This window comes from Cavia porcellus, unplaced genomic scaffold, assembly GCF_034190915.1.
Source record: "Cavia porcellus strain 051 isolate PalLab524CR breed Dunkin Hartley unplaced genomic scaffold, mCavPor4.1 scaffold_17, whole genome shotgun sequence".
Taxonomy (NCBI): Eukaryota; Metazoa; Chordata; class Mammalia; order Rodentia; family Caviidae; genus Cavia; species Cavia porcellus.
In genome coordinates, this window is record NW_026947500.1 from 17520749 (window position 1) to 17651904 (window position 131156).

The 131156-nt window shown below is 43.8% G+C and overlaps 1 protein-coding gene and 1 pseudogene across 7 annotated transcripts; both read right to left on the reverse strand.

Annotated features, from left to right (window-relative positions):
• Positions 1–25265: 25265 nt before the first annotated feature.
• Positions 25266–105551, reverse strand: Spin1 (spindlin 1). 7 transcript variants are annotated; one of them, XM_063227279.1, is made up of 7 exons: positions 105068–105250; positions 77708–77762; positions 67720–67929; positions 51857–51905; positions 37652–37905; positions 32050–32283; positions 25266–28722 (listed from the first exon to the last, which is right to left on the reverse strand). In XM_063227279.1, the coding sequence occupies exons 3-7, from the start codon at positions 67769–67771 to the stop codon at positions 28523–28525; spliced, it is 789 nt and encodes a 262-aa protein (XP_063083349.1). In that variant the 5' UTR covers positions 67772–67929; positions 77708–77762; positions 105068–105250; the 3' UTR covers positions 25266–28522. The 7 variants fall into 7 exon arrangements, with proteins under 7 accessions (XP_063083349.1, XP_063083350.1, XP_063083351.1 ...); XM_063227280.1 differs by having other exon boundaries at positions 105139–105219; XM_063227281.1 differs by lacking the exons at positions 77708–77762; positions 105068–105250 and adding an exon at positions 105409–105551.
• Positions 105552–126776: 21225 nt separating this feature from the next.
• LOC134471092 (E3 ubiquitin-protein ligase RNF5-like) lies at positions 126777–127339 on the reverse strand (annotated as a pseudogene).
• Positions 127340–131156: the final 3817 nt, after the last annotated feature.

A 131156-nucleotide genomic window follows, 5' to 3' on the forward strand; every position in this document is an offset into this window, starting at 1 on the left:
CATTTTGGCTTTGCTGTCTGTACGTTAGTGTCTTAACACTGGGTAAGATTCCTGCTCGGCTCTACTGAGGATACACTTAATCCTTGAAGTGTGGAGCGCCCAAAAATTAGTGGCATTAGGTGAATTAACTGAATTTACCCACATATAAGTCATTCTCAAGATTTGCAGTTGCCCAGTTGTTGAAACAATCCTGCCCAGGCCCTCGGGGCAGGAGCAGAGGCCTCTATCTCTGTCTGGACTCTTTAGTCTCCTCTCATTTCTGTGAGAGCAGAGCCTCAAGACAAATTGCCCTGGTAAAACGCTTCCTGCCTGGAGTTATTACCTGCTGGTTGGCGGGACAGGCTGTCCCTCCCCAGGCATGAGCAAACATCTCCAGGGACCCAGACTGTCCCCTCAGGCCCTGAGGACTTCTCCAGGGCCACCCTGCAGAGCCAGTCCTCAGCAACCATCAACCAGACTGCAGTTCTGACCTAGGGATAACACAGGACCTTGGAAGGATCTAAAGAGTAGAAGGGAAATAACGTAAGGCCTATCTGTTAGCGTTCCCTACACCGGTTTTGTGCTAATGTCACAGAATGAACATGAAGGAACACGGGGTTAAGAGAACGCAGCATTTGCTGAGGGGAAGAAGCTTCATTCCAAGAGAGATCCGAGGGGACCCGGGAAGTGGGTTACGGGAGACCATAGAGCAGAACCCTGAGGTGGGGACAAGGTGGGACAAAACTAGGGTTGACCAATAGTACAAGTCCAGTCCTTAGGTGACACCCATTCAGTAGAGAGGCAGGTCGCACAGCAGTGTACAATGAGAGAACAAGTGATAGAATTTTCCGGGCGGAAGGGAACCATCTGATAGAATTTTTGATGTGGCTAAAAAGATAAGAAGTATGAAATAAAAGTGGCCTTTATTTTAAGAATGTGGAGAGAGACTCCATGACCCTCCAGGGTCTGGTATTCTCTCCGCCAGACACGTGGAGTGGGGGCATACATGTAGCTTAGGTTTGGGGTGGTGCCCAACGGGCATTAGTGATGCACAGGTAGCCCATTGGTATCCATTTCAAACCACAGGTAAATTGCCTAGGGGCAGGAAAGGTGACCTCAAGATAGAGCCCCTTGGTTCTGCCTCCCAGCCTCCCACCGGCTAGGGCAAAAACTTTTCACAAGGAGTTTCCCGGAAGGGAAGGGCAAGGTCCTTGTCCCACAGTGACTGATGCCTATCTACGCATGGCTCACTACTGTTTATCCCTGGGGAAGCAGGTGTCACTTCATCTTTGTCTTAAAGCCTGGCCTTCAGGGAAAGCGCCCGTCTACCTGTTCATGCCCCGGTTCATCCATGTGCCCATTCCCTGAGTCATGCCCCAGTCACTCACCCATGCCTGCATCCATCTCCCCCCGCCCAACCCATCAGAGGAACTGTTAATCCTGATGTGGGGAAAGAAAATCCCCGACCTGCTCGGCAGGGGACCAGTTCGGGTTCTCTAAAACTGAAAGAACGAATTTTAGGAACAACGGAAGTTAAGAGTAGAATTTATTTATTAAGAGAAAGAAAGCTACTGTCTGAGGGAGACAGAAAGGGTCCCCAGCAGGTTGTTAGGGCACAAGGTGGGCACGAGGTGGGACATAGATACAGTCAGCCAATAAGCTTAGTGTAATCGCTCAGGTAAAACTGATTAAGTCAGGGACCAATGGGGAAGCAAGTCACATAGCAAGTGGCATGAAACTTGGGTCAGAGGCTCTTCCTGGCTTTCTCAAGGTGCTGGAGACCTATTTAGAGTATCAATCACGGTTGTTTATCCTTAGGAAGTATGTGGGTGAATTTGCTTTATTTACTTTTTGTCTTTTTTTGGAGACAGGGTCTGTGATGCAGCTTAAGCTGGCCTTGAGCTCACAGTGATCCTCCTGCTGGGATCACAGGGTGAGCCACCACGCCTGGCTCAATTTGCTTTATCTTCTGGATTGAGGCTGGCCCACAGCGGAGGTGTCCGGTTCTGCACTGGCTCCTTCCAGGGCCCAGGGCTTCCTGGCTGCCTGTGACTCAGCTGCCTGTAACATGCTCCGCCCTCGACCTGCAGCCAGAATGCAGGGGTCAGAGCTGGGAGGAAGCAGGTCCTCAACGTCCCCAAGGGATCCTGGGCCCCAGGCCTCCTCCCCGGTACTCCGAGCTTCCCCTTTTGAAGACCCACAGCAGCTGTCTCCTTATGGTGTAGAACTCGAACCCGGGCCTGTGTGCGCTGGGCAAGCCTTCCTCCCCCACCAAGACGGACACCCTACCCGCCTACGTGGTTGCCTGGTGTCATCTGGCACTTTTGTGTCCCCAGATTATAGCCCTTGTGAGGGATTCATGTTTTAAAAAAAGAAATTCTCGCTCACACACCTTCTCTGGAAGGATGTGCTGGAGTGCTGCTTTGGAGGGTGGGGCGGCGCGGATGCGTCTGCAGCTGGGGGAACCAAGTCTGTGAGCCGAGCCCTCAGTGAGCGGAGCCTGGTGAGGAAGGCTTCCGAGGCTGCTGACTTAAGCGGCCTCCCGCCCCAGGCAACAGGGCCTCGGGAGAGAAGCTCAGCATTCAATCTCCCCTAATTAGCAGCCTGAGAGAAGATTACAAGAAAAACACGGGAACCCTCCAGCCGCCCCTCCCCCTCGGCTGTCACTGCAGGAAGCTGCCTCCTTTGCTCGAGTCCCCAGTCCCCCTTTTCAACATCTGCCCTGCACAGGGGCGATTACACGTACACGTACACATTAATGTGCGTGCCCACACGCAGACACACGTGAAATACCTTTTTTGGGAAAACAAACATCATTAGTAGGGATGTCACTAAGGAACAAGTGAGTGTCCCTGGTGGGATAAAAAGCAATGAAATCCAAGACTGGCCACCTGCTGACCTGGAGAAGTTCTGTCTGTCCTGCTAATGGAAGCAGCTGACTTTACTTAGCTTTTATTTTTTTGTTTCTGTGTTTGGAGACAGAATCTTTAATGTAGTTTAAACTGGCCTTGAACTCACAACAATCCTCCCGCCTCAGCCTCCCAGCGCTGGGGTTACAGGTGAGCACCACCACACCCGGATCTTTATTTAGGTTTTATTTTTATTTTACTGGTTGATTTTTATCAGTGTTGGAAACTGAACTCGGGTCTTTGCTCTCAACCCCCTGGGCCACATAATTAGCCACAAAGGTGCTTTGATTCCCAGCACACTGGTGCTGGTACAGGGAGGCCAATCCTGGCATCATGGCCACAGGCAGAAGCCCACCCTGTGCACAGTCAGGTCAACTCAGAGGGGCGCAGTGGGGTCATTTGCAAGTGTTAGGGAAGGATGTTCCCAGCACGTGCAGCCTCAGCCACACACTCAGCTAGGGAAGGGGGCTCCCAGACGACACTGTAGGGTACTGGCCCCTGCCCTATGCGTCTCCTGAGATGCCTCCAAGGCCAGTGGTCATCCCAAAGTTAGGAACCTTGAGTATGGACACAGCATCACCAGGGGCAGAGGAATTTCCAAAGCGGCTCCTGACCCAAGCAGGGCCGGCTGCCTGCCCCACCACACCTTCTGACTTTGTGCTTACCTGCAGCTTCCTCATGAAGACCAGCTCACTGGGGAGCTCGGGTGTACCTCTAGCATGTATGAGGCCCTGTGCCCTTACCCTACTAGGACTCGAACTCAGGACCTTGCACTTGCCAGGTAGGTGCTGTGCACTGAGCTGTATCCCCAGCCCCAGTAGAACCCTTTTGAAATTTGCCATTGCCTCTCGAGGGGTGGGCCATCTTCTCCCACCTACTAAGACTGCCACTAACTTCCTGCTCTCTTCCTGGCCTCCCACAGAACGCTGCTGTTGAGAGGTTTTCGGCTCTTGGTGAGGCTGTCATAGTGATGTCACTTTGGTAGACACTGACGCAGGTTCACATGCTGTTGGCAGGGGAACATCTGTGAGTCCCACCCGATAGAAGTCAGATGCGTATTCCCCAAGGACGAAGGATGAATCAATCATACAGAACAAGGTAAAGAGTAGGAAAACTTTACAGGTACAAATTATCTATTATGAGTGTGACCATTACAAATACCTAAAATGTACCAATAAAATATGATTGAGGAGGAAAAAAAAAACAGGAAAATTCACTGGGGAAGCACAATAGCTCCTGAGAGACAGGAAGGGTTCCAAATGTATCCACCAATGCACCCAGCACATCTCTGGGAAAGTGTCATTCCCCCCCCCACCCCCCACCCCCGCCCCGGTACCAGGGATTGAACTCATGTCCTCGTGCTTGAGCCACTGAGTTAAATTCCCAGGCTTTTAGAGCACAGTCACAAGGGCTGGGTATAGCACAGTGGAATTATAATCAACCAATCAGATTAGCAGTACATTGCTAATATTGATCCAGCAGTAGCAAGGGCATAAGATGATGTTCTTAACCCAATAACCTATAGTCTTAGTCTTATCTTCCTTAGTGGGTGGCCCATCCCTAGTGAGATAAGGTTTATTTATATGGGAAATCTCAGAAGGATGGTACCAGTAATCTCAGACTTCCTCTGGAAGTGTGTAAATTCACCCTGTGACTTTAATCTTCAGTCAGAGCCTGACTGTCTTCTGTAGGGACTCCCTGGCCGGCCCACCCTGCCTGCCTGCCTGGAATATTTCTACCCACCTTGGCTGTCTATAATACTGTAACCCTGAACCGCCCTTTATACAATGTTTCATCAAAATTTCCCCAATGACCTATGAATTATTTTGGTTTTAAACTCTTTACTTTGTTTCAGAGTGGTCCTTCTTTTAGCTTAATGCATTGGAATTTTAAAAAAAATCATTTCTTCTTTTGCTATCGTATCTCAGGGCTGTAGTACATGAAGAGACAAAGAGAGGGAGATTGGATAAATGCTCGATTCTTTATTTACTAATTTTCAAAACAAATACCAGCAGTTTTGAAACGAAGCAGTGTGTTTCATTAAATACCTTTATGATACATAAGTAAATTGATGAATTTTGTTTTCCAGGCTCCAGAGCTTTGGATGAATTTTTAATGTATCAATCAATTGTTCTTTCTGATACCCAGGTGATCACTTGCTGCCCAGGGAGGCCCTTTTAAGTGAAGCCCTGAGTCTTTTTCTTTTCTTTTTCTTTCTCTCTCTTTTTCTTTTTGAGACAAGGTATTGCTATGCAGTTCAGGTTGGCCCTTGGGCTCACTTTGTAGCCCAGGACAGTCTTGAACTTGCAAAGATCCTCCTGCCTCAGCCTCTCCTGAATCTTTTCAAATGACTTCTGTTTACCGGCACAAAATGCATCCCAGGTTTGTCTCAGGTACTTCCTGTCCAGAGATCAGTCATTTTCTCCACAGAATCCTGGTTCCTGTTTGTTTGTTACAAGGTCTTGCCATGTAGTCCAAACTGGTCTTGAACTAAGGAACACAGGCTCACTTCAGACTCATGGTAATCTTCCTGCTTCAGCCTCCAGAGTACTGGGATGACAGGTGTGTACTGCCATGCCCAGCTCATGATACTTCTAATTTCAGTATCTAAATTTATTTTAAAGTATTCCAGATCCAAAAATTACAGATTTCACTAAAATTTTATCTATTTGCATTCTAAAGTTCTGTTCCAAATTAAGAAAAATTACTGGCTTAGTCTACAGAACAAATTAATAATTCCCAAATAACAATAACAACATTACTGCTGGGTGTGGTAATATGCTAGTCCCAGCACTCAGGAGGCTAAGAGGATTGCCATGAGTTCAAGGCCAGCCTCAACTACATAGTAAGAATGTCTCAAACAAACAAACAAACAAACAAAATTACTCCTAAAAACCTAAAAAAAAAAAAAAAAAAAACAAAACAGCTTAAACTTTCTTTGTGGCTCTTTTTTCTTTAGGATCTGTCTTACTGGGAATCAAAATAATTTTTCTGAGGGCTGAGGGTTTAGCTCAGGGGCGTAAGTGCCTGTTTGGCAAACATGAGGTCATGAGTTCAAATCCCCAGTCCCACCTCTCCAAAAAACAATCTTTCGGAAATGAGATTAGAAGTCTCACTGGCCTGATGGTGTAAAATCAGGGCACAGGAGGCTGAGAAGGAGGGCTGCTGTGAGTCTGAAGCCAGCCTGAAATGAATGGCAAGTGCCTGTTTAAAAACTTGATTTAAGAGCCATAAAATGCACATGCTCATTTCTGGTGTCCCCCATGGTGTCACAACCCACACTTTGCCCTAAGTCTCCCCACAGCAGGGTTCAAAGGCTGCACGGCTCTGTAAAGCCTCCCCTGTTTTTTCTCTTCTGGAACAGCTGCATAAAACAAAAACAACCTGTGGGCCAACAGCTCACATTGGCAAGACCACGCCGGCTTGAAGTTCTGCTGTATTCTGTGGATCGATTTCTAACTATCCAGTGCATGCGACAAGTACAGGCGTGTTGGGCTCCTGTTTTGCATATTCAGTGTGTGTTGATGACCGATTTTCTTAGAAAGCAGTCCACTTCCTCCAAGGCTTTGTCTCAAAGGCATGAACAGGCGGAAAACTCCCCGTAAACAGAGGCAGGCAGAGGCCAGGTGGCAGGCGCCTTTGAGGTCAGTGAAGCTTAAGATTCAATACCCGGGTGCAGGCAGAGTGAGGGGGAAACCATCCATGGGGGGCAAAGGAAAACCGCTTTTTTACTGGGCTCAAAAGGAGGCAGGGACAAGAAGATGAGACGGAGTGCGTCAAGAGCAGTGGTCAGAGTCCCTGCCTGTCCCGCCTCCAGGTGTCCGGTGCAAAGCACGGATGTGATCGAAGTCCCGGCGCTTGGATTCCACCCTCCACCTCATCTCTTCTTTCACCCCAGTGTTTGCCAAGGGCAACTGCACCAACAGCGTGGGTGCTGGCCAGTCCAGTCTGACTGTCCCAAATCTTTCCAGTGTTTACCTTTCGGCAAGCCTGTCTTTGCCGGGCTGTGCTTCTCCTCCTCCATTAATCTTACCCGTCCCTTCTCCAGTTTACCTGTGCCCATCTTTCCACCTCCTCTGAGCTTGCTTTTTTAATGTTCCCAATGTTCAGTCTTTGCATGCTACTCATGAGTTGAAGGGTCTGAGCTTCCACAGAAATACAGTGCTAAGATCATCACACAAATTGCAATGGAAGTTCTGGTTTCATGATATGCTGTAAATTTTTTTTTATTATGGACTTAAAAAAAATCTGTGTGTCAAAGAACAAAATTTCAACAAACTGAGATCTAAAGATCTAGCTGGGGAGCAGGGGGGGGTGTAGTTTGATGGTAGAGCAGGGGCTTAGCATGGAGGAGGCTCTGGACCTGATCCCTAGCACCACAAAAAAAAAAAACAAAAAACAAGATAAGTCCCACCAGGTGTGGTGGCACTGTCAGGAGCGTAGGGCAGTTTAAACGGACAGGAACACAGTGCAGGGCCCTCCTCGAGCAGGCTGAAGCACTTACTAGCCCAACAGCGCAGGGTCACATTATCACCCCATGTGGTGGCTCCACTGTGGTCTGGTCTGCTGGGCTGGTGCAGGAGGCCAGTCCAAAACCAGCATCCTTCCCTGGCTTGTACTTATCATGTGCCTTATTCAGAAACATGTTTTAATATCCACAGGAGGCCTCAGATCCCTTGGTTACTGGTTTCTACTTGTGTTTTCACCTAGATCCAGGTGGGCGATCTGTTTGAACTCATCCATGTCATATTTATTAAAATTGACTTGGTGAGCTAATACCTAGTCCGTAAAAATGTTTCAAGGGATATTACAAAATAGGAAGAAAATGCTCAATTGGAAGAGGAACTGGGCAAGGGGGAGGGGGAAGGGGAGGGAAAAATGACCAAAGAAAGAAACACGGAAACCAAAGCTTTGGAAAATGAGGAGGGGAAGAAGGATTGAAGGGAAGGTAAGGGAACGGGAAAACAATGAACCAAGATAAGTCCTGTACAGGTACAAGGTCCCTGTGATGAAAGTGATCACTATGTATATTTAAAATATATCAATAAACTTAATTAATAAAAAAAAAAGGGTACTTTAAAAATAAAGTATGTATTACATGTTCCTTTGCTGTACTTACCTTATGTCAAGTCCATTCACGGCACTGTTCAAGCCTTCAAGGCCTCTACTACTGAGTTTTGGCTGCTCAATTTCTCATAGAAGAATGCTCCGTTTTCTAAAAACTAGAGATGACTTGTCAGTCTTATTTATTTATTTTATATCTCTTTGACTCTATACCAGTCTTCCTCTTGTCTCCAAGTTACCTGAAAATACCCTCTGCCGGTGGTGGCCACGTGGCTTTGCTCAGCCTGGATCTGGCCATCTGCTGCCGCTGAGCGTTCGTTAGCCAGTACTTCTGTCCTTGTTCTTGGCTGTTGACTGACTCATGAGCCCCCAGGCCCTGAAACAGAGGAGTCACGGGACCCCAATATCACCCTCCTCTCTGAATCCTCTACTCATGTTCCTGTGAGATGCTCATGTTTTCCTGGGCAGCAGCCTCCCTATCTGGTCCAGCTAAGAGCCCAAGGACACGGAAGCACCTGGGGTCTCCTGAGGGAGGCTTCAGAACACACCCCACAGTGCTGTCCCCACCCCACCCACTGCATTGGCAGTCCTGGCTGGTCTGTCTCCTCCTTGTCACAAGGTGAGCCAGCCAGTCCTGCAACCCTGGAGCTGGGAAAGTGCTGAGCCTTGTGTGGAGCACGATGAACTTGGGGTGCGTGGCCCTGATGCGTGGCTTTTGTCACTGAATAACCGTGACTTTGAAGGTCCATCCACATGGCTAAGTGCTGTTTCATGGTATGCACATACCACGTCTGGTTTATCCATTCACCACCTACAGGTTGGTTTGCTTCTAGTTATTGGCTCTCACAACCAGTGCTGCGGTGGAGTCCCATGCTTCTGTGTGGATGTGGCTCTCCAAAGTGGAATTACTCAGTCCCGTTGACTTGCCGGGCCACGAGTGTTTAATATGTGGAGCAGCCCCTCTCTTTTCCAAGGCGGCTGTGTCCCTATTCATGCCCACCAGCTGTGGGAGCTGCGGGAGCTGGTGCCAGGGCCCAGGGCTTCACCGGCATTCGCAGCAGTCCTTTATTATTATTAATTATTTTAAAAAATTTTCTCCTGAAGATTATGGTTTAAATTTATTATTGTCTTAAGGAGCCACTCTGGAAGTTTCTGGAGCGTGAAGTTTCTTTCTCCACTGGGGTTGAACCCAGGACCTTCACACTCAGTTATACCTGTAGTCATTTTTTTTTGAAGGTAGTAAAATACAACAGAACAAGACAGAATAAAGCCGATTGAGACAATTCGGTGAAACTGGTACAGAACTTCACGGCAGGAAACCAGATTAACAGTATATCTCATTATCTTCACAATAGTTGTCCTTTCAATCAGGTATAGCAAAATCAAACCAAAACCAGAACACTATAAAACCATTCGAAAGAGAACACTGAATAGAGTAAAAAGAATTAATCATAATGAAACAAAAGTGAATACATTTGCCTTCAAACAGTAGAAGGAAATCCCCCATATTTGCTATATTGCATACAGTCATCCTCCCAAGAGATGCTCAGACCTCAGTCCTGTTGCTAAGGGGAGGGATCTGGGGTGTTGGCAGGTTTGATTTCCAGCCCGAGGGCTGGTAGGGGCTCCTCCTGGCTCATGCCAGAAGGAGGCGCTTACCAAGAAGGCAGGCGAGTTGCCTTCTCCTGCAGCTACCTGGGTTCCACCAGGGCTGGCTCCTCTAGTCATCTTTTTTTAAAACTTTGAGATACAGTCTTAATAAATCACTGTTTCCTAGGCCAGGTTTGAACTTCAAGGCTCCGACCTCAGCTTTGCAGAGTACTCAGATGGCACCAAGGACACTTTTTCTTTTTCTTTCCTTTTTTGAGAGTAAATACCTTTCCTCTAATTATCATCTAGTTTTGAAATCCGTTCAATGACACAATCATAAACATAGTGCTAACACTTGAGAGGCAAGGCCAGCATAGGTCATTGACAGAGACTCAGTCCCTTCCCACCTGCAGGATTGAGGGTGAGAATTTTACCAGCTCCTGCCTCCATTTTCCCATCTATAAATTGGAGACAGTGAAGTGTTAGGTAATTTAATGAGATGATAATACATGTAAAGTGTCCGGTAAGCACCTGGCAGGTGGCAAGCTATTGTTTCATCATTAGATACAAGCCACGCTAAGGAGCCTCTTTTAGCAACGGCAAGGATTGACCTGTGACAGCAAACCAGAGCCCACAGTGGCACAACTGCAACCTAATCCGGTGATTTATGAAAAGCAGCTGGCCGGGGCCCCGAGTGTATGTGATTCGGCTCCCATCAGCTGGAGCTGCTCGGTTACACCCACCGAACTCACAGTACTCTCTGTTCAGGGGAACAGGAGGCTTCCATGAGGCTGATGATTCCCTTCAGAAGCTGAGGGACCGGCCACACCTCTGGAGAAACTGGTGGCTTTTTCGGCACAGTTTAAATAACAAGCCACCAGGTAAAGCATGGGCCACTGCTGGGAGAGCCCGAAGCACCCCGCACTGGAGCTACCAAGGCACGTAACTTAGCGAGATCATGTAAAACTTCAGGCCGCCACCTCGGGAGCTATGTTTCAAGTGTGGGAAGCCACATGGAGCCAAGCAGCCAGGTGGGCAGCACGGAACATCTGCTCCTGCGCAGGAAGCTCGGCCGGACGGCGGCCTCCGCTCCCTCCGGAGCTGAGCTTTCTCCCAACCCTCCACCTGCTGTCTCTGGAATGGAGGTGGGTGATGCCTCGCCTCCAAGATTATCATGAGGGCTGTGTGCTTGACTGTGGGACATGCCACACAGCAGTCCAGTCCCTGGTGTTCTGGCTAGATCACTAAGCTGTGACATGGAGACAGACCTGAGGCCCTGCTTCAAGATAGATCATCACCTGCTAACGTCGGCTCCAGCTGAGTTTAGCAGGGAACTGAATGTGTGTGGGAAGGTGGACTCCGTTACCATGCTGTGAGACTCCCTTCTTGTCACTCATGAGGTGTCTCAACAGAATGTCCCTCTGCCACTGCCACCTAGGAACCTTCTGGAGGCCACTAGGCCACAGCAGAGCAAAGGCTCAGTGTGTACGCCTGGGGGCATCTACCTGGGACTGTTTGTGCTGCTTTGAAATACAGTTGCTGGAAAAAAAAAAAAAAGAAATACAGTTGCTGGAAGATGACAGGGTGGGGACCAGAAACTCTGTTAACCGGTCCTTCCCTATGGTTTTGCAAAAGTACTTTTTTGAGAAAAATGAGTTAGGAGGATGTGTTCCTCGGTTTTCCTTTGCTACAACAAAAGGAAGTGAGCTTAAGGGAGGATGGTGCAAAACGCCAAGGTGGAGGGGACAGCAGGGCAAAGGGCAGAGCTGTTCACGCTGTGAAAGCCAGGAGGTGTGGGAAGGAAAGTGCCATGGAAACAGATGTGGTCAAGGGCAGCCCCCATTCCATCACCTCCCAGTGAGGCCATTCAATTGCGATCTCCTCAGGAGATGAATCCACTGAGGAAATCAGAGCACTCTCCATCCAACTGCCTCTGCAAAGCCCACCTGCAACCGAGCCTTCACCAGTGTGCCTTTGGGGGATATATAATACCCGAACCATCACGGGGCAGGGGGTCTTTTCAAGTCAACCACCAGGACAGACTTGCAGAAGCTGTCTGGTCGAGGCCTGTAGCGTGGGCTCAGAGCCACTGACACCCTGCTGCTGGGACTGCTGTTTTGCTCTGTGCTGCTCTCCCATCAGCCGAGCAAGCCCTGCTTTTCACACGCGAAGGGACGGGTGGGTGGAGGGGCTTCCCATTCCTGGTCAACCAGTGGGCCTGACAGCGTGACCTTGCTCACCCAGTGACAGGTGGCCCTGCAGCGCCTGCAGGCTGGGCAACCAGCTGCCTCCTACAGTGCAGCCTTGCTCTGCACCCTGCCACCCAGCCCCTTGGTGCCAGGGTAGGTGTGACTGCTTTCCTGAGCGCCAGCTCGTCCTCTCACCATCTTACCTACGGCTCACGGCTCCCTTAGAACCTCCTGTTCTCACCAGATACTTTCCTTCAAAAGAGAAACCTTCAGCTTTTCGTGACTTAAGCCCTGAATCCGGTCACTAGCTTTTTCTCTGTAGCAGCAGCTGCACCCTGCCCCGCCTGATCACATCCTGCCCAGGGAAACCCCTCCTTCACACAAACAGCAGTGTCTGCTAAACAGGCCTTAGGGTCCAGCTGCACCCTCAGACAGAAGGCAGACATCACTGGAGGGCTTGGAAATTAAATCTGAGTTTTTCTTGAGATAGGATGTCACTACGTAGTCCAAGCTGCCTTGAAATCGTGGTGATCCTGCCTCAGTCTCCTGAGTACTGAGACTGCAAATATGTGCCACCATGCCCAGCACAGAAAAATTAGTGTGAAAGCCTCACCCAAAGCTGCAGAATCACAGCCCTCCCCATCCCTTTGCACCTTAGGGTTCACAGTGATGCAGGAGTCCTCAGCAGCCTCTAATACTATGGGATTTATGGGGATCTTGTTAAGTCTCCTATTCGTTTTAATCTATGGAACTGGACAACCATCACAATTGGACTTCTGATTTGAGACAGGGTCTCACTATGTAGCTGGTCCCTGTCCAGGCACGCAGCGCAGTACCAGCTGTCTCCTCTCTGAGGACCGTCCCACCGCAGGGATGTGCCACAGAGCATTAGCTGTTGGCTGCAGACACTTGGTTATTTCAGCTTTGCAGCTCTGTAAATGTGGCTACACATATTAGCTCCCAATCTGCTGCAGACTTTTCCAGGTCTCAGGTGTGTGTTCCTAAGAATCTCGGGTCACATGGTACCTTTATCCGTGACTTTTAAAGAAGCTGGCAGGCTCCTGCCAAAGGGGCTGCAGTCCGGTACCCCACGTGCTCATGCGTATCTGTTGTTGCTGACCTTTGCATGAGTGGCACGAGTGGCGGGAAACAGTATTTCGTCACTGTGGGCTGTCCTTCTCTCAAGGGAAAAGATACATGGCTGCTTTTCGCGTCTGCTCCCCGTGTGCGTTTTCTTCAGAGAACACCTTTCCGCGTCTTTGCCCATTGTTCACGTAGCAATTGTTTCTTATTGAAAAGTTCTTCATCTTTATCAATATGATTTACAAATATTCTCCACCAGGCCGTGATATATTTTCATTTGTCCACTCATCACGGCTTAGGATACGGTATTTTTCAATGTCCATGCTACCCAATTTATCAGATTTTCCTTTCACAGGTGTACTTCTGGTGTCACCCAGAGAAGTCGCTGACTAACCCAGAGTCGTAAATATGCTCACCAGCGTTCTGTTTTATAGCCTTGGCTCTTCCGTTTAGGACTGCAGTTTTGAGTTAATTTCCTTGTGGCAAACATGAGGTTCTAATGTCCCTTGCCTGTGGAGATCCACTTCTTCCAGTCTCTTTTGCTGAGAGGGCAATCTTTCCTTCAGCGAAATGCCCTGGTACCCTAACAAAGTCTACTGATCATGAAGGGAAGGGTTAAAGACCCTTGCCTAAAAAACAAAGACAAAACAGTAAAACCTTGGTTTGCAAGCATAACTCATTCCATGAACAGAATTTCTCTGTAAGAAATAATGGAAACCTAAGACAATTTGTTGAAATTGTCTGTACTCTGAAAGAAAGATCTGAAATTGAAATCATATGAAAATGAATATAATACTGCAACATAACACAAACACAAAATACAAAGAAAAATTAGTTAACTTGTACTTACCTGTGAAAAACCCTTCGTGGCTGGTGTGAGGGAGAGGAGACAGGAGGGTCACTGTGCAGGGCGACTTTCACGGTCACTTGTGGAATCACTGCTATTCATCGGAATCTTTGTTGGTCACCTTTCACAAAGAATTAAAAGACACTTGCTTTTGCTTCCTTTTGAGGATTCCGCAGAAATGTGACATAGCATGTCATGTCATTTAATAGACTCACCACTCACACTGGTGCAGCTTTCTTAGGTGGTGCTTTTTAACAAAGTTTGTTTCCTCACATTGTATAAATCCCCTATCTCATTTATGAGGGATTTATCAGTTTTTCTCCTCCTTCTGTGCAGACCTCTTCCATTTCTCTTCTTTTGCTGTTGGGAGAGGATCACCCACAACCCCACAGTGAATTGAGGGAGGGAGGAACCACTGGCTCAGTAGGATCCTGTGATGTTAGGCAAATGTCCACCATGAGAAACAGTCATGGAAGAACTTACTTGCAATCCAAGGTTTTACCCTCTTTGCATGTGTATGTATGCACACACTCTCATTGTTTTTAATTTTATACCAGGGACCTCACACTTCCCGGGCAGGTGTTTGTGTCACTGAGCTAAATGCGTGGCCTATATTTGTTGTATACATTTGTTTTATATATAATGTCTTTTTTATGTGTATGTCTGTATCTTTATACCATGTCTTTATTATAGCTGTATAATAAATTTTAATTTCCACAAAAATTTTACAATTTGGCTTAATTTGTGCAAAAAAAAAAAAAAAACCTGCTGGGATTCTGTTGAACTGCCATGTAACGTTAGGGTTAGTGTTAGGGTTGAGATACGCTGGCCTCAAACTCATGACAATTCCCCCTGCCTTAGACTCTAAAGCGCTGCAATTACAGGCGTGCACCACCACGCCCCGTGAGAGTATCCTTTTAATAATTGTTCAACCCAAGCACATGTAAGATCTTTCCATTTATGCAGATCTTTCTTTCAGAGTACAGATCTTAGGGCTGGAGATTCAGCTCAGCGGCTTAAGCACCTGCCTGGAAAGTGTGAGGTTGAGTTTGATAAAAAAAAAAAAAAAAAAGTCCTGGGTTCAATTCCCAGCACTACCACTGTCAAAAACACAGATCTTGTACAGATTAGTAAAGACTACAGATCTTGTTCTTCTACGGCATGTGCCCTACACATTCTCCATATAATCGTATCATCTGAAAATATTTCTTCCTTTCTAACGTGGATACCTGTTCCACTTGGTTGCCTTGGCTAGAAGATGTAATACAGCGGCTGGAGAGAGGAGGTGCCAGCGGCCACCTCTGGCTTAGCCCTGACCTTCCCGGTAGAATATTCTCTCACCTCTAAGTGGGAAGCGAGCTGTGGATATTCACAGCTGCACTTTACCACGTTGAGAAACTTCCCTTCCATCTCATACCGTAAATGGATTCTCAGTTTTACTACATGTGCTTTCCTCGTCTTTTGAGGCAACTTGTGCCTTTGTCCTCATTTATGGATATAGTGAAATATTCCTTGTCTTTTGGAGTCTCACCATGTTCCAAGCTGGCCACAAACACAACATTCCAGCCTCAGCTCCCATATTTTTTTGATATTAAAACACATCTCACTTGATCATGCACCTGAACTTTTCTGTTACTGTATTTGTTCAGTATATATATATATATATATATATATATATATATATATATTTTTTTTTTTTTTTTTTTTTTTTCATGCAAATCTCAAATTGTTGGTTTTGCTTTTTTGGTTCTTTGAGACAGGGACTCACTTGTTAGCACAGGCTGGGCTTGAATTCACTACGTGCTCCATCCTTCTGCCTCAGCCTCCCGAATGCCAGGATTAGAGGCGTGCACCCTGCCAACCTGTAGTATCCTTTGTCCAGCTCCAGTATCAAGTAATCCTGGCTTCACAGAACGGACTGGTGTTAGTCAGCTTCCCATTACAGCAATAAAATACTTGAGCTAATAACTCACAGAGAGGAAAGGACTCGCAGTGGTGGAGGCTCCCAGCACATCAGCCTCACAAAGTGAAGCAAAGCGCACCTCTGAACCAGATGCAAAAGAGGAAGAGCCTCACAGCCCGCAATGCTGTGCAGTGTACATCCCAGGGCTTCCCACGAGGCCACACCTCTGAGTGGATTCACAGCTGCCTCCTGGCCAAGGCCTTCAACACAGGCGTCTCCGGGGACTCTCACCCCAGCCGCAGGGCAAGCACTCAGTCCTTTCCTCATTCTTTCTTGAACATCTGTAGGCCTTTCCCAGGGAGGCTGCCCCTGGCTACGAGTTTGAATCCAAAGTGCCATATAGGTCTCTGTCAGTGATTGCAGGAGGGTTTTCACAAAAGTTAAACTCTCTTCTAGGAAAGTAGCAAGTAGTATAATAGAAAACCCAAATCAAGTTCTGTACTTCAGACTATGGAAAGGGGTACTGGGCTGTAATTAAGAAATACAGCCCGAAGCTGGGTGTGGTGATGCACACCTAATCCCAGCACTCGGGAGGCTGAGGCAGCAGGATCACCCCAAACTGAAGGCAGCCTGGGCTTCAGATTGTCTCAAAAAGAAAAAAAATCCCAGCAATCAGGGCAATCTGAGAAGTAAACATGCTCAGTACCAAGCCTCTGCATACACATCCCCACATCTCATGATTCAGATGGCTTACAGACTCAATTCCAGCTAATTCCAGTTAATAATACACAATCTCCATGAAACATTGAACCAAAAGCAGCTATGGGAGGGAGCTGAGTTATCTCAGCTGCACAGGGCAGATAATCTGTGGTCAGACATGCTCACAACAGATGAACTGCAATGACATGGTTATTTTGTTTCTGTAAAAGATTGTTTCCTGTTACACACAAGTATCTTCAGTAATACTCGCTTCTGGACACAACAGTTCCCTGTCTAACCAGCGTTTTATTTTGTATCCTTTTAGGGAAAAAAAAAATGGAACTAGTGATCTAAAGGTGCCTGAACTTTCTCTGTTGAAGCAACAGTGCCTGTAGGGGGAAGGCACAGGCATTGTCTTCTATCAGCAATGGCCACAAAAACCAAAGGCCACAAAGACAGACCAAAGGCACAGCCACAAGACCTGCCCAGCAAACACAAATGGTGAGACTCAGCCACATCCCACCAGCTGATGACCTAAGAACAGACTCACGGGGGCTGGGGATTTAGCTCAGCAGCATAAGCGCCTGCCTTGCAAGTGTGTGGTCATGAGTTTGATCCCTGGTACCAATAAAAAAAAAAAAAAGAACAACTCATGGAAATGCAAACCCTGCAACTTGCATCGTTTCCACAGCTGTAAACTCTTTTGGAAGTAGAATTCTTACAGTGACGTAAATTTAACCTGGAGGTTTGCTAAAGGAAGATTCAGGTCTGGGCAATTGGAAATGGAAGTACTCACACAGCATCCCTGAGTTACAGCCTGGCACATTAAATACCACTTAAGATGGTGAATCTTCCCGGAAAGGTCACATAGGGATGAAGGTCAGCTTCTAGAGTTGCAGTTTCCTGAGTCTCCATCACATCACGCCACTAAGAGTGCTGCGTCTTAATGCAGTTCTGCATTACTCTAATGAAGTACTGGAGGGTGAGTGGCTTTGGATGAAGTTTATTCGGTCCACAGAATTGGTCCAGTCAGGGGACCTCACCTGGGGGTGGCCTTACTGTTGATGCTGTACAGCGTATCACAAGGTGAGACTGAGGTCTCTGTACCTTTCCTCTGATCCCTCCCTCTCTTTATAAAACCAGGATTCAGCCATGAGGCTCCTCCCTGGTGACTTGTAATCCTCATCCCACCTGTAAACACCACAGAGGGATTAGTTTCCACCCTGTTAATATCTCACAGTAGGATTTCGTTTCAGCTCATGATTGCTGAAGGAGGGGCACCCAGGAATGCACTTTGGGCAGCTCCCACTCAAATGGTGCAGTTGGCAGTCCTGCTGCTGTGCTCCAAAGTGCTGGCTCAAAAAGGATCAGCATTAAACAATTCTGCCTTATCACTGGCCATCATTAAAGACCATTTGCCTGATGAAAAGTTCATGTGCAAGACATCCTTGTACCTTCCATCTTTAACTGCTTCCTGTCCTAAAGGAGTACACGGCTCAGTGGTGAGCTAGAAGCACAAGGTCAGGCATCAGTGAACGAAAACATGCCACTGCCACCTCTTTAAGAGTCTGAAACACCAACTGAGCTTTTTGGCAGTTTTATTCGGGATCACGATCCTTTTTTGGACAGGGTCTGCCGGCAATTCAGGCTGGCCTTGAACTCATGGGGATCCTCCTGTCTCGGCCTCCCAAATGCTAGGATTACACAGGTGCACACCACCACACCCAGCCCGGCTTACCACCTTTTAAACAAGTGCTGCCAGCATGTTCTCAGCTGTCACTCAAACTCTACCACCAAAGATACACACTCTTCTTTTTTTCTATACATTTTCTTTAGTGAAAGATACACTCTCTTAAGAGCTTGGCCTTGGTTCTTCTGTCTGAAAAGCACAAGGCCCTTTCTCTGTGGCCCTCCTGGACACCCACAGCAGGGTCGCTGCAGGCAGGGTTCTTGGTCTGTCCTCCCAGTTGCTATTTGTGGGGCACTGTTCATCTTCGGGAATGTCACCAGGGGTAGCCAACAGCAAGGGCCTTGAAGTCAGGCGGAGTACTGATCTCCCCAGCTCTGGCAGGCGGGCCGCACACATCCAGCAGGATCTGTGCTCCTGTACTGGGCTGTAATCTTCCTCGGCCTGAGGCCTGGAGCGCACCCGGAGGGTTACCTTAGAGAGCCTCCTTAGTGATGACAGTGTTCAGGTGATCAGGAATACCAGAACACTAGGGGAAGTGCTTTGCTGGGCAACTGGGCCATGAGAGAGGTGGCCAAGTAGACACCCTTCCGTTTCCTTCTTGTGGGATCTTCTCCCCAAACTCACTTAAACCTGCAATGTTTCAAAATTGTACCGAAATACTTCCTAAACAATAAACCAAGACTCAATGGCCTGAAAAAATCCTGTGCTACCCAACAGTCTTAAAACAATTTTGCCTATAAAGATCATAAAAAAACCAAACGCATAATTATACTAACATGTGCCTTAATAAGGATGCTAAATAAAGGTAAGACAACTTTTCTTTAATTTACAGACAGTTTTTACAAAGCACAAAGGCTTGTGGTTATAAAAGAATTCCTTCTAACAATTTGCCACAGAATAAGTAAGCTAATTATTGAATGCCTCTAGTATCAACTTTGAAAAAAATGTCTAGTTCATTTAGCTCAGTGTTGCAGCAACATAGAAAAGTTAAACCCAATGGTCTTTGCACAGTGTAAAGACGACTTTTACTACACTTTGGGTCATTGAAGTCCTATTTTAGTAATATCCTTCCTCAAAATATATAAACTTTAAAAATGTGTTAAACCCCACAACATATCCAGCAGAAAGGTCAAACTGGCATTTTGAAAGCCAGGAGTAGAAATAAAGAGACTCTGTCTCTGGGAAACTGAGGCAGGAGGTCAGCAAGTTCAAGCCTGGCCTGGACAACCTAACAAGACCCTATCTCAAAATAAAACACAGGATGCAGCTCAGTGTGAAATCTCTGGGTTCAATCTCCAGTACAGGGTGGGGCTGGGGGAGCTAAGTATAGTTTATCCAGTAACCTTGTATGGCCTCCAGCTGAATCACACTCTAGCACTTGATTATTACTGCTTGACAGGGTGACAAAGAATAAGGAAACACAGGCAGAACAATTCTAGAAAAAATTTAAATTGTAAAGGCATAGAAACCAGTGAAGACGTTGGATTTTTCTCAGCTAAGTAATCTGAAATGTCACTTTCCTATTTGTGATGAAACCACAGGACCGTGCACACTTCACACCTGAGAAGCGGCCAATACAAGGCCTGGCCAGCCCAGGTCCTGACCCGTCAGAACGGGCTTGCGCACCCTTGCATGGCGCAGTTCCTAGGCACAAAGCCCTGTCAGTCGAGGCAGAGTCTGAACCCTTCACCTCTAGCCAGCTGGCAGAATTGGGACTGTAAACTGTGAATAAGGCTCACATTATTGAAAGTAGTATTGAAACTTCTCTCTCCCTGAAATCTACACCAGTCTGTTTATAGTTTTACAAGTTAGCTTTAAAGGCCCTAAGCACACTCTTCAGCCCGGAGCTTCTCAGAGTCACACACTGGTAAAGACACCAGGAACTCGGCCTGTCAGCTGGCAGCTCTGCTGAGTGAGGGAGCAGGGCAGTCAACAGACACCAATGGTTTACAGACGAGAGCCTGGCAGAGTTTCGAATTTCCTTGCTAGCTTAAGGGCAATAAAGACACACTGATCCTGACCAATTTTGCAAAAGTAAGATAATCTTTCCAAAATACTTTCGAAAAAATAGGAAACCATCTTATTCTGGATAGCAAAACTATCTGAGGTTTTTGGTTTTCTTTGGAAGACAGGGTTTCACTATGCAGTTCAGGCTGGTCTCATATTTGCTACAACCTTCCTGCCTCAGCCTCCCCCAGTGGTGGGATTACAGGCAAGAGCTGCCACGCCCACCTTGGACACACTTTTTTTTTTTTGTCTTTTTCCTTTTTATCGGTACCGGGGATCGAACCCACGACTGCCTGCTTGCAAGGCAGGCGTTTATGCTGCTGAGCTAAATCCCCAGCCTCTGGACACACTTTTTAAAAAACTACTACTGTCAAACCAGGAGTTTAGCTCAGTCGCATAAGTCACCTGGCAGGCATGAGGTCATGAGCTCAATCCCCAGTACGAAAAAAATAAAAGCTACTACTGTTTTGGTTTTTTGAGACAGGCTCTCACTATGTAGCCCTTGTTGGCCTTGATCTCCTGCCTCAGCCTTCTGAGTGTGGGGTTATAGGCCTAAACCACACAGCTGATTTTTTTTTTTTTTTAAAAAAACTCTGCAAGGAAAGAAAGAAACCAGAGATTTTCATGATAAAGAACAGAAGCCAGACTCCAAAATCCCTGAGGCAAGCTCTAATCAGATCTCGTTCACCTACCTGCAGTTCAACTCCTTACCCAAACACCAGCTCCCAAATTCCCCACACCGCCACAGCACTTGACTGACAGCTGAGTTGACAGATCACAGATCGGGAACAGTGATTACCAGTTTTAGAAGCCACTTCCTTTACTGCTTTGCTGAGAGCAGTAGGGTGGTACAATACTCTATTAGTTCACACTGATCTGGGAAGAAAAAGCGATCTTCCACACAGTAACAGACTAAGAACTAGGAGAGGAGAACTCTGTAGCTGTTTATATCCAGTGTGTCCCACAAAAGATTCAGGTGGCCTACGAAATCTTTTGGCAGTACCCACTTTTAGGAAATACTATAAAGGAAAATACACATTCTTGTTGCTACCTGAAGAGCACCGAACTGAATGACGTTAGATTTCTAAGTTTAAAACAGAACTGGAAGCCACCTCTGTCCAAAATTCCACCCTGCAGAAGTGTAGTCAACCTTCACCTCCAGGTATCTTGTCTAGACTGAAGATCTAGAGCAGGGTGGAAATCTACGGCATCACACGTTGTTTTCTGTGTAGGACAGAAGACATTATTGTAGTTTTTTTCCTAGACGTAAAGCGTCAGTTTCAGCTTTGACTGCAGTTCTGGCATTCTGTGACGAGTGGGCTTTCTGTTGCCTTATGGTCCGAGTCTCCAAAAGGTTCCGCCCTGAGGATCCAGAGCACCCCTAACCCATGCCTGTTTTCTCAAGGGGACAGAGGCATTTGATTCTATCAGCACTGCCACCACTCACACCTCTTAACTCCTCCGGAAGGATGGGGAGCTTCCTGCCAGCCTTAGAAAGGTTCACAGACGTCTGACAGTTATACCTGTGTCTGAATCAATGTGGTAACTGAAGCTGGCTTTACTTAGCATGTGGGGGCCACTGTCACAACACAACAGAAATCACGATTAGGATGTTGAAAACTAAGCTGTTTTTAATTCAGAACCTTTTCTCCTGGAAACATAAATTATTTCAGAAGTACTAGAAAGGTAAAGGAACGGCTATAGCTAATAGTTAAAACGCTTGTGCCCAGAGCCCAGAGGTGCAGACTGCTTCCTCCTCCTGGGGACACCCCCCTACCCCCCCACCCCCCGAAGGCACGCCCACTCCTTGGGCACTACCTGACGGTGCCAACTCCAGCACTGTCAGGAAGGCACGGGAAGTAATCCAGTGTACTCGAAAGCCGATAATGTGGAAACAAATGAGAGACCCAGATGGCCCTGGTCTGCCGTGCTTGTTCCCATAAGTAAAGAGGACGGTGTGAGTTGGGTGTTGCTCACCTCTCAACATGGCTTACTTGCAGCAATTCTTACAGAGGCTGGCAGAGGCGAAGGACCCAAAAGAAGAACAGCACAAACCAAACTCCTATGTCACACAGATGTGGCACAATGGCACTTACAGATTAGAATTTCTTCTTCAGAGCCCAGCAATTCAGACCTCTCAGGTTTGCGCGGTGCCTGCCCTGGTGCCCAGGTCATTTGCCTTCCTGTGGGGGGGGGGTGGCTGGGAGGCAGGCAGACAGCCTGGAGCTGCCATGCCAATCGCATTGCCTTTGCCCTCTCCTCATTACTATGGAACCCAGTGTCCCAGGCATGGGAAAGGCCATGTGTGGCCGAGGCCCTTTGACCCCTCAGGGTAGGTGCTGAACTGACACAGGCCTCCGAGGCTGGTTTGGGAGCAGGGAGTCATGGGACCTGAGAGTTTCACTCTGAGTGGTTGGTAATAGTTAGCTATTAATTTTGAGTACACTAATTTTGCTATCTCCACCCCTTACAGGCCTTCAAAAATGACCTCTCAGTTGAGCAGGGTTGTGCACACTTGTAATCTCAGAACTTGGGAGGCTAAGGCAGAAGGACTGCTCTGAGTTCAATGCCAGCGTCGGCTACATAGTGAGACCCTGTCTCAAACAAAACGAAACACAACAACACAACACAACGCCTCTCAGCAGATCGACAACAGACTCTACTCTTTTGCTTCAGCCTTGTTTTATAATACTGGGCTCTCTGTGTTTGGAAAATGACACATTCGATCTTCCTGGTACTGACAAATCCGATTAAGACTAGATTGAGGAACAAAAGTAGGTAAAGCTACTTTCTCACAAAAGCAATTTTTTAGATTGTCTATGCAGTCTTGAAGCTTTTTATTAACAGGTCTCCAGGAAACAGTGCTCACAGTGAAATAAAATAAGCAGTAAGCAATGACTTCAGGAGGAAGAGCTACTGCTGTGACGTCCATCCTCTACGGTCAACAGTGACCAGTGCCCCGGTTTCTTTAGTTAGCACCAGAGTAGTAAAGGTCACGGAAAACAGCTACTGTATTTCTCCCGAGACTGAAAGCTGGAGTGTGAGGACAACCCAATCCTGAGTTTATGAGGGTGATTCAGTTTTAACATTGAGGTTTTGAGTAGGCCTTCTGGCCTTTCACACCTCTGCTGTCTGCTTCGAGGATCCCAACATAAACAACAACACAGATGAGCAACACACAGTAGCCCATCTTACCAAGATTTTAGGTAGCGCACCCAGGGCTTAAATTGTACGTATTCAAAGTAATGGAGAGAAAGCTGAGAATGGAAACACAGCCAGAGTGAGTGGGCCTACACAGCTGGTCTCACGGCCCCGCCCCACAGCTGGCTGAGACTCACACCCTGGCCCGGGGCTCCAACTTAACAATCAAAGCAGAGAAAGCCTGCAACAGTCTGAGGTTTACCAAAGTCAATCACAGGCAAGCTAAGGGCAGACAGAGATGAGGAGTGGCTGGAGAAATAACTCAAAACTTAATTTTCTAAAACTCTGTAGTCTAAACTCTTATATAACAGGGAGGCCAATGGCTATAAAACTTAGGTATGAGCACATATACCAGGAGCCTAAAAAAATTCAGGTTTTTGCAATATGTTAATATCATCATATATTTACAGTGTTTTTAAAAGTTACTTTGAAAATGGTTCTGGCTTTTAATATACAAAAAGAAACCTTTTATTAGGCTCGACCTGAAAATAAAAATATTTTCTTGCTATCAACTCATTAAGTAAGGTTATGGATATTAGAGGATGTTACACTATGAGATTACCCAAGTCCCTCCACCAGCATTACTCAACCCCAGGCATCAACAGAGCAGTCCAGGGCCTGGGCCTCCACAAAGCCAAGCACTTGCTGCCTCTTGCTCCTGGAACTGTGCAGGAAAGCCTCGGTCCTCTGCCTTGCCCCCAGGGAAGAGGGAGAGGGGTGTTTTCCTCTTGATATACAAACCAGTGTGGCAAACACCTGGCAAAGTATGCTGGTAGTGATTTACCAGTGAGCTTAACTGTACCAAGAGAAAAAAGGTAAAAGCAGGGTCCTACAGCTCTGGCACACTTCAACATGGAGCTGGTACTGCCAGGGGTTTAGCTCAGTGGCTCAAGTGCTTGCCTGGTAAGCACAAGGTCATGAGTTCAGATCCCTGGTTCAAACAAAAACAAATAAAAAACAGAAACAAAACTGTACCTGTCGACAAATTCCAACCTGCAGACTAAATGTGTCTGTTGGGAAAATATTTACTGAGCAGTGCACCTTGGGGGGACACCAGCAACAAGCTTACAAGTCTATCCTCCCAAAGGTCCTTCCTCCCTCAGAGCAGCAAACCCTGCCCTCAGCCCCACCCAGGGGCCACCCTGATCCTGCTCACAGCTGCTGCACTGACACAGGCTGGGACAGCCTGGAAGCCAGGTGTCCGGAAGCCTAAGTCTGCATTTCTCTCTTACCCAGTGCCAGCCTTCCCCCAGAAGCAGGACAAGAGGAAACTCCTGCCCACCCCCAGCCTTCAGTTCCAGATCTTCTGGAGGGAACAGGGAGGCATTAAAGCAAAAAAATTAAGACACATCATAAATTCTAATTTTTACCTTGATTAAAACTACCAAAAAAGATAAAACATAGAACACATACGTACATGTTTTTTTTTTTTTTTTTGTCTTTTTCATTTTTATCGGTACCAGGGATCGAACTCACGACTGCCTGCTTGCAAGGCAGGCGCTTATGCCGCTGAGCTAAATCCCCAGCCCCGTACATGTTTTTATACTACCTTCAGTTCTTTAACTTAGCACTGAAAGCTGGGATTTTTCTTTGTACAATTTCACTGACTGGTATTTTAAGTATGAATAAATGTATTATAAGCAGTATTCAAAGGAAGAAAAAATGTGAAAGTGTAAATACGCCATTATTTAATAATTTTGCTTAAAATAATTCTTCTAAAATCTTAGGTAAATAATAGCCTCTCACTACTGTCAACTTAAGAGCTGAGACACTTGCAGTAAAGACGACTGCTTCCTACCCTTTCAGGAATTAATGATCAAATGTTATCAATTAAAATTTTCTGAACCAGGCATAGGGGCATATGTTTGTAACTCCAGCACTCGGGAGGCTGAGGCACGAAGACTGCCACAAGTTTGAGGCCAACCTGAACTACACAGTGAAGCCCTGTCTCAGAAGGAAAAGGAAAAGAAAAGAAAATTTCTATTTCTTTGTTTCTATCCATATCTGACATGTGTAGCAAAAAAGGTCATTTTGCTTAAAAAAAATTTTAAGAAGCAAGTTAATACATCACGTTTTTGCTCATGAGCACAAAATTTATAGTCAGTTGTTGCACATAAAGGGTTTATTTTAAATGTTTTAAGGATAGGATAGAGATACATCATAATTATAAAAATTACTTACAGAATTAACAGATTTATATTGTGTATACTTCTAAATGCAAAGAACAGGAAACTGTCTACACATTGTATAAAATAAAATTAAAAATGAATTCAAGCTCAAAAGATGAGGCCATTTACCTAGTTTGAAATGTGAACACGAAGACCTCTGAACTATACACATTCATCCGAACTGCACCAATGATGGAAGATACAGAGCGCAGCATTTCCAAGGAACCACAGACATTTCGACCATCACCAATTTGTTAGAATCAATGTTCCTGTTTTGTCTTTGGAGAACTTTCATTTTTTAAGACAATCAGCTTAAGAGTGTTTTCAGGCACTACAATTTGTGACAATCAGAACAGTCTTCTACTAATGGGTCTACAGTGTTCAGAGATTCAAGCCCAATGCACTTCGGGATTTGGCACATAAAACAAGAATAGAAATGAAATCTGGTTTAGAAGTAACTGTGATTTTTTTAAGAATGCACAGTCCCTTCAAATGCTGCATGACATATACAACGGGAAAATCACCTTCTGTTGGCACTACATTTGCTTCACCAGTGCATTTTTATCCTACAACCACTAGAACAGCACAGTAAGCAAATATACAGGAAACTGAAAACAAATAAAAAGAAAAAAGAAAACAAAAAACCTAAATATCTTTAACATGCAATTCAGTTAGTTACATTGAACATTCTACTTAGAATAGAGCATGCAAAAAAGGATGGTCTGCTTTTAAGGTTCTTCTCTGAAAGTTTTACGTGGCAGCCTGACATCACACACGCACGCACACACGATACAACACTAGAGCAGGTAAATGAGAAAGGCCAATAACTTTTATACATAGATTCATGTCTTGTGTTGTCACAAGTCCCATGATAATTTTGGAAATTAATGTTGAACTCCTAGAACAAGGAACCAACATCCAGATACCAGAAAAATGCAAGCAGTGCATGCAGATCTGAAACATGAGCCTAAAACGAAGCCCGGGACGCGTGGACTCGGGAGCAGAATTAGTCACAGCATTAAGTGAGGCTTAAGTCACCAAAAGAAAAAAAGAATGGGGGAAAAAATATGAAAAAACAACAACAACAAAAAAAAACCCTCCCCTCAGCCCAAAAGGCAATAAATGAACAATGATTAAAATCATCACCATGTTGCATTCCTCTAGCGACTGGGAGATCATGGGTATATTAAAGTTGCTTGCGGAGAGACCACAATGCAAGTCATCAGGTAATGCTAGAAATGTTTCCACTGACCCAACCCTTGGGCTCCTTTAAAAGGAACTTATTTTCCAGCAGGAAGTCACTGCACCACATTCTGCACACCCTCTGTGCGTGCTGGACACACTCACCATCTCGTGCCACATGTCGGTATGGGCTCTGGGAGCCAGGCTCAGCTCTGAGATGTACATGCGGGGAAATAGCAGATCTGCAGGAAGACACCTGTTCACTCACTCTCACGCACACACACGCACACACACACACACGCACACACACGAAGCATCTACGACTGGGGCATCACACTGCTTTGAGAAGCCTACCCCTTGGTGAAGCGCTGGGCACAGGGCGACTGCAGCTGAGGACAGAGAACTGATGTACTACGTTCACGTGGTGAGCAGTCATTACCACCCAAAAGCACAAGGCACAAGCCTTCAGGAAGGCGAAAATGGGCATCAAACAAACCACACATCATGAGGCTCTAAACTGAAATGATTGCTAACATAAAAAACAGCCCTCAAAGACACCACGAGAATCTCAGATCCAAGCCCCTGGGTTTGGTAGGCAGCATGCCCGTGAGGCTCTCCCAAACCACAGGTCAGATTTTCCATCTGCACAGACACTGGTTTCATGCACCTTCATTCTCCTGGCTTATTTCAGTTCTCAACCACCTTACAGCAGTAACGCATGACAAGACCCTGTCACAAGGCTGCTCCTACATCCACAAGCCAACACAGGTGACGGGCCTTCCACGGTAACACATCGCTGATATACAAACCCCCAGGGCAGCAGAGGAGAGGAATCCACATGAATAGCATGCCTGGGCCAAGGGCACATCCTGTACCACCAAAAAGGTGTCAAGAGATCAGTTGTTACCTGGCCAGAGGTCTTCTGTGGGGCAAAGCTGGGGGAAGGGATACTAACCATAATCATATACCAGCAACAACAGAAAACAACAACAACAACAAACAGTCCCAGAGAACACATTAGAAGGCAACAATGCCATTCTTAAACTTACATTCCAAATACAAAAGCACTGTTCTTCCAGGAACTCACCACATACACACAAGCCATTTATGTACTGTTGCCTTTTAAATCCATGAACTAAAACCGATGAGTGACTTATACAAATAACGAACCAGATGTACCATTCAAGACACACCTACGTTACATACTGAGTGAACAAAGGACCTGAACTGAGCTAAAAAGTATTCAAAATTAAAATGTAAACAAAACTTAGAAAGCTTAAAATTAAAGGCAGCCTTTTACCCAGATTTCTCACCAGCCTACCAAAAATGTGTCATTAACTGTTTGTAATTCATATTTGGACTTATAGTTTAAAGCCTCCAGATTCAAACAGGTGCTCTGAGCTCTTAATTTTCAAAATAAATGAACATCCTTATATGCTTCCTGTGCCCTAATTTAATTTTAAATAAACAGCAAGAGTATCATAAACATGACTGATTTGGGTCAAGCACTCCGGTTAAACTGGAGAAAATGTATCACCCATCCCAATCCACAAGGAAAGGACTGCCAGTGGGGTGTGTGTGCACATAAATACGCAGGCACACAGACTCAGATACAGATAGACAGGTCGATATGAGTACATATATCTCAAAAAAGGCAATAACAAAAATACCAAACTATGCTTGCATTGTGGCGGTATTAAAAGTGAAGGGGGAAATGATTAAGATCTATTACAGATTTAAATGACTATGATACTAGCTTAACTTTTACCAACTTGCCTGTAACTCCCCTCCCAACAGACAGACTTCTTGTAAGATGAAGAAGTTCTCCTTACACAAAATGCTTTGTGTTCACATCCATCTGTACTATTCAGAACAAAACCAGTTCTGCTGGCAGAGATTGTGGGTTCGCAGGGACATTTAAGCTTTCATAAACTGGAAAGCAATCAAGTCTTTATGTCTACAAATTATACATTTAATAGTTCCACAAATTTGGCAGAGTTCGCGATGACATCTAGGATGTTTTCACCAAATCGTAGACATAAATATGGAAATCGTCATCAAACTTGATGAAATAGACGGATGGTTTGGCTTCTACTTGATGAATGACCATGCCAGTCCTTTTGGAGCCATCTTCTTTGGCGTATTCCACTTGTTTGCCTACCAGGCTGTCCACCACTTCTCCTGGTTCCCTTTCTGCTGGAGGTGAATCATCTGCATTTATAAGGAAACAGTTAAATCAATCTTTAGATACATAGCCACTTACATGATTCCTTTACTGTAACTTTAAACAGCCTGAATTCATCTTTGATGAGCTAACTCACTACCTGGGGACTTTTTCTTAAAGTGCGGGCCAGAACAGTAAAAGCTTTAGGCCACATGGTCTTGGTCCCAATCACTCAACTCTGCAAGTGCAGGATGAAAACAGCAAAGCAAAAAGCAGAAGTTAATGGGTGTGCAATGTTCCAATGAAGCATCATTTACAAAACAGCTTGTCAGCCTCTGATCTACATAGATGGGTATATGAATAACTGAAGTAACCAAAAAAACAGGCAACAGCTCACTCGGTTCATGTTAAAACATGCCTGTAATTACCCAAAAATAACTCTGACTTTTAAATGGGATTTTAAAGCAAACAACTCCTAAAAGTATGACTGAAAATATATCATTCACTTAAAAGGCGTAAGTGATATTGGTTTTACTCCAAACCCTTAACACTTCCTCACCTCAACTTCACTCCATCCCATTTGTCTTCCTACACCCTAACCTCTTGCTTTAAAAACAAGTGTGACCTGAACTCCAGTCCCAGACCAAGTGGACAGAATCTCCAAGGGCACTCAAGACACTAGCACGATCTGCAAGAGCTGCAGGGAAATAGGGGGACCAGAAGCACAGAGCGACAGCACTCCATCATCACCAACGAGAAAACCAGAAACAAAGTGCCCAGGCAGTTCGGTTTACTGCAGTAATCTCCTTCCGAGTCTGGGGCCACTGAAGGGTTCCCTCACAGCAACGACCTGTTGTCAGGGAAGGCACCTGACATCGAGCTCTGCAGAGTGGGTGCTATCTTGGCACAACTAGCTGCAGTGATCCCCTTGACTCTCACAAGTACGGTTTCCTAGTTTGGACCTTACATTATTTACATTAACAACTGTTTGTCACTTAAATGGAATAAATCCTCTCATTAAACAATAATTCACATACTGCTATTTGATATGTGGTACAGTCAAAACATAATACAAATTAAGTATCTGCATGCAATCAATTCTTTTAAATAGGTTAGTGAAAATCCCAGCACTCTGGGAGGCTGAGGCAGGAAAATCACTTCAGCCCCAGAATTTGAGACCAGCCTGGGCAATGAGATTCTACCTCAAAAAAAAAAAAAGAGTATAAGAGTGCCCATGGATTGGAGCGCTTGTTGAGATCTACTAGCACTTAATGTGGTGATATTATGTGGACTAGCTACAGATTCAACACACTCCCATATCCCAGAATTCCAGCAAACTTCTCTGTAGGAAAAGACAGGCTGAGGTTGGGGACTTAGCTCAGCAGCATAAGCGCCTGCCTAGCAAGTGCGAGGTCGTGAGTTCAATCCCCGGTATCACACACAGACACAAAAAAGACAGGCTGAGTTTAAAATTCGTATGGAATTGCATGGAACCCAGAACAGTCAAAGCAATCCTGAAAATGATCAAAGGCCTCCCATTTCACAATTTAAATACCGCAAAACAATATAATCAAGACAATGTCATTATTGTATACATGACAGACCTATTCAGCAGAAATGAGAATCCAGAAATACACTGAGATATCAAGCTAACTGATTCTCATTAACAGCACAAAGACTTCTACAACAGAAAGAACAGTCTTTGGAAACTGGTGCTCAGACAACTAGGCAGTCACAAATAAAAGAATGAAGCTGAACCTTTACTTCACATGAAAGAAAAATTAATTCAACAAGTATAAAACTCTTAGAGAATACAGGGATAAACCTTCAAGGATCTGACAAGAGATTCTTAGATAAGGTAAAAGCATATGCAACAAGAATAACAGATTTAAAAGTTAAAAACTTTTGTGGCTCAGAGAACATCACTAAGAAAGTGCAAACATAACCCACAGAATGGAAAAAACAATCTGATAAAGGACTTATGTCTAGAATATCGACTCACAATTCAATAACGACAAGTCAATAAATGAATGAGCAGGGGATCTGAACAAGACCTCAGTGAAGACATATAAGTAGCCAATAAGCACATGAAAGACCCTTCCTTCAGACATTATCAGTCATTAGGAAAACTCAAACCAGGACCACAATGAGCACATCATATCCGCTGGTAGGAGAGCTAGGATCAGGAAACACAAAGCGCTGGTGAGAACGTGGAGAAAGCAAAACTCAACACACGGCTAGCAAGAAAGCAGAATGGTCAGGCCATTTTGAAAGTCAGTTACCGTAACCAAGTTATCACTGGGAACTCCATTCCTAGGCATGCAACCAGGAAAATTAAAACCAACAGCCACACAGAAACCTATACGCACACGTTCACAGCAGCAACGCTCATCAACCAAAGGCAGCAACAACCCAAACGACCATGCATGGATAAATGCATAAACAAAACATGGTAACCTGTACAATGGAATAGTACTTAGTCATTAAAAGGGCTGTCACATGCTACAGCATGGATGAGCTCTGAAAACCAAGTAGCAACAAGGACCCTGTATTACACAGAGCATTCACACGGAAGTCCACAGTAGGAAAACCTCTACGGAAAGTAATTACCGGTTGCTTAGGGTGGTGAGGGAGCAGGAAGGAGCACAAGGGAGTGATGGTTGAAAAGCTACTGCTCCTCTTCAAGGGATGGAAACATTCTAAAACTGACCACTTAACCGTAGTGACAAACTCGGACTGCTCATCTCACACACTAAGTGGATGGCACAGGAATTGTACCACAGTGAAACTGTTCTGCCTCTTGAACCAGGCTTGATAAAACCAGGTCATAAGTACCTTTCTACCTTCTACACATGACCATCTGTGACCTGGGATCACTTGTGGAGTAATCTAAATAGATTACCTAGCTACCACCGAAAGAAAGGTCACCAAAGAACAGTTTTCTGACATCAGTATTTACTAAAGTTCCAATATTTACAGACAAAATGATAAACCTGTAGATAAGCTTCAAAATAATTCAGCTGAAAAGCAGGTAAAACAAGACTGGCAATGAGCTGAAAGCTGCTAAGACTGAAAGGAATGTATTTATTTATTCTGCTCTTCCCATGCATTCAAGTATTTTTAAGTAATACATAACAGTAACATTAATACATTTTTAAACAACCTTTATTGTATTACAGGAACCAAGCAAAAATTAGTATCAAACTTTCTTCGCCTAAAATTTCACAGGGTAAAATCCATAATGCCTTTGTGCTCGATGGCTAGAAGAATCATATATCCAAATGTCAACAGTATATCTGCATAAACAACTAAGGACCTTAAAATCCCAATTCCTTTGGAATTACTAACACTGAAAGCTGCCGATATATACTTACTAGAATCGGGCATGATGCGAAGGTCGCCCTCTTTGTAATCATCTAGGAGCTGGTACATGTACAAGACGGGGTCTTTCTCATAGGTGATGTAAAACCACGTGTTCATGACAGGTGCCCGTGCTAAGACCATCCCCCTCCACTCGTCTTTGGAGCCGTCCTCCGTCTCGAACATGTGCTCCACCGCTTTTCCAATCATCGTGTCTGCCAAGTGCGCATCACTGATCCGAGATGTTGCTGAAGATTCAAAAGAAAAACACAAGATTGCAAAGTGTTTTGCTGCACATTTCCCACAAAGACTAAATTCCTAAAGGAGACTGCTTACGTTCCCCATGAAGCACACTCACCAAATGCAAATCCAGAGATGGACTTTGGCCCAAATCAATTAACCAAGAATCTATTTGTTTACACTGTATTTTTTTGGACTCTTCTGCTCTTGGTACAGTACCTAAATTTAACAATTTTATAACTTTTAACTGCTCATTCAAGGTACAGAGAGATTTTTGTTATTGTTTAACAGTTATTTTAAGTGTTGAGATAATTTTAGTCTTAGAGCAGAGTACCAAAAATAGAAGAGTTCCTGTATAGAGGTCACCTTGCTCTCCTCTGTTAATAACTTACATAATCATAGAACATTTATTAAAACTAAGAAATTAACTTGTGCAAGGTGTATGTGGCTTTTGTTGGTGTTGCTTTAAAAGAAACTAACGGTTTATTTCTCATCAACCTTACTTATTTTTGTAGTCTATTAAAAAGGCATACTTTTTACTTTTGCCCCTATAATCTGTTCTCCATAGCAACCAGATTACTGTGCCATTTCCATGTGATGTGTCATTTAAAATGTTCCCATGCCTTCCCAGGCACAATTCTAAAAACAAACAAATGCTCGCCCCAGGTGCCCCTGCCTTGGTTTTAGCATCCTACCCCCACTCCCCACTGTCTCTGTCCTGCCTTCTCCTGCGCTCCTCCTGGAGGACTGTAATGCTCTTCCCTCCCATGCAGGCAGGCTGTCCTCTGCCTGCGACATCAGGGTGGGCAGCAGCATGTTCCTTGCGAGGTACTCGATGGGCCTCTCAAAGTTGGCTGTATGTGTCTGTTTACTGTCTGCACATTCTTAGGAAAGCAGAGGCTTTCTCCCTATTTCTGCTACTTAGCCACAGTCCAGTCTCTGCTGCAGGATTTAATCCTATGGTCTGTGTGATTTGGGAGCACAGGCCTCCCTAATGGGATAGAGACAGCTCTAGCCTTACTTCTTTACCTTTACAAAAGTACTAGGTAGCTGGGGATTTAGCTCAGCAGCATAAGCGCCTGCCTGGCAAGTGCAAGGTCGTGAGTTCAATCCTCGGTACCAAAAAAAAACCTAGCTAAAAGCCAGACTTGGCAGCACATGACTGGAACCTCAGCACTTGAGAGGCTAAGGAGGGAGGATCAACAAGTTTGAGGCCAGCCTGGGCAACTATGTGAGAACCTGTCTCAAAAACTGAAAAGGGCTCAGAATATAGCTCATTGTATAGTCTTCCTAGGCTGGATACCAAGTACTGCAAAAGAGAACCTTGAAATACATTATCATTCCTATTATACTCATTCATCAAGGCTTTTATCTGATAAACAAAACAAAAGGTTAGATTTTTTTGAAAAATGTACTGCTATTCAATTAATCAGGTTCCCAAACAGAATTCTCCTTCGCTTGATACTAAAAATATCACTGGTTTTCTCATGCTAGCATATTTCAGACTACCAGATCTCATGAATTCTTTAAAGTGCTAAAATTACTGAAGATCTAAAAGACATTTATTTAGGTGGCTTGTCTGTCGGTATTTTCTTCTTTAAAAAATAAAAATGAATTAAACATATTTAGAATACCTAGAGAATGCATTTTGATTACAAAAATAAAGCCAGGCATAGAGGCCCCCACCCATAAAGCCCAGCACTTTGGGAAACTGAAGCAAGAAACGTCAAATCTGAGTATACCCTGGGCAATGCAGAGACTCTGCAGTAGCTTGTCTCAAAACTTAACATGGGGACCGGGGCAGGGTGTACCGGAGGTATAGCTTAGAGTTAAGGCCCAGGGTACAACCCATGGTACCACAAAAAAATAAAACGAAACAAAAAAAACGCTCAGCATTTTCTAACCAAAATTTATTAAGAGTGGCATAATTTTTACATTTTGGCAAATCAATGTCTAGCTTTAAAAGAACAATTTGATTCTCTTACCTGCTTCAGCTTTTAACCTATTATTTTAAAATTTGACATCAGACTCCCAAAGATACGCTGATAAAGACTATTCTAATTGTCTTTCAGGAAAGTTTAGATAGTTTTCTATAAAATTACATCAAAAGTCAACAATTGGCAGCTGCCTAGTCAGTAGCAACATAGAACGTGAAACAATTACCAATAAACTTGACATATTAAACCTGTATCTCTAGAATAAAGAACTCCAACAATAAAACAAATAATCCTATTTAAAAAATGATCAAAAGATCTGAAGAGCTATTTCTCCAAAAGTAATACACATATGGCTAACCAGCACCTGAAAGCTACTCAACATGATTACCCAAGATTTAAATCCACAAGGCATCTGTCACATCTATCAGAATAAATAACCACCATCAGAAAGGAAAGTTCCAGCTGGAGACCTGGAGGGAGCTGGGGGCACGCTAGGGGCTGTAAACAACTACTGGAAACTGGAAGGGTTAGGATTTACATTCTGGGCAAGCACTCTACCAAGGAGCTGCATCATGGATGGGTCTTAAAATGGTGCAAGTGTAGAGGAAAGGAATATGACATTTAGAGAACTCCCTATTCTTTTTTTTTTTTTTTTTCCTTTTTCCATTTTTATCGGTACCAGGGATTGAACTCACGACTGCCTGCTTACAAGGCAGGCACTTATACCGCTGAGCTAAATCCCCAGCGAAAACTCTCTATTTAGAAAATTAGAATTACTTTATCCCCTTTCTAGGTACATATCAAAAGAATGAGGAGGGTGCCAAGTAAGCACCTGCGCACTCATGCTCATACAAGCACAATTCACAAATTTATGTCCCAACAAAAAGTGAAGACAATTCTAATATCTACCGGTGCACAAATAGGAAAACAAAATGTGATGCATACATACATATACAATGGAACACTATTTTCAGCCTAAAAGGAGTCAGCAATTCTGTGCATATTAGACAGATGAACCTTAAGGACATTGTGCCTGGGGAAATAAACTGGACAAACCATACATGAAGTTGCTAGAGTAGCCAAATCCGTAAGAGACAGAAGATACATGAGCTGAGTGCCAGGAGCTAAGGGAGAAGGACACAAAGGAGACTTGCTGCTTACTGGCTACCAATTTCCACAATAATGTGAACAGACCAACCCTGCTGAACAGTACACCTGTTTTGGTTGTGTTGGTCTTTTTGAGACAGAGTTTCTCTATGCAGTTCAAGCTGGCCTTGAGTTCACTTTGTAACTCAGGCTGGTCTCAAACTTGCACTGAACCTCCTGCTTCAGTCTCCCGACTGCTGGGATCATAGGCGTGTGCCACCACACCAGGCTTAAAATACTAACTTTTATGTTAAGTTTTTAAATAAATACTATACACTAAATTGCACACTTATAAAATGGTTAAAATACTTTCATGTTTTTTTAACCACTATCTTAAAAAACCGTCAGTCTTGCCAGACATGGTGGTACACATCTATAATCCCAGCTGCTGGAAGCCTGAGGCCAGAGGATCACCAAGTATAAGGTCAGCCTGAACTACACAGACACCTGGGCTCAAAAAACAAAAACAAACAAAACAGAAGAAAACCACTGTCAGTCTCGCCCTGTGACTGGATCTCTGCTGAATGTATGATTTATAAACCGCACACTGCCCACAATGTGTCTGTGAGTTAGTCAGCGGGCAATGCCACTATGCAACTGTGGAGGAATAAAAATGAGGAGAGCAAATTATACCTTACTGTCCTAAATGGGCTTCAGGAAACCCCACAGCGCCCCAGGCCCTGTCTTGGAAAACACTGCTCTGCCATCAGACAATCAGATGATTTATTTTTTTCTCTACCATCAACTTAAAGAAAACATAACTACAGTCCAGTGCACTGCCTTAAACAGTTAGGGAGACTGTATTCTTTCTGTAAGATATAAACAAAGGGTCCATCTATCATGGTGAACACTAACATTAACAGCATCTGACCATGAACTGAACTGGGCATGCATGTTCCCAATGTGCACGCAGGCTTCTGATCCCTCCTTCCAAACCACATTATCCACCTGCTATTACAGGAATCCCCATCTACTGCTGGAAACGGGGGTAACCCCAAATAACCACATCATGTACCAGAGACACCTACTTCCAGAAATACCTGTCTATAGCTGTCCAAAGACAACAAAAGAATCTGTGAACATAGGACACACAGCAATCATATACAGGAAGGCTCACAGAAGCTGGAGCTTTGCCCTAGAAGGGATGGAGACTAACATTTTGGGTCTGGAAGAAATATACAACAGTTATTTAGCACAAATAAATTCTTTAAGTGTGTAATATTTAGCCTGCAAATAAGTGCCTCACATAAGTTAACATTTTAAACTTTGGATATGGACTGAGGTCAAGATGATGAGTAAATACAGGATATATACACAAGAAGTAGAACAAGAATGTAGTCACACTTATAATCACTTGGAAAACTGAGACAGGACAAAATAAAAGATCAAGGCCAGCCTGGGGAATTTAATGAGACCCACCCCAAGAATTTAAAAGAAGGCTGGGAATGTAGTTCAGCAGTAGAGTACCTGCCTAATAACATACATGCACAAAGGCCCTGGATTCAATTCCCAAGTGCTACAAAAACAAAACAAAACAAAAAAACCACCACAAACAAACCAAGAAAGTACAAATTGTTGAAAATGCAAAAGATTTAAATCTAAGAAAGATTTTTGGGAATATCAAAGTGTGTATACAGGACAAAGGAAGATTTAGCATTTATTCTCTAAGGGAAGATTAACAAATTAACTTGCTGTTGTGACAAAGAGTTATTAATTTGTTGGGGAAGCAACTTTCCCAAGAACACAATGATATAGTCTGAAAGAGAAACTAGATTTTCTTTGACAATTTGATCCCCAAACTCCTGCTTTTTAATTCTAGATGTGCTGAAGCTGTATTTTTTAATGCCTTCCACTGCTCAAACACACACTATAATAAACCTTGTGTTTTGGTTCTTACACTTAGCTCAAAGAGCAGACAATTATCATTTATATACAGATTCAATTCACATCAAGATTGTAAACTAAATGTAGAAAAGCTTTTCCTAGTCACTTTACCTGATGAAATGAACAGAGTAATACTTAGCAAAAATGTCAGAAACAACATTATGAGAAATTATTATTTGTAAACTTGTTGAGAAAACATTTTACATATCTCTATATCCATCACCATTTCTTAAACTGTACTTTCAGAACATCTGCTTTGGATCAACTTCTGTGGTTCTGGATGACTGATTGAAAGTTTTATCAGGGGTCCCTGATTTCCAAAAGTATAGACACCAACAACGTTTTTTAAAAAGCATCCATTTCTCATCATTTTTAGAACAACAATGTGCAGACAGTAAGAACAACTTACCAACTCTATCAGGAAGGACTTCGAGCGCAGAAACTCTCTCATCTTTATTAAGTTCTAGTCCATAAACACAGTCAAATCCATCGTACTTTATAAGATACAAAGAAGGGTTCACAGGCACCTGGTCCAGGACAGTCCCCTTCCATTGGGTGACAGGGCCGTTGCCCTCCCTCCAGCCGTGCTGGATCCTGCAGCCTACGATGTTCCGCCGGGGCTGGGACACAGGCTTGCTTGGTCCCACACTGCTCCGATGTTTTCTGTATTCACACACACAAAGTATTATCATCTCAAGAGAGTGCACATAAGATCCAACACCACCGCCAGCTACACTCCCTTTACAGACAGCCCCAAGGGACATGCACACTCCTGCCTGCCACACTCCGGCTTCGGCTTCGGGGACACAGGAGCTTGGCTCCTACCCCCATTAGTGGTGTTCACAGGTGAGGCCATGTCCAACAACAAACATTTGACATGGTTCGTTAGCAACAGGAGCATGCTGGGCACCTGAGCTGTGCACAGGCACAAAAAAACCATTTATCAATAGGAATGTAAGGCATACTCCCAAACACCAGCTTTTCAGCTTTCTCAGTTTTCCTTTAACTCAATTATCTAGGAATTGTCTGAATTAAAGAAAAGGAAGGAGTGACCAACAATAACGATATATGCACGCACTTCGTATGATAGCGCAACTGTGAATTCTGATATGTCACCTTCACAGGACCAAGAGACAACAAGAAAATCAGTAGAGCACACACTTCTGGGTGTATCTGGATGGGTCATGGGGGTCTGGCCTCCTTGGTCTGGGTACCTGATGCTCAAGAACGTACTGGCTGATGCTTGGGCTCTGCTCTCCCAGCTACCGTGAACAGAGAGTGCTCTGCCTGGTTACTTCCTTGTCAGGGTTCTGCCCTGGAGCTAGATGACTGCATACTGAATCTCCTGCAACTATGCACCAAGTCAAAACTTTCCTCTTTACAATGTGGGTGTCAGGCACTGTGTCTCAGCAATAGGAGAGCTAACACAGAGAAGTGGTACCACACAAGTGGGGTCATTGCTGTGTGACTGTACCTGACCATGTGGTTGGCTGATTGGTTGATTCATTTATTTATTTATTTGTTCCGGAAATTGAACTCACAACCTTGGGCTTGCCAAGGAGGTGCTGTGCCACCAAGCCAGACTATGTGGTTTAAAAAGCCTCTGGAACTCTTTTCCTGGAGGAGTGTAGAAAGGTTTGGAGACGTGAATTAGAGAGGTATTAGAAGGCAGAATGCAGTGCCTGACATATGATTCTGCTCGGAGCACAAAAGACCAAAATGCTGACAGTAAAAGTCAGGAGGAGGTTTCAACTGGGAACCAGGACTCCACAAGCATTAAGACTAGAGGTGTCAGTGTTACTCTGGCAGAAAGTCTACATTTTGCCCACATTCTGAGACTTTGCAAGGACGCTAATTTTAAGAGTGATTGATTAATTTGGTAGAGGAAATTAAGACAGGCTGTTGCATAGACACATTTCCTTTTGCAAAAGGCAATAGGAAATTTTCAGAAAAATTTAAATTGATGGCTCACAAAGAACTATGTATAAAGTTGAGGCCAAAAGAGGAACAGAAACTAGAGAGACTAGCACCATTGAAGCAAGCACTTTGTACAAGCACAAGAGGAAAGAGAACTTGAGGGCATCTCAAGAATCATCAAGCCCCCACCCATAGCAGGGTGAAGGGTGCAAAATATAAACCTTTCTATTGAGAAGACAGTCCCTGAGGTGCTGGAGAAAGGCCTCCCAGGGAATTGACTTTCTGGGATTCATTTCACTCTGCTAGCCATCAAGGCACTAAGAGGCTGCTGTAGCTTTGGCAAAAGGAGCCATCACTGCTGAGTTGGCAGGTGACTGGCAATGCCCATGAGACGCTAGTTTTACTGGCATGCACAACAGTTGTAGAGTCAAGAAAGTTTCCATCTAGACTGGAAAGAAAGGCCTGGGAGGCTCCGTATGCGCAAGACTGCAGTGGGAGAAGTTATGAAAACGAAGCCAAAGGTGCGGTGGAGACCCCAGGAGACTAAAGGTGCCAGGACAAAGATTATCTGCTGGGGAAAGCTGCAAATCATGCACAAAGCTACTCCAAGAGAGCTCACTTCGCCTGCAACACCAAGTCCATCAGGTTAGAACTGCCCATACCCGCTGAAACTCACATCACACCACCATGATCCTCCCGTGCCAGACAAGGAGCAGGAGGACTCAGCAGCAGCCGGTGGGGTGTGGGTCTTGCTTTGTCTGATTCTTTTCCATTGCTCTTCCTCCCTTTTAGAATGGGTGTGCTTATCCTGCATGTTGCACCTTGGGATTATGTAACTTTTTATTTTTACAGCAGTTCACAGCTAAGAATTTACATTATGCTGGACTTGTCTTAAATTAGACTTGAAAAATGCTGAAACTATTCAGACTTTAGGGAAAGACAATTGAGTTTCTGGTTGTAAGTTGGATAACTGTACTATGCTAGGGGAAATTGTGAACTTGCAATTTTCCCTAAAGTATGGTTTAAGGTTTGTATGAATGTGCAGCTGACCAGAAGGTAGACGGTGACTGTTAGTCTGACATGTCAACTTCCCTGTACTAAGAAACACCTAGCAGGTTAGTAAAGCACACTCCTGGGGCTGTCTGGTGGAGCGTGGTTTTGAGTACTACATACCCAAATGCAATGCCCGTTTCTTTGGCGCGTGTCGTCTGGCTCCACTCGACACTGGGACCTAATAAGCAACTTCTCTCTGCCCCGTCCCATACCATGTGGTTTCTGCCCTGGAGTGGGACGATCATCTAAATCTTTAGAATCTTCTAAACCATGAACCAAATTAAACCTCTCCTCCTTGAAGTTGTCGATATAGGTACTGTGTCTCAGGGACAGGAAAACTAACAAAGGTAATTACTTCAAAACTAAAAGAAACAGACAACTATTCCACCCAATACAACAGTCTAAAAATTCTTTTTCTACTGATTTAAACAACATGAATAAACCTTGGATTTAACTTTTACTGAAACTAGAATTCAGGCTAACTTACAACAATGCAATATTTCTCTAAAACACCTAACTCTTAGTCACACAATTTATGACAAATATTTAATGTAATATTACAAACACTTGATATCAAGTTACATTACTCCTGGAATACTAGCAACTGAAAAATTTATAACAATACATCAGCAAAGAAACTTTGTTTCACCTTGAAATCCAAAGACAAAGTATAATCCTTGGTCTATGCGCAAGCAGTAGGCCAAACCCAACTTGATGCTGATACACTGCAAAAGGAGAAACTGATGAAAGAACAAGTCCTGTCTCAGCTTTACCGGTAAAATACTCCTGCTGATGATACACCGTGAGTACTAGTTAACACCTGACACGTAACACACACGAGTTTTAAACAACGTACGGTAGGTTGTAATATTTAAAGTTATACTCTATACATTCTAAGTAGGAATAATTTATCCTGAACCAGTTACATAAACTCAGCCAAATTTAATATGCTGGAGGGCTGGTGAAGGGGACTTCCAGCACATATGGTCGCCATGGCCAACAAGCAGCACTCACCCAGGAGGGGGACGGTGAGGCCAGAAAACCACTGGGCTCTTTCTGCTCTCAGGGTACCCAACTGAGTGGGTAAACCCTCAGCACAGCAGGATGAGAGGGCAGAGGACATGAAGGGAGATCCCCAAAGGCAGAGCTCAGAAAGGGGACAGAGATGGCTACTCGGAGGACTTTAAATTTGTCACAAGAAACCAGCAGAGGCAGATTCAGAGCTCTCCAGACAAAGAAGTCATCTTGGCACCTCCCTCCTCATTTAGGTGAGCAGACTGAGGATCTGCAAGTGCACGGAGACCATCTACACGCTCTCCTGCAGTGGTCTGTGGAGGTCTCTGCCTGCAAGCCACAGGAATCAACTCATGTAACAAATCTCTTCTATATTTATCCTCCTCTGGTTTTGTTTACCTGAAAACCCTAATTAACATAGGAACATATACATCAAAAACAGAAAATCTCAGAAAAGACACAGCTAAGACACGTGAGAAAAGTCAAACAAAGTAAAGAAACAGCTAGCAATTTTGGGGGTGGGCAGAGGAAAGAAATTAAACAAGAAGACTAAACAGAGGAACTAGAAGAAATGACACCAGGGGTGCTTATAAAGGGAAAGGATGGTGAAAAGGACACAGATGGAGCAAAAATGAGTTCAGAGACAGTGACAGACACAGCATCTATATGACAGAACCTGAAATCCAAGAAATGGGAAAAAACAATACTAAAAACCATAATTCAAAAAAAATTTCCTCAAATAAAACTTGAACAAATGCAAGAATGACTGGTGCTAAGTCATCTCAGTAAATGGATTTTAAAGAAAATAACACCCTTTGGGCCTTCAGGCAAAAGGATCAAATCAAGTATAAAGTAAAGAAAATCAGATTTTGGCAGCACAATTTATGCCAGAAGATAATGGGGTAACTAACTTAAACCTTTTCAGAGCAAAGAGATGTACGGCAAGGGTTTTGTAGCCAGCTAAGATTATAAAGTATAATACCAAGTAGAAAGGTCCGAGGTAAAACTGTAAGGAACACATACGGACGCAGAAGGCTGGTCTCACGAGGGCCTCCTGAAAAAGTCACAGGCCCACGTGCTTCAGACCATCAAGGAGGCTTCGGGACAGGACGGGCGGAAACAACACATGTTCTGAGCTGCACAACAAGCAGTCGGGAGCACCCTCAGCACAGCCAAAGCTCCCTGCTCACCGACCAGCAGCCTCCCTCTGTGCCTCCCTCACACAGACGGTCACTTAGCATGTTCTACATGCACCTTCCACATAATTACACACACGCGCGCGCGCGCACACACACACACACACACACACCTCCAGGGACCCTGTTTTACTGATACGCTGCTCACAGAACTGCAGCCATGTACAGCAAGGGTGACACTGACACAACGACCATCACCCAGCAGCAAACACCTGAGCCTGTCTACATTTCTTGCCACTGAGAATGATGCTGTTAAGAGTTCGTTAGCACCTGCACAACCTTTCCTAACAAATGTCTGTATTTTATGGTAAGAAATGATAAAACAAACTGTTATTTATAAATGTGTTTTATGCATTCATCACATCCCTTTATTCTCTCATATATATACATGTGTGTGTGTATATATACATATATATATGTATAATATTTATAGGTTACAAAGTTCACTCTGTGAATTTTTTTCCAACTGTTGCAGGTCCCACCCTGCCCAAAGCCACATAAGTAGAACCATACAGGTCAAACTCATGTGGTTAAGAGTTAAGTTCTAACCACACGAATTTAACACAACTCTCAAAGCTGGAAGAAACTATTCACAGTAAGGACTGACTAGACATCTTCTAAGACATGAATGAAAAACTGCATTTAACTCAGACACCAAAAACAAGACATCGATCTGAAACTTAACAGAGAGATAAGAGCAAAATAAAGCATGAAGCCTGTAATTCATTACTCCCAACACTCAGAACTCAAAGAAAGATTTTTATACATTTTTGTAATTTCTAGAAATATACCATGAAATTCAATTGGCCATTTTAGGAAATAGGTGCTGAAGATTACATTTCTCTTTTAGAATATAACAATTCTTTTCAAGGGGCTAGGGATTTAGCTCAGCGGCATAAGCACCTGCCTTACAAGCAGGCAGTCGTGAGTTCGATCCCTGGTACCAATAAAAAGGAAAGAAAAAAAAAAAAAAAGAATTCTTTTCAGCAACACTTTTTCCCCCTTCAAATAAATAATTATATTTATTTATTTTTTTGTTGTTGTTGATTTCTGGGTGGCCAAAACCCCAATGACTCTTGACAGCACTGGGCCTTCTTCAGACTGAGCGCAAAGGCTAAGGTAGGTGCCCAGACCTCACTGAGCAAAGGGTTCAACCACATGCACCACTCTACAACTTACAGACTCCCTTTACTTGAGAACAGCAGGAAAATAGGGCACTTTGCCAGTGTGCTAATCAATCTTCCGTGTCCACTTGGCTATGCCACAGTATTCAAGACACCTGGTAAGTAACAGCGTAGCTGTCACCTGTGAAGGTTGCCAAGCCAGAACTGACATGCACACCTGCACACTGAAAGCTCCCTGCCTGGGACAGCCCTGGTTCAGAGCTGCTGCACCACTCCTACCTTGCCTGGCCCACAGGCTCAGGACTCCTCAGCCCCTTAAGCAGAGACAGTTGGGTAACGTGGCCTCCTCCCTCCATGCACCTATGCACCTGTCCCCTCTGCCTGCTGTTTCTCTGGACAGTGCTACAGCCAGAGTGGGTTCTTGTCTACATTCAAAGGCATAAGTTTCAGCACTTTCATTTTTAACAAAACCAATAGGACTCAGCCAGAAACAATTTCCACTCAGTTGCTCATCCTTCCTACACTTACCAGTAGCCTTTTTCTGTAAGCAGGATTATCTGCGGCTCCTCCTGACAGTAGTCAATCATGTTTCAGGACAGCAGTTTCCACAGTGGCCAGCTCTGGGGACTGGAATACCATCTTCCCCCTCCTTGGCATACGGTAAGCATCTCAGGTCCCCTCATCCCCTCAGCAAGAGCCTGCTCAAAGTGGCTCCAGGATCATCTGTTTGTGGCACTGGAACTAAGTCCACATCCTTTGCACTGAGCTGCATCCCCAGTCCTGTTTCACTTCCACTAGAAGTGCATCTCTAGAAGTCACCAGACTGCCCATGCTGGCCTGTCTCAGCTTCCTAGAGCGTTAGAATCACAGGTGTATGCAACCACACAGAGCCACTGTTCTTTCGTTTTGAAGATACACAATCCTTTTTAGGTGGATCTTACCTTCTTCTAAGTAAGACAATTTATCTCCCTTTCTTCCTTTATTTATATAGGTACAATGACGAAGTTCCTTTTCACCAAATGAAGCTGCTAGTGTAAGGAGTCTTATCTGTAATCTTCCAGCAGTTACCTTTAACTTTCCAAGGGTTCTTATACTTCCATTTTTCTACCAAAATCTATGATTAAAGCCTACACTTTTCCTTCCTTACATAAAGTAAGATTAAATCAACTAAAAAAAACTTAGTTAAAAAAATCCTCAAGTCCTCGCACTCCCACTGCATTGCTGAATTTAGGCCTCTGATGCTGATCACCTGCACTCTGCTAACTGTCTTAGGGTTCTAGGTCTGGTGTTCTGGTTCCTGAGACAGGGTCTTGCTGTGTGGATGTATAGTAAGGCTGTCCCCTTACATGTGCTACAGGGCCCAGACCACACCTACTTTTAATAACTTTATTTAAAACACTATTTAGAAATAAAAGTTTTTTGTTTTCCATTAATACTGTCATGTTTTATAAATATGTCCTGTTAATTAAGATAAAGTTCAGAAACAAACACTCTTAAGATTCTTGCAAGCCAAGAATTATTATTTTGCCCTCATCTCTGAACTGCCTAGATATACAAGTCAGGCTACCACCATCTTCCACATTCAGTATATGAGCTGAACAATAACTTTCTTTTATCTCATAGGGTTGTAGGTATTAGATGTCAATTTGATCCTTGTTCCTTGGTGGGGAACCTGTTTTTCTTTTCGGGTTACTTGTAGAATTCTTTGTTCCTTGATTTTCAAATGTCACCAGGATTTGACACATTTTTTTTTCTTTTCTTTTTTTTTTTTTTTTGTCTTTTTCCTTTTTATCGGTACCGGGGATCGAACTCATGACTGCCTGCTTGCAAGGCAGGCGCTTATGCCGCTGAGCTAAATCCCCAGCCCTGGATTTGACACATTTTAAACTATTCATTACTAAAACCTGGTCCCTTTAAAAGGAGCTGAGCAAACTCTCTTCCATATTTATTCTTTTTTCTTTCATTCCCTTTAGAATCTCATTAACAAAAGGTAACACCTTTAGATCAATCCTCCACGGTCTGCCTTCACATTCTTTCCATTTTGAATAAACCCTAAATTCCCTCAATTACATAGAAGTCTTACTTTCAGCTTATCTGTTAAATGTCTTACATGATATTTTCGTTTTTCTTTTTTTTTTTGAGACAGTGTCTCACTGTGTAGCCTAGGCTGGCCTCAAACTCATAGTAATCCTCCTGCCTCAGCCTCCCAGTGCTGGGACTACTGATGTGTTCCACAATGCATTTTCTATTTCTAAGAACTAGTTTTTACCATCTAATTGGGAATGGCTGTACTAACCACATTTTCCAATATATGAGGACAGTTTTTATACACAGGCCCCAGCCCGAATTTTCCCACAAATGCGTTAGGGCCGGCTGGCAGGGTGCCTCTCCAACTCCCCATTAGCTGGGGATCCCTGCCTTCTTGGAGTGTCACTGATGATCTGTGGTGCTCTCACTCAGAGATGCAGGCCAAGACTGTGACCTGCAGCTACAACGCGTACCCTCAGCCTAAGGAGAGTCCCTGGTCACTGCACACCATGCGGGCTCTGGGGACAGCAGCGAAGTCTAGGCAGGTGTATGGCATTCAGGAGGCGAGCAGTGACTCCAAGGGGAAGGGAGCAGAGCCTCGCACCTGCATTCCAATGCCAGGTCCACCTCTTCCTTTATGACTGCAGTCTGTGCCCCAAGCCACTACCCTAAGTCTGCACGGCCTTTCCCATATTGGACCCCGACAGTCTTCTAAGGCCAGACTCAATGCTCACTTTGTGTAGATCATTGTTTTCAGCACTCTTATTACAGCACTTTTGATATGACTTCTTCCCACCTGCTCACCTAGATTTCTCATGCCCTGGTCTGCCAGTAGGATGACTCCTTTCCATTAGTAACAGGCACAACACGTGCTGATCACTTTACTGCAAATCATGGTACAGTGCCACTTTCTAGCCACTTCACCAAGACACCCAACCTTCCTAAGTGAATGATCTGGCAGCCCACAGCTCAAGTTTTACCCCAGGAGGATCTATATCTCTGTAAATCCACATCTGGGAATCTACAAAAAGAAACTGATGGATATGCAAAAAAGTTAACAGAAGAAATAAAACACAAAATACTCCATAAAATAAAAAATACTCAATAAGCCAATTGTGATGCAACATGCCTATTATAATCCCAACACAAGAAGTTGAGGCAGTAAGACCACTGCGAATTCAAGGTCAGCCTGGGCCGCACAGTGAGTTCAGGGTCAGCCCGAATCACAGTAAGACTCTCAAAGAACCACCACCACCCAAAACAAAACCGAAACCCTCAACAGGCTCCATTGATTAACTGTAGTATGTTATATATTGCTAGAATAAATTAATCATATAACTATTAAAATCATGGCAAATGTAAAGGGTTTTTTTTTTTTTTTGGTCTTTTTCATTTTTATCGGTACCAGGGACGAACTCACGACCGCCTGCTTGCAAGGCAGGTGCTTATGCCGCTGAGCTAAATCCCCAGCCCAAATGTAAAGGCTTTTAAAAACACAAATATTAAAAACTACATGAAAATAATTTTACACACAATTACTCATAAAGGTATTTTTAAAGATTTAAAATACACAATACATTATTAAAAGCTTCCTCTGTGTTTGCCGGTATTCTCAGATTTTTCTACAATGACAAGTATTTCACTTTTACAGTAAGGTTAGTTTTCATTTACTGCTAACCTGAGACAAGAAGTTACATATAAAAGCAGACTTATTTAATTCTAACGACACAGATTTCTTCACTTAATTTCTGTTGTCCTTTTTGTTAAGAGCAGTTCTATTTTTAGAGTATTAATCTATTCATTCCAAAAGAACTGAAATACAGTATCATAGCATTTCTAATTACTTAGTGAACAACTTAGATCTGAGGTGAGTTTTCCCGCCACAAGCACTGATGGTAAAGATGAGCGGTGATTAGAATGGCATACTATTCATCACACACTCTTGGGACCGCTGCAATTGGCAGGTTCCCCGCCGAGAGGTTCCGATTGGAACTGGCAGTTGAACAGGGTGGCCTGTACACATCTCAGTGGGTCTCTGATTACAGTATTGCAAAGATAGGCACTGATTTAGCAGACCAAATGTCATCAGATTACAGTCCATAAGGAAAACACTAAAATGGTATCAGAGACTGTAACAGCTTATTTGAGGTATAGTACAGTGGTTGTACATAGGTATTAAATACACTGGCAATAGGGTGCTTGTAAGGTAGCCATGTTAAAATTTAGGGAATTGGTTACTGATGAACTATTAAGGCTCGAAGAAATGCCATGAGCACAATTACTGGAAAAAAATTCACTCTGTTAAAGCTTACTTAGAATCAACAAGAAATTGCGTGTTTAAAAAAATGCACGTAAGTCATATGGAGAATGTTACAGAAAATCATCTGCCAAGCTTGGTAATACACTCCTATAATTTCAGCACTTGGGAGGCTGAGGCAGGAGGACCACCGTGAATGAGGCCAGCCTGAACTACACTGCAAGACATTCTCAAAAAAAAAAAAAGAGAGAGAGAGAAGGGAATAATGGGTGCCACTGTGGCTACAAAAAAAGTTGTGACATTCTGCATATACTATACAATTCAGCCACCATTACATGTAAAATGTTTTAAAGACAAAATAAATCTGGTAATAACGGTAGTAATTTCTAAGCCATATGAATAGGATTTCTATTTGGGCAGTAATTACTCAAACCAATGCAAATAGACTCAATTTATAGGATTTGTATTGATTTTATTAATGAAAGAGCTTAGATCCATTTGTACAAGGTGCCAAGGGGAGAACCAAGCAGCAGGCATGTGCCAAACCAAAACCATGTTTTCCAGTTTCTGAGCCCTGAATGTACAAACTGCTTGGCAGCTGCAAGTAACAAGTTGGTGCAAGGCTGAAAGTGTCATATACTATGTCAGACATTCTATGTCATGACGTTCTAAGTTAATACCTGCCACAATATGGGCGTGGTGGCACACGCCTAAAAGATCAGCCTTCTGGAGGCAGAGGCAGGAGGTTCACAAGTTGGGGTCCATTCTTGGCAGCTGTGCAACACAGAAAGATGCTGTCTCAAAAATTTAGACAGAGGCTGAGGATGTCAACACCATGATGTGTTTAGGTGCCTTGCACCAAGTGTCACCCAGTCCACACATCTGTGACTTAAATGACTGATTTTTCATCAGACACCAAACCCTGTGGCCCAGGGACTATGGTGTGGCATGAGACAGTCCTGTTTCTGAGCCCTAGACATAATCGATGATGAACTGTAGGCCTGTGGACAAGTTAATCTCCTGTGGCATCAGCTTCCTCATCTAAGTGCTCAGTTTCTCCATGACAGAGAAACCACAGAAACTACACGAAACCACACCAGGGATGAAGAGGAAGTCAAACGACATTCTCCATCAATGGATTAGTACTTGATTCTTAAAAAGTGGAAGAAAAAAGAAATTGTTGGCAATGCATCTATTTAGTGATTAGTAGATCCTAGTCTACTTTTGCAATGTGTGTTAGTTTTGAGACCAGCCTAGGCTATAAAGCGAGTCCGAGGCCAGCCTGAACTACATAGTGAGACCCCCGTCTCAAAACCCCCCCCACGCCAAAAGTGAAATAGTGAAAAACATACCAAAACACAGCTAACCTTTCTAACAGTCTCTTCAAATGGAAAGTTGTACCCTATTCAATTGGGGGAGGGGGAGATAAAAATAATCACTATATAATTAAATGTGTTCATATTAAACTTTCCAGCTCTGTTTTCTTTTCAAGGTACACTTTTAAGGCATTTCCCAAACAATGTCATGCTGAGCCCAGAAAGGGTTCTCCAACATTTCTAGTGATTTAAAATCAAACACAAGGGGGCAGGGAGAAGTAGCTCAACAGTGAAGCACTTGCTTATTACACACACACACACACACACACACACACACACACACACACTCACACTCACACACAGGAGGGGGGAAGAACAAAGGGAAGGAGACCACACTACGTGGCACTTCCTGTGTGGTGTGTACTTCTGACCCAACACACGAATGCTCCCTGCACCTGACAGGACAGCAGAGTGCTCTGGGTGCTGCTGTGATCCCCCCTCAGGCAACCATAGACACTTCCATGTGCAGGTCCGTCCTCAGCTCACTCTTACTACCCTGGGAGGCCACAGGAGCATGGCCGTCACTGGAAACCAAGGCCACACACAGGGAACGCCAAGATTCCTCAAATCACACCTGAAAGCAACTCAGAAGAGAGAAGACATAGGTCTGTGCTTTTTATAATATTTGATTTCTGTAAAAATCTCACTGCTTAAAGCTGAAAGCCGCACTGCTCTGTAGCACCTGCCTTCAGACATGGGTAGGCCAAGCCTCACAGGTGAGGAGTCTCACAGGAAGCTTGCAGCAGCCACCAGGCAGCCCCTCCGAGGCTCCACACTCCCCTGCTCCCTCCATTTCATCATGTTAGCAGCCACCACTTGGGAAAGTGGGGACTGTTATTCGGTCTACTGAGTGCCTCCACCCATTTTCAGGTTTGTACTGAGAACAGGAAAAGAGAAATGATACCGTCTCCATTCATTCCATTTCAGCTTTGCTCTTTTGCTGCACAGCAAGGTATTCCAGTCTTTGAGATGACGTGTGCCTGCTAAGACACCAAGTCAAGTTCTCCACAACATGGCACATAAAAGAGAGATTCTTCCATTTGGTATGCACATGAACTCTTAAGTTTTTAAAAAGGTAAGTGTTTAACTTTTTATACTTTTTTCTTTCTTTAAAAAAAAAAAAAAAAAACAAAAAACAAAAAACAAAAAAACACGGTCTATGTAGTTCAGATTGGCCTTGAACTCAGTGTAGTCCAAGCTGGCTTTAAACTCACGGCAATTCTCCTGCCTCAGCCTCCCCAGTGCTAGAATTACAAGTGTGCACCACCACACCCATCAATCTCTTGTCATTTAGGGAGACAAATCCATAACATAGGTCTGTGTCTGTCCTGAGGGACTCATCTCTCTGCCCTTATCATGCATTACTAAAAAAATAGAAGACAAACTTACGATATTCAGATACACAGTACTGCTCAGGAGGACATGGAAACTCCTGTGCAAGTATAAAAATGGCTAACAGAACATACATTATCATTCTCCAAGTCTTCTATTTTAAGTGACAGAATCTATTTTAAATGAACTATTTTGGTCTTGCAAAGCTGATACTTCAGTTGTTTTTTGCCTGCACTACCTAATATTTATGACGTATAATTGTTTTTACTGCTATCTTTAATATGAAGCAAGAGACAGCTCACCATTTACAGTAATGACACGATAATGAGTATGCAGTTACCACACAAACTGTCACTTCACCACACATAGGAGAACTATGTATGGAAAGTGACAAGCAAGAGAATGAAGTCTGAGAAACATTTTATTAAACCTCAAGAAAACCTTCGAATTTTTACTTCCTAGATTATACTGCACATCGTAACTAGTTTGGTTCAACTGCTGCTAATCGTCCAGATCTTCCGTGGCCAACAGGCCTGTCCTTCTCTACAGTGCAGTGACTAAGGTGCAGAGTGACCATCTGCCAAGTCACTGCCACTGTGTCTCAGGCAGTGCAGGGCAAGGGAAGAGTCTGTTCCATATTTAATAAGCTCTTACTGAGAAGATTCTCACAGTTCCAACAGATTATTAACAGCAGCATTTCCAGGATAAAGCAGCACTTTCAGCAATGCAGGAAAAAGTGACTTCTGTACCTGGCACCTACTGACTTGCAGGATTTGGTGGTGGTGGTGGTTGTGAGTTACCAGAAATCGAACTCAGAACCTTGTGCTTTCCAGGCAGGCACTTATGCCATTGAGCTGTATTCCAGGGCCCGACTTGCAGCATTAAGAACACATTTATCACTTTTTTCCTTGATGGTACAGAGAACTCACTTTACACACACAGCTACTTAGTTTTCATTCATCCACCACAGTGCTACAAAGCAGAGTAGGATGACCCTACACTACCGGCAGTCTTTCAGTGCAAAACAGCACACTTCGGACTGCACCAGGAGGGAAACCCTGTAACCACCCTGCTCGCCAACAGTGTTCTCACCACCCAGCCAGCTCCAGGGCAGCCAGGAGGGAGACTGACTCACAGGCTTGTAGCAGCTGAAGGGCACAGCTGGTACACTCCAGCCACGTCAAGGAGGGAAGGGACAGGGAAGACTACACCACGTTTCTCCCTGGGGATCAGCCACAGTGAGCTGAGAACCCCCTCCCACATGCTAAGCAGCCAAGGGCCACCCATGCGGTCTGAAAACAGGATCAAACAGCTTACTTGTGGGATGTCCTCTTCTTCATCATGTGTGCAGACACTCCGGCATGGCCTACAAGATAGGTGAGTTACAGTCAATGAAAAGTAGGTAAAAAGAGTACTGTAGAACTTAAGAGTAATATAATCTGAGTAACTGCTTACATCAGTCCTAAAAATATATTATTAATAGTCAGCATGGAAGAAAACCATTCATTTAACTTCTAAAAAGGAGGAATTATAGGCAGACAACCTGCTAAGAGCCACACTTCTCTAAAACCCCTAAAAACACAAACCCAATCATGTGGACAAAACATGTGGTTTCTTCTAAAACCCCTAAAAACACAAACCCAATCATGTGGACAAAACAGCAACAGTGAGTGACAATCCTACCCAGAAGATACTAAATGGTATAGAACTATGTTCTTGTAAAGGAAACAACAGGACAAAATATATGAAGCATCTAGTTTCAGATAGTGGTTGACAGGCAATGAAAGCAGAAAAGTAATCCAGGAATTCCTTGCCAGCCAAGTTCATTCCTGAGTCTGAACACTGCATGTACAGACGAAGCCAGGAAGAACGTCATGGTTTTGCCAAGTGGCAAGTCAGATAGCAGTCAGGGAACAATGGTGGCTGGAAATGTGGACCCAAGGGCAGGAAAGGAGGGGACCTCCAAAAATCTACATGGACTATGGAGGCTTCCATTTTTGGCTACATGCAAATTTGGAGGCAATTCAGAAAAGCCACTAACAAGTACAACTGCCTTCAACACCTTGGGCAGTAGTAAAAAAACACAACACAAAATACAGTGTTACTTTCTGTCAAAGTTGCAATAGCCCTGCAATACAGATCTATCCCTCATAGTTGCTTGCCAAATAAAATTCAATACTCTTTTTAAAGGACATGTGGTCAACAACACAACACTTCAAATGTCCAACACTCCACCAAAAATTACTGCACATGTAAGACCTGGGCTGTAGCGCAGTGGTAGAGCACTTGCCTAGTATATACAAAGGCCTGTGTTTGATCTGCTATCCCATAGTAAATAAAATTTAAAGCAAAAAACCCTTCAAACAGAAAAATCAAAGTACTGAGGATGGAGTTCTGTGTCAGAATGCTTGTCCAGCGTGCTTGAGGTCCTGGGTTCACGTCACAGTACTGACCCCAAAGAAGGAAAAAAAAGAAAAACAGAAAAATGTAAAGCATGAGGGAAAAAAAACACCAACTACTGAAACGAAAAACAAAGAGATCACTGACAGTGATTAACAAATAGCACAACAGATCTAGCAGACAAAGTCCCTGTTACAGTTTTTGTCTAGATGTTCCCCAAAGCCTCATGCACTTTTAGATGGGGCATTTCTGGAAATAGGTGAACCTAGAACATGTGACTGATTCCAGATCAATGCTGGGATTAAGGGTAGGTGACTTCTGGATCAGTCCACTGATTGGATTGACAATAACCTGATCCCAGTAGACCAGATACAATATAAGGGGCAGACAGTGACTTGTCTCCTCTTGTTGCTTTTGCTGTGATCTGTGACCATGAACTGTCTTTTGCTGTTTTAAGATCCTACCCTGCCTTGGAGTCAGTCGATCATGAACTGAAACCTCTATAAACTGTGAGCTAAATAAATCTTTCCACCTTTAACTTTGGGTGTTCAGTATTTTATCTCAGCATGGATAGAAAAGTAACTATGATAACAATCAATGAACTTGACAAACAGCACAAATTAAAATGGTACATGTGTGCAAACCCACACAAATGGGATTTTCAAAGAATTTAGGAATGCATACAGTGATACCAACAGGGCTAACCCTGGACCCCAGACTCTAAGAAAGAGAGCAGAAAGGAGTAAGAGCAAAAAACTGTAGAAAGTTTTCTGCTTGTGACCAAAAGCAGTCATAGAGCTAACAAATTCAATAAAGGCAAAGCAAGATTTAAAAAGGAAAATCCTGTCAGAGCACTTCCTAGTCAAATTTCCAAAAAACATTAATAAAAGTTTTGTTTTGTTTTATTTTTTGAAACAGGGTCTCATAAGGCTGGTTCACTAGGCAGCCGGCCCTGAGCTTGAACTGATCCTCCTGTTCCCATCTCCAGAGCACTGGGGATTACAGGAGCATGCCACCATGCTGGCAATAAAAATAATTTTTAAAACAAGCCAAAGATGGCAGGTGTCGTGGTTATGTTCCTGCTCATAATCCCAGAATTCTGGGAGGCTGAGTCAGAAAATTGCAGATTTGAGCTCAGCCTGGGCAACTTGCAATTTAATGAAACCTTCCCTCAAAAAATAATAAAGCATCAGATGTAGTGGCACACACCTGCAATCCCAGCACTCAGGAAGCTGAGGCAGGAAGACCTCTGTGAGTTGAGGCCAGACTATGCTACACAGCAAGACCTTGTATCAAAAACTAAAGAGAAAGAAAGAAAAACGTGGGGGTAGAATGTAGCTCAGTGTAAACACCAGTTATGCCATGAAACAAAAAAGAGAGAAAGGAGCCAAAGAACAGGAGACACATTAAATAGAGACAGTCCCCAGATTTGTTGTTTAAAGACAATGCAAACCAGAATACAGCAGAATAAATCTAAGGCGCTACAAAATGAGCAATCAGCTTGTCTACTTATGGACAACCCTATATTTAAGCAAAAGTATTTTCCTGCTCCAGCACAACACTAAATAAAGAGTCTGATTGTACCAATTAAACTAGAGAAGGGAAGAACCAATTATTAATAGATAAATTAACTTCAGGACAAACAACTACTATACTTCAACAGGACATTTCAAAATGGTAAGAAGGTAAATTAACCAAGAAGCATAATAATCTTAAATATATACAAACCTAATTATAGAGTACTAACACCCAAATGGTGAAGCAAAAACTGACAGAAATGAAGATAGTCATAGCCATAATTACATTTAATTATACAACTCTCACCAACTGAGGTAACAAGTGGGAAAAGAACCAGAAAAGACAGAGAAGAGCTGACTATCATCAACAACTGACCTGAAATGAATAATGCCAAAATTCGTATTTTTCCTAGTTCACATGGGAAAATTCACCCAGACACACAGGCTATTCTGAGTCACAATGCAAGTCTCAAAACACCTACAAAAATTTGAAATACTACAAAATAACATTCTCTCTTACCACATCACGATTAAACAGTAACTCTGAAATGAAACAATAACTTTGCAACTATTCTGAAATGAACAATACAAATCTATCTGGAAAGGTAAGTAACTGTCCTTAACTCATGACTCCAGGACAAAGGGCATTTCAGATACTGTGAATGCAATAAAAATGAGAACACAATGGCATCAAAATTTGGGGATGCAACAAAAGCAGTGATCACTATGTGCATCAGGAATGCACATTTAAATGATGGCTCTAAAGGAAAAGAGTTCTGTGCCAAGAAGCTGGAACAGCAGGCCTTGGGGGAGGGGGACCTGATTACCAACTGTACATCTTCAAAACACACATTTCTATCACGGATGAATTTATAATTCCTCAAAGCCAACTGAATAACGACATGTACAACTGTCCTAGAAGGCCAGATCAGAGAGGTCTCACTGCCAAGAGTGCTATCTTATCCCACCCCCAGCACACTCATGCACTGGGAGAGGTCCGAGGACAGCTACACAATGGAGGAAGTGTGTCACAGACCCAAATGGTGAGACAAGACACTGGCCGGGAGACAAGCAGGTACATACCTCCCCAAGGCATACCCAGGTCCCCCTGACCGCAAACAGGAAGAAGGAGGTCTGAAGTGAGAACAGAGGTGGTCAGAACAGAGGTTAGCTCCGATCTCTAGACTGCCCCAGACGTTACCACCCCCCTTTGGCACCTTGTTCCATACATGTGCACATACACATGCGTGTGGACCCAACCCCATGCTGGGCATGCTGGGCGCTGGCTTGTAGGAAACGGTGCCTCAGTGCGAACCAGTCTGGGCGGTCACTGTCCCTGGATCCTGAAGCAAAACTCCGCTAAGGCCTCTGCACACCACTGCACTCATCCCACACAGCTGACTATCTCCATTAGAAGAGGGAATCTTCTGTTTAGCACTGAAGAAAAGGTGAATCCTTCACCATCAATCCTTCAGCCCTAAACATGACCAAAGCTCAGCAATCACAAAGTAAGAGAAACACAAGAACAGTGCCACTGCCTCCCAAATGATCTGAGCATTGAAATGATCACAAATTGGGGCTTGGGATTTAGCTCAGCAGCATAAGCGCCTGCCTTGCAAGCCTGTGGTTGTGAGTTCGATCCCTGGTATTGGTAAAAATACAAGAAAAAAAAAAAAAGAAATGATCACAAATTACAGAACTGGTATTCTCAAGGAAGCTGAATATCCATCATCACAAAATACAAGAGGCTACGAAAAGGAAAACAACAGTTCTTGAAGATTAAAAACAGGGAAAAGTAGTGGTTTCTATGTAGCCCAGGCTGACCTTGAATTTATGGCAATCCTCCTGCCTCAGTCTCCCTACCATGGGATTACATGCATAAGCCACCATACCCTGGTAGTTTCTGGTCTGGCATGTAAGGAGCTTGGAAGTTGCCAGTCTATACTAATAGCAAGCAAAATGGTCAACAAACTAATCAACAACAAAAAATACCTTCTTGGATTTGTCAGAATATCAAGTCATAGGACAGCCAGGTATGGTGGTGTATGTCTATAATCCCAGCATGGGAGGCTAAGGCAGAAAGATCCTTGCAAGTTAAGGGACCAACCTATGCTACAAAGTAAGCTCAAGACTAGCCTAAACTGTGTAGCAAGTCCCTGTTTAAAAAAAAAAAAGTCACAGAACAAGGTGCTGCCCCTCAAATTAGAGAAAGATAAATACATATGATAACAATTTACTTGAGCAGGTTTCTAAGAACCTGGAGGTAAACCTTGGGAAAATGGGGGCGGGGGGGTCTCCTTCAAAAGACTGTCCCAGACATTACCCTTCTCCACTGCACCTCATGTGCCAGCCACAATTCGGGGTGTCCTACCCTGGCACTGGTTCCTGTACAAGATTCAGATGAAGCCATCCAGAGCACCCAAGGGGCAGAAGGACTGAGATGCACAGGTGACAATCACAGACCTGGGGCACAAACTCATCAAAACAGTGGGTCCTAATCACAGAACCACATTAATAGAAAAACTACCATATTAGAGCAGATGGGTAGAAAGAGAAAAGTGGAAACTCCCCCAAAAAGAAGGGAGGACCGGCTCAGTGGTGCAGCACACACCTACCTAGCACGTGTGGCTACAGGACTGTTTCTCTGCATCACAAAACAACAAATCTAAACTAAGATTTCAGACCCTGAAAGAAAACTACGCCCAAGAAGAGAGGATCCCTGGCTTAACAACTACCAACAACTACCAAGGCAAGAGAGAGGCTCAATGACCTAGCAAAGCTATCAGGGACAACCCTGTAGCCACAGCACCAAAGATGTAAGTCATGAAAAGATAATATGCAGGACTCCATCAAAACTGCAGACCCTGGGCCAGGGATACAGCTCAATGGCACAAGCACCTGCCTGGCAAGTATGAGGGTGTAAGCTCGATCCCTGGTACCAAAACCAAAAACCAAAAACCAAAACCAAACAAAACTGAAGAACTTGCCAGGCGTGGCGTCACACATCTATAATCCCAGCACTCAGCAGGCCCAAGCAGGTGGATTGCTTCAAGTTCAGGGCCAGTCTGGGCAGTGTCATGAGTTCAAGGCTAGTCTGACTGTACTACAAGACCCTGATTCTTCTAAAAGAAAAATTGCAAAAGATATTGTCAAGACCATAATGTAAGCCAGAGACAGACCAAGTTATCAGGAAATGACATATTTACTAAAGAAAGGATTGTTACAGAAAATATACAAGGCATTTCTAAAACAATAAAAAATCATGAATTAAATCTAGGCAAAAGACCTAGACACTTCATCAAAGATACAGACAGCAAACACACTTGCATCACACGTTATTATGGAATTGCAAATTAAAACATACTGTTACATACATACACATGTATCTGAATGACCAAAATCTAAAACTGACCCTAGTGAAGGCTTAGGGACACATGAGGAGCAACAGGCACTTACTGCTGTGCAAACACAGAATGATGCAGCCCTTTTGGAAGAGGGCGTGGAGGCTTTTTACAAAGTAAACACACTCTACAACCACACCACTGAGGGTCTTGCTTACTGGTATGCATGCAAATGAGTTAAAACAGTCCACACAAAACCCTCCATGTAGACATTTATAACACTTTATTCCTAACTGAAAAACTATTTCTTTAGTAGGTGAATAGATACATAAACTCTACTTCATTCAGACAATGGAACACTATTCAGCACCAGAAAAAAAAACGAGCCATCAATCCATGAAAGAACACAGATGACGACGAAGTACCTATTACGAAACGAGAGGCGTCAACCTGAAAGGGCTGCCACATGATCCCACTCTGTAGCCACTCTGTCACTCTGTGACAACCCTGCACAAGGTGCAACTGTAGAGACATGGCAAGATTAGCAGCTAGCAGACGTTACCGGGAGGGATGGGCAGTGGGGGCTCCTCTCCACGATATTTTAACATCCACATGCCCACACACACAGGATGGAACTCTACTGGCTTCCCATGATAATGAAGCATCAGTTATAACAAGCTGAAGTTTGAGCTCCACTCTGAACCTGAGAAGGCTAAGCATGCGGGGACTCAGGCACCCTGCCCTTCCCACTCCATTTTGCTGAACCTGCTCTGCAATCTTTTAAACTAGGTACACAGGCACAGACCTACAATCCCAGCACTTTGGGAGGCAGAGTCAGGACATCGCTGTCGGGCCTAGCCTGAGAAACTTGGGGAGCCGCCTTTCTCAGAAGAAAAAAAGGGCTAGGATTGTGTATCAACACAAAGGCTCTAGGTTCAATGCCCAGCACCACATGCACGCACACACATATACAACACACAAAGAAGTCTGTTTTTAAAATCCTTAAAAGAAAATATAGTAATTCATTCTACATATGCAAATCCATTTCGAAGTAAGTTTGTAAAGACACTAACTAGATATACTCTTCCATTATCGACACTGGGTTAGAACAAACACTATTTCAAGGAGGTATTTTGAAAGTTGAGGCAAAATGATTTTGAACACAGAATTCCATACCCACCCAGTTACCAACTTAAGACCCAGACGTTCCCACACATACACAGACAAAAACTTCCATGTCTCATGTATCTGTCTTGTGTTACCGGAGGACACCCTGCAGGAAACATGAGAAACAGTAACACACACACAGAATCCCAGAAACCAGACTCAGATTCAACCTAGCAATGCACAAGTTCCTGTGCAAAGTCTGTCACACAGCTGAGACCCATACAGATGGGACCAGGAGACTAGAGATTCACAAACTGTGTCTTCAAAACACTGACTTCATACGAGAGAAATGAAATAAAATTCACATTCAACAGCCTGGAACAGTGAAAAGAAAAAATATTAGCAGCACAAAAGGTGGTCAAATAGGCCCTGTGAAGACCAGATACTCAGCATCACACCTGAACACCTGAACACCCTGCAAGACAGACAAAGCCACAGAGTTTTTACACCTGCTAGAGGCAAGACTGTCGGGATAGAGAGAGAACTCTTTCATACTGCTGACTGAAATGCCAAACAACAGCACAGGATCCACGGAGGGGAATATGGCAATGGTTACAAAATTACACACACACTTTTTTACTGCATTCTACTTCTAGAAATTTATCAGTGACACACCAGCAAAAACACAGACAAGAATGATTAGCTAACAGCAGAAAGGAGAAACAACCCAAATGCCCAGTAATAATGTATTACTGAATAAACTAACATGGTACCTCCAAACAATGGAGTATTGTTAGGCTGTTAAAAGAGAGAAAGATCTCTAATTGCTGCTTCAGAGCAATCAACAAATACATACCCTAAGTGTATAAAAAGCAAGTAAGAGTACGATGCACATACCTAGTAACTAGGCACCAGTACCCGTCTGTCATTAAAGAGAAGTTATGTCACCCATCAGAGGTCACACTAATGAGACAAGATCTTTTCTAGGTAGCTTTATTACACAGTATCTATCTGTTGAAAGGAAGAAAAAAAAAAGAACCAAAACATAGAAAATAAAACTATTCTATGACTTGAAGACAGGTAAGCTGTACTGAACCATGAAGCACAAGAAAAACAAAAGATCACCCAGACTGCTAACAGAGATGCAGGCCTGTGTCCCAAAGTATGGCCAAATGGTCACCAGAACTGTGTGGATGCCGGTGTATCAATAAAGTCCAGCAACTTACGGGGGTGAGAAACCCTGATCAATCCCTCCCATACCACATGCGGTGACTCTAATCCTGTAACTTATTCTCTAAGTGGCTTTCCTGCTTTTGAAATATCCAGCAATTATTTACGCAGCAAATGTACTAAGCCCAGGTCTGAATGACAGCCAGTGGTCTCTCGTACTTCAGTTTCAACAGAAGGCCAAGGAGTACGACTATACAATTTTCATAAAGAAATCAAAGTCAGTGAACCGGACCAGAGCCCAGAGGCCACTTCTTTGATATGATATCCCATCACTGAGGCATCCTTACTGGCCCCAGAGCTGGGGATGGAACCCAGGGCCTCATCCATGCTAGGCAAGCACTCTTAACACTCAGCCACATTCCACCAACTTTTTAGCCTTGCAAGAGGATCACCAGGAATTTAAGAAAAGCTAAGAGCAAAGAAACTCGTAAGTAGCAGAGGGAATTCCGAAAGACTTAAAACTGCAATTTATATCCTCAGAAATATAAGCTACTTACATCTATGAAATACACAAATATGAAAAAAGGTATAGACATTTCAAATGGTAACTGAAATTTTAAAAAAACAAACAGAAAGCGTTAGAAAATAAAATTAATAAACTCCCCTCAGAAGGGTAAGATGAAAAAATGAGGAATCAGAAAAGGAAGGAAAAAAGAAAGAGGGCTGGGGATGTCACTCAGCGGCACAGCAATAACTTGGTAAGTGCAAGGCACTGAGGTCAACTCTTGACACAAGGGAGACGGGGAGGGGAGGAGGACGGGGAGGGACAGACAGAGGGAGAGAGACAGACAGAGGGAGAGGGAGACAGAGACAGACAGAGACGGACAGAGAGACAGACAGAGAGAGAGAGATAGAGAGGGATCAAGCCAAGGAACCTCACACTCAAGTAACAAGCACTCCAAAGAGAGAAAGCAGATGATCAAGCAATGAAGCAAAGTCTCACATCCCACAAAGTACAGCTCCAGACTGTAACGCCAAAGCAATAAACAAAACCTACCTACACTGAGACACATTATCATAAAGCTCCAGAACACACAAAAAGTTTCCGGAGGAGTAAAGAAACCACAAAACACCCAGAAACAGAGACACAAAAACAGCAACAATGGAACTTCAAAGTCAAGGAACAGAGCAGTGCCTTGAAAATGCCAACTGGAAAATGCTTCCAACCTGGACTCTGCAAGTTTGCTCATGAGGACAGAACAGACGCTAGGTCAGTGCCAGGGGCTACGTCTCTCATGTGTCTTTTTGAAAACTTGTTATCATGGACTACTTCAAGCATACAAGAGAACATACAAATGAATCAACACATACCCCGCTTAAGAACAATCTATTCATCTACTACATATTCTTCTAGCTTAAGACATGAACATACTTCTGCTAGATAAAAACACACTCCAAGGAAGTATGGCATCCAGGAAATAAGCAGAACCCATGGCAAGCATGCAGAGAAAGGACTGCAGTATTGCATCAGACCTTCAGAAACTAGAGAACACAAGCAAGGCTGTAAGAACAAGAAATCAACTGGGTATAGCGGTGGCTCACACCTGTAAGCCAGCACTTGGGAGGCTGAAGCAGACGATGAGGCCAGCCTGGGCTACATGAGTTCAAGCTCAGCCTGGACTACACAGTGAGACTCTGCCTTGAAAATGAATATATAGGGGAGAACATGGCAGACAGACAACAGCAACTACCGGAGGCTCTCTGAAAGGCTCGGCTCAGAGGCCAGGAATGATGCGGACTAAGGAGACATGAACCGGTAGAGATATGCTCTGCTGACTCAGGAACGAACTGGGCTGAGAGAAATCAACTTAGAATACAGTCCTGGCGCTAAAATAGGAACAGAAAAGACTCGGTGTGGAGGCTCCACCCCGCGCCATTGGAAACCGCGATTTGGGTTTCCCGCTGCCCTGCGGCTGGCTTCCTCCACAAGCGGCTCGCAAGGAGAGACGCGCAGAAGCTCTGGGAACGGGAGTCTGCGAACGGAGTCGAAAACAGGACGGACAAGGCGGCGTACACTGACTGGTGGCGAGGTGAGTGAGAGAAACTGACACTCTAGCACAGTTTGACTCCAGCGGAGGACTTTCTGGGCTCGGGCAGTCCTGTAAGAGCAGGGCGTGGTGGCGACTCCAGCCACACATTCCCCTCTCAGACGGGATTGGTGAAAAGTGCCTGGCCTGCGTGACGCTGCGGGCGGATTTGGTAGGCTGGCCTAACCCAGATCCCAGAGCCTGACGGTGGCCCGGAGGCTGCCTAGTCCGTAACTCCCTGGTGCGCAGCGGTGGGCGGGAACACCTAGCCAGCGCAATTTGATCAGGCTGTGGCTGACAGGCAGGGAAGCTGGGCCTCCTATGTAAGCTTGCATTTTATAAGGAACAGAGAATATGGGGAAGGGAAGCAACAAGAAAGGCTCCTCAGCCCCCAATTCTGAGAAACAGGCAATAGCGGACACCGCACCAATAGACATTAAGCGCCATATAGAGAGCCTCATAGACCAATTCAGGAATGAAGTTATCAATGACCTGAAGCTAGAAGTATGCAGAATAGTTAGAGAAATGCTAAGCACCACCCAGGAAAAAAACAGATGGTGGAATGGAAGAACAGAAAAAGAGGAGAGAATTGCTTGATGGAGAAAACAGAGAAAGCATTGAGTATGTGAAGCAGGTTCAAAGGGACTATCAAGAAATTAAGAAGTCTATCCAAGACTGGCATAACAGCTTGAAAGAAACTAAGGACAGACTATCTGAACTGGAGGGCAGACTTGTAATATGGGAGAATGAAATGAAAAACTTCTTAAAAATAACAAAGAAACAAACAGCAATAATACAAAGACAAGAAGATGACAAGAGGAGCCATAACTTAAGGATTAAGAACATAAAAGAAGAAGTAGGGACACAAACAAGTGAACTACAAAAGCTACTCACAGAAATAATCCAGGAGAATTTTCCTAATTTAGCAAAAGGTAAAGATACTCAGATGTATGAGGCATACAGGACCCCAGCTACCTACAACCCTAACAGAGAAACACCCAGGCATATAATAATAAAAATTCCAGAAATTCAATACAAGAACAGAATATTAAAAGCTGTAAGAGACAAGAAACAGACCACTTACAAGGGAACACCCATCAGAATTACAGCAGATTTCTCTGCACAAACCATCAAATCACGAAGAGCGTGGGGGGAAATAATTCAAGCTTTGAAAGATAATAACCTCCAGCCAAGATTGAGATATCCTGCACAACTGTCCCTGGAAATTGATGGAAAAACGAGGTGCTTCCAGGATAAAGAGGAACTGGGGGAATTTGCAACCACCAATTCAACCCTACAGAAAGTATTGCAGGATATTCTAAAAAAAGAAAAATACAAAGAATCCAGAAATAGTGGCGGGGAGGCCACAACGAATCGAGCAGAGAACTAAATGAAGAAGACGAACTGACAGCTACTGACAGAAAAAGAGCTCAACAGAAATGAGACAGAGAAGATTGGATGATAGGAACAGCTATTTTGGAGAAAATGACATCTTAATAGGTAATACTGATTTAGTACCATCTTGTTTTGAAGTCTCATCTAGCTTTTGTTCTTCTGTCTCCAATGGTCTAAACAGGTTGTATCTTATTGGATTTTATTATGTACGATAGTATAAGCAAAAACCTTTTAAAGACAAGGAGATTATACAGAAACCATTATTCATTTTCTGTTAGTCGATTCTAAATACTCTATAATGCTGTCATTCTCTTAAATGGTTTTACATTGTTTTGATATACTTAATGCTACAGTATATGAAGTTGTACTCAAGGACTTCAAGGAAAGAGTCAATATGGTAACTACTTTTGGGTCGGAATTATCTGGTGGTGAAACACTATTCTGCTTAAATGGTTATGTTTTGATCTGCCCTGTTTCGCTGTTATGCCCTCTTTTTTTCTCAATTTCCACTCCATTATTTACTTTTTCATTTTTATCCGTTTAATTAAAGGGAAAAAAAATAGCAGGATATAATATAGTAACCCACTTTGACTTTCTATTATCTCGATTTGAAGACCTGTATTACTCTCACCATCTTGTTTTTGACTGAGGTTCCTCTATTCTGTTTTACTGGATAGTATCAGGTTCGAAAGTTTAGGCATTAGCTGAGAAGATAATGAGATTCATTATAACGCCCATTCTCGTTGACTTTTATCTACTTTTGAAGACCTACAATGTCTCCAATGTTTTGGTTTTGTCGGTTTTGTTCTTTACTGTTTTGTTCAACTGTATTACAACTAATGATATAGGCAATTCTATTAGAGATAGCGGGAGGCATTATGGTAACCATTGTTGATCACCTTGTATTATGTTTTTATATTATCTATTATGTCCACCCTTTTGACTTGACCGATTCTGTTCTGTTATGTCACATTTGGTTTTACTCTCTTCCAAAAAAGCAATAAGAACCGTGGGAGCAATGAAACCCAAAATGTGTAATAGTCATTGTACAAAGAGAGGAAAAGAAAGTGCTCTAAACTATATAACTGCATGTATATTTAAGTGTATAAGATAGAAAATGATATCACAGAGTTTTATTGGATCATTGAACAGAACTGTTTGCAGTATCATTGTTGGAATGTCCACTCTACAAGCTTTAATTTTGTGACTTGAACAATTATTTCTAAGATGGCAATATGTAATCCATCAACTAGTGATTTCCTACTGTGCATTTTTTTCTTCTGTAAATCTGTATAACTTGTACCCCTTCACTGTTTTTTTTTCTCGTTAAATAAAAAATTAAAAAAATTAAAAAATAAAAAAAGAAAATGAATATATAAAAAGACAAACAAAAATATGAACTAGATTATCACATTTGTGCAGGAAATTAGGATGAGCTTTACAAAGTTATTGGAATGTTTTAAGACTTCAAATTTCTAAGATATTTAAGCACATAAAACAAAAATCAACCTAACTCCAGGAGAAACAAAACACTGCACCAAATACAGTAACTACACTACATTATTTGATTCAACAAGGTTTTTATTTTTTTTCCTTTCCTTTTTTTTAAAAGGAAAGGTCTCACTATGCAGTTCAGATAGGCCGTAAACTCACTTTGTAGCCCAGGTTGGCCTTTAATTTGCAGATATTCTCCTGCCTCAGCCTTCCTAGTGCTGGGATTATAGGCATGTGCCTTCACGCCCAGCTTGTTTTACATTTTTATAGCCAACATTGTATTAGCAGGCTAGTGGAAAGGAAGAGGTCATTGTAAAGAGCCAAATTCCTCAAGAGAAGTCAGTATTAAACATCTAATATGGTAGGCCAAGACAAAGGTGCATATTCTTACTTTTTTCAAATTTCAAAAGTAAAATTCAGAATCCATATTATCTCTTTTAAAATTTTAAACCTGTTATTACAACTTGACATCTTCATCTACAAATTTTAATGATAAAAACTGAGTCATGTTTTCTAAAAGAAAAACACAGACATAATGGCAAGAGTATTTTTAAAACATGGTTATCAGATTCGTAAATTATCTACTATTACCACTTCCTATACCTACAAATCCTCATGTGTATATAAAAAGGAGAAATAACTGCAATCGTTGGCAGACAGGTGACAATGGGAAAAAACATGAAAAAACAACTTTATCATGTAACCATATGTGCTGGACTGGTTCAGTGTGGCACTGCTTAAGGACCTGAGTTTAATCACCAACCCAGCTACGAAAAAAAAAAAACAAACAAAAGAAACAAACAAAACAGTACGTATTACTGTGTCTTTTGTCAGACAAAAACTATAACACTAGTAACCAATTAAACCCCAATGTAATTACACAGATAAACCCTAGTTATTTTCAAACTAGGAATCTCCAGTGGAAGTCATAAACAGAGTATAAAATTTTAATCGAAGTTTGAATGATGACTCCCACTCTTTGTCAGTATCAAATATGGTGACTGTGGTGGGCACTGGAAGCTCCCTAACCAGTCCACCTGTAGAGGTTTCAACAAATGACCACAAACCCTGACACACCTCCTCTTTCTACAAAGCATAGGGTCTGTGTTCCCACCTGTGAACTTCGGTGGCTTCAGAGAAGGCCTCAAGGAACAGAATGTTGCAGAAGGGACCCTACGTAAGTTCCCTGAGCTCCAGATGCCTTTGTGTAGTAAGTCTAGCTGCTCAAAGGCCTGTTCACGAAAGATGAGAGAAACCCAAGGAAGCCCAGTTATTTAAGACCCTACGACCCGTTCCAGCACAGGACCTAGACACTCAGGTCTGCTGAGCCACCTCACCAACTCTGAAATGCCTACCTGGCTTTTTGTTGCATGAGAACAATTAACCTGCTACTGAATGAATTTTACTTACAAATGGATGTATCAGTTACTGACACAAAAATTTAAAAGCAACAAGAACACTGCTTTCTGTTAAAAGGAAGAATGAAAAAAATTCATTAAGAATACTGATGAAGGGGCTGGGGATTTAGCTCAGTGGTACAAGCGCCTGCCTGGCAAGCATAAAATCGTCAGTTCAATTCCTGGTACCAAAAAATAGCCCCCCCCCCCAAAAAAAAAAAAAAAAAAACCAAAATACTGATGAAGATACCACATCAGCAATGTTCCTAAAACAGGACACAGCACTGTTACATTGCCAAATATACTTCTGCTATCCCTTTTCTTTTCCAGACATGTAGCTCCTAGAATGTGTGTCTTCTGTACATTAAGAATACGACTGTACCTAATAAAACCTTTCTGTGCCTCTCAAAACAAAAATGATAGCCAGGCACGGTGGCTCACGCCTGTAATCCCAGCACTTGGGAGGCTGAGGCAGGAGGATCATTGCGAGTTAGAGACCAGCCTGGGCTACAAAGTGAGCTCAAGGCCAGCCTGAACTGCATAGAAAGACCCTCTCTACAAAGAGAAAAAAAAAGGAAACTGATGGTCACCAGAAAACCCAAGGCAGAACTCAAGAGCTTGAACTTTCGACCTCACCTCATGCCTATTGTACAAAGAATACCATAATACTATAGAAATTATTGTAAATCACGTAAAAAAGACTTTGAAACATTAAAAACGTTGCCAGCAGAATTCTCAAGTTCATTTATTAAAGAATCTTAATATTTTATCAGACATTTTTCAAAGTTCAGATGCACATGTGAAATAACTGATTTTACTGTAGTCCTCCTAAGACAGGTATTTACAATTTTGTTGCTAAATCTACTAGATATCTATTACTTCTCAGGTTATATAGAAAAAAATTCAGTGTAATCTCTCCATTTCAAGAAACTAAAGCTGTTGTTTCAAACATCTTACGTGCATAACAGACTATAAATCACAAAGCTTCAAGAACAGCAGATCCCTAGAAACCTGTAAACATACTCCTCAACTTTACACTTGTTTTACAGAGTTTACTGTAATTGCTGGGGGTGGGTACACACCCTGTCTGTTCCAGCTACCTGAGAAGCTAAGATGCAGAAGGATTCCAACGGCAGCCTAGGTAACTTGGAAAAACCCTGTTACAAAAATTAAAAAGGCCTATGGATGTAACTCAATGCAAAGGTCCTGAGTTTGATCCCAGTAGGGAAAAAGCTTATTCCACTAAAGCGTGTGCTGACCCGCACTGCTTACCTGCATCAGCTCGGGACCGCTGGCCAGGTGACTTTCCGAATGGGGTCTTCATTCATCTGTATTTATGTGAGCAGCAGAGCTGCTGGACTAGGGTGAAAATTCAGTATTCTCCAATTCGACACTCTCCACAGAACGTCAGTGTTCTCGTTAATCCACCATCCAAATGTCTCTTTTACAAGCTCAGCAAAACCATGTGGAACCACAAGCACTCTGTAAAATAGTGAAATAGTTCATTGCTAGAGCATCCAAATAACAAAATGCCTTTCAGTACACCACTGACTAGAACTTAAAACACAAATCTTAGCTAAAATGCTAAAAAGGGAAATGCTAAAAGGGAAAAAAAAAGAGATGGCATGTCAGACCATAAAGAAGCCTGGGCAGGGGGCATCACACTGCCCAGTCTGAAGTTATACCATAAAGCTACCATGATGAAAACTGCATGGTAGTGACAAAAAAACCAGACCCATCAATCAGTGTAATAGAAGGGACGAAGCAGAAACACTCCAAAGCACACTCAGCCACACTGTTTTTAATAAAGGGGCCAAACACCTGCACTGGAAAATAGCCTCTTTAACAAACAGCACTGGGAAAACTGGCTTTCCACATGTACCACGTGCAAAAGCTTAAACCTAGACCCATATCTATGTATGTACTACACTAAAGTGGATCAAAGATCTAAAAACAAAAACTAAATCTGCTGGAAGACAGAATGGATAAGACACAGAGGCAGGCAAAGACTTTATGAATAAAAACCTCATCACACAGAATTATTATAAAGAATCAACAACTGGAATCGTGTCGTCTTAAAAAGCTTTTTACACGGCAAAAGAAACCAACAAGAGTTAACCGATCATCCCTAATATGGGAAAAAGTTTTTACCAGCTACTCCTCAAAGGACTAACATCTATTAAAGAACTCAAAAAAAAAAAAAAAAAAAAAAAAAAAAAAAAAAAAAAATCAGACCCCCAAACTTAAAGGCCCAGTCCAAAAATGGGCACCTGAAATGAATAGACATTTCTCAGATCAAGTACAAACAGCAAATAAATATATGAAAATACATTTAATATCACTGATCATTTCAGAAATACAAATTAAAACAACAGAGATTTCATCTCACTCTAAAACCACCATACCACAGTGATATATGCACGCTCATGTTTACAGCAGCACAGTTCATAACAGCTGAAGCTTGGAAACATCCTGCATGCCCGCCACATGATGAATGCATAAAGAAAATGCGGTCTTTATGTACAAGGCAGTATTGCTTTATCATAAAGAAGGATACACTTGAGGCATCTGTATGAAAATGGATGCACCTCAAGACTATAATCTTAAGTGAAATAAACCAAACACACACGTTTAAAAGCTGCATTGCTTTTCTAGTGTGAGAAACTGAAGGGGTAAATAAGGGGCTTAGTGGAGGATAGACATGGGGAAGCAGGAAGAAAACTGGAAGGGGAATGAGGGAGGGAGGGAGGAAAAAGAATGTAAGGGGAAAAATGGAAACAAGGCTTGTGTAAATGGAGGGGAGGGAAGGGTTGAAGAGAAGGAAGTGAACAGGTAAAAAAGAATTAAGATATATTACGTATAGGAACAAATTTCCTATGATGAAGGCACTCAATATGTATGACAAGTGTGTACTAATAAAGAGGGGAAAGAAAAAAAGCAGAAGCCCAGGACTGCACGTTCCAAATGTAAATACTCTTATTCTAATGTATTTGCTACTAGAAATCAAAAAAGGGCAGGTGAAGGGATTTCAGAAAAGTTAGTTGGCTGGGGATAAAAGCTCTGTAGCACAGCGCCTGCTTGGCAAGCACAACGTCCTAAGTTCAACTTCCAGTACAAAAAGAAAAAAGAAGGTTTAGTTAAGACTGGTAAGATCCATCTTGGTGGGACACAAAGAACCAGAACATGGGATGGGTAGCAAAGGCTCATGGTCACTGCAACACAGCTGGGTAGCACAGCTGGGCAGAAGATGAGTGGCCTGCAGCCAGGGATTTAGCTCAGTGGCATAAGCGCCTGCCTGGCAAACTCAAGGTTTTGGGTTTGATACCTGGTCTCCCCACCACCACTTAAAAAACAGTGAGTGGCCAGCAGTCCTGAGCAGGAGAAATAATCATGCCCAATAACTCTGCTAGTCTGTTTCTGCTTCCAAAAATTAGTCTAATAACTTTGGAAGAATTCAAACTTCCTCATCCACATAGATATTCAGTCATACTGTGCAAACAGCTTTGTCATTGAAATCAAATTTGATTCCAGGAATTTATAGTCCACAGAGTGAAACATTTTCATACATTTTCTCATAAAACATGAAAAAATCCTCTACAAATTTCTCTGATGACATTTAGCTCTCCTAAATTAACCTTTGTAACTTATGTTCATTGTTCACAGATTAAAAATTTCAAAAATGCTTAATTATCTAGTTACTAAAATATAACAAAATTATTAAAATAACTAAGATATTTCATAAATGTGCCTGTGATCCCAGTGACTTGGGAGTTGAGGAGACAGGATCACCTGGAGTTGGAGGCCAGCTAAGCCAACACAGTAAAATCCTAACCATCAACATCAAAAAAATTAACTATACAAACAAGTCAAAGAACACAGATTAAAATTCAATGGTTTTTGGCTGCAGAAGGTGGCAGGGCTGCTCGAGCCTGAGGCCAGCCTGGGTTACACTGTGAGCTCAAGGCCAGCCTAAACTACATAGTGAGATGCTGTCACCCCCCAAAGGCAATGATTTTATAATTAGTTCATCCAACAAGTATTCACTAAGTGCTTACTTTTGGAAGTTCAGAATGCAGGACAGAAAATAAACAAGTCAGTCATCTATATAACATGTCTATTGGCAATAAGTAGCATACTGCAGAAAGCACAAGGACCCATTCTGAGGCTAAGGCTCCCTGCAAGGTCTCCAGTGTCAGGCAGTCTCACCAAGAGCTCTACTGTCCTATCAGCCAGACCAGGCAGAGGAAGGCCTCCCCTCACTCACTGACCTCACTCCACAGCAGAACCTGCACTCCCTTGGCTAAGCTCTCTCCCCACTAACAGCTCCCTCCACAGCTGAGGCCTCCATGCCTCACTGCCATCCTCACTCAGCTTCTCCATCACTGAACCTCCCCAACCACGCCCTGTACCAGGACTAACAGCTATCTCTTTCCCACAGTCTTCTAATCTTCCAGTCATCTGCACACATTTACTGGTTTACTTCCTTTCCCAAGATAACCATCAGTACTCTTGCCAACCCCAACAAATGTACATCCAATCTTTTCAACTCCTGTTCCTGGGCTCTTAGACATCCTTGCCTTAAACTACTGTATCAGTCAGGGTTTACTACAGAAACAGATAAAACACAAGATACACAACTACTTCGAAGATGACAAGATGTAATATATCAACTGGTGCGGAGTTCTTCATTTAAAAAAAATTCTTTATCATTTCTACCCTTTTTTCTGTTTTGCTCTTTAAAAAATGTTGAAAAAAAAAGAAATTACAAGATTGGCTTACAATGGTCAGCCACAAAGTCGGGCGAGGGAGCGTGCAGAGTGGGTCTGCACACTAGAAGTTGAATGGTCCAGCCCAAGGGCTGGAGCTCACTGCAGTGTCCTGTGCAAGTCTGTGTCTCCGTGTCAGGCGGCCGAAGGGTCTGTGACGGAACACTGAAGAGTCCCTGGCAGAAGCCCAACAGTCCTGGAGACCACTTCCACGATGAAGGCCAACAGGGAGCTCCTCCAAGGCATCGGTCTTCTTCATTTGCCCTTCACTGCACGTAGGCCACCCTGGGGGTGGGGTGTGGCACTCCTGCCCTCCTCTTGCACAGGTTGAGGGTGTTTACAAAGTGAGGACCCTGGCCCCTGCTGAGTCACTTCCTTAACCTTCTAAACTTCTCAAGTTGACACAAGGAACAACATCTTAGAACAGTAACTACTTGTCCTCTACACCCCAGGCTGGAGAGCTGCTGAGTCACTTAGTGAAGCTCCCAGACTTCTCAAGCTAACACAGTGTATCAACCACAACAACTACCTAGGGTAGTTGAGCCACCTAATTTTCCAGTAAGGTCTAGACCTTTTAGTCACCTACAGAACCTATTTTAAGCATCTCTCTTGCTTAAAACCACAATCCCCCATTTCAGAGTTTTCTTTTGCAAGACAGAGTCTTGGGTAGTTCAGACTGACCTTGAATTCACTATATGTAGCCCAGGCTGACCTTGATCCTGGGTTGCTCCTCCTGCCTCAGCCTCCCAAATGCTGAGGTTACAAGCACACACTACTCGACCCAGCTCTTCCTCTCCCTCTCCCCCATCCTATTTTCTTCCTATTTCACAACAACTATTACACATTTTGGTCCTTATTTACACTTTCAGTTTCTCATACCAGAGAAACAATGCAGTGTTTACTCAGGTGTGTCCAGTTTATTTCACTTAAGAATGTCCTCAAGGTGCATTCGTTTTTGCTAACAAACTTAGGAAGTAGTTAAAGCGAAAGTTGGTAGAAGAAAACAAGCTGCCATGGCACTTTTTTGGTGGGGGAGTTTTGAGATAAGATCTCCCTGTGTATTTCAGGCTTGTCTCAAACTTGCAGTGAATCTCCTGCCTCAGCCTTCCAGCCTGGGATTATAGGCCTATACCACCACACCTAATTAACTTGTTCTATTTAACTAGTTAATTCAGTAAATACGAATAATAAGGGAAATTTTAAAAAGATTTTAAATGCTAACAACAAAATTTCCTTGTTTCTACAAGTGATACCAGTTTTGTTTTTTTTTTTTCTCAACTGTTATAAGAAACGGTGTCCTGAGGAGCTTAAGCACAAGGCTATGAAAAAGAAGGACCTGGGATTGGAGGGTGTATAGCTCAATGGCAGAGGTCCTGGGTTCAGGACAGAAAGGCTGGAAAAGGGAGAGACACCAACCACCTGCATTCAGTAATGCAAAACCAACGTGAGGGGCTGCTATAGAACAGGTTATCTGCTTATGAGTCAGGGGAAACCTCTCCTTTACAACGGAAAGGCTGGCCCTTCATTACCAGGAGGTTAAACAACTCAGCACCCTGAACAGGGAAAGAAACTCACTTTATGTAGGAGACCATTTGGATGGCTCTCCCTAAATGCACAGCAAGCACCTTTGCATTAGGTAAATGGGTCCTGTCTCCATGTACTGATGTGTACAGAGCTGGTTAAGCTGTTTCTTTCTCCTTTCAACTGGCTCTAAGCAATGCAAACAGGGCTGGCTGAGGTGCTGATGTGCAATCTTTGAAGCTGGTGGACAGTTTCCTGTTTCCTCCCCTCTTTTCCTCCCCTCCCTATAAACTGTTGAGCCCAGTGGATGGCAGAGCCCCATAGCTCCAGGAAAGTCAACTGGATTTGAGCCTCAACATGAGAGGCTATTATGACTTCCCAGGGCACAAAAGCTTACCTATCAGAAACTGCAGCAACAGCCCCCTAAACATTTAAATGCCACCTCAACCGAGTTATGCAGGTTAGTCTTTCTGGACTCCTAGCCAGACTTAGCTCAGACTCATGTAATTCCCACCATTCTCACAGCCACTGCCTTTTTCATGAGTTAATAAATTCTGGGTGAGGCCCTAGATCAAGCAAGGCCTTTGTCCTGTGAATCCTCACTAGGGCCCCTTGGCTGCCTGTAGCTATGAGTATGTCTTAGTGTCTTTACTCTTGCCCTGGACTGCACTGGAGTTGATAAACTGGTATTAACTTGTCGGGATTCCAATAATGTTTCAATGAGATTACAAATATAAACGTCCTAAACTGTGAGGAAGGACGGGAAAAGAAATTTCAATATTGGGATTACAATAATTTTATCCACTTCCTGATGTGACACAAAGCACCTTGTCATTTACAAAATACTGTCAGAAACATTTCACTTAAACTTTAGTCAAGAGAGACCTAAGCAAAGGGTGGGGCAATTTTTTAATGGCACCTCGATGGCAGTAGGCAGCTTCAAGATGGAGCTAAACATCTCCTTCCCAGGTATTGGCGGCCAGAAGCTCACTTAGGTGGACAATGCATACAACTCTGTACCTTCTATGAGAAGCATGCGGCCACAGAAGGTGCAGGTAACACTCCAGGTGAGAAACAGGAGGGTTACATGGTCTCAAACGTGGTGGAAACAACAAACAAGGTCTCCCCATGAAACGGTGTGTTGGCCAGTGGCTGAGTGTGCCTGTTACTCAGTAAAGGGCACTCTTGTTATAGATCAAGAAGAATCAGGGAGAGCACAAATCTGCTCCAGGTTGCAGAGTAGATACCGATTTGAGGGCTTAGTTACTGTTTTTTAAAAAAAAAGGAAAGAAGGGTACTTTGGGATTGCCTGACACTGCTGTTCCTTGCCACCAAAAGAGTTAGCAAAGGAGATACACTCATAAACTGTCACAAAGGCCCTCAAACAAAGAAGACAACCCAGGGCCAATGCACCCAAGATCCATCACACTGTTACTTCACATGTCCTTCAACACAAACACCGCCATATTGCTCTGACGAAACAGGGTACTAAAAAAATCAAAAGAAAGAATGCTTAAGTAACAAGCAAGATGGGACCTAAAAATAACAGAATGTTTTTAATTAAGCCTTTGGACCTAAATTTATCAACCATACTCTTCAAAAAGTCCATGTCACAAGAAGAGATAAACATATGTTCTAGATTACAAGAAAGAGGCTAAAGAACCCTAATTAAACATGGCAAGGAACCCCTAAGAGGTGCTGTAGGGGAGGGTCAGTTAAGACAACTGAGGACCAGGGTTTAGCTCAGTGGCACAAGTGCCTGCCTGCCAAGTGTGAGGTCTTTAAATCAATCCCTAGTACAAAAAAAAAAAAAGACAACTGAGGGAACTTAAATATGGACTAAATACTATATACTATGGAATTATCATTAAACTTTAAAGGCAAACGCTACCAGCTGCACATGAGAATATACTTACTCTCACACTGAAACATTTGTAGAGGTGGACTCATGATTATCTACAAGTGACTGTCAAATGACTCAAGGGAAGAAAATGATACATGCACAATAAAATACATGAATAAAAAGAATTATGGCAAAATATGGTCATCTACATGAAGAGCATAATAATATTCACTAATACTATCCTTTAAAATGATGCTACAGTCCACGAAGTTTCATAATAAAAAAAACTGTGAATCTCAGTATGCTGTGTGGCTGAGATAGAATCTCAAGCCCAGCCTAGGCCAACTCTGGGACTTAGTGTGACCTTGTCTCAAAAAGAAAAAAAAAAGGCAAAGCATAATGATACAGCTGAGTGCAAAGGCCCTGGGCTCCTCCCTAATGTCCTACCCTGGAGGAAAAAAAAGACTGGGGAGTGAGGCATAACAGCATATACCTGTAATCTCAGCGACCTGGGAGAACGAGGCAGAAGGACCATAAATTCAAGTCTGGTCTGGGCAATTTAGCAAGAGCTTATCTCAAAATAAAAGTAAAAAGGCCTGAGAGTCAGGCATGGTAGTGCAGGCCATAACTCCAGCACTCTGGGAGGCTGAGGCAATAGGGTCACAAATTCAATTCCAGCCTGAGCAGTTTAGCAAGATCCTGTCTTAAAATTTAAAAGGCACCAAGAGGGGATTTAGCTAGTGGCATAAGCGCTTGTCTGGCAAGCACAAGGTCATGAGTTCAATCCCTGGTACCACAAATAAATAAATAAAAATTAAAAGGCCAAACGATATGGCTTGGTGTGAACGCCATGAGTTCAATCCCCAATACAGCAGTGAATGAATGAATGAGGCTGAGGCTACGGTTCCATGGGAGAGTTAATTCTAGGTTCGACCCTCAGGCTGGCTTCCTTTCCCCAAAAAACAATATTCTCAAAGGCAATCACCAAATGCTCAAATTCTTACCATAAAAATGTTTATTGAACATTACACTGTTTCAAGTGCTTCCAGTGTACCAATTCATATCCTCCTCACAACCACCATGAGGAAGGCATGTACTATTAACATGTCATTTTGGAAATTAAAACAGCAGCAGTACAGAATTACAGTAACTTGGTCAAGATCACACAAGCTATTATGTAGCATCACTGAAATAAACTTCCTGTTTTAAAAATTGTGCCTAAAAGGATAGGGTAGCACAAAAATTAATGACAAGGTACTGTCTCCAAAATGTGACCTGTGACTTACTATCTTTCACATCAGCAAACTGGAGCAATGGGAACATTATAGACAAGTGTGTTTGTAGTGTAGGACTCGTCTAATTGCCCAGTTAGGGTTGCCAAAAGACTGACTTCACTTCCAACACTAGGTACAATCTGGTGGGGTTTCACATCTTAAGTCAGAAAAGGATAGCAATCAAAGGGATGCACCACACAAGATCCATGACACTGGGCCAGATCACCTTTCTTGCTCATCTGCATGACTGCATCTTGCCGAGTAGGGAAAGCCAGGAAAGCTCTCTGGGCCTGTATGTCCAGAGTTTGTATTGGTGATTTCATTGCATCCACAGTGATTTACTGGTCGGAGCTTGGCCTCAGTCTCTAGCACCTCTCCCTAGACACTGGGCCATTGTCAAGGCCTCGGAGCTCCAACTTTCTGATCTCATGGCTTGCCTCTCAAGAGTTCCTCTACTACCAACTGAGGGTTTACCCTGTGTCAAAGAAAAGACTTCTCAGAAAGTCTAAAAAGACACAGAGACATGGATGTGGTGGCACAAGTCTGTAACCCCAGCACTTAGGAGACTCAGACACGAGGATCACTGTGAGCTAATGGTCAGCCTGGCTAGAGTAAGTTCACAGCCAGCCTGAAGTACACATTGAGACCTTGTCTCAAAAAACAAAAATAAATGAATAAATAAGTAAATAAATAAGGGAAGGAAGAAAGGAAACGGAGGTACTATCTAAGAGTTAGAAAAAACGAGGGCTGGGGATTTAGCTCAGCAGCGTAAGTGCCTGCCTTACAAGCAGGCAGTCGTGAGTTTAATCCCTGGTACCGATAAAAACGAAAAAGAAAAAGTTAGAAAAAACACAAGCCAAATTCTTTGCTTTACAACAGTAACTTTTCTTTTACCATGGTGGCTAAGGACTAAAACACACAATGCCTTATTTTCCAAATACACATCTGAAGCTTTTCGTTTAAATGTGAATCAACATGTCTTGTTTTTATATTAACAAAGTAGCTACGGTACATCACACAACATAGTACTTTATTACTTTAATTATAAATGGTTTCCCCTGTAAGCCTGTATATTGTACTCAGAAACATCCTGAACAGGCATCACTGGGTTTTCTCGGATTGACAAAAGGCCCATCGCATAACCACCTGAGCCTAAAACCAGGAACAAGCAATAGAATAGTCCTTGGCCTTCAACAGGCTTGCAAGGGTGATATGCAGGTATCAGCGTAAAGAATAGCCAACTCCTGGTAATAACAGGCTGGGAGTTTAGCACATGCACCTGATGCCTACACAAATAAAACTTAAATAGATCCCCTAGGAAAAACTATCAGGAATCAAGAGTTTCTCAGGGAAATACTGTAGCTAATCTCAGGTCTGGGAAGGAAATATACAAGGAACTGGCAACATCCTGTCATTGAAAAGGAAGCCATCAAAAACTGGTAGAGTTGTGTCAAGAGCCAAAGAGGATTCTTTTGCATAACTTTCATGTGCCAATGAAAACTTCATGATAAGTTGAACATACATGAAATATGTTTGGGACATCAAAGAACTTGAAAGTACACAGCACTGCAGAGGCAGAACCTAGGGAGAAACCATGCAGTTGGAACCATTTTTATCCTGAGAGTTAACTGCCACACGGCCATGGGCAGGTGCAAAGCCAATAGTTCAGTGTGGGTAGCTGACAAAGACTGGTAAACCAAAAAGGCTACCAAGACATGGGTGTGGGGTACAGGGGTGCATGGGTGGGTGCTGGTTAACCCACTTCACTCTGCTAGGATCCGCCTGCTGCACTTAGTAGCCAAGGGAAGTGGGGAATATCTAGGCTCTTTAAGAAGCATAGCACAATCTCAACTCACCTTTATCCCGGCAACTGAACTAGGAAGATCCCAGATTGCCCAATCCTTCAGGTGCCTGGCAGAAGCAAGCACAAGGATGGGAATATCATTCTAGGCCCCAAATTATTCAGGCAACATCTAAAATGTAATCAACTAGTTGTGCACACAAATGAAGTCCACAAACGAAAGAGAAAAAAAGAAAAAGAAAGCCCAGTAGAAACAATAAATAAGAAACAACAATAAATCATAAGTAACAACAAAAACCTTGAGCTCTCAGGATTAGAGCTGCAAAATCATACTTTAAGCTGGGAAAACAGTGAATACATTTTATATATACATGGAGTTTCCTAGGTAGTGGTAGCCAAGTGCTAGCCAAGTGGTCTACCACTGAGTTACACTCTCAGTTCCAATAAATACAATTATTAAATGAAACGTGCAACAGCTGGAAGTGGTGGCCCAACCCACTAGCAGCCAAAAGTGTGCAGTGCTCAGAAGGGAACTGGGATGCAAGGCCTCTGTCACACAGCATCTGAAGGAATGGTGTACAAGTGGAAATTGGCCTCAACCATGCCTGTCACTGCCCTCAATGCCACTGGAAATGTCCACTCGCCTTCTGCCAGCAGGGCTACCTCCTCCCAGTACCACCAGCTACCAAGTGGAACTGGGCAGGAACTGGAACAGCCAGGTGCTCGGGTACAAATTTGTAAAGCTGCTGTCAACCAGCAAGGAACTGGGGAAGGAGGTCAGACCCTATATAGCATGCAAGGAGAGTGACACGGGAGAGGTGAAAGTGAGGCCTCATCCGGCGCGTGGGCTGCTCTGGGAGTGCCCAGCAAAGAGGCGCACAGGAGGAGAGGCACAATCACAAACTGTCCAGAGAAACTGGTTTTCCAAGTGTTACCAGCTTAGTTCCCCCCACCCCCTGCCGAGGCTGCTACGCTCTGCACCTACAGTCTCAAAGAATGAGAAATGATTTCACAGGGAATTTAGGTCTGCATCTTACGTAGAAGGACAACCCCAGGTTTGGTTTTGTTTAAGCACAGATTTTAAAGGGGCATGTGACATAATTTTACAGCAAACTGTTATTTGCACTCAAGATCCCAGTGCCTTTCTTTAATCATCTCTCCTGAATAATATTTACACCTTCCCAATTGTTTCTTGCTCCTTGTGGTAAACCCTGCCATCCTGAGGACTCAGTTCTGCGCATCCAGTAGTGTGCCTGACCTAGCAGTGGTTCCGCTGCTGCATGATTTTTAGTGCTTTAAAGTCAGTTCTAAAAATGCAAAGTCCTAAACACAGAAGAAAGAGAACCCACTTGGCCTAAGAAGGACTCTGGGCAGTTTCATAGCAAGACTATAGATTTTGGTTCTGTGTTTATTGTAAGGTGACCAAGACATCCAGAAGACAATGACTACAACTGTTTGTATCTTTGTATTTATTACCTAATGTAATAAAGCTTATTTTTCATTAATAACAAACGAAATAGCTATAATTACTAAGTTCAAAGAGATAAAAGATTGAACACTGGTAGAAAACTTAAAAAACTACATATTAGTGAAGTGTCAAAAATACAATAATTTAATAGCAATAACAGCAGATTAATCCAATGAGTGAACAAAGAAAGGTGAGATCAAAACATCCAGAATGAAGGATGTAATAAGAGATTGACAAGGTCCAACATATATTTAAATGAACCCACAGAATAGGGAGAGCCAGGAGAAATACTTGAAATGATGTCTTGAACCCCTCTGAAAGTAATAAAGGTCCCCCATGGATTCACTGAGAATTCCAAGCACAATTTATTTTGGTACTGGGGATCAAACTTAAGATTGCACATTTGCAAGGCAGGCACTTAATGCTGCTGAGCTAAATCCCCAGGACCAAGCACAATTTAAAGCGGGAGCGCGCGTGCGCGCGCGCACACACACACACACACACACACACCACTATCAAAGACAACTTCTTCCAACACCTTGGGAAAAAACGTAACCCAGCATTCTATGTGTATCAAAAATACCTTTGTGGTAGATTAACTAATGGCCAACTTGTAACACCCAGCTGACCTGAATCATGGGTACAGCATGGGTATGGCAGGCCGACCTGAGAACTGTGACCAACAGCGTAACATGAGGGGCAGAATTCTTGCCTACCATGTGTGAGCCTTGGGTTTGGAGTGTGCAGGTGGTTCAACTTCAGGCAGGAAACATAAAGAGCATCTGTTCATCAGACAGAAACAAAATGTTCCAAGCATACAACGTAAGTTATAACAAGGTATGAGGAAGAATAAAAAGGGTAAATCTTGTGAGCAAACCTAAATAGTTGTACAAATTTGTCTTAAGACAAAATACAGAAATAAAACAGCAAAATAACAGCACACTTTAAGAATGAGGTAAATGCAGTGTAGATGTCTAGGATGAATGGGAAAGTACCATTTAATATTACCTGTTGATAAATCAGGGATAAACGTTTCAAGTTAACAGAAGGAAAAAAATTAAGTGAAAAGTATCCAAAAGAAGGCAATAAAGGACAGGAAAAAGCATGTAAGACAAGTATAGTAAGTAAAAAACATTTATTAACAGGTTTAAATTAAACTATGTCAGTTATTTTGTTAACAGCCACCCCCAAAAAAGGAGAGAAAAAGAACTATCAACATGGTTTTTGGTATCCTTTTACTGTTGACAAGAGAATCATCTAACCACATGCATATATCCTGAAAATAAAGTTTAAAAAAAAAAAAGAAAAAATGAAATGCCCTGCCCATAATGTTGTAACTTAATATGCAATATTGCAATATCATTAATTATCAATTTGGTAAGCATAACCTCCAATAATATTTTTGCCTTAAAGGACATTTAGTAACAATAAAAGATTGACCTGATGTGGAAGACACATAGCTCAAAATAAATATGCACTTCATAATATAGCCATAGCTGGGCGTGGTGGCTTACACCTGTAATCCTAGCTCTCCGGAGGCTGAGGTGGGAGGATCATTTTGAGTTCGAGATCAGCCTGGGCTACAAAGTGAGCTCAAGGCTAGCCTGAACTGCATAGTGAGACCCCGTCTCAAAAAAGACCAAAAAAAAAAAGAACAGTATAGCCATAAAATACATAAAGCAAGCAGGGTTAAGTGGCACACACCTGTAATCCCAGAAATACTCAGGAGGCTAAGGTCAGAAAACTCTTAAATTGGAGGTCAGACTGGACAATTTAGAGAGACCCTATCTCTAAATAAATAAGTAATAAACAAATTAAAAGGCTGGGGTTACCAGTGGTAGGGGATTAGATCTTCAGGACTACAAAAATAAAATTACCCCAGACCATGCTGATAAAGTATATGTAAAACAAATGAATTTCCTGTTTGAACTTTAGTCCTGTCACCAAGACATCTCATCTAATATATGTACATATTCCAAAATCTGTGGGAGCAACCCACAAACTCCAAAATACTTCTGGGTCCAGATATCACGGGTAAGAGATAATCTGTATTAACACAGCTCTCTCAGTCACCAACAGAATCAGCGAACCACAAGCAAAACAGAAAGGATATTACTGAATTTAACATGAATAATCAGCATGAATTTACAAACATAAGATACAACACACACTGGGCCATAAAGCAAAAAAATTTCACAACCTTTAAATATTTACAGTTGGGCTAGTTGAGAGGTATAGCTCAGTGACTTTACATGCTCCAAACCCTAGGTTCAATCCTTATACCACAGCAGAGCATACACACCTGGATTTGTTTTCTGACAAAGGGGTTGATAGCAAAACAGAGAATACTATGATGCTATAATTATGGCACTTGTCATTATATATGTCAGAATCCATGACACCAAGAGTGAACCCTAATGTAAGCTATGGGTACCACTCTGGAAAAGTTTGTATTAGCAACCAACACATCACAGGCATAATGACCCATTTACACCACTCCTAACTGTATTCAACAGAAAATCATACCAGAAATATGAACATGAATGTTCATAGTAATGCGGCTAACAATGTAACAGACCCCCCCAGCTAGTATATTTCAGTTTCTTAGTTGCCCAGGTAATAGTTCATGGACCTAGTTCCTCTGTTCCAGTTCTGGTTGCTTCTGTCTCTTAGATATAGCTGGTTGCTGTGACACATAGCTGGTCACTATGATGCATACTGTATAAATCAATCCTCAACTGACACATCACTCTGCCACTGTACTTCCTGCTAACTTATTTCATATAAGCTCTGCACCACCAGAGATTGGGGCTTGATATTCTGGGAATGATTCTAGCAGTGTCAGTCAATGTAAATAAATATGCCTCCAAATTCTGGGTGTCATTTCAGTGTTTCTGCTTGCTGTTGCATCTGGTGCATTTGCCAAGAAGACATACCCATGAGATTTCTCAAGTCTCCTCAAGTCTGGAGGATGCCTGCTCCTTGCTTGAGTGGCTCATACTGGATCCCAAAGGCAAAAGAACACAATCTGTCTCTCTGCCTGCTTCTATCAGTCTAGCTCAGCTAGAGCAGAAGGGGAGTGTGATCAATACGCATTAGGACCACCCTGGAGGAAGTGGTTGGAATGTTTAACCTCTGAATGCCTGCTGCATGAACGGAACTCACTGTGTTTTTACAGGCTGCTCTGATTATGCACCAAGACTGGGAAGCACTATTTGTGGTGGCTAATTGGGCCCGCACCTGCAGTTCCCTGGTGATTGACATGTGGCATAACTGAGGCCTCACATCCTCCTTAGCTAAGTTGTGCCTAAGTCCTGTGAAGAGTGCCAGCCACGTAGGCATCTAAATGGTCTCTCTCTGAGGGGCCCTCCTTTAGTCTGTGCACCACCATTCAAGGGTTAGGCTGAGGGTTAGACAGACTGACAGACAGACACTCTCAAAAGCTTCAACCTGGATGACAAAACCCTTTCATCAGTTTGAAGGGTTCAGACTAAGCCAGACCAGGCTCCCTTCTTTCGCTGGGCTACTGGGAGCCCATAGTATCATCATCCAACAGTATGAGTAAACATCATTTCTGTGAACTCAAGGATCCAGATTTTATAGGAGCCAGCAGCTCCAATAAATTTGGAGGTTTTTCAGTGCACTTCTGACTGATGATGCCCAAGCTGAAAAGCACAAAAGCTATGCTACAAAATTGGGCAAAAACTGGTTAAAGAAAGAAAGAAAGCTGGGCACGGTGGCAAACTCCTGTAATCCCAACACTTGGGAGGCTGAGAAAGGAGTACTACTGCAAGTTCAAGACCACCCTGGACTACAAAGTGAGCCTAAGGCCTACCTGAACTGTATAATCCCTGTTTCACACTCAAAAAGTCCTGCTCTGGTCACTCTGGATGCTGACCAGTCACACACAGCTGAAGCCTGAGGACACAGTTCACAGGACTGTCCCACATCTATTCTCCTTGATTTTTGTGTCTTTTTAAGCTGTTTATTCCAATCCCTGCTTCTCCATTCCTTGCTGTGGTTTTTTTGCCTTAAAACTTTATGGACAGCTGCCTCAAGAGAATAAACAATCAAACATTTGACCAAGATTTCATGAGCATGCAAGGCAGATTAACTCCCTCACTTCTTTGCCAGAATAATGTTACAGAACAGACAAACCTAAATTATGTTTCTGCTGGGCCAGGATGTGGCTCAATGGCACAGCACCTGCCTAGCAAGTGCAAGGTCCTGAATTAAATTGTCAGTACCAGCAAAACAAAAACAAGAGCAAAATAAAAAACACATTATGTTTCCTCCTAAAAACAATTTAGGGGAAAACTCTGTAATAAGAAAATCTTGGAGAGCTTAGCTGACTTAGCAGAATCACTGACTGCTTCTAGTTGGGCCCTGTCTCAGAAGAGACAATACACCCAGCAAAGATTTGCCAGGAAAACTAAGAGGAGCAAATGTAATGGAAAATGGCCAACTCCAGCTAGTATACTCAGATTCTTAATTGCCCAGGTAATAGTCCCTGTTCCAGTTACAGCTGCTTCTGCCTCTTAGAAATGGCTGGTCACTGTGATGCACAGCTGGTCACTATGATGCACGTTGTATAAACCAACCCCCAACTGACAAGCCATTCGGCTGCTGTACTTCCTGCCTGCTTGTTTCATATAAGCCCTAGCCCTAGAGAGGGCCTGATATTCTAGGAATAATCCTGATCAGTACCTGTTGACATAAGTAAATCTGCCTCCAAATTCTGGGTGTCATGGCTGTGTTTCTGATGCAACAGTAGCCCTGTTTGGACATGAAAATGAGCCGTCAGCCAAGCATGGATGGGAATGCACACCCAAAATCCCAGCATTTGGAAGCTGAAGCAAGAATAATGCTATGATGCTATGACTTCAAGCTCAGCCTTAACTTCGCAGCAGTACAAGGCCAGGCTGAACTACATAGAGACCCTGTCTCAAAAAACAAATAAAAAAGAAAAGAAAATGAGCCTCCTGGATCACCTGCCATTGGAAGATAACTGAATGACTTAGGGCTCTCTCTGGCACACATTTTTCACACAGTTTCACTCAGTGACTGACAGGGCAAGGGCCCTGTAAATGGCAAGCAGCTGAAAAACTCCTTACCTCAGCTTTCTTGGAACTGCATGGCTCTCCTAAGGCTTTTCCTACCCAAGGTCCTCTTTCCTTCTCCCTGACTCCTTCACCTGCCTGGGTCTCCCTGAGCCTTCACAAGTATTTCCCCCATAAATATAAATCTTATCTCAATCTACTATCTTATTCTTGGGGGTCCTGATTAACCTACTATCTTACTTTTGTCATCACAGTTCATAAAGGTTCAGTTCATAGTTGGCAGGCTCCAAGGCAGGATGGCAATGCAGAGGGGCATCACAGAGGAAAAACAGTTTGCAGCAGGCAGAAGGCAACAAGATAGTAAAGAAGCAAAGCAGCACGGAACAAGTGAAAAGAAGCAACCCTCTTTCTGTCCTTCATAGTATATCCAGGCTGCACACCCTTGGGGTGGATAGGACCCCAAGAACTATACCATACTCAGAACTATGCCAAACCAATCAATGGCTTAATTTAATAATCACACATCCTTAATCTCAACGTCACACTCTAGATCCAGTCACCTGTGAAAAAGTCCCACCTATGACCATATGAGGCTGTGGGGAGCATCCAGATGCAAATTATAATACTTCGCAATTATCTAGAGGGGAGTTAATACTCCACAGTCATGAATAGCCAGCTACAATCACATGCAACCCAATGGATAAAACTCATGACAAAATGAGGGTCAGCTGCAGTCAGTGCCTGCCTGAAATCTGCAACTCCTTTACTCACAATATACACTGGGTTTTTTTTTATAAAGCAAGACTAAGAAGTCAACACTGCTCAAACCAAACCAATTTGCTGCTCACAGTGCACAAAGTTGTTTGGGTCCCACAATGCCACTTCCTCCTCACTTACTACTCCAGGATGAAAGATTGCTACAAACCTAGCACAGAAAACATAGTTCTACAACTTGCTTCTATCATCAAATGTTAAGTTTCTCATGCAGTAAGATGCCTAACAACCTCTTATTTTTATTAGTGACAGAACATTCTGGTACAGGGTTATAAGATCATTTATTTTACCTTAACAGCAGCACTGGACAACTGTTTCTAACTTTTCACTATCACAAACAATGCTGTGATTAAAAAAAAACAACTTTACACATACATACTTGCAACACCTGTGCAAACTAACCTGTACAACAAATTCAAACTGCTGGGTAAAATCGTGGATGTGTGTTTTAAATTCTGTTCAAGTGTGGTGAAGCCACTCTCCAGAAAGATCTTACATATTGTTTGTGTTTTCTCCAACAATATGAATTATTTATTTAAAGGTATGTAAATTGAGGTGAACCTTTCTTTCTGCACCAATACATTAAAGATGTGGTGAAGAGCAGTGAAAAGGACCAGGTGTGTGTTCTCCAGGACATCACAAGTATTCACTGTGTCTGGGAGACCCCTCAAAGGCTAATCCTTTTTGAGGGCCAACAGTAAGTGTAGGACAGTCACAGGTCTTAGTTTCTGGAGTAAATGACTGGTTGAGTTCCGGGAAGCTCTGTTAATAGAAATAAAGTACTGTGTTAATGCTTAATCACAAACAGTGCTGTTCTCCCCGATTCTGGTGAAGCTGAATGTTTATTCTTAGGAAAGAAGGCAACACCAGGTCTTGGTTACATCTTACAGAGTGGGTCTAGCATGAAGAAAACCAAAAGAAAATTTAAAAACCATTATCTATTTTGACCCAACCAGAAAGATCTGAAAATTTAAAGTAGAAGCAAAGGTGTCCTGTTTTCTTGAAGCTCAGGCATGTGGACGAGACAAAGCATTTTCTTGATTAAAAATATTAGGTACCCTGGGCTGGGGATTTAGCTCAGCAGTAAGAGCCTGCCTTGCAGGCATGCAGTTGTGAGTTCAATCCCCAGTACCAAAAAAAAAAAAAAAAAAAAAAAAAAGAAAGAAAAAATAGATATCCAAACTTCTTTTTAAAGTATTTGAAGAAATAAAAGTCAAGAGCATGAGAATTTTAAGAAACAGGGAAAAAAAGACGAAGAAATACGTCTGACGGCTGTTTATTAAGACTAGGAAATAAAACTACAGACATTCCAGAGGCTGAGATGGGACAACTGCCACTTCAAGGCCAGCCAGGACAACACGGCCAGGTCAAGATCAGTCTGGACTACATGGCAATGGTTTCAGAAAGCCAAAACAGACAATAAAACCAAAAACTGTATCTAATAACCATATAGCTAAATGAAAGTGCTGCAGTCTCAGTGATACAAGTGGATTAATACCTATAGCTGCTTAGTTCTTTCTTCTCCCATCAATAATAGTAATTTTTAAAAACGAAGAAGAGACCAGGTATGGTACTGAATGCCTGTAACCCCAGCCCTCCGGAAGTGAGGCAAGGGGATCGCCATGAGGATCAGCATGGGCTATCCAGTGAGGGCCAGCCTGAGCTGCAAAGCCACGTCCTGTCTCGAAAACAAACAAGTTATTATTAGTGGAAAGCACACGGAATTACTTTTATCTCTTGCCAAATCAATTTAAAGGAAAAATTTCACAGGCTTAAAACCCAGACTAAACAGCCGGGCGTGATGGCTCAAGCCTGTAATCCCAGCACTCAGGAGGCTGAGGCAGGAGGATCATTGCGAGTTCGAGACCATGCTGGGCTACAAAGTGAGCTCAAGGCAAGCCTGAACTGCACAGCGAGACCCTGTCTCAAAAAAGATTAAAAAAAAAAAAAAAAACCAGACTAAACCAAGAAATGACCAATATCTTTAAACCAGAGATTAATTCTAAATAAAAAAGAGCGTCCAACAGACCCCTACCTTTAAACAAATACAGTTTACTGTTTAGATGTAAAATGTTCCCCCCAATTTGTGTCTAGAGGTGAGGCTTTTAGAAGGTGACTGGGTCACAGGGCACCAACTTCATCAGTGCACTAATCCAATGCTGTGATCCCAACCTGACGGCACTATGGGAACTAATGAAAACTCAGGAAATGGAGCCTGGCCTAAGAGAGGGACTGGAGGGTACGACCTTAACTCTCTGGTCTTCCTTTGTTGTACTTTTGAGACAGGGTCTCACTACGTAGTGCAACTTCATGGCCATCCCCCTGCCAACTATTGGGATTACAGGTGTGTGACACCTAGCCCTGCTGTGTTTTCCTTTTGTCTCTGCTTCTTTCTTCTACCCCACCCACCTGCCAACATGTTTCTGCCTTGTCACAGGCCTGAAGAAATGTCAGCCGACCGCGAACTGAAACCATGAAGTAAAGTAGGTATTTCCTTCTCTACACTGTTTTTCTCAGCTATTTGGTCACAGTAATGAAAAGCTAGCAGGGTTGGGGAATATGGCTCAGTAGTGCAGTGCTTGCCTTGCATGCAAGAAGCCCTGGGTTTGATCCCCAGCACCACATACACACACACACACACACACACACACACACACACACACACACAGCTAACAGTCTTCTGACAATGTACTTAAGCATTGTTTAATGTTCTTTAATTTAAAATGTTCACATGAGACTACTGTATTGTAAATAATTTGACCTATGTGTAGAATGCTTTAATTAGAATTTATCACATTAATTCACAAATCACTATCAAACCAAAACTACCTTTTCAATTGGGTGTGCCATACATTTGTAATTCCAGCACATGAGAGGCTGAGGCAAGAGTATCTCAAACTGGAGACCAACCTGGGCTACACAGTGAGTTCAAGGTCAGCCTGAAGCACACAGCAAGACTTTGAAAAAATAAACAAGCAGCTAGGCATGGTGGCACATGCCTTTCTCTCAGCATTGGGGAAGCTAAGGCAGGAGGATTGCTGTTCAAATTTGAGGCCAGCCTGGGCTGTGAGTTCAAGGCCTGCCTGAACTGCACAGTGAGACCCTGCCTCAAAAAGTGGGACAGTTCCTGGCCTGGCAAATACAAGGTCCTGAGTTTGATTCCCAGTACAAAAAATGAACAAAATCTTCAAAAACAGTAATTTACCCAAATAAAACAAGGAACTATAAACTCAACATAAGGGATAGGTATGAGGTCACTTGCCTATAATCCCAGCTACTCTGGAGGCTGAGACCTTGCCTCAAAGAAAACAAAAATGCAACCAAAGGATGGGTATAGGAAATGCATACTACAAACAGCAAGTGAGGGAGGAAAAGAGAGAGGCAGGAAGGTAAACAGACTCAGGAGTAAAGAATTGATATGCTAGCATTAGTACCCATCTATTCAAACTGGAGAAGGAATGGAGCATATCAAAGACACTAGAGTCTAATGATCTTGGTTAACTCAGAGTTTATAGAGGCTGGAGATTTAGCTCAGCGGCACAAGTGACTGCTTGGTAAATGCAAGGTTGTGAGTTTGGTCCCCTGTACAAAAAAAAATTACGAGTGTACAGTCTGTACTTTTGCTTTTTTAAAAAAAATTTTAAAGAAAAAATAAACAAAACAAAAAAAGGGTAGAAATAATTCATAATTTCAAAGAGTAAATAAACAGTAAGAAATCACTAGTTGATAATTACATATTGTCCTCTTACAAACAATTCTTCAAGTTACAAAAGTGAAGCACACAAAGTGGACATTCAAACAGTGAGACTGCAAACAGCTCTGTTCGACTGTCCAACAAAAACTTAGTAATATGGTTATCAGTCCTATACACTTATACATACACGCAGTTATCCATATCTTCATGTAGGTTAAGATTAAACAAACCAAAGCAGGCTAAAGTCACTCTGAACAAAGAATAATAGTATTGCTGGATTTCACATCATGACACTCCAGGATCAGCACTGGGTACTGTAGTATCTCTTTTTCTTCCAAGTAGCTGTTCATTTCATCATGCTTATTATAAGATCAGTTCTCATAAACTGTTTATAGGTTCTACAGAGGCATGAGTCTCTACATGTATTTCTATACTTTCTGTATTAAGAGAAACAAAACAAAGCAAGACAAAACAAAACAAATTCCTATAAACACATGAAACGAAAAAGTCATATAAAACCACAGTACAAGGTTTCTACAATGGTTACTGTGTTGTCTGTTGTTATCTTCAATAAAATTGTCTTTATCATCAGGCACAGTGTAATTGAATATAGCAGTACATAACAATATTAATAAAAACAAAAGCAAGTAATAATCAAACCAAACAGGGTATCCTAGTGAATCTTGTCATCTTCAGTGTAGCTGCCTATACTCTCAGACTTTAACAGCTTTTTTTAAATCGGTACCAAGGATCGAACTCACAACTGAGCGCTTACAAAGCAGGCACTTATGCCATTGAGCTAAATCCCCAGCCAATACTCAGACTTGATACTATCAATCATAACAGTTTTGAATAAAATCCATCGATACCAAACAGCCATCTAACAAACCAGATTTAACTAAGATCAGTCATGATAAAACAGTGTTAAGTTATACAGAGTTCCAGATTAAGTTGATAGGAAATTAAAGATGATTACTGTACTATGTCCTGCTACTTCGGGGATAGCTGTCTGTGCCCTCAGATCTAGTGCAAGTAGACAAACTGGGACAGAATATAATCTATCTAAACAGAGCGGTGTGAGTAATGTGGGTTTTAAATCCTGATACACTATTAACAATAGCCTCTGCCTGCTTTTTTAGATTATTCCTCCCCTTTCACACCCCCAAGGTGCTCTGTGCATTTTTGGGTTCCACCAACTCCCTCAGATTTTAGATTGAGGGAGCAACCTGCTTTTTACCTAAGTGGTTCCAAACCTTCTCCCTCCTGGACTTGATCTCAAGTTGTGTTCCTTTACCTATTAAACCCTGTCTTTCCAACCTATCCACAGGTGCTGGTCGAGTTGCCCCTATTACTCTCTGGTTCCCTGTCACATAGAGCATTGTTTTCTCTTATTTGATTTTCGGTCTGTAAACCCTTTTTCAGGTTAATTATATTTCCTATATAGAACATCGCAGTGGACCCTGCCTCCTGATTTACTCTGCCTGTGTTTTTTTTTTTAATAAGTGTATCAAGGCCATCTATATTACAGATTATAGTCAACTTTCTCTGCCTCATTTCTGTTGTGCTATTTTTCTGCCATTAGTTGTCTGCTTTTCTCCTTCATTCCACTTTCTGCTCCATTCATTGAGACCTCTTTGCCACTGTTCCTGAAATCCTGGTACTTTTTTCTCTCTCTAGAATGTCCTTCAGCATTCTCTGTTGGGTTGGATTAATGGTCGTGAATTCCCACAGTTCCTCTTTGTCTTGGAAGCATCTTATTTCTCCATTAATTTCTACAGACAGTTTTTCAGGGTACATCAATCTGGGCTGGAGGTTATTTTCTTTCAGGGCTTGGAATACTTCACTTCAACTTCTTGATTTGATGGTCTGTGTCGCAAAGTCTGCTGTGATTTTGATGGGTTTTCCTCTATAGGTGATCTGTTTCTTTTCTCTGGCGGCTTTTAATGTTTTGTTCTTATATTGAATTTCTGGGATCTTGATTATTGTATGTCTGGGTGTAGCTGTTTTGGTTGTAGGTGGCTTGAGTTCTGTATGCCTCATACATCTGAGTATCATTTCCTTTTCCTATGTTTGGGAAGTTTTCCTTAATTATTTCTGTGAGTAGCCTTAAGTTCCTTTGTTTTTACTCCTGCTTCTTCACATTATTTATTCTTAAGTTATAGATCCTCTTGTCATCTTCTAGCCTTTGTATTGTTACTGCCTGTTTCCTTGTTATTTTTAAGAGATATTTCCTTTCATGATCACACACTGCAAGCCTGTCTTCAAGTTTTGATAGACTATCCTTAGTTTCTTTCAAGCAGTTTTGCCAGCTTACAATGGAGTTTTTTATTTCCTGGTAATCTCTTTGAACCTGCTTCATGTATTCTAGGTTTTCTTTATATTCTTGATCTCTCCTTTTTTTGTGTTCCTCTATTTTTCCGTCTGTGTTTTCTTGAGGTGCTTAGCATTTCTTTTATTAATCTACTTGTATCTTGCTTTATTGATTAAATATCTCACTTTTGAGCTCGTGTATGAGGTCCCAAAGATATCTCTATTTCCACTGATGCCATGTCTGATATTACGTTTGCTGCCCTCAGTCTCTTTTGTATTTACCTGTGCTGGATCAATATTCTCAGGGTTGGGTGCTGCGGGCTTTTTCTTGTTTCTTTCTCTTGTCATGTTTTTGGTTTCTTCCATGTAGGTGTATTGAGAAGATCCCAACCCCTTTCCTTGTTGGCTATGGTTCTTCTGAAGCACACTGGCTAGGGTTTTCTGTCCTCCCCAGTTTGCTGTTGGTCACTGAGGTATAAACAGGGGTGGCGTATGCTGGCCCCTCCCCTCCAGGTCAGTCAACCTGCGGAGGCCTTCACTGCATTAGTGTGCACCACGCATAAGGAACTGGTTTGGGACAACTACCGGGCCCCAGCAAAAGGTATGACCCAGGCCAAGTAGATCCCACCAATCTGGTCTGGGAAGGAAACTGACTGAAGTCACTGCTGTTCCTTGTTACTGCCCATCCTGCCCAATTCCAACATGTTGTCCAGTTGGTCACTCCTTTCTCCTGGGAGAGTCTTATCCCAGCACTCACTGTGGGTAATGCAGGTCCTTGCCAGCTCCATTCTCCATTGGGCTCGCTGACCTCTGACTTCAGCATGACCTCAGTTCCAGTGAGTCACAATGGTGGAGTTCAGGCAGCTCGATTGAAGAGTTTGGGCGTCTTGGCGAGTCGCAGCCACGCAAGTTTGGGCACTGCAGCGAGAGCACGATGGCCACTGATCTTAGCTACTCCAATGGTAGCCCTGGGACTGCATGTTTCTTTTGCCTTAATTTCTTCCTGGGTCAAGAGGATCCATCTCCCTCTATCCAGACCTCCCCATGATGCTTTATTCCAGCATGTGAGTTGTCTCTCAAGGAGCCTCTGTATTCTGCTGCTCATCTATCCACCATCTTTGGGGAGCTCCCTTTGGTCTGTACTTTTGCAGAGTTGACCAAAACATGCTGTACAGCAATTACTAATTTCATCCCCCAACTTCACTTCAAAACTAATTTTCACAAGGAAAACACATGCAGGTTCAAAATGAAAGAATATGGGGTATGTTTGGTACTTTCTCACTGCTGGGACAAAACACCCGACCCACAAGTTGAAAGAGGAAAGGTTTATTTTAGCGCACAGTCTGTAGAGGTTTCAGTCTACAGTCAGCTGGCTCCAAGGCAGGACAGTTAGAAAGCATCAGCATCAGCAGCAGCTTCCAGCCTCCCTTTCCCTTTATATGCAAGCCTAATGGTTGGTGCCTCCAACACACAAACGGGGGCTTTGATCTTCAGTAAATCCATTCAGCACACCCAGAGCTATGCTGAGACCATCATCAGTGGACTAATCTTGTGTGACACATCCATGACCCATAAGCACATGAGGCTTTGGGGGCCCCTGTAGATACGAGCCATAACATTGAGCCAACAAATACTATGGAGAACAAGAGCATGAGAGTATAACTCCAGAAGACAAGGCACCTTTCAGGAACAGCACTTATGCAGTGGGGAGGCCCAACTTCCTGCCCACTTTCTTTGCCTGTCCAATTACTCAGAGTACCTTCTTCCCACCCACAAAGAACATCAATCTTGTTCAGATAAGCAGAGCTTTGTCATCTTCCCATAAATAACAAAGACAGCTGAGAGGGAGCAACTAAAAGTTTATGCAGGGAAGATGACTTATGTAGTCTCTCCTTTTCTACTTCCCTCTCTCCAAAATTGTTTAAATTTTCATTACCCTTAACAAACAAAAACAGTCCTTCACTTGTGCTACCCACCCTACTGTGGCAAAGGTGCCATCAGACAATGACTTTCATAATTCCCATGACCTCACTGGATTTTAATTTCATCCCCTGCTGTACGTACTACGGGGATGGATTTCTTGGCTGTCCCAGTCTTTCTTTTCTCCTTTCCCCAACTCTCAATTCTCTACTCCCAAACCTTCTGACTTGCCCCTCATGTAACTGGAAGGAACAGACCAGTTGGTGGAACAGAGACTTGAGAATGCTGAATCTAAAAGCTGATCTGAGAGATGGGAAAATGGGGCATTCTGTGAACCACCTGATACGCATCTCTTTTTGGCTTTCCCAAAGAAATATGGTAAGAAACTAGTTAGAAGTCACAGAGAACAGTATTACTGAATCGGCAATGTTATCTTAAACTCAGGTGAAATTCTTACACATTTATGTCGTATTGTTACTAGTGCCAATAATTACAGAAAAACTTTTGACCCTGTTAAGTATGAAATGGGCAAATACAGGAACATAGGGTACACAAGAGATCAAGTAACCTGAGTAAACACCAGGTATTATTCTCATCCTATACACTCTATTGAAGGGAGGGGAAAAAAAAGTCCTTTGAGGACTTCCTCATTCAAAGAGTTGTGGGTCTATGAACTCAAGCCTGCAAGTTAAGGTTCAAACACTGTTACGGGAGTTTCTCACTTTTCTCTCATTGCAAAGCCAAAATACTTGACAACCCAAGGTTAAAGGAGAAAAAGTTTACGTAGCTCATAGTTTATAAAAGTTTCAGTACACAGTCGGATGGTTCCAAGTTAGGGTGGTTGGGAGAGGATAACTGGCATGGTGGGCAGAAAGTAGCAAAGCATCAAGACAAGTCTCCTTCTGGTCTTTTAAACAAATTTCTGAGATTAGGATGGTGCCAATCCAACAAGTAGACTGATCCAGCAATCATCCACCCTTAATCCCAGCATTATACCACAAAGCAATCACACACTGTAGATTCAGTCAACTCTGAAAAAATCCTATGAGCACATGACATAAAGCCTAAGATGACCATTCATATCAGAATTATGTTCATGAGGTGGGTGCAGTGGTACATATCTGTAATCTGAGATACTTGGGAGACTGAGACAGGAGATTCCAAATCCAGCTTGGGGGCAACATAACAAACTGCTGTCTTAAAATTTTATGAAGGGCTGAGGTTGAACCTCAATGGGGCATATATTAGCAAGGCCCCGAGTTCAATCTCCAAGACTATAAATATGTATTTCTATCACTAGACCTAGAGCTTTTCTATTTTAACCAACCTGCGCCTTCATTTCAGTTCTAGGGAAGACTGACCAATAAGCCAATACTACTGGAGGTCAGGTTGTTAGGGTTACTGCTTTGGCTCCACTGTCCACTACTGGAACCACACCCTGTCCACTCTGTCCTTGGTGAGTAGGCACAGCTACTCAACCTCTACTCCTCCAGGATACATGGCATGTGGCTTTTTTTTTGGAGACAGGGTTCCACTATGCACTTCAGGCTGGTAATCATTTTGTGTCAGCCTCCCCATGGCATTTAAGAATCCCAGTTCAGTGGCAGCAGTTCTCGCACTGGTTTCTGACTTCCAGTGAGAAGGGTGACCATAGAGCCCTCAGAGACTGGGCTTCCCTCAGACACTTCTTTGTTACACCTGCAATCTGAGCCATGAGCTCTGAACCCTCCCAAGGTAGATGAGGAACAGGTACAATGCCATACATCCACTCCACAAGCCAAGTTCTCTAAACTCTGAATCTCTTCCTTCTGCAGTATACCAAAGTAATTTTGGTATCTCAGTCAGCTTCATTTCTTGCTACCAATTCTTCTGCCTCAGCCTCCTAGAGGTGCTGGGATTACATGCATAGAGGCCACTATGTCTGCTGATATACCCCTTTCTGACCTTTGAAGTTACAACACTGAACCCAGAAGCCTTACTTAGTAGATCCACATCAATAAATTCTTTCTGACCCAACTTTATGTTCCTTCCACAATTACCCAACACTCTTAAAACCCACTCCCACATTTACCCAGACTCCTGTCTATAGACCAGCAGAACCAGAACCTTTTGGAATGCAGAGTACTTCCTCATGGGTTGCTTCCTTACAGAACCAGAAGAGTAACGGTGGGGAGACTCTGAGAAAACGCCAAGAGGAAGCCAACCACAGGTGTTCTGGGCACAGGGAGCTGAAGTTCCCCCATTAGGGGTAAAGACTACTTCTACTGCCCAAGCCAGCACAGCAGTACTCAAGGGCTCCAGCACACCCAGATTCTGACCATGTGCACCCACACAACTGATATGCAGGAATACCATACTCCACAAACAGGAACTGCTACTTGCACTGTCTTGTAGGATAGTCTTTTAAACTTCCAGGTCCCTTCCATGGAAACTGAGCTGGAAACCTACAATCCTGAACTCATTATTCTGCTTTGTAATGTTCTGACTGAGTCAAACCATACTCTCCAAAATTCTCTTTCCCATATGTCTGCTTTGGGTGGGCCACACAAGTCTTGCACAGCAGCCTGAGGATGCCAAAGAACAGCCGCTCAGCTCAGGAGCATTGCTCTGATTTCTGCCTTGCCTGGCCCCCAGACATTCCTTGAGCTTCTCTTGACTCCTGGACTAAGTAGGCATATGCATTCAGTCACCTGCCAAGGGCCCTGCTCTTACAGGCCACCTGCTCAACCAGAGACAGAGGCAAATGCAGCCTGCACAGCATTCCTGACGCCCTGCCAGATCACTGCTGCGCTTTCTGCCCACTTCACACTCACCTTCCTTCCCCAAGGTCTGCCTCTGGACTTTATACTCCAGCCTCAGGCACAAAGATGTCAATTTGGCCAGTCCCTACACTCTACACAGCCCTAAAATAACACACACATCCATTTAATTTTTTTACTTTTTTTTTGAGACAGGGTCTTACTATGTAGGCCTTGAACTCATGGCAATCCTGCCTCAGACTCCCAAGTGCTGGGATTATAGGCATGTGTTACCATAAACAGCTTATCTGGTTTTTAAAAATTCATCTACCAATACTGTTTTCTGACTGAATCCTAACTGTGATTCTGAAAAAAGAAACTGCAGAGCTAGGGATTCAGCTAAACGGTAAAGCATTGCCTAAGCATGTACAAGGCCACAGAACACCCACAACTCACAATTACAACTTGACTGATGTTTACTTAATAACTACCACATGACCAACACCTCTATAACAACCAAAGAGATAGCCATGCAGCTTTAATTTCTTCATTATTTAACCCTCGCTACTGTAAGGGTAGTGTTAAGTACTCACACAGTAGCCACTAAGCTACACACTAGAAAATTATGGGAAAACAGCAAGGCCCTGTTTGCACAGAACTCAACCTACAGAGGGAACCTTAATTCATTTCATAAACCAATGTAACAATTCTGAAAAGCACCAAAAGATGTGACTTAAGGAAGGTCAAGGAAAAATTCAACTACCTGGAAAAACCCAATGGTTGTAACCAGTATGAGTGACAATTAAACTGTCCATTTCTGTTCACATAAAAAGAAACTGGCAATCTACTGTATTTTCAGCACTCGGGAGGCTAATGCAGGATCACAGCAAGTCCGAGGCCACCCTGGACTACAGAGCCAGATCGTGTCCCAAAAGACCAAAACAAACAAACAGAGAAAACAGAAAAACAAGAAAGGCAAAGAAAAACATTTCAGACAGAAGAAAATAAGTACCCGGATCTCTGGAGTAGGAGCATGGGAGCACAGGACACTAAAGACGGGGCCCCTGTGACTGAGGTAAGCAGACCAGGACACAGAACACAAAGACAACCACTCCAAGAAAATGAAGCACCGCAGGTGGCCCCCATCCAGTCCACCCTGTACCCCAATCCAGTTTTGCTTTCTATAATCGGTTTCAACCATGGTCTGAAAATAGTAGAAAATTCCGGAAATAAATGCGCCTCTCAGTAACAAAGCGCTTGCACAGCATGCACAAGCCCCTTGGCCTATACTGTCTCCGCGAGGCAGACTGCAGACCATACAGCTCTGAGAGGCATCACGGACTTTCATGCCACCCGTGTGACCTAACCTGCTCGGAATGGGAATCACCCCCTCGCTGGCAGACCCATACTGACCTCTACGTACACTGCAGCCTGTGAGTCACCTAGTCATCAGGCCCACTTTTGTGGTATGGACAACAGCATGTTCAAATAATACTTATCTTAATAAAGGTCTCGAAGTCCAAAAAACAGTGAGAGTGGCAATTCTCTTATGCCAAAAAGAAGCCCTAAAATGCTCCCTTTAGTGAAAAGCTAAAAGTTCTACACTTAAGAAAAAACCTTAAGTCAAGCTTGTCAAGATGGACAGTAGGAATAAATTCTCTCTATCAACGAAACTGTGGAGAAGAAAATAGAAAGCTGGGCATGTGGCACTCTGGGAAGCTGAGTCAGGAAGCTGGCAAATTTTGTGCCCAGCCCACGCAACGTAGACCTCCATGGGAAAAAGAGGGCTGCAGGTGTAGCTCAACGTGAATGCTCTGATAATGGAAAAAAAATTATTAAAGAAACAGTAATTCTTACTTGGCAAGTGCTTAGGTAAGATGGAAAAAGCAATCGACTTGTGGGTGAAAGACAAGTGGAAAATGTGTCCAACTGAAGCCACTCACGGTGCCAGAAGCCCTGAGCCAACAAAAGACTTCTGCACAGGGTGCCCTGCAAGAAGTGACCCCAGCCACTGACTGCAAATCACTGGCAGTCACACACACACACACTCTGACTTACACACCAGAGCTCACCAGAGGTATGCGTCACAGAAAACGAAGGAGTCTGTGCAGGTTTGGTACCAGTTCCTTTTCAGGCACCCACTGCACACTCAGAATATACTCTCCACAGATAAACAGCAATGAGCACCCTGAGGCCACAGGTTAAAACGTTCTGAGCCACAGCGGCATAAGTGCCTGCCTTGCAAGCACATGGTCATGTTCGATCCCTGGTACTGGTTAAAAAAAAAAAAAAAAAATGTTCTGAGCCTGGTGGTACACACTTGGAATTCTAGCCTTTGGAAGGCTGAGGCAGGAAGATCAGGATTTAGACCCTGGCCTAAAGCTCAGCAGCACAGCACCTTGCCTGGCAAGCAAGCATGAGGTCATGAGTTTGATTCCCAGTACAAAAATAAAAAACAAAAAAACACGGTGGCAGGTAAGCTGGGAGACAGACAGACAGACACACACACACACACACCTTAAAGCAATGGAAAGCCACTAAGTTCTCAATAAAATGATGGCATGATCAGAGCTACCTTCTTAAAGTCAAGTATGAATTTATCTGTTTATTTTTGTGGTAGCAGAGATTGAACCTAGACCACCTTTCCACTGAGATATACTCCTAGCCCATTTTATTTTATTTTTGAGAGACAGTCTCACTAAGACAAAGCTTGGACTTGTGATTCTCCTGCTTCAGCCTTCTTCATGCTGGAATTAGAGGTGTATGCCACAACACGCAACAACTATCTTATTGTTTAACACTTATAAAATTATGAATGTGTTTACCTTATCCAAAACCTCACTAAAGCTAGCTATACCTACATAAATACAAAACAATATATGCACAAAGTCACTCACTGCAGCAATTTTCTGTATCAGCAACACAACACAAACATTCGCCATTAGTGCTGCAGGAGTAAATGAAGGTAGAGCTTCTATGAGGAGAGCTCCAGAATGCAGTCACCCCTTGGACTCACAGGAAACTGGTTTCAGGACATACACACCCCACTCCACATGTACCAGAATTGTCAAGGTGCTCTAGTCCCTTAAATACAATGGAGCAGTCACTTCCACATAACACAGGCCGGTGATGGGGAATATCTTTATACTGAGCTCCAACTGCAACCCATCCCACTTATCTATTGCAAAATGCCAACACCACACCTAAAAACTGAATAGTGAGGTTTTAGGTTAGAAACAACTCACACATTAACACCTTCTGCCTTAAAACCATGGCTGGAGGGACTTGGCTCACAGGCCAGCGGGGAGTTCTGAGTGTCCGTTGCAGCACATGTGCCACACATTCACTATCACTGATCAAGGCAAATCCTGCTGAAGACTTCAGAACTCCTCTACATTACCTATAATACCTAGAAGCCTACACTCATGTGGGAAAAGAGACAATCAGCCAGGGACTAGGGCCATTCTCTAGGTGTTTACAATTTTTAACTGCAATTTAAAATAGAATGGTTGTCTTTAGGGTGCAGGTAGGTGACAGAAATTCCACCAGTTAATTAATGACATACCATTTAGTAAGTGTACATGCAGACTTGGGATCACTACACTACAAATAATCCTACTTTGTAATTTTTTGAAACTTGTTTTCCATTCCCAACAGTGCACAATTTCTTTCCCACATACCCTCACCAATACCAGTTCACTGCTATTTTTCCTTCGCCATTCTCCTCACCCTACCAGAGGACTAAAAACTTCTGGTAACCCACAGGTTTTTGTTTTTGTTTTGACATATTCAAAATAAATTAGAAACCAAGGATGTAGTTTGATTCCTGGTACCACCAAAACAATAACAATGATCTTCTCCCTCCTGAGAGGCTCCTATGAGACAGAACATACCCTCACTAGCAGTGCCTCCAACCTACCTCTGAAACACAACTCCAATCCCAACTTTACTCCCCTGATTTTCTCCCAGCCCAAAGAACACACACCAACCTCATTCATGTGAAATGTGGAGTTTAAAATCCCTACCCCCTCCGCATGGTGGTGCACACCTGAAATCTCAGGACTTGGGAGGCTGAGACAAGTTCAAGGCCAGCCTGGGCTATATGACAAGACCCTGCTCCAAAACAAAAACAAAGATAAATAAGTATGTATGTATCCGGCCCCAACGTCATGCCTAGACACAGCTGGCAATGAAAACCGGAGGTGGAACAGGGGTAATATCATCATCAAAACTGACTGGGAGCTGGGCGCGGTGGCTCACGTCTGTAATCCCAGCACTCGGGAGGCTGAGGCAGGAGGATCATTGCAAGTTCGAGACCAGCCTGAGCTACAAAGTGAGCTCAAGGCCAGCCTGAACTGCACAGTGAGACCCTGTCTCAAAAAGAACAACAACAACAAAAAACTGACTGGGCACTTCCATCCGCCAGGAGCACCTGTCATCACTGCACAGCACTGCGGCCTAACCTGGTACAGCAGGTCTTCTCACACGGTGAAACCAATAAACACTCCAGGCAGGAATAAAGGGAATGGTGGTACTGTCCTTCAGCTGCAATCCAAATCCTGGATGGTCTGCGGGCCTTGTGCACCCTCAAGCTCAGCTCCTGCACCAGCTTCACCCAGACTTCTTTCCTTTGCTCCTCTGCTCCTCCTAACGGTGGCTAGTCTAGTGCTAATTCCTCTTCCCAGATACTCTACATACGTTCCTTTATTGTATGCAGTACTTCCCTGTTGCTCTGTAAAAACATAATTCTATTAAGTTACAAAACCTGTTCTAAAAGGACTAATAGCAATTCTAAGGTGGTAAAGCAGCCATCAAGTAAAATTTAACTAAAGCTGGTATGCAGGCAGGCCTGTAATCCCAGGTGCCTAGGAGACTAAGGCAGGAGGAAAGAAAGTTCAAGGCCACTCTGGGCAACTTACATGCATCAAAAAGGTGGGTAGAAAGGACCAGGCATGGAAGCACACACCTATAATCCCAGCACATGCGAGGCTGAGACAAGAGGATCGCACCCACACTGAGGCCAGCGTGAGCTACACAGTGAATACAAGGCTAGCCTAAACTGCATAGTGAGGCCTGTCTCAAAAACCCAAAGTGGGGGAGGTGACTTGGGTTTAGCTCAGTGCTAAGGCATTTGCCTAGCAAAACAAACTTAAAATGAACTCAACAGTGAAACACAACCAAACAAGCCATTTATTTCAATGTGGAGAAAAAACACCTATTAGTAACTGCAGCAAAGTTAAAAAGAGGAAAGAGGAAGGAAACCCCCATTTACAGGAACAGCTGTGGTACTTCAGGAACTATACTATGAACCCTAAATCCCTTTCATTTTATTGTGGTGATTGGCTTGTACTTTGCAGCTAAGGAATCAAAGGTTTAAAAGGTTACTTTGCCAGGCTACTTTGCATACCGTGTCATACTTGTAATCCCCAGCACTCTAGGAGACTGAGGCAGAAGGATCTCAAGCTTGAACCCAGCTTGGGCAACTCAGCAATTCAGCAACTTGCAAGACTCAGTCTAAAAATAAAAAAGGCTGAGATACAGCTCAGTTAGAAGCCCCTGGGTTCAATCCCAGTGGGGGTGGGGGAGGAGGATGATGAATTACCCGCTATGGCTTTCAACCAGTATAGACTGAAGCTTGATGTCAACCCAGAAGGTCCTGACTTCAACAACCATGCCAATTCCAGAGCACCCACATTCTTTTCATAATACCATGTGTTCCAAACGGTGAAATAATCGGACAAAATACCTGATTCTCTTCTTGTGATTGCTTATTCAAGAAGAAAAACACATTTTATTAAACATCTAAATCTAGGTTATTTAATTTAAATGCGCCTCAGCAATTTAAGATTCTATTAGGTATACCAAAGCAAATACCGAGAGACACTGTCAACCCCTAAATATACATAGTTACCTCTTCAAAAACAAAAATATTAATGCATTTCTAACATACTAGAGAAAACATGCTGGCAAGAGTGTAGCTAGTGAAGCTGTAACTGCTGTGCAGTCAGGCACGTCCCAGGAAAATGAAAACAACTAACTGTTTGATTTCTTTCTGTTAAGACTAGCCCAGTAACTCTCTAATCAACACAAGCCCCAAACCTGCTAAGACCCACAAGATGTAGCACACCCATGACCTTCCCGTCCACCAGTAAGCAAGAGGGCACAGCTACCCAAAATGAAATGGAAGGACTGAATACTTGCAAAAGCCTACTGCTTCGTTTTTCTCACTCCTTCCTACCGAGATGCAGGACAGCGCTCAGGGCTTTTGTACCCAGCTTCACGGGCAGACCCCCCTAACCCCTTTAAATTTTGAGACAGGTTCTCACTAAATTGTTAAGACTGAGCTCAATCTGCAATCGTACCTCAGCCTTGCAGAGTTCTGGGAATACAGGAATCCTGCCACCATACCCAGCTAAAAGGCCACTTTTTCCAGTAGATGCCTGTATTTGGCCCTAAGAGAGGAGCCAAAATGGAATCATTTATAATGATGTTAACCAAAACTAAGTTATCTGACTTTCTGAGAAATCAAGAGAACCAAATTTCCTCAACAGGCCAGTTTCAATTCTAATGAAAATGAGGTTCCTCCTGCTTGATTTCTTACAGAAAAGTAACCTGCAGTCATCTATTGTTAACCAGTTATTTTTCTATTATCTCCTGGTCACAGCCTTGTAAGGAAAATATCTTGAAAGGGCCAACCCCTCCAGTATTCCCAGAACTCTGGAAGGCTTGAGGCAGGATTGCAGATTGAGCTCAGCCTTAACAATTTAGTGATGGCCTGTCTTCGTTCTTGGTTTCTACTTTCTCCGGCCTTTACTATCTGTAAAACCAACCTCCAACCCCAATGCAGTATACCTGAAATTCCAGCTATTAGGGAGCCTAAGGCTCTCAGGACAGTCACTTGAGCCCAAGGCAGCAGTGGAGATCAGTCGAAGCAAAACAGCAAGATCTCGACTCAAAAAATAAAACTTTGGGGCTGGGGATTTAGCTCAGCGGCATAAGCTCCTGCCTTGCAAGCAGGCAATCGTGAGTTCGATCCCTGATACCGATAAAAATGGGAAAAAATAAAAAAACACTTTAAACTTAAAATAAAACCAACCTCTTCTGCTCATATTCCACTTTTATAGAATAAACTGTTGCACGTTTCTGGGATCACGAAGTGAATGAATTGTAATTCAGTAGTTTGATAACGCAAATAACCCAAACTTCCCAAGGATTTTCCAGGGACTACTGCAATTTACAGTGTTCAAATACTGCACCAAAAGCAAGAGAAAAAGGTTCTGCAGTGGAATGTGGAAAACACTACTGCAACATTCTTCAGCGTTTCCGGTACAGTAATGCAGATTTGACACGAAGAGTAGGAAACGAAACAGCACTGTGGCCCAAACTTCTGTGATCAAGGAACCCTGGGGCATCTCTGAGAATTGGAGACATACCTTCAGCAACACTGACACCAAAACTCAGTTACTGATATCCTATCCTACTCTGTTGCTCTGTTCTGCATCAGTAATTAAAAACACTATGAAAAATAAGACAAACAGCTGGGGATAGGGGGACACCTGGAATCCCAGCACTCTGGGAGCTTGAGGTAGGAGGGTGGCAAACTCCAACCCAGCTCAGGCAATTTATGAAGACCCTGTTTCAGTGTGAAGGCCCTGGGTTCAATTCCTTGTATCACCAAAAAAAAAAAAAAAAAAAAAAAAAAAAAGGCTAGATTCAGCCCTTAGGGTCTGCTTACTGTTCCATATCCGAGGATTCAACCAACCCAACGGAAAATATTTGGGGAAAAAAAGTCTGTACTAAATATGTGAACTTTTCCTTATAATCATTCCCCAAATACAGTTGATGATAAAATCAATATTTACATGGTAATAAACACTACAGTAACAATTAAAAGTACACTGAAAGATGTGCAACGTGTGAAAGTTGTATGTAAATACCACACTATTTGGTATAATTGATAAGCAGTAGCAAAAATTTTGGTAGCCAAGATCTACAACCAAAATCCTTTGGACTAAGGATCAAGTCTACTAGAGTAACTCTGGAAATCAACGAAAAACTTTTTAAAAATCTGAAATTAAACTGGATGTGGTGGCACACACCTGTAATCTCAGCCAGCATTTAGCAATTGAAGCAGCATTGGGAGTTGGTGGCCAGCCAGGGATCTGTAGGGCCTTCAAGGCCAGTCTAATCTGAGACCTTGTAATGACAAAAAAAAAAAAACCAAAACAAAACAAAACAAAACCCAACAATACTATTTTCTCGTAAGAAACCAATACCTACCACCCATAATTTTGACATGAAGGTATTGTGCAATATTAATATACAATTATCAAATCTGATAATGAATGTCCTGTAAATTACTAGCCATCACGATGGGGGTTTGGTTTTTGTCCACTAAGGTTAAAGGAGAGGATGGAATGCACTTCATTATTTCATTCTATAATTTCATCTCTTCACTGTTCACAAGGGTGCCCAGTATGCCCAAGTACATAAACCACTAGATTTAGATTTAATTTTTACAGCCTAACAAAAGCTATGCAGAAAGCAATTATTGTACTCTGCATCAGTCCTTTCAGATTGCAGAGTTCCTTCCAGAAAATTCGAAGAGATGAAAGTTATTGACATATTCTCCTTTCAGTGGGGGACATCATCTTTGGCACAAATCACAATGCACAGTGAAATGCTTTCAAACAGCTGAACGTACCTGTACCGCTTTGTGATGTACACCATAAACAACCAAACCTTCTGACCGTGACTAACAACACTTAAAAACGTACGGACTACCCGAATGTAACCCACACATTTTTTTAAAAACCAAATCGATGTACCAACGATTGCGTACGCAAACTTTGAGATGCGCACGGAACGACGTCGACGACTACATCCATAGTTCCAAACGCAGCCCACAAGGCTGCCGAAAACGCAGCACCACCCTTGCAGGAAGCCGGGGACCGCGACCCGCGCGCTGCGCAGTCCCGACCCCGCACACCCAGCGGGCGCGTTCCTGCGCGCACACCCAAGGTCACGCAGGATGGGGTACCGCGCCTCGCGGCAGGATACAGGGACTTGGGGCGCCCCCGAGCCCGCAACCCTCGCGAGGCGCCACAGTGGTGGGGCCGCAACCCCAAGCCTCGAGGGGCGGCCAGGCCCGCGCGCGTCCCCGGGGTGACCTGCCCGTGGGGGTCTCGCCACGCCCCTCCCCCATGGCCCGAGTTATGCAACCCGCCCCCGCCCCCGCCCCGCACCGAACAAAGCGCGCGCGAAGGGGCCGCGGGCCGGGGACCGGTTGGGGGCGGCCGCCATGTTGGCGGGGGCGCCAGGGCCCGGGTGGGGGCGACGAACAAAGGAGCGCGCGCCCGCCCCAGGCCCGGCCCGCCGCGCCCGGCCGGTAGGGGGCGCTGAGGGGCGCCGCCCGCGGACAATGCACCCAGGGCCCACGGGCCGCGCTCACCTGAGTCCCCGACCGCAGCTGGACCGGCCGCTCGCGCCCTTCACGGCCCACACCCGCCACGTATGCCTCACCTTCTGGCCACCGAGGCCGCCGTGCTGAGGCCCCGTGGGTCCGCCGTGGCTCGCTCACGCTCGCGCCGGCCCAGCCGAGCCAGACGGCGCCTCCCCGCCCCCGCTCCTTGCCGCGGCCACCGCCCGCCCCCCGTCCGCCACGGCGCACGCGCACTGCGGCCGCCGAAATGCGACGGCCGCGCCGCCCCGGCGCCCGGCGCCGACGGCCGCACTACGCAGGCGCGGGGGTGGGGCGGGGCCGACGCGGGGGCGGGGCCTGGCGCCGCTCACCTGGAGGGCGGGGCGCAGGTCCCAGGCTGCCAGGTGGGTGCCGGGAAGCGGCGGCTGTTGGTGCGCAGCTGCTGTGGTGCAGGAAGCTCGGCGAGCCCGAAAAGATTTCGTTTTCGTGCTGCAGGAGGGTTTTGGGGAAGTAGACCATTCTCCTGGACGTCAGCAGCCGTGGGCTTGAGGCGTCAGACCTCGAAGATGGATGAAGTTGCATCACATGGCGTGGCTGGTGCGCAGGACAGGTGAGCTCCGAGCGACGCAGACCCAGCAGCCTGGCTCCGTCCTCCGGATTGGATTCGCTCTCGCGGCTCCCTAGACGGGGCTTTCCTCCACCACCGCACTGCGGAGAGGCCGGCAGGCGCCACTCCTCGCCCACAGCTGCCTCCTTGCAGAAAGCCGGGCGCGCAGCCTGGCTGAGAGCCCAGAGCGTCACATACCCGCACCTGGCGTGGCTTCTGCAAGACCAGAAGCCTGCTGTGTCTACTCGCCTCGCAGAGGACCTCACCCAGCTCTCACAAGGTTTGGAGCCAGACATTCCCACGATCGCAAGAAAATTGATTGAACTTTGGTTTCACTTACGATGCATATTTTGAGTCTTTTTTTCTTGCTTGCCGAAGGAAGGGGGAGAGAATGCAGCTTGAAGCTCTCCTCTCCACTCCCCTCCTCTAGTCCAATATCCTGGAGCTGATCAAAGAGTTGGTTCCTAGAGTGCAACAGCACCACCGTCTCCCAAAGCGTCTCAGGTCAAATTACAGGACCTATTACTGGAAAGCACTTCGTAAGCTCCACACTGCTGCACAGTTGTCAGTTAGCAATGCTCTTTGGGTTTTACTGGGACCTTTTTACCCAAGTAAGATTGATACATGTCCTCTCAAATAAATTAAAGTACTCGTCTCGGATGACATATTTGGCAGGCAGAACAGGTTCACAGGCCAAGTAGAGGGCTAATTTCATTACAGAGATACCAGTGCAAGAGCATTGAGTCGGGATTAGCTTTCGTTTGCGTGTTTAATGTGTAACAGCAGAGAGTGTCAGGAGTGAGGAGGGATTGTGGTGCCACTGAGGCAGCTCTTGGAACACTGCCATGTCATTGGTGAGACCCCCGAGTTTCACCACATTAGCACTATCGAATCTGGGAGCTGGACACTTTTTTTCGAGGTTTGTCCTGTGCATTTTAGGTTGTTTGGAGTATCCCTGGCCTCTACCCAGTAGATGGCATTAGCAAACAGCCTCCCACAAGGCTGATAAGGAAATCTGTCTCAAAGGCAAACATGTTCTTTCTCCTTCCAACCCGAGATTTAAATTTTGCCTCTAGGGATGGTCACAGCAAATACGAAGGCTACGTTAGGCGTGGTAGTGGGGGAGGCAGAGGCAGGAAGATCACCTGGAGTTTGAAACCAACTGGGGCTACACGGTGTAAGGCCAGCCAGAGTGATACCCTGCCTCAAAAAATGAACAAAAAGGGGCTGGGAATTTAGCTCAGTAACGTAAGCACCTGCCTTACAAGCAGGCAGTCATGAGTTCCATCCCAGGTACTGATAAAAAGGAAAAAGACAAAAAAAAAAAAAAAAAAAGAACACACAGGGTAAGCTGGGTGTGGTGAATTATACCAGTGATCCTAGCAATCTGTGAAGCAGAGGCAGGAGGATGGCAAGGGCTAGTACAGTCCAGTCTGAGCATGTTTCTAAAGTATCCTGGCTTAAACTAAGAAATAGATCTGGGAATGTAGCCCAGTGAGCAGGCCCTGGGTCCAAGCACCAGTGGAGTTTTATGGGTATGTGCCAGCAGGTATCTTTTTTTTTTTTTTTTTTTGGTCTTTTTCCTTTTAATGGGTACCAGGGATCGAACTCACGACTGCCCCACCAGCAGGTATCTTGAATGAATCTAATCAACAGGAGGGAGAACATTCAGACCAGTCCACAGTGAGAGAGATTCTAGAGAACAGCTGCAGTGGACTTTTAAAAAAACTTACTATCAGGGAAAAAACAAAAAGCCAGGGAATCCATCCAGGAAAAGGATATCCTATTCAAGTCCCATCAGCTGACCCCTTGACCCAGCACTAGTTTAAAGTAGGAAGCTACATTTGAAGGAAGGAGAACTTCGTGTGCGAACTTCATACACATTGAAGAATAATACTGAATCATCAAAATATTTAGCTTTCCTATGACTCACAAGAATGTCCCTTGGGCTGGGGATTTAGCTCGGTTGCGTAAGCACCTGCTTTGCAAGCAGGTGGTCGTGAGTTCGATCCCTAGTACTGATAAAAGTTTAAAAAAAAAAAAAAGAATTGGGGCGGGGATTTAGCTCAGCAGCATAAGCGCCTGCTTTCCAAGCAGGCAGTCGTGAGTTCCATCCCTGGTACCGATAAAAACGAAAAAGACCAAAAAGAATGTCCTTATTCTTAAGGGATACTTACTGAATCATTTAAAGTCAAAAGTCCTGGTGACTGCTATCAAATGGCTCAAAAATTGGTATATTGTCAGGGAAGACAAGGACACACCTGTAATCCTGCACTTGGGAGGCTGATACAGGAGGATCACTTCAAACTCGAGGCCGGCCTACACTATGTAGCAAGACCCTGTCTCAGAAAACAAAAGAAATAAATACGTTTATCTTCAGATTTACTTTCAGAACTGATAGCTTTCAAGTGTCAATAAAGTGAATATAGCTAATTGTTAGCAATTGATGAATCTGGCTGATTGGCCTGTCACTATTCAGTCTTTTCCAGCTCTTCTGGAGAACTTAAATTTCTCAAAATAAAAGGAAGTTGGGAAATTAGAATGACTTTTTTCTCTGTCCAGGGGATTGAACGTAGGGTATTTTTACTGAGCTACAATCCCAGCCCTTTTTTTAGTTTTGAGACCAAGTCTTACTGAGTTGCCCAAGGGCTGGGCTCAAATTTGCCAACCTCTTTCCTCACCTCTTGCAGTGGTAGGATTGCCGGTGGGCACCACATATAGGAGATGACCCAGGTGGCTCCTCTTGAATGCTGAACAATTGTTTCAGTATTAAACTGAACCTTATCTCTGTGTACTGATATGTGGAGCTGGCTATGCTATTTTTCCCCCCCTTGAATTGGGGATATAGCTTAGTGATAATAAGCATTTGCCTGGCAAGCACGAAGTCATGAGTTCTAACCCCAGTACCAAAAAAAGGAATAAATATTATTGGAATCTTAGCTAGTTAATTGTAATCTATTACCTCCAGTGCAACCCATGACTAGAATAAAGACACCTAGCAATGTAAGTAAAGCCAGCTGAGGCACTGATATGTAATCCTTGAAGCCATCATGTTTCCTGTAAACAGTTGAGCCCAGCAGGATGGCAGAGCCACATAGCTCCAGGACTATCAACTGGTTCAAGCCACAAGATCAGAGGCTATGACTTTCCAGGGCACAAAAGTGTACATGTCAAAACCCAAAGCAACAGCCTCCTAAAGTTATTTAAATGATTTAGGATTAAATCAAATTATACCAGTTGGTCTTTTTACATACTGTTTCCCTTGCGTATTGCCGAGGTGTTTGCTTTCCAGCTGGCCAGCTCAGCTCACCTTGCTCACATAAGTCCCGCCAATCTTATCCTTAAGCCACTCTTTTCTTCACATGATAATAAATTTTGAGTGAAGCCTTAAATCAGGGCCTTTGTCCTGTGAATCCTCACCTAGACTGGGCTCAGGACCCTTTGGCTGCCCATAACTTTGAATATATCTTAGTGTCTTTATTCTAGCCATTGGTTACACTAGAGGTAATAGATTAAAATTAACTAGCTAAGATTCCAATAATAATTTTTTTTGTACTGGGGTTAGAACTCATGACCTTGTGCTTGTATCATTAAACTATATTCCCAGCCCCTCAAATAATGGGTTTTTTTGGAGAGGTAGCACCAAAGCAATAAAATTTTAATGGGATTACAAATATAAAATTTCTCAAGCTTTGAGGAGGATGAGAAAAGGGATTCCTGTATTTGGATTATAATATCACCATACTTAGAGTTATTTTTTCTACAGATTCTCAACCATACTTCTGAAGATCGAATCAGAGAGTCAGTGTGGTTTTTTTCCCATAGCCATCTGATTAAATACAATTAACACAATAAGCTCTATCTGCAGCTTTTTCTTTTTTTGTCTTGACATAACATCTTGCTAAGTTGCCCAGGTTGGCCTCAACTTGAAATCCTTCTGCCTCAGCCACCTGAGCAGATGGTATTATAGGTGTGCATCTCTGCCCAGCTTTGGTGCTGGTCATCTGAATGTGTCCCTCAAAGGTTCATGTTTTGGAAGCTTAGTCCCCAATGTGATGATAATAGGTTGACATAATTAGGTTCTTGTGGATTACCATCTTCAAAAGGGATTCAGAGGCAAGGATTCTTATGAGTCTCCAGTTCTCAAAAGAAGATTGTTACAAAAGACCCAGAAGAGGTCTGGGGATTTAGCTCAGTGGCATAAATGCCTGCCTGGCAAGTACAAGGTAGTGGGTTCAGTCTCTGGTACCCAAAAGTTAAAAAGACCCATATAAGCTAAATTCAATGGGTGTGGCTTAGTGGTAGATACCTGAGTAGATATCTGGACTATCTCCAGTACCAGAAAAAATAGAAGGAAGAGAGGGGAAAATGGAGCAAAGGAGAAAGAAAGAAACCCTGGCTTTGGCTTCCTGTGTAACCACATAACCTCTCCCTTGCACATGTGAACTCACCATGCTGCCATCTGCCATGATAGGATGCAGCAAAGGGAGCCCTCACCAGAACTGGTGCCATTTAGACTTTCAGCCTTCAAGACTATAAGCTAAAAAAAGTTGTCTTTGCATATTATTCAGTGTTGAGGATTTTTTTTAATAGCACAGGAAATGGACTAATACAGTGTGCAGGCTTGAGGTCCACCAATCTCCCTATAAAAGTAATTTTCCCCAGTAGCTGCCTGTGTCATCCCTGGATGGTTGGGTCATCTGCTCCCCTGCAATAAGGCAAGGGTCATTGAACTGGGGCCTCCCAGCATTCTCACATTTGGTTAGTAGCACTAGAACATGTTGACCCCCAATATGTGATCACCCCCAAAGCTATAGATAATTAGATATAATGACTCAGACAACCCTAAGCTGTGCATCATGGTAGGAATGTGTCCTTGCTGGGACAGGTAGCTATTCTGGGTTGGGCCTGAAGAGGTCCTGGGACTGGAATTCTGAGGTACAGTTGATGAACTCATGTTAAACTGTTAAGTTTGGCCTAAACCTGTCTCCATACTTGGGTCATCCAAACATACTAAAGCTGTCACTGTAGCCTAACCTAAGAGTGCCCTCTGATAACTGATTGAGTCAGCCGATCACAGCACCATACCCACCTCAGCCAAATGCCAGTCTGGTTGTCACTTCTGTATGTTATTTCCTTTTTTCCAGGCTATAAATATAACTTGCATAAGTGGTCAGACAGCCTTCTAAACTAACTTTCATTCTGAATGCTGCTTGGTTCTAGAAACTTTTTCATCTTAAAGACTATTAAACATAGTCTCAGATTTTTCTTTAATGTCCATACAAAAGCATGTCTGGGGTTTGTGGTCATTATTCAGGGATCAGGTGAGCCAGGCAAGCCTGGACAGTCAGCAGTGAGAGCAAAAAGAAGAGAGAGTTGGTAAGGAGGCACCAAGAGTGGTCAGGGCCAGGCACCACCTCACCGTCCCCAGCCCGGCCCTACCTGCTGGAGTTGTAAGGGTAGAATGGGTGAGAACACCTTGGTCGTGCCTCTTGTCATTGTGTGTCACACTGTCTCTTCTTACAAGCTCTCAGAGGGTGGGCCTTTGTTCTGTGCTCTGTCACCACTGCCTACTCCCGAGACTGGTAAGAGGAAGGGCTCATTAAAGACTGCGGAAGCCAGGCATGGTGGTGCATGCCTGTAACCCCAGCATTCTGGCATGCTGAAGCGGAAAGAGTACAAATGCAAGTCGATCCTGGGCAACTTAGCAAGACACTATCTCAGAAAAGGGTTGGGCATGCGGCACATTGCATAGGCCCGGAGTTCAATTCTCAATATTTGAAAAGAGGCCTGCTGAAGACCACTTGAGGTCCATACATGGCTGCCTGCGGAGGATTGGTAACTGGTAGTCAACTTAAATACCAGCTGGTGTTCTCGGCGTGGTGCTGAGAATGGATGGCCCACCTGAGGACTGTTGCCAGCATAAAAGGGAGACCTGAAGAGGAAGTGTGGTGGTGTTGGTACTCCTGGAGGAGCTTATTAAGTTTCTTTCATGATGTGAACTTGGCTGTTCTCATGGTCAGAGGAGCTTAGGACCTTGCTGTCACTGAGAATGGCTGTGGTTCACTTTGGGGGAGTGCTCGTCTTTGCTGCCTCCTGGCTCTGGAGGGGAAGATGTGTGCTGTTCAATCTCCAGGAAAAGCTTGTCACGATGGTTTTCTTATATAAACTAGGCTGTTATTGTCAGAGGAGCTCAGGACCTAGTTGTCATTGAGGATGGCTGTGGTACTTTTTGGGGGAGCCCTGGCTCCAGTGTAGAGCCCTCAGCCTGCTGACACAGATCCTTCACCCCACTGGCACAGACTTTCTACCTTCCACTGCAGACCTTGGGGCCTTCCCAGCACAGATCCACAAAACAGACTTGCATGAGTCATTGTTGTGGGCTCTGGGCCTCCAGTTGGACTCATAGCAGGCACTGTCATGTGCTCTAGGTTCTGGGCTGAACTCATGCAGGTTATTGCCATGGGATCCAAGCTCTTGGCTCGATTTTCTAGGTCTTTAGTGTGTAGACAGATTTCCTGTACTTTCTTTGTATTTGATTCTATGACTGACCATTATAAATAACATTATAGCTGAGCATGGTGTAATCCCAGCACTTGAGAGGCTGAGGCAGGAGGATTGTTGTGAGTTCAAGGCTAGTCTGGGCTACAAAGAAAGTTCAAGTATATCCTGAACTGCATAGGGAGACCCTGTCTCATAAAAGCAAAATAAATAACATAAACTATGTGTCCTGTATGTAATCATTTTCCTTGCAACCCCTCTCTACAACAGAATTACCTTTACCCAGCAGGTACCTCCTGAGCCTGGTCTTTACCAGCAGGATTTCTACCAACCTTATAGTCTGAGCTCTGACCAGACGCTCCCATACAGAACAGCCTAAGACATTCCAGCTCTGTGATTTTGGGCAACATCTCCGTACCTTTTGCTCCTGTTGCTTGGGCTGTTTTCTGCCACCATAAACTGTTGCCCTCTGCCATGTGCCACCCTACCTTGAAGCCAGTTGATTATGAACTGAAACCTCCACAAACTGTGAACTAAATAAACCTTTCCTTCCTTAACTTTGGGTGTTGAGTATTTTGTCTCAGCATTAAGAGCAAACTAACCAAGACATGTGTGAAAGAGAGAAAATCAGGAGATAACCATATCTCCAAACATGCCAGTTTCAGTTGGCATGATAATCATGTTCAATGTACTTCTGTCCTTACCAGAAAAAACTAACAAGCTACTTTCTGGTTTTCTCTCTCTTTATCCTTGTCTATCAAGAAAGGTAGCTTTGAAATCACCAGTCCTTTGTTCTTTCAGCACCTTTTTATCTCTACAACCAGCCTCCTAGCCATGTGCGATAGTGCACACCTGGACCCCCAGCTCTGGAAGGCTGGTGTGAGAGGGTCCTTTGAGACCAGCCCATGGTACATAGTGAGTTGAAGGCCAGATTGTCTCAAAAAACCAAAAACCAAAATAAAATATAAAATTAACCTCTTTTGCTCAGACCCCTGAAACATTTTATGGAAGAAAGTATTAAAAAACAAAAAACAAAAAATATTGCCTGCCCAATTCCAGATTCACCATGCAGCCAATAGAGACTTTTAAAAAACTAAGTATATATAATTTTGTCCTTTGACATCTTTCCTTCTCCAAGAATCAAATAACTTAGTTTATGTTTTGCTATAGGGATGACAGAGGAATTCCAAATAATGTAAGGAAAATACAACTCCCCACCTGTTAGATATCTGATTCAAGTTCATTTTCTCTAAAATTGAAGACTGAGTTTAGGCACTGCAGAGGTTAAGAGTAAGAAGTGCTGAGTCAGGCATGGTGGTGCTCTACTGTAATCCCAGCACTTGGTAGGCTGAGGCAGGAGGATCAATGAGAATTTGAGACCAGCCTGGGCTACTAAGTCAGCTTGAGGCCAGCCTGAACCGCATCATGAGACCCTGTCTCAAAAAGACAGGAAAAAAAAAAAAAAGAGTAGGAAGTATTTATTGAGAAGAAGAAAACTTCTAACAGACAAAAGGAGTACTGAGTGCGTGGCCAGGGACCCTGCTTCTCAAAGGAGTTTTATAAAGTAAAACCATGGGTGCTGGGGATTTAGCTCAGCGGCATAAGCACCTGCCTTGCAAGCTGGCGGTCGTGAGTTTGATCCCTAGTACCAATAAAACGTTAAAAAAAATAAAGTAAAACCATGAGGTAAGGTGGGGTCTAAAGTGGAACAAAAGTGTAATCAACTAAGGTTACATGTATAATTGCTTAGGTAACATTGACCCAATGGGAAGTCATAAAGTGGGCATGAGGTGGGACAAAACTGTGATCAACCAATAAGATTAAGAGTATGATAGTTTAGGTGATATTAAGTGGAGCTCAAATGAGGAAGTTAAGTCTTGTAGCAAGTGCAAGTGGCCTGGTTGAACGGGGCCTTTTCCTGAAAGGGAGGTTTGGGGCCCTACCTAGGGTGATCACACCTATCTAGAAGAGCAATGGCTGTTATGCCTCTCGGGGGAAGCATATAGGTGTGATCATTCCACCCTTTGTTTTGAGCTAGGGCCTTTAATGAGTGTGCCTCTGCCCACAGCTGCGAGGTATCTGTACTGACTCCTTTGAGAGCCTAGCTCTGTCTTGACTGCCTATGACATTTTTACCTAACTTATCTGTCTGTAATAGTTTGAGCACTGAATTTTGGTATGGGTGACTCCATTTTGGTTGGTCTATTGCATGTACTGTAGAAGCTCAGTCCAAAACAACCACCTCCCCTATGTTTTATTTAACGTTTGTATCACAGAGGAGAGGAGATCATTAAGGTTGAGGATAAGTCTGAGGATTGCAGTGTGCCACCCCAAGTATGCCTCCGTGGCATGAGGATTACTTTAAACTGATGATTTGCGGAAACCTATGGAGAAGCTCCAAAATGAGCAGATGTTAACTTTGGGCCGAGGAGGAGGTTGTGGGGTGTAGTATTTGCCATGTGAGACCCTGAGTTCCATCACTAGCACTAAAAGAAAGGAAGAAAAACAAGCTTTGACAAAAGAAATGCTGTTAACAGGAAATACAAAAGGCTGGCAAGAAGCAGAAATGCTGATAACAGGACTGTATCACATGATTGCCTTATCTGTTGATATATTTATTTTGGGTAAGTTAATTGGGGGAAGTGTCTGCCACCTTCTGAGGCAAGAAGAGGAGGACTACAGATCGCTGGACACTGAGGGAGAAGGCACCCACTAAAACCTGAAACAGACCTTACTTTGGGTAAGCAGGCTTTCCTTGGATGTTGAAACTTCACAAAGGGCCAGGCAGTCTTCCCCATACCCTTCATTCCTCATTTCAGGGAATGATAGTGTTTCAGTGTGAGACAAAGCCACCTCTTTGAGATCCGCTCTTCAGATTTACTCATTTCTCTGAGATATTTATGTTCAATGTCCCAATGTTTTTCTCTTATTAATTTGTCTTTTGCTACAGGGGTCCGGCCCGACTAAGAACTCCCTAAGGATGTGAGGTGCAGGGAGCCAGTCAGGTAGAGAGGAAGGAGAGCTGCGTTGGAGGCTACTTTGGAGGCTGGGTCCACCTTCTAAGTTTGTAAGACCGGTGTCGTGAGGAAGACCCCAAGGACTCAGCTCTCATGTAAGAACAAAGGGGTTTTATTTTCCGTGCACACAGGGTCCTCCGAACAGGTGGGAACGGAGAACCCTGTACTCGAGCAGGGCTGTGTCTTTTAAGGCCTAAAACCACAAAGCAAGCAAGCGTTGTTACAGAAGCCAATCATAGCGATTAGAGCTGGGCTAATTGTGAGCTGTCCTCAAGGGATTGGGTTTCTTTGTGGGGCGAGGGGGTCGTCTCGCAAGAAGGGGTGGCGCTTCTTAGGAACAGGCGTTTGTCCCATGACTGAGAAAACAGCCTGTTTATCTCAAATGGCCCAGAAACACTGGGTCCTGTTGGGGTGGAGCTGCACATAGTTTTGAAACCCGCACCACAAGGCCTCCTGAATAGAAAAGTCTAACAGCAATTAACACCCTTAATTACCTTACTTTAGCACCACAACCATTCTATTTGTAGAGGGCAACAATGGTTAGCATATCAATTCGGTAAGATTTTACAATTCTTTACAGAGGAGAGCATTGATTAACATATCAATCCTTTGCCCAGAGGAAAAGGAAGGCATACATTTACAGTAAGGCCAAGTTACAGGTATTGCTATGATATAAAGGAAGCTATTTTTGTGAAGAATGTACAATCTAATACAATCTGATGCAATTAACACAATTTGTGACGGGGCTACCGGGTAGGGAAGACCCGGGTTGTCAGGAGCTATTACCTCAGGCCTTTGTTTTATGGCCTTTAGGAAGTTAAAACTTAACCTAGTTAGATTTGAAGGGAGAAGGGGAGGGGAAGCAGCAGATGGAACGAGCTTTCTTGGTCTCTTCAAGTTAAACTTTGTCACCAGTGTGATCTGGGGGAATGAAACTCCTGACCTACTATGTCTGCGAGTGCATGTTCTCTAAAATCAAAGAATGAATTTTAGGAACAACGGAGGTTAAGAGTAGAATATATTTATTGAGAGAAAGAAAGCTTCCATCTGAAGAGAGACAAAAGGGGTCCCAAGCGGTTGCCAAGGACTCTATCTTTTCCAAGAACTTTTATAGAGTAAAACCATGGGTTCAAGGTGGGAGAAGACTGGGAACTCACAAAGCAAATGGGCATAAGGTGGGACATAACTATAGTTAGTTAGCCAATAATATTAGTAAGTCAGGTAAAACTGATTACATTAGGGACAAATGGGGAAGCAAGTCACATAGGAAGCAGGCATTTTTGTTTGATTGTTTTTTGTCTTTTTTTTATCGGTACAGGAGATCGAACTTGCGAGGCAGGTGCTTATGCTGCTGAGCTAAATCTCCAGCCCCAGAAGCAGGCATTTTTAAGAAGCAGACTCTTCCCTAGGGGGATGGGGTGGTGACTCCTGGCTTCCTCAGGGTGATAGGGAGCGATTTAGAAAATCAATCCTCAGGATATGGGTACATTTGTTTGGTCTTTTGTGTTGAGGCCTGGCCCACAGCAGGAGGTATCTGTCCCCCCCCCCCCACAGCTGCCAGGTATCTGGGCTGATGCACTGGCTCCTTTGAGGGCCTAGCCCTGTCTCACTGCCTATAATATTTCTAACTCAGCTGCTTGCAACAAGTGGACACAGAGGCCATTCTTGAGATCAGAAGACTGTCTGAGTCAGGCCAGCTGGGGGCATGGAGGTGCCTAAGGGAATCGGCAAGTCTGCCAAACAAAGGTCCCAGTGTTGTTGAAAACATGGGACCCATTGAGCACTGAGAAATTTGGAAGATAAACAGCCTTATTACAGCTGCAGGCTGATGGAAATCTGAGTTCCAAATCATCAGCCCCATCTCGGGGTTAATAAAACACTATGTATGCCATTAACAGGAAACACAAAAGGCTGGCAAGAAGTAGAAACACTGATACCAGGAGTGTCTGTATGACACAGATTGTCTTATCTGTTGATAGACAGATTTATTTTGGGTAAGGTAATTGGGGGTTTTCTATCCTACACAAGAAGGTCAGGGCTCAGGTGAGCAGAATCAATTATTGTTTTAGCCTAAGCTGAGCTGTCTCACTGTCTCAGAATGATAATTGATGTACTGCTGTCTGAGTTACACTTACCTTACACACTGCGGCTGGCATTGGAATGCCAAGGATACTCTCTAATTATGGGACCAGGCTGCACCTGCCTTTCCTGTTCTTAAACAGTGTCAGATGAACGTAATAATCACTACATTACGGAAACCTGTTCTTGAATAGTGTAGCGGACTTATAAGTGTTAAAATTTCCGAGAGTCGAGCAATCTGCTGAATGTGATGATTTAATTGAACATTTACCACATGCACAGCAAGATAAAGGGGCTGTCACCCAGGCATAAACTGGAAGCTGGAGATAGCGCTAACAGTGCAGGTTATTTCTTCCATCTGCCCAACAGGCTGTATGAACACAGGTCCGGTGGGCAACACTGGACTCAGCAGTCCACACACTGAGCCCTAGAACTCACAGAGATCCAGAGACAGAGAGCCAGGATGCCACATAGGCAGCTGGATGGGCCCAGTGATGGTCACAGGCAGTTTCAGAGCTACAGCAGCAGCTCCTTGAAGAGCAGGACCTGGGGCAAAGTCCACAAGCACTGAAGATAGAGCCCAAGAGCAGCATCTTTTATGCCATAGCAAGTTTGGTACAAACAATATGTGCTGATCTTAGATGATGTACAAATTACGTGCTAATCTTGTCGGGGCGGGGAGGGGAGTATGTTTTTATAAGTTTCTCAAAGCAAGTTTACAAGGTAAGTTTTTAGAACACAGGTCATCCTGTGCAGGGTTGCCACACAGGTTGTGACACACACACACACACACACACACACGAGTTGTTATTGTTGTGCCTCCCCCCAATGAGGCATTGTCCAAAAAGAAGCACTTTATTTAAGCTGGTACCCAGTGGCACAGTCATGTTGGAATTGCAGAGCTGTGCAACTAGTTCGGTCCCTAGGAGGTTTATAAAGGGAAAAGCTGCAAAGCAGAGGGAGGGGGCTGAGGAGGAAAAAGGTCTTTTGTCTCCTGATTTGGCTTGGAGACAAATTTCTTAGCTTTACAGGATATTAACTTGTGGTCGGCTAAGTCTAGGAACAAGTTGCTGTTTTGGGAGGGGGCAAGTTTATGGGAAACAGAAGTTGGAACAAAGGTCAGGGTAACGACGCTTACAGAACAGGATAGCAGTGCTTTGGTTAGGTTACAACAATTACCTGTTGGGGCACAAGCTAGTTTAGAGTCAGAAAGTAAGTTAGAAACCATCCAGAAGCTGGTGGCTCACCTCAAACTTTGATCCAGGTTCAGGAAACCCTGGTCTGAGGGCAGAAGGAGAAGACAGCCAAGCTCACACACAGTAAGCCCCTGGGCTCATTGTCCAGAAGTCTTAAGCAATCCCGTCTGCCCTTCCATGTCCTAAACACTGTGCCATTGGCAGTGCTGTCCCCACCAGCCACCGCCTCGATGCCTGTGGGCTCTGGGCGCCATGACAGTTTCTCCAAAGTCTATCAACAGTCAAAAACCACCTTCAGGGCTGGGGATTTAGCTCAGCGGCATAAGTACCTGCCTTGCAAGCGTGTGGTCATGAGTTTGATCCCTGATACCGGTAAAAAAAAAAAAAAAACACCTCCAAAAACCACTGGAAGGGCGCAGGCAAGCCTCCCATTGGCAAGGGCAGACATCAGACTACTGGGGAAAGCAGCTTTTCAAACTGGACATTCCTGGTCTACACTCCCAGCCCTCCCTCTCTTTCTCCTACCGCCAGCCAAGCTGGGGTGATAACATCGAACAGCCCCACCACATCCTGTTGTTTCCCTCCCCAGCCGGCAGAGGCTACCCAGATGTGCAGAGTGGTAAACGTGTCACCTTGAGTGACTGCCTTTGTTCTTGCTTGCACCCCCGCCCCCAGGTCCTATATAAGGTCTGCAAACCCCAAGCTTAGGGCTCAGACTTGGGACACTGGACTCTGGGCCCGCTGGCATAATAAACTTCCGTTCCCTCTGCTTCTGCAGGTGCCTCTTGGTTTCTTCACCTGCGGTGAGCTAAGGATGCTGTAACAAGACCTACTCCTCATTCCCCACCGGAGCCCCAGGCTTGAAACCTTCAAGCCTCTTCAGGGCGTGACCTTCTCTGATCCTGCTGCCTCCTTTGAGTACCCTGCTCAGTTCTTCATCCGGGACAACAAGCACCCTGGAAGACCCCTGACGCAGGCAGAGGTGGCTGGAAAATTATTTTTTTTGTTTCTGCCCAGGCTGTCGTTCTCTTCTGTCCCTAGAAGCCCAACAGCCACAACACTTCAGAAGGGAAAGGGACCCCTCTGCTCCCAGCTGCCTCTCACTCAGGAGCACCTTCTCTTAGGCTGGGGCCCCGACTCAGTGGTAGAATATTTGCCTATCACGCCTGAGGCCCTAAATTCAATCCCCAAGTAGAGTGGGGGTGGGGGATCCCTGCTCGTGGGTTGGAAGACAAATCTACAAGGTAAATTAGTTGTTGCTTAGGCCTGGGATAGGTGATAGAGAAGGTCATAAAGTTTCCTTTGGGGTAATGAAAATGTTCTAAAATTGCTTGTGACAGTGGATACATGGCTATGAATATACTAAAAGCCACTGAATTGTGAACTTCAAATGAGTAAACCATATAGTACATGAATTATATCTCAACAAAGCTTTGGAAAAAACAAAACATCAGTTGTCCATGTGAACCTACCTAGGTGTTCGGATTTTTGTTTTACTTTCCTGATTTGTAGGAACTCATGCTTTGAAGAATATTAGTTTATTGTCATATCTGTAGCAAAATTTTTACCCAATTTTTAAATTTAAATTGCTATTTGTGGAATTTTTATCCTACAAAGATTTAAACTTTTTATATAATCAAATTCTTCCTCCTCTGGCCAAATTTGCTCCCCCCCCCCGTCATTTTTTTTTTGCAGTACTGGAAATCGAACTCACAACCTCACACTTGCAAGGCAGACACTTATGCCACCGAGCTAAATCCCGGCCCTACCTTATCTTCTGGTACTGCTTCATTTTTAAAAATTTTTTAACCATGTTTGTAAGTCTTCTCTACTTCGGGTATGGTGGAAAATATCTCTAATCCCAGCTACTAGAGAAGATAAGGTAGGATGTTCACAAATTCAAACCCATTCTGGGCAACTTAGCAAAATGTACATGAAAATAAAATTTTGAAAAAGTAGGGGCGGGGATTTAGCTCAGCAGCATAGGGGCATGCTGAGGAACCTTTAGGTCATGAGTTCGATCCCCAGTAACAAAAACAAAAAAAAAAGAAAAAGGGCTGGGTATGTAGCTCAGTGGTAAAGTCTTGTCTAGCATCGCAAGGCCCTGGGTTCTGTCCCCAGTCCTAGAATGAATAAATAGCATTGTAAAATATAACTTCAAGTACTAGAAAAACACTAATTTTGGTACTTATTTTTAAATATTTTCACACAGTTTTGAGACAGGGTCTCACTATGCAGTTCAGGTTGACCTTGAGTTCACTTTGGTCTCGAACTTGCAATGATCCTCCTGCCTCATCATTCCAAGTGCTGGGATTACAGGTGTATGTGCCATCATGCCCAGCAAATATTTTCACATAGTTTTGATGTGGCTCACATTATCAAATTGTCAAGATCTCTTACCTTCATTATCAGATTTAAATATTGATATACATATAGTCGGAGATGACCTCCCCAATGATAAAAAACAAGCTGCCAAAGGTTTGCAGGCCCTGTCTGTGCATCTGTGTGTGAGGGTGTCAGCATGAGCTGCACTCACAAGTGCTTAGCATGCTGAGATAGATGGACTACTCTGTCCTACCACGGGCAGATTTGCCTGAAGAGTAGAAAGGCAGAGGGCTCACTCCTTCCCGGGTGTGTTTGTGCACACCTCTAACTGCCGCACTCTGGGAAGCTGAGGCAGGGGGATTGAAAGTCTGAGTGCAGCCTGGGCAATGTGACAGTGCAGTGATGGCAAACCTTTTAGCGCTTTCAGTGATGACAAACAGCACACGGGTGTCATGGGTTCGCCACCTCCGACTTGGTGAAAGCCTGCTTCAAAGTATCAAAATGAAAGCAGCAGCTAGGCACACCACTCAGTGGGAAGCTTTAATCTCCTGCAGCACCAAAAAAAGGGGTGGGGAGGTGAATATTAACATGTTACATTAAAATACATATGTATCTGTTAGTCCATATGGAAAATTACAAAAACAGCTATATTTTCTGCCTTAGATAGCAATTAAGTTAAAAGTTAGATATTCAGTTAAATTTGTCACCAGTTCTCCTCACCTGACATAATTTAGAAATCGGTGCTGTCTCACAGATTGGGACTGAAGCCTTCGAGGAAGGGTTAGGGTTAGGGTTAGGTCCCAACCCGCACGGAAGCAAGGAAGCTTGGGGACGCTGGGTGGGGGTGCACATCACACAGCACCGGCAGGTGCCAGGCCGGGCTGGAGCACGCAGTCATGACGCAGTGCTGATGGTGCTGTGGCAACAGGAGCTGGGCCTTGGAGGAAGAATCTGGTGTGCAGGAGAAGTGGTGTGACTATGGATCGTGATGTGTCAACTGGACTGGATTAAGAAACACCTAGCACGAGGCTGGGGATTTAGCTCAGCGGCATAAGCACCTGCCTTGCAAGCAGGCAGTCATGAGTTCAATCCCCGGTACCGATAAAAAGGAAAAAGCCAAAAAAAAAAAAAAAAAAAAAAAAAAAAGAAAAAGAAAGAAAGAAACACCTAGCACAAGCACCAGCCTGGCAAGCGCAAGGCTGTGAGTTCGGTCCCTGGTATCCCGCACTTCCCCAACAAAGAAACTCCTAGCCGATTAGTAAAGCATTTCTGGGGGCTCTGTGGAGTGTTTCCCAAGAAGACTGGTAGGTGCACTGGCCCCTCTCTTGATGCAAAATCCATTTAACTCATCTCTAAGAGTTGCCTGGGTCCTTACAGTTTCAGCACTGTTGAAAAGTCCAAGTCTGTAGTCTTCTTTAAGAAATAAAAGCACACTCTTGGGGCTGGGGATTTACCTCAGCGACATAAGCGCCTGCCTTGCAAGCAGGCAGTCGTGAGTTCAATCCCTGGTACCGATAAAAAGGAAAAAGCCAAAAAAAAAAAAAAAAAAAAGAAATCGAAGCACACTCTTGATCCTGAACCCGTGAACACTAAAACCAAAGTTAAACACTGCTGACACCCAAAGGCACAGCACAAACACTCCCTTTAAAAAGAAAGGAATAGGGAACAACAAGACCAAAGCCCACCAGGGCAAACATTGAATCCTACAACTCTGTCCAGCGCTTGGGGTGAGACGTGGCAGAGATGCCAGCTCTGAAGAGCACAGCCACCCTCCCAACAGCACTGCCAGTGGTCGTTACCCGCACGGTATCTCCCTCGGGCTGGGCTGGCTCTGCTCACTGCTGGAAGCTTTCCTCAGGTATCCACATTGCTGGCTTCCCAGCTTCTTGGAGTCTCCACTGCATTTTCAGCGCTGCTTTCATAGCTCCTGGCACTGCCCTCTGGGGCACGCTAGCTGGCCAGACTGCAGGTCTTCAGCATTCCGACAAGGATGCAGACCGGTGACTTCCCAGAGCACTTCTAGGCCTTTGAGCCCAGAGTGGGGCTGTGTCCTTGACCCCTCTGACTCCTCTTGTTCTACAGCTTCCAGCCTTTGGGACTGAGCAACAGCCACTGGGCCATCGGGTTCTCCAGACCTAGATGGCCATTGTGGACTCTGGCCTCTGCTCCTGTAAGCTGACCGAATGAATTTTCTCTCTCTCTCTCTCTCTCTCTCTCTCTCTCTCTCTCTCTCTCTCTCTCTCTGTCTCCTTCTCTCTCTGTCTCTGTCTCTCTGTCTCTCTCTCCATCTCTCTGTGCAAGGACACACATGCACAATCCATCAATCCTGTTTCTGAAGAATGCTAACCAATACAGAATTAGAACTGGAGTCTAGTTCTTGAGATTTCTGGAAGCTCTTACTGTAGTAATAGGCAAATCAGGGCATAATTACTCTGTTCACTTGCATTCTGAAGAACCCCTAGCCCCAGGATTACAGAAGAGAAGCCTAGCATGCAATGCTAGAGGCCATGCTTTAGAAGAAGAAAGAGATGACTTTGGTACTGGGGAGTTGAACACATGACCTCATGCTTGCCATGAAAGTGCTTGTGCCACTGAGCTAAGTCTCCAAACCAGAAAGATGACTTTGTTACACATTTTGAATACATTTTCTTATCACAAAAGTATTGCAGAAGATAAAATCTGCCCACCATACCCTTAGGTTCCTCATTAATGGATTCAACCAGACCAAAAAAACAAAAACAAAAACAAAAACCTTTAAACTTGTGTGTAAGGTACATGTTTTCTTGCTATTTCCTAAACAATAAAATGTAACAAGTGTTTATACTCCATCAGGTATACTGCTGTCTTGTTTACATTGTGTTAGCTTACTAGAGAGGACTGAGCGTGTGGGGTGGGCGTTGAGGGTAAATGTCAGTGCACTTGGTTTGTGTAACTGTGGGGCGGCCCAGAAGTAGGAGTGTAAAACAGTGCACAAATGTGCAAAAGAAGAGCTGCTTCACCGTTCACGGCTCAGGGACTGCCACTCGTGGCCTGCAAATAACTTACTTAGATAGAAAAGTTCTTTTAAAGACGCTTTTGTGAGATCTCTTTCTGAACTCAGGCTACTTTGTGAGCTAACCTTTTAGGGAAGAGTTGCTGTTTGGATTTATTTTGTTTTCATGGCACGGAGGATGGAACCCATGGCCTTCATACTGAGCTACATCCCCAGCCCTTTTTTGATTTGTTATTTAGAGGACACTGGGCTTGAATTTGCAGTCATCCTGCCTCAGCCTCCCAGAGTGCTGGGATTACCCCTATGTGCCACCATAGCTGGCAGTGAACTCTTATTTTTTAAGTCAATATTTGATTTATAAAAATTTAAGACTGGTGAATTTAAACTGGGCGTGGTGGCTCATACCTATAAACCCAGCATTTAGAGGGCTGAGGCAGGAGGATTGTTGCAAGTTTGAGACCAGCCTGGTCTCACCTACAAAGTGAGCTCAAGTTTAGCCTGAACTGCATAGTGAGACCCTGTCTCAAAAAGACAAAAAAAAAAAAAAATGGTGAGTTTATTTATTTTTGTCTTTTTGAGATAGGCTCTGCAGACTATGCAGGTCAGGTTGAACTCCCTGTGTAGCCCAGGCTGGTCTTGAACTTGCAGCAATTCTCCTGCCTCAGCCTCCCGAGTGCTGGAGTTACAGGCATGAGCCATCATGCCTAGCTAGCCCTGGTAATTTTAAAACTGTAAAAATCTTTAACTTAAACTCCTATTATTATTCTATTTATGTATCTAGCCAATCTTTTAAATACGTCTTAAGGAGCAGCTTTTCCAATTTAAATTCCCTCCAACGATTTATGTATATTTGACTTTCTTCTTAAGAACTTTAATTGTTTACTGAGCAAACAAGGTTTTCCCACAGTGTGAGTCTTTCTCACAAATGAATAAATTGCAAATTCTTTTGAATGGTCTGATACTGTTTGCAAAGAGTAAGATTTCCTTTTAATATGAAAAGGTCAAATCGATCATTTAGTTGAACATGGAAGCTAAAATCACAAGACAATTGAACCCACAGTCTTTTAACTTTTGAATCTATTTATTTGTTTACTCTGATTTGAAGTAGGTCTTACTATGTTGCCCAGGTTGACCTGTATTAGAGGTAGGTACTACTGGCTCAGATTCGCAAGTGCTAGGTAACAGGTGTACATCGCCACACCTAGCTTTATGTAGTAATTTTTAAATTTTATTTTTATTTTTTAAAGGCAGGTGGCCACATACAGCGCCTCTTTTAGTTGTGCCTCGATTCTCAAAGGTTTCTTTTTTTGTTAGGAGGGGGTCACTTTTCTGCCCTTGAGATCTAGCAGAGTTAATAGATGGAATTAATCGCAGTATCTTTTTATATGATTGTTCGCCATCTCAGGAATGTGTATCTTTTTCAGAGAAATGTTTCTTCATGACTTTTACTTCTTTGCTAATTGAATGTATTTTTTATTACTAAATTGTAAGAGTTCTTATATAATCTAGGTACTCAGCTTCTGTTGGGTGTATGCTTTACAAATATTTCTCCCCTCTGTCTCGTTTGTCTTTCATTCTGCTTGTTAGGGTATTTATTTACGGATCAGAGTTATCAATCTTGATGGGGTCTAACCCTGTGGATTTCACTGTGGCCCTCCAAAGAAATGCTGAAGTCCTTAGCCAGGCGTGATGGCACACTCCTGTAATCCTAGCACTCAGGAGGCTGAGGCAGGAGGATCATTGCAAGTTCGAGACCAGCCTGGGTTACAAAGTGAACCCAAGGCCAGTATGAACTGCAAAGTGAGACCCTGACTCAAAAAGACAAAAATAAATAAATAAATAAAAGAAATGCTGAGGTCCGAATGCTAGGGACATGGGAACATGACCTCACTTGGAAATAGGGTCTCCATAGACATAATGGAGTTAAGAGAAGGTCAGAGGGTCAGGCCGGGCTCCAGACCTGGGCGGCCGTCCTCTCATGAAGGTAGTGATGCCGAGACAGAGAGACATCACATGGCAGGGAAAGCAGAGATTACAGCCAGGTGCTGACAAACCAAGGGAAACCCAGGGTTAACAGCGACTGCCAAAGAAGGATCATTGTGAGTTCAAGACCAGCCTCGGCTACAAGGGCAGCCTGAGCTGCATGGCAAGATCCTGTCTCAAAAACACAAACAAGAGATAAGTAAGTAATTAAATAAATAAACAAATAAATAAAAAGACTGACTGCCAACCCTAAGCAAGAAGAGCTCCTTCCCCCAGCCTCAGCAGCAGACTCCTCAGTGTCGGGACTCTGGCCTCCAGAATGTGAGAGAATAAATGTCTGTTTAAACCATCCACGACATGCTAATTTGTCATGGAAGTGCCAGGAAACTAATGTACCAAGGAATCATTTGTTTCCTTTCATAATGGTGCTTTGGTGCTAAATTTGAGGACTCTTTCACTTTCCCTAGATCCTAAAGATTGTCTCCTATAATCTTCTCTTGTAAGTTTTATAGTTTCATATTTTATATTAAAGCTCATGACTTCTTTTGTTGTCATTTGACACAGAATCTCGCTATATCACTCAGCTGGACTTTGGCTCTCCAGACTGGCCTCATGACTCTCCTGCCTCACCTCCTCATTGTTGGAACTGTGCACATGTACCACGATCTTCTTTACATTTCATCTTCTTTATTGAATTTGAAATAAAAGTGGGAGGGTGAACACTTAGAATCCAACCCATATTAGATACTGGGAGAGAAAAATTAAACCAACAAGGAGGGGAGAAGGGAGAGTAAAGGAAACCTTGCCCACCTTTCAGTGTGAAATCAAGAAACCTGGGGGAAAGTGAAGGGTCAGGAGAGGAGACGTGGACACTCCTTTGTGTGTCCTCCCAGCCAGCAGTCACAACAATTGTTTTGGATTCAAAGGGAGTCACTGGAGTTGTCTCCCACAGGAGGGGGGGTCTGGAAGTGAGGAAGGGGTAACAGAGACCCCAACAGTGATTCTCCTATGGCTGGAGGCAGGCAGGAAGGAGACACAGCTCAAATACTAAGCATCTAGGAAGAGAAGAAGATGGTGAGAAACAGGAAGAGAAAACCCTGCCAGCTGGAGACTGGTGATGCTGACCCTGGGCGACACCTGCACCCCTGTGCAAAAGCTCATGGGCATTAAAGACAGTGGGGAAGGAGCCGAAGAGGGAAAGCCCCCAGTAGCACCAGATGACTGGAAGCCCCCTCCGCTTTCTGGAGCTGGTCGCTGGCCCTGGGGTCAGGATGCAGTTTTCAGTGTGGGATCCTGGGGCTTCTGGCTCCCGCCCATAAAACAGGACCACCTTCTGCTCCCTGCTGATGCTGGCTTTGCACACTGGGCACTGCTGCTGATCTGGGTGGGTCTCCAGCCACTGATGCAGACAGGTGCCCACACACGCTGGCCACCGCTTTCTGAGTCCACTCCAAACATGTGTTACATTCAAATGTTGCGCCCACCCCACCCTGGGCCTCTCGAGCCTTGGTCTTTTGGGGCTCCCTTCCTCCTCCTCTGCTGCAGCCAAGGTCACTTTGGCTTTTCCCACGATCCATTTTGAATGAATTCCTCCATGACACATGAGACATGGACTGCATTCTATTTTATTATTATTATTACAGATGTCCAAGAGCTCCCTCACCACCACCTCTGCTGCACTGCTTTTGCAAAATCAGTTAAACATTCTTATCTGGGCCTATTTCTGAGTCTCTGTCTTATTTTATTTTAGTATTTATTTTTGGTGCTGGGGATCGAACTCACAACCTCGTGAGGTGCTGTGCTGCTGAGCTGCATCCCCAGTCCTTGTCATGTTTTACTGATCAGAGAGAGTCTAGCTCTCTGTGAACACCACCGTCTCACTTGCTATAGCTGCATTACAAACCTTGCACTCCTACTTTAGTCTTTTGCCCTGTGATGCTGGGGTTTGAACCCCAGGACTTCACACATGCTAGGCAAACATACTGCGACTTAGCTGCACCCAAAGGTCAGCTCCTACTTTATTGTTTTTCAAAACTGTTTTAGCTATACTAGTTTCTCAGCCTTTCCATACACAGGTTGGAACGATCTTGTCTATACGAATAATATAGCTTGGATTTCTTTTTTTTTTTTTTGTCTTATTTTTGAGACAGGGTCTCTCTGTGTAGTTCAGGCTGGCCTTGAGCTCACTTTGTAGCCCAGGCTGGTCTCGAACTTGCAATGATCCTCCTGCCTCAGCCTCCCGAGTACTGGGATTACAGGCATGAGTCACCACACCTGGCTTATAGCTTGGATTTCTATGGGGATTGTCTTACATTTGGGCAAGAACTTGGTGAGAATTACCGTTTCTATGATGTGGAATCTTCAAATCCCTCAGCATGCTATGGCTCTCCATAATATTTAGGTCTTGGACTCCATTTCTCAGCATCCTGTAGGTGTTAACATTCAAATCCTGTACATGTTTTGTTAGATTTACAGCTATGTTAATTTTATTTTCCAATATTTACTGTAATAATTTTAAAAAATTTAGTCATTGCTTTTTTTGGAGAGGGGATTATACCACTTACAGGTCAGCTCTCTTCATTTAGTGCAGCCCAGGTAAGTCAAAAGATTGGACACTTAGGGCTTAAGGATGTTTCTGGAGCTGGGTGAGGTGGCTCGCACATGCAATTCCAGCACTCGGGAGGCTGAGGTGGGAGGATTGTTGTGAGTTTGAGACAAGCCTGGGCTACAAAGTGAGCTCAAGGCCAGCCTGAACTGCATAGTGAGACCCTGTCTCAAAAAAGACAAAAAAAAAAAAATGATGTTTCTGGGATAAACAAACAGGTTGTCTTAAGCCAGAGCTAAGTTACAGGAGACAGCGAAAGTGGCATGGGCTCATGTTTTAGAGCTTCAGGCTTTTCAAAGTGAGTGTGGAGGCCAGGAGCACAGTCCTTGCTTTAGTAGAGGTGGGAATTAAAACTAGGATACAAATCATCTTAGTTACTCTTTACTTGTTGCTGGGACAAAATACTGGGCACCCAAAATGAAGGAAGGAAAGGCTTATTTCTTACAGTTCTTGGAGGTTTCAGTCCATACTCAGTTGGTTCCAAAGCAGGGTGGCATGGCAGGGCTGCAGTTCATAGCAGCCCCAAACTGCAAGGTGTGATGGGCAGCAGAGAGAGACACCATCTTCCCTCAGTTATTATGGTATGCTGGCTCCACCCCTGGGTAGGTGTAGCACTCACACCAGCAATCAAAGCACTAGACAATGAACCAATCACAATGCTAGATTTGGTCGAGTCCATAATTCATGAGGCTTGGGGGATGCTGACATAAACTATGACACAAATCCAAAGGGAAAAAGGCAAATGCTTCATTTGGAAAGTTAGAGAGAAGATAGGGAGATCAGCTCAAGCAACGAGGCACATTCTGACACAGGGTTCAGGACGGCTCATCTCAAGTCAGGAGGCCAGCATTTGACGGTTAGCTGGGAACTGGTCTGATTGGTCATTATCTTGGTTTCATTGATCACTGTTCCTGATGATGATTTAGGAACATATGCTTTAGGGAAATATATGAGAATAATATAATAATATAAAGGAAATATGGGCTGGGGATTTAGCTCAGCAGCATAAGTGCCCACTGTAGGCAGTGCAGCTGTGAGTTCGATCCCCAGTACCAAAAATATATAACTCCCAACCTGCTAGATGTCCAATATGCTGAGTACATGTACTCTAAAATTGAAGAATGAATTCTAGGAACAATGGAGGTTAAGAGTAGTATTTATTGAGAGAGAGAGAGAGAGAGAAGGAGAGAAAGAGAGAGTGAGCACGCACTTCTAAGCAGGACAGAAGGGATTCCGGGTGGATGGCTAACCCATCCCACTTCTCAAGGATATTTTATTACACAAAGCCACAAGGCATGGAAGGTTCAAGGTAACAAAACTAGTCAACTAATAAGATTATAACTATAGTTGCTTAGGGAACATTGATCCAATTGGAAGTCACAAGGTAGGTATGAGGTGGGACAACTATGGTGAACCAATAATATTTCATTAAGTATAGTCAGTTAGGTAACTTTAATTGAATGTGGATCAAATGGGGAAGCAAGTCATGTAGAAGCACATAGAGAATGGACAAATATTTACCGGGAAGGAGGGAAGGAGTGTGATCAGGGAGGATTTGGTCCCCAGTGCTGTTCATCCCTAGCGGAAGTATGTGGGTGTAGCCATTCTTCTCTGTCCCAAGGCCTGAACTTCCATGAATGCATCTCTACCCACAGTTGTCTTCTGCACTGACCTGTCCAGGCCCATCCCTGTCTGACTGCCTATAGTATTTCTAAACAGCTTAGCTATCTATAATACTAGTTTCAGTCATATTGTTGCAGGAAAATTTCCCAAGCCAAGCCAAACCGAAAGGAGATAAGAAGGCAGCATTTAATCTTGACATCAGCAAACTGTTGAACTGTTGAATCTTTGCACCAGTGGACAGTTGCTGATCATTCCTCAAAGGCAACAGTCCTGAGTTTACAGAGAGCTTAGTTTGTATAGAATTTAGAAGTGGAAGGTACAAAGCAAAGTGACATAATGTTATTGCAGGCAGCTGAGTTAATTATAATAGGCAGTGAGACAGGGCTAGGTCCTCAAAGGAGCCAGTGCAAAAGTCCAGATACCTTGCAACTGTCAGGGGAGACAGACACCTCCTGATATGGGCCAGGCCTCAAGAACAATATCAACCAAATGCACCCATATCCAAAGGACTGATATTCTAAATAGCTCTCTATCACTCTGAGAAAGCCAGGAGTCACCATTCCAATCCCCTAAGGGGAACAGTTACAGTTCTCTAGGCTAAGTATGCCCACTTCCTATGTGACTTGCTGTTGGGAGCCGCAGCCCCGAGCCCGGTCGCCTCACTTGGCGGACGTGAGGCCTGTAGTAAAGAGTAAAGCCTGAGATAGATTACCCCTCCCATCGAGCACGTTAGTTTCCTGCTTACCGCATAAGCAACCCGCTCAACAATATAGTCTGCCTGGCAACTGATGATGTTAGCCAATCAGCTTGCCTTGCTTACTTTAACATGATTGGACACTGTATCCGTATATATACTGGTGCCACCCCTGGGGGGGAAGGAGAAGCCCGGAAGTAGAAGCCCAGAAGGAGCCGCGGGGAGCGGACCAAAGGAGGCTTCGGCTGGGAGCAATCCCAGGGCAGGCTGTACGGAGAAAGAAAAATAAAAGAAAAGGTTGTCCACTGCCAGACTTTGTCATGTCCTTCCTGCCGGCCAGGAGCGACATCGACATTTGGGGGCCCGCACGGGGACTGATCACCCCCGAGACGTGACAGCGGACAACGCTCCAGTACAGAGCTGCGAGACAGGTGAGTTGGGGATAAGCCTGGGCTCTGGGTGGCGCGCACCTACAGGGCTTTTAGACTCCCCTCAGGC

Excerpts from the sequence above, each read along its gene's own strand:
- Spin1 (XM_063227281.1), bottom strand. The coding sequence starts at position 67,771 with ATGAAGACCCCATTCGGAAAGTCACCTGGCCAGCGGTCCCGAGCTGAT. Across the intron at positions 32,284-37,651 it reads AGTCCTTCCTGATAGAGTTG|CAACATCTCGGATCAGTGAT; the intron begins GTAAGTTGTTCT and ends TTGAATCTTCAG. Across the intron at positions 28,723-32,049 it reads TCGCATCATGCCCGATTCTA|ATGATTCACCTCCAGCAGAA; the intron begins GTAAGTATATAT and ends TTATAAATGCAG.